General features: G+C 46.3%; 6 protein-coding genes across 15 annotated transcripts; 4 read left to right on the forward strand and 2 right to left on the reverse strand.

The window, feature by feature from the left end:
* The first annotated feature begins 21,582 nt into the window (after positions 1 to 21,582).
* On the forward strand, positions 21,583 to 38,176 carry GHITM (growth hormone inducible transmembrane protein). 5 transcript variants are annotated; one of them, XM_033130735.1, is made up of 9 exons: positions 21,583 to 21,687; positions 23,167 to 23,336; positions 24,296 to 24,395; positions 25,647 to 25,758; positions 26,187 to 26,328; positions 29,252 to 29,360; positions 34,078 to 34,266; positions 35,009 to 35,180; positions 36,778 to 38,176. In XM_033130735.1, exons 2-9 carry the CDS (start codon positions 23,208 to 23,210, stop codon positions 36,860 to 36,862), a joined length of 1,038 nt encoding a protein of 345 aa, XP_032986626.1. In that variant the 5' UTR covers positions 21,583 to 21,687; positions 23,167 to 23,207; the 3' UTR covers positions 36,863 to 38,176. The 5 variants fall into 5 exon arrangements, with proteins under 5 accessions (XP_032986626.1, XP_032986625.1, XP_032986629.1 ...); XM_033130734.1 differs by having other exon boundaries at positions 21,591 to 21,726; positions 23,169 to 23,336; XM_033130738.1 differs by having other exon boundaries at positions 21,620 to 21,644; positions 23,169 to 23,336.
* An 8,220-nt stretch (positions 38,177 to 46,396) lies between these two features.
* On the forward strand, positions 46,397 to 54,043 carry GPR15LG (G protein-coupled receptor 15 ligand). Its single transcript, XM_033130939.1, has 3 exons — positions 46,397 to 46,750; positions 48,432 to 48,521; positions 53,634 to 54,043. Exons 1-3 carry the CDS (start codon positions 46,546 to 46,548, stop codon positions 53,717 to 53,719), a joined length of 381 nt encoding a protein of 126 aa, XP_032986830.1. The 5' UTR covers positions 46,397 to 46,545; the 3' UTR covers positions 53,720 to 54,043.
* Positions 54,044 to 60,787: 6,744 nt separating this feature from the next.
* CDHR1 (cadherin related family member 1) lies at positions 60,788 to 82,673 on the forward strand. 4 transcript variants are annotated; one of them, XM_033131330.1, is made up of 17 exons: positions 60,788 to 61,087; positions 61,721 to 61,816; positions 62,798 to 62,943; positions 63,788 to 63,838; positions 64,900 to 64,989; positions 66,193 to 66,279; positions 67,562 to 67,678; positions 68,695 to 68,838; positions 70,561 to 70,639; positions 72,114 to 72,214; positions 74,804 to 75,007; positions 75,517 to 75,669; positions 77,228 to 77,392; positions 77,881 to 77,948; positions 78,507 to 78,735; positions 79,418 to 79,675; positions 80,332 to 82,673. In XM_033131330.1, the coding sequence occupies exons 1-17, from the start codon at positions 61,033 to 61,035 to the stop codon at positions 80,869 to 80,871; spliced, it is 2,583 nt and encodes an 860-aa protein (XP_032987221.1). In that variant the 5' UTR covers positions 60,788 to 61,032; the 3' UTR covers positions 80,872 to 82,673. The 4 variants fall into 4 exon arrangements, with proteins under 4 accessions (XP_032987221.1, XP_032987218.1, XP_032987220.1 ...); XM_033131327.1 differs by lacking the exon at positions 63,788 to 63,838; XM_033131329.1 differs by lacking the exons at positions 63,788 to 63,838; positions 77,228 to 77,392.
* Positions 82,674 to 88,862: 6,189 nt separating this feature from the next.
* On the reverse strand, positions 88,863 to 92,409 carry LRIT2 (leucine rich repeat, Ig-like and transmembrane domains 2). 2 transcript variants are annotated; one of them, XM_033129726.1, is made up of 4 exons: positions 92,300 to 92,409; positions 91,239 to 92,020; positions 89,649 to 89,667; positions 88,863 to 89,523 (listed from the first exon to the last, which is right to left on the reverse strand). In XM_033129726.1, the coding sequence occupies exons 1-4, from the start codon at positions 92,407 to 92,409 to the stop codon at positions 88,863 to 88,865; spliced, it is 1,572 nt and encodes a 523-aa protein (XP_032985617.1). The 2 variants fall into 2 exon arrangements, with proteins under 2 accessions (XP_032985617.1, XP_032985618.1); XM_033129727.1 differs by lacking the exon at positions 89,649 to 89,667 and having other exon boundaries at positions 88,863 to 89,512.
* Positions 92,410 to 98,431: 6,022 nt separating this feature from the next.
* Positions 98,432 to 108,622, reverse strand: LRIT1 (leucine rich repeat, Ig-like and transmembrane domains 1). Its single transcript, XM_033131331.1, has 4 exons — positions 108,405 to 108,622; positions 104,461 to 104,927; positions 100,662 to 100,967; positions 98,432 to 99,408 (listed from the first exon to the last, which is right to left on the reverse strand). Exons 1-4 carry the CDS (start codon positions 108,524 to 108,526, stop codon positions 98,432 to 98,434), a joined length of 1,872 nt encoding a protein of 623 aa, XP_032987222.1. The 5' UTR covers positions 108,527 to 108,622.
* A 2,798-nt stretch (positions 108,623 to 111,420) lies between these two features.
* Positions 111,421 to 121,532, forward strand: RGR (retinal G protein coupled receptor). Of its 2 annotated transcripts, XM_033130847.1 has the most exons (7): positions 111,421 to 111,526; positions 113,184 to 113,340; positions 114,445 to 114,566; positions 117,154 to 117,307; positions 118,647 to 118,764; positions 120,505 to 120,618; positions 121,035 to 121,532. In XM_033130847.1, the coding sequence occupies exons 1-7, from the start codon at positions 111,448 to 111,450 to the stop codon at positions 121,164 to 121,166; spliced, it is 876 nt and encodes a 291-aa protein (XP_032986738.1). In that variant the 5' UTR covers positions 111,421 to 111,447; the 3' UTR covers positions 121,167 to 121,532. The 2 variants fall into 2 exon arrangements, with proteins under 2 accessions (XP_032986738.1, XP_032986739.1); XM_033130848.1 differs by lacking the exon at positions 120,505 to 120,618.
* Positions 121,533 to 140,122: the final 18,590 nt, after the last annotated feature.

Raw genomic sequence — 140,122 nt, forward strand, 5'->3', positions numbered from 1 at the left:
AAATAGCAATCAAGTCTCAAATACAACAGGAGGGCACAAAAAACCCACACAGGGGACACACCTGGAGCACCCAGCTCTGGTGACCAGGGAGACTGCACCACTGAGTTTCACAGGACACCTACTACATAAGGCCATCTACTAAGGTGGAGAGGCATAGCAGCCCTACATAGAAACAAACACAGGAAGGCATCCAAAATGGGAAAACAAAGAAACATGTCCCAAATGAAAGAACAGAAAAAAGCTCCAGAAAAATAACTAAACAAAACAGAGAGAAACAATCTATAAGATGCAGAGTTCCAAATGATGTTTATAAGGATGCTCAATGCTCTCAGGGAGAACTTCAACAAAGAGATAGAAAACATAGAAAAGAACTAGTCAGAAATGAAGAATATAATAACAGAAATAAAGAATACATTAGAAGGAATCAATAGTTGATTCGATGAAACAGAGGATAGAGTCTGATTTACAAGATAAGGTAGCAGAAAAAACCCAATCAGAACAGCAAAAAGAAAAAAAAAAATCCAAAAAAGTAAGGAGAGTTTAAGGGGCTTCTGGGACAACATCAAGTGTACCAACATTTGCATCATAGGGGTTCCAGAAGGAGAAAAGAGGGAGCAAGGAATTGAAAAAACCATTTGAAGAAATAATGACAGAAAACTTCCCTAACCTGGCAAAAGAAATAGATATACAAGCTCAGGAAGCACAGAGAGTCCCAAACAAGATGAACCCAAACAGGCCCACACCAAGACACATCATAATTAAAATGCCAAAGGTTAAAGACAAAGAGAATCTTAAAATCAGCAAGAGAAAAGTAGTTTTTTACCTACAACAGAGATCCCATAAGACAATCAGCTGATTTCTCAACAGAAACTTTGCAGACCAGAAGGGATTGGCAGGACATATTCAAACTGATGAAAAGCCAGGACCTACAACCAAGATTACTCTACTCAGCTAAGCTATCATTTAGAATCAAAGGACAGATAAAGAGCTTCCCAGAAAAGAAAAAGCTAAAGGAGTTCCTCACCACCAAACTAGTATTATAAGGAATGCTAGAGGGACTTCTTTAAGACAAATACACACACAAACACACACACACACATACACATACACATACACGAGGTCTGACAATTAGGTTCGTGAACCCATCCTAGAAAAAGCTCTACAGTGTCAGATGGTTCCTGGACTTATGGTGATCAGTTCTTTAGGTATATAAATGTTGAATAACAATTGTGTATACCTGACACTAATATAATATTGTATGTTAGCTATATTTTAATAAAAGTCTTTTTAAAAAGACAGAAAGAAAGACATAACTGAGGCTGCAAAGTAAAATGAAAGTTTACTCAGGGTCTTATTAGGTTTTGAACCCAGGAGTCACAGACTCAGGAAAAACCTGAAATGTACTCCAGGGAAAACAAAGAAAGCCAGAGCTTTTTTTTTTTTTTTTTTTTTTTTAGAAAGCCAGAGCTTTTAAAGGCAAAAACCACACGTTTCCAATCTGGTCCTCTTGTGCAAATGAAGGACTCTGACTATGTTCACAGAGTTGGTCAGGTCCGTTATGTAAACGAAAGACTAGGGTTGGTGAAACTGGCTTTTCAAGGTGAAGAATGCAGATGGCTAGTAGCCCCGGTAAGGACGAACTTCAGGATGTGGTTTCACACCTGGCTTAAAAGTTCCAAAGCTCATGAGTCAGACATGCATAAGGCAGACTTCTTCAGGCCCTCCCAGCTGCATTTCTTTTTTTGTTCCCTTGTCATAAATGACTCTCTCTTGGTAACTTCCATTCTCAAGGTATAGATAAAAGCTGTAGTGTATAACAGAAGAAGATACTTCTAGCTGGGAAGATCAGAGGAAGCGACATGGAGAAGTGGTACATACATTTGGAGGACTTTGAAGAAAGAGCTTGACTTGGAAATGAAGCAATTGGGACAGAGGAAAAGTGGGAAATGCAATTTGTGAATGAAGAATACCAAACAGCCCAGAAAGAAAGCAGAGACACATATGTGGAAGGAGCCAGATCATAAAGCATCTCCAACAGCAAAGTAATAAAACAGTAAGCACTTGTATAGTGTCTGCAAAGTGCCAGGTACCAGTCCAAGCTTTCTGTAGATTAAGTCATGTCATCCTCAGAAGAATCATTAAAAGGTAGATACTATATTTAATATCTCAATTTTAAAGATAAGAAACTGAACTACAGTGTAATGACCAAGGTCTTGTACGTAGACAGCAATGTTTGAACCATTCTCATAAGCGCCACCAACTACTGCCTCCTGATAATAAGGAGTTTGGGCTTCATTCTCTCCAAGATGAAGAACAGTGGACAAGTTGCTATTGTTTTATAAAAGTAAACACCAAAGCTTCCATGAAAAAGGACATAAATGCTCATTGTAGATAACTCAAAAGATAAAGCGAAGGGAAGGGGGAAAACACAGTTTTACTTCCCAGAGACAAATGATGTTAGAATTTTATTCCATTTTATTCCAATATGTTTTAAAACCTCTTGGAAACAAATTAGAGAATCTAAGAGAGCTTAGGCTGAAAAGAAACATAACCTACCCCCTACCATCCCTGCTCCCCAGCCCTCATCCCAGAGGCAGCCTCTTTTTGACAATTGGAGGCAAAATCTATTGATTTCAGGTCTACTACTCCTCCTTTGCCTAATGTTTGACAATTACTATATTGCTTTTAAATCTACTGTTAGTTATCTTTACCATTTTAACTAATATAGTTCTCTACTTCTTCCATCAACTTCAGTTAGTTTATTCTTCCCTTTGCAAAATGAGAATATCAAGGCCTCATACCTCCCCTCAGCTGTTCTTCTTTGACCTTCTGCAGCCACACTTACACTTTTACAGCAGTAGCAAGGCTGTTAACATTTATATTCTCTGCTGCAACCACAATCAAGTCTTCCGTTCTTTGTAGTTAGGTTGACTTTAAGAGTTAAAAATCCAATAAATGGCACTTACATTCATATGACTCTAAATATTTTTTACAGCAAGGGCAAATATAAAGCTATTGTCTTTTTTGCACGTCCAATGTCATAACCCTGGGCCATGGAGAAAAGAATGATCCTTGCATCAAGGTGAAATGGGTTCTCTTACTTTCTATTGATTGTGTTTAAAACATTGCATATTTTATTTTGCTTTAAATTTGGAACACAACAACTTGTGATCTTACACGGATTTTTGTTTTGTGGGGGAGGAAGGGACAGTTGCCTTTTTTGCAGCCTTCGGTACTCCTGTTTCAAGCTGCAGTATTTGTGCTCCAGACTTGTGGCATAGTTCTTATCCTAGATTTTCCTTCACCGCCCTTTAGGATTGGATCCAATGCTCCCTCTTGCCCTCTTGGAGTTTGGATCTAGCCTCTTTTTTAAATTCCTCCCTGGCTTTTCTAAGAGTATGTCATCATGAAACTCCCTAAGAATGATTATGGAAGAGATAAGCTTTCTGACCCCTTGTATTTCTGAAAATCTCTTATCTTGCTGTGTCACTCAGATTCCCAACAGGAAAAGCGAAACCACTGTAAGCATTTAAACAGAGAAAATTTAATAGAAAACATTAGTTACATAAATAATGGAAGAACTGAGAAACCAAACAAGGAGAAAGGCAACCCAGATGTTATAGACAGTGGATATTCACAACCATCTTTAGGCTGGAGGGACAAAGCAAGAGGTAGTGCTAGCAGATTCCAGCCTTAGGTCAGGTCACCCGGCAAAACTGGAGCAACAGAAAACACACAGCAAAGGTCAGATTCCACTAGAGGGTTAGAGGCAGAAGGAACTTGGAGGAATTATGGCCTGGTTTCCTCATTCCTCCTGCACTCTCACCACTTGAACACAACCTGAAGCCAACAAAACAGAAGCCTGAGCATTGCAGGTTACAGAGCCAGTCCCTTGAAATACGGAGCAGAGTAGAGGAAAGGGAAGGGATCCATCCCAGCACAAAGTTCTGTCCTCATTCACATTTGATTTGTATTCTTACATGGTATAAAGTTCTAGGTCCTCAGTTCTATTTCCTCAGAGCTCTGAAGAAATTGTTCCACCGGCATCCAGCATTTAGTGTTGCGGATAAGAAATCTGATGTCAGCCTGAATCTTCTTCCATTTTAGGTGGCTTGTCTTTTCTCTAGCCCATGAAGTCACCAGAGAAGGTGGAAATCCCAAGCTTCCTATTTCAAGTACAACATTACTCCATTTTCTTCTCATTCCCCACAACCTACCCAGCCTGTCAAACCACTTTGCCTCCAGAACACAAAGAGGAAGCTTTTGAACAACTCAAATTGCTGATATTCAGGAGTCCCCAGGAGAATGCACTAACTTGCCAATGGGCCGCCAAACCACTCATGCCCATAACAGACCTCTCTCATAGTAGGGGTTAAATAAATACATGCTGAAAAAAATAAATGGAACTATCTGGAGATAAGAGACCTTCAGGACTCTCACCTCACTTCCTTGTTTATCCAGGTGCCACCAAAAACCCAAGCTCCCCAGATCTTCCCTATAGGGATCTAAACCCACCCTAATCCGATCCTATTCCCCACCCTTCCCAAACCTTCCATCATGACCCTTGGAACTCATGACATACCACCTGTAAGATGCCTTCCTCTTTCTAAAACCCCAGCAGCATTTAAATATACGCATCAGGCCTTACCTCTTTAGCTCTCTCATTTATCATCCCACCTCCTACCCACTGCCATCACTCTCCCAAAGTCATTAATGACTTTAATATCTGCTGTGTTCGTTTGCACTTGCTGCTATAAAAAATTACTACAAACTTGTTGGCTTAAAACAACATGAATGTGTTATCTTATTGTTCTGGAGTCTGATGGTTTTAGCAGGGCTGCATTCCTTCTGGAAGTCCTACCTTCTAGAGAGGTAGAATCTGTTTCTGTGCCTTTTCTAGCTCCTAGAGCAGCCCACATTCCTTGGCCCATGTTCCCACATCACTCTGACCTCTGTCTCTATTGTCACATTTCTTTCTCTGACTCAGATCTATTGCCTCACTCTTGTGACTAAATTATCCCTCGTACCCATAGTTCAGGGTAAATTCTCGTCTGAAGATCCATAACTTAATCATAAGTTCAAAGTCCCTTTTGCCAAGTAAGGTAACCTAGTCACAGGTTCCGGGAGTTAGAACATAGGAAGTAGGAGGGGGGATCACTTACCACACTCACCGTCCCTTGCACCCCTACTCTTGTCACCATACTCAGCACATCGGCATCCATTGGGAGATCTGTCCAACACCTACACCTCTCAGCTCTTTGTTCCTTCTTCTACCATACCTCAGTCTTGTTAGGCACGACCAACGGAATGAGTCGCGGGAGAACAAGATTGGTCTATTAGAATTTATTTGACGTGTTTGAGCTGCGGGAGGTCAGGCTAGAGCAGAGGGAAAAGAGCATAACCTCCCCGAGCAAAGAGGGGTATGGAGTTTTACAGGAGGGGGTAATGCTACAGGGGGTTTTCATTGAGAAAGGGTTTCAGGGCATAACCAAGCCCTCCAGCTCCACACCCTGGCCCCAGGTCACTGTCTGGACAGCCCAGGCCTGCCCAGGCCCACTGATCACAGGCACCTAGATTAAGCAAGATAGGATCAAGGCAAGATGGCTTTAAAGATAAGGTTTCTACTCCTGGTCTAAATATGGCTTAACAAGTCTCCTATCCCATGGTCACACTCATGACTCTGCCATTACTAATAACCACACTTTCTTCAAAATCTGAATTTCAAATATCCAGTTGTTTTTACTATAACCTCATTTCATTGAAATCACCAACTCTTGCAATTATATAAATGCAAAAACTTCTCAACCGTTAATTATACCAGTTTTTTTAGTTTCTTTCATCCTTCTCACATCCATCTTGACCAGCTTACATCCTATGGTCCATCATTATAATCTCTCCCTTGAAAGCTCTTAATTTGTTTGCCCTTTTCACCTGCCCCAACATTTTCACCTAGGACAGCCCATCCCTGGTGAAATCCAATCAAGTGATTTAAATTCTTCTAGGTGGGGTGGGTAATTGGGGAAAAGGCAGGGCCAAGCCTCTGATCATCTTTCAAGAGTACACAATATAATAAATGCAAAACGACCAACAACTAGTAATGTCTGTCTATAGTAGAATTCAATAAACTGTAGCTATTATTAAACTATTCTTTTGGCCTACTTTCAGTTTTATTGCTAAAACAGTATAATCTGAATAGCTAACACACTATTTCACTATTGTTATCTTTTTTAAAAGATTCACTGGGCCCCACACTTTTAGGTTTCTGATCTTGTGGCCCAGTACTGAAATATCTGGGTGACAGTGATTTATGACAAGCACACTTAACTGTTCCAGTAAATCTAAATAAGTCAAGTCCTAAAATGTGATTTTTTTAACTGAACGGATTTTATTATTTTTTAAAACTATCAATGTGTTTGATGCTTAAAACTGATACATAAAATGATATAAAATAAGTGCTTTCTGCCCATAAACATTTACAAACTAAAAAATCAAGCAAGGCAAGATGTAAAACACAGAAGATAAAAATAAAAATAGTATTGAATCTGCTATTTGACAAGAACATTTTGAAACGGGCCGTGTGAGCTTCATCAGGGACTGATACAAAGTAATTCACTCAGAAAAAATAATATAATCTATATTTATAGAGTAATGAGTTCAGAACCATCTGTTATAAAACAGTAAAGAAGACACTATAAACTCTTAAAATGAGACACTACTCCAGTGTGCTGCAGAGATGGAGGAGAGGAGCAAGACATTGACAAAAGCAGATTACAAATAGGATGTAAAAAGGTATTTTAAGCCACATAGTATGTATAATGTATGAACATCTATTTGGTTCATCTCAGAAAAATAATTGAAGCTTAAAAAAACAACAACAATGAAAAAAAAAACAGTGATTTCTAAAAATTATAAAATGAGACTTAGTGTTTAATTCTTAAAATTCATAATAAAAATAATAGAGGGATTAATTATCGTGTATCTACCTGGCTCAGAAACGTCATGCATGTTATGTCATTTAACCCTTCTAGGAGGCACATATTATAATCTTCATCTTATAAATGATGTGTCAGTCAGCTCGGGATGCCAGAACTAACTACCACAGACTGTATGGCTAAAAGCTAAAACAATAGAAATTTATTTTCCCACAGTTCTGGAAGCTAGAAGTCCAAGATCAAAGTGCCATTAGGGTTGGTGTGTGTGAGACCTCTCTTCCTGGCTTATAGACATCGGCCTTCTTCTCATTGTGTCCTGAGATAAGAGCAAGTGAGAGAGGAGAGAGATCTGGTGTTTGTCCCTCTTCATATGAGCACATTAGTCCTGCCAGATTAAGGCCCCAATCTTATGACATCATTTAACTTTAGCTCCTTAAAAGCCCTATCTTTAAATACTGTCACATTGAGGGTTAGAGCTTCAACATAGGATTTGGGGAGACACAATTCAGCCTATAGCAAATGAGAAACTAGAGATCCACTCTCCATACTTCTCCATTCTGCAATGGGCCCTGGAAGGCCGACCTCAGGGGACTGAATTGTCCTGCCTCCCTCTGTCTTAGAGTTGGGTTCAGCCATTGGGAAGCCCAGCAGGTGATCAGAGGTGTAAGTTTGGAGTATTTAACCCCCTGTTCCTGTCCTGCCATGGCATGGGTTTAACGGTGGTCACAGCTCCTGGTTGGTGATCTCTCTCCTACACCTGCAACTCTTGCCAGGGTCCGCGTGTTGCCTTCCTCTTGTCCCTCCAGACCCAGGGTAGTAACAGTTTCCCACTGCCCACTGCTGCTAATCCCAGGGTGTTTACCGCCCCCATGTGCGTGTTATCCCAACACACACATTTGCAAATAGTGACTTCATTAGACTCTTCAATTGTCTCTTTTTAATGTAACATCTGTTTTCTACCAGATGCTAACACAATCAGTCGTACCCAGGAGACAGACTCTCAAAAAACAGGATTCAAAATGGACACATTTGATGAGAGTACACATAACCTCTTTTCCAGACATGTGGTAGCATCACACTTACTCAAATTATTCCTGGTAGTGGCAAGGGATGGACATGGATTTCCATCCATGAAAGGAGTTGAGAGATAGTTTGGGCATTTTAGTTGCTAAGACAAACTTATTTGCTAAGGCAACAGAAGTCATATAAACACTGTGGGGCCAGCTGGCTATTTCTGACTGTCCTACACAGAGAAGAGGACACTGAAACTTTGAAATCCACAGTCAAGCAATGGGTATAAAATCAAAATACCTCCACAACAAAGGAATTTCTTATCTCCTGTGACCACAGAACAAATGTAGTTGAGGATCACGTTCAGGGCCTGATTGGAAAGGTTATGAACTTGCAGTATGAATTAATGGGGAAAATCTGCCAAGTCTCTTATGCTAAGATAAGGGCGTTGGTGCAGACAGAATGGTGTGGTGACATTTGAGCAGATATTAATGAAGTTGAGAATTTTGAACCCCAAGTGTCCCTTAATCTTCTTTATTGACAGGAGTAGACAGACACACACACACACACACACACACACACACAACTGGCCCTCATCAAAGGAAACAAGCCTTTGCTCCATTTAAAAAATAAAATGTAACAACTATACCTAAGGCATTTAACTCACAAGAGATGCGGAATCTCATCACCCATGCCACCCCCATTGGCTCCAGGCCTAAAATGAGAGTTTCAGCATAGCCCAGAAAGAAAAATATAAAGCCTGCTCCTAAGGAGACATTTAACACACCAAAGGAGTCATAGGATCTCACCAACTGGTATCATCAGGAGTGTGGGTGGCGTGTATGGAAGTGGATTTTAAGGGTATTAAAGAAAATAAAAAGTGTGGTTTGATTATCAGTCTGGATGTATTTGACTGGAATTCAGGATTTATACGTAGATGTATTAGTGTACGCTTATGGAAGAGCCTTTATAGTTTTCTAGTTGGTGACCTGAAGCTTGGACTCAACAATGGCCTATAGTCAGAGTATGAGGAGCCAAAATTTCTCTAGGATACTGTAGAGTGATTTTAAATTTTAACACGCATAAACATCACCTGAAGATCTGGTTAAGCAATTTCCTAGATCCCATACCCAGAAATTCTGATTCAGTAACTGCAGAGGGAGGGGCTTGAATTTGCACTTCTAACAAGCGCATGGGTGATGCTAAGGGTGCTGGCACTAGAACTTAGGAGTGCACTGTGAGAAGCACTGCAGTAAAGAAATCTGAAGGCTCAGGAAGCAAGGAACATGGAAGTATACCAATTATGTGCAATCTGCTAGGCCACCCGTTAGCCGAACTCACTGAGAGCACTTTGGTGAAAGGATAACCAACATCCTTAAAATTTCCATGGTGGCTGATCTTCATAGGTCAGAGAGGACAGTTTGGAGATGTCAACATGGAATTGGGCTCCCTCATCTCAATGGGAATACTAATGAGTTCCCTGTGCAGTAGAGTCCAGGTTTTGATCCTTAACAATTAAATAAAAATGGGAATAATTGTCATAGCAAACCCCAAAGAGTTTTACTCAGAGTATTTCGCCCCATAGACAAACATGGCTGGCTAAGTGGACCACTCAGTCCTGGGAATAGAATAGATGAGTAGCCTAATAAACTGCTGGTTGATAATGTGTAAAGAGATCATTTCTTGGTCTAATAAACAGATACCAGACTAAGTTGACTTAGTGGAGATTTGTTGCTTCTTACCCAGTTCCCAGACTATTAATAAAACCAGTGAACAGACTGAAATCTTTGTTTTGAAGGGGGTGTTGGGTCCCTCTGAAGAAGGATTGTGAAATGTGGTCATAAGCCTGGACTATGAGTCCTTCCAAGTCTTCTTTGGATAGATTCATGGCCATTTACTAAAGAAACAAAAATACCCAGGCCTTCTACGGGTTATAAGATTCTTCCTCTGAAGTGTCACTACTCCCTGGAGAATCATATCACCATGATCCATTGTTATAAGAGGACTTATGGAGGTCAGGTGATAGATGGAATCCTAGCCTGAATCTGTCTCATAGTGGGTCCAATGAGTCTGTAGATACATCCTGTGGTTATTTTACAAGAACCAGAATGTATGGTGAGATTACTTTGAAACTGGAGGAATCTCCATATTGCTTTCCTGATCATGAAAATTGTGGAAGGAAGGGACAAGTGGAAACCCCTGGAATACTCTCTGCCAAAATAGTAAACACAAAGCAATATTCCTGAAGAAATGCAAAGATTAATGTCACCACCAAAGACTTAAAGGATGTAAGGGTGGTAATTTCTATCAATCTCCATTTAACCTGCCAAGATGGCTGGTGCAAAAGTCTTCTTGATATTGAACATGAGTCTTAGTTATCATAAATTTAATCAGGTGATAATGTCAATTGCAGCTGAAGTATCATTACTGGAGCAACCATCAGAGACTCTGTCACCTGGTATGTAATAGTTAAACTAGCAAATTTGTTTTTCTATTCCTATCAGTAAAGATCATCAGATAACATTTGCCTTTACATGGTAGGGAGATCAGTCCACCTCTGCCTTAATTCAGGAGTATGTCAACTTGACTGCTCAGTCCTAGTATACTCCAGAGCTGCATTGTCCAGTATGGTAACCATTTAGCCACTTTTAATTATTGAACACCTGAAATGTGGCTATTCTGAATGGAAATGTGCTGTAAATGTAAAATACACACCGGATTAAAAATATGTAAAATGGCTCATTAGTAATATTGTATGTTGTATGTTGAAATTATAATATTTTATAAATTTTGTTAAATAAAAATATTAAAATTAATCTCACTTTTTCCTTTTTACTTTTTGATGTCATTACTAGAAAATTTTAAATAACATATATGGTTCATATTACATTTCTATTGGGCAAAAGTAGTTTATTGAACCTGGTGAACAGAGAGGAGCAAGTACCTAAGATGCCTTAGTATGATATATAGATGACAGACAATAAGAAATAAAACCTGCAAAAGTATAGAGACTGCCACATTGGTAGTTCCCAGTGGTCCCAGAGGTCTAGTAGGATGTGTTGGAATATCCATTCTGAAATGAGAGACAAGTCACTGCACCTTGAAGCACAACACTTGGTGGGCTTCTTTGAAATTTAGAGGCAACATATATCACATTTTGGTGCAGTACTCAAACTTTTATGTGTGCATTGTTTGTGGTATTCCCTTTTGATTTCTGGTTTTGATTTCACTGATTTCTGCTCTTATCTTTAGTTTCCTTCTTTCTGGCTTTTTTTTTTTTTTTTTTGGTTTAATTGCTCTTCTATTACTAATTTCTTAAAGTAGGAACTTTGATTACAGATTTGAGACCTTTCTTCTCTTCTAATATAGGTAGTCAGTGCTATAAATCTCTCTGTAAGCATTGCTTTAGCTGCATCACACAAATTTTTTATATTGTATTTTTATGTTAATTCTGTTTTTCAAATATTTTCTATATTTCCTTGAGAGTTTTTCTTTGATTCATAGGTTATATATAAACGTGGCTATAACTTGGTTTTAGACATGTTAGATAGAGATGTCCTAAAACAGTTGGAAGTAAGATATTAGGACACAGAGAATACAGTTATGGATTTTTATCAAGAGATCATAAAATTACCTCAAATAGTATCTCACTGATAGAAGCGTAGACAGAAACACCAAAAACTTACCTGCTGAGAAGGCCTGCTGTCAGAGTGGGCCACCGTGAGTCACAGAAGTCCTAGATTCTAGACCAGTGTTTCTCAACCATATTTTCATGACTGCTTCCCTCAGGAGACTTTTAAGACATTTTTTTCCTAATTGCCCTCCCCATGAAATTTTAATGCCATATATATACTGGCACATGTATTACATGTAATCTGTGTCTGTGAGATATAGATATAGATTTAGATGATATATATAAGTATATATACATTTATATATAATAAAGATATAATAAAAATATATACATATAAGGAGACACAAGATGGTTGAATCGATAAACATTGTGCCTGCTTTCTTCCGTGAAATTTAAAATTACAACTAAATCATAGAACAATTAACCTGCAGAACCATCTGAAGTCTGGCTGAACAGAAGTTTTATAACTATGAAAAAAAAGCCACATTGAGACCGGTCGGAGGGATTGAGATGTGAATCAGGCTGGTCCCAAACCTCTGTGTGGTGGATGAAAATTGGGAGGGATACCTTGGCCGCAGGGTTTCCCCTAGAGAAACAAAGGATCCCAGCCCCACTCCATGTTACCCAACCCGGAGTATTGATGCCAAGAAGAGGAGCCCCCATAACATCTGCCTGTGGAAAATAGTGGGGATTCCAACGATCTGCGAGGGGCAGAGGCCGTAGGAAACACAGATATCCCCTTAAAGGACCCACGCACAGATTCATTTGCTCACAGGCATTCACGTTGGGCTCCAGCAAAGTGACAGTGACTCGGAGGGTGTCAGAGGCATATAGGAAGAAGACTGAGGTGTGTGGCTTTGATGCCAGGTCTGGAGGACAGTCCCATTTTCCCTGTGAGGGGTGTTCTTCCTGTACAACCAGGAGGCAGCTGCCATCTTTAATGGGTTGAGCCCTCCCCCTACTCTTACAGCCAAATCTGAATCTGATTGGTCTGGTAAGCTCTGGGGCTCCACCCTGATGACTCACTGGGACCCCACCCCACTTAACTCCCCCTATGCCAGAGGCACTTTCTTGGTGAGCAGGCAGCCCTACCCACTTTGCACTCTTTCTTGGAAAACTATCAGAGGCCATGGGCCCCGGGGAACACTTCTCACTGTAGTGACGCCCTGACACCCTCCCTCACCAACTTGCATACCTCACAAGGCTTTATCAGTGGCTTAACTTTAAGGGAGCTATGGGTGGCCAGATGGCTCAGTTGATTAGAGCATGGGCTCTGAACCAACTGGGTGCCTTGTCCAATTCCCACATGGGCCAGTGAGCTGCACTCTCCACTACTAGATTGAAGACAACGAGCTGCAGCTGAGCTGCCAGAGTGGCGGCCAGATGGTTCAGTTGGTTAGAGTGCAAGCTCTCAACAACAAGGTTGCCGGTTCAATTCCTGCATGGAATGGTGGGCTGTGCCCCCTGCAACCAAAGATTGAAAATAGCAACTGGACTTGGAGCTGAGCTGCACCCTCCACAACTAGATTGAAGGACAATGACTTGGAGCTCATGGGCTCCTAGAGAAACACACTGTTCCCCAATATGCCCCAGTAAATTTTTTTTTAAAAAGGCATAAAATATTTTTAAAAAAATAACTTTAAGGGAGCTAGTAGGTGGCAGCAGACTCAGGGTGTCCTGGCTTTTTGTGAAGCTACCTCAGGCCCAGTACTAGTGGCAGCTGTCCTCGGTTTGCAATGTGGCCTCTCCCACATGCCTCCAAGTTTAGCACAGGCAGCGAAAAAACACAGATCACTTTGTAGCTCCTACCAGGTAGTCCCCAGCCAGTCACAGGCAGTAGGTAACCTGGACCTGCACCGGAGCCCCTCCCAAAAGGCTGCAAAACCAATATACTTGGAGGTTGGCTTCAGACCACAGCAGAGCAACGCCCAATTAGATCAACAAGCACCACAGAGAGAAGGTTGTCTTAACAGACACCAGAACCCACTGGGACAAATCCTATTCAGTGGGGTAAGCTCCCTGCACAGAGCCTGTAATCTGTGGAAGTGGCCAGATCCGACAGCCAATCAGCCTGAAAGTCAATCCCATCCACTGACATGCCAATAGCAATCAAGACTCAACTATAACAGGAGGGCGCACACAACTCACACAAGGGATACTCCTAGAGCACCCAGAGCAGCAGGTGATCAAGGAGACTGTGCCAGGGCCTCACAGAGCACCTAATACATAAGGCCACCTGGCAAGGTGGGGGACATAGCACGTCTACCTCATATATAGAAACATAGAGAGGCAACCAAAATGAGGAAACAAAGAAATAAATCCCAAATAAAAGAACAGAAGAAAACTCCAGAAAAAGAACATAAATGAAATGGAAGCAAGCAATCTACCAGAGACAGATTTCAAAACAACGGTTATAAGGATGCTCAATGAATTTAGCAAGAACTTCAACAAAGAGATAGCAAGCAGAGAAAAGGCCATAGAAACCATAAAAAAGAACCAGTCAGAACTGAAGAATAAAATAACTGAAATGAAGAATACACTAGAAGGAATCACCAGCAGACTAGATGAAGCAGAAGATGGAATCAGTGATTTAGAAGGCAAAGTAGCAGAAAACACCCAATCAGAAGAGCAAAAAGAAAAAAGAATCCAAAAAAATGAGGACAGTTTAAGAAATCTCTGGGATAACATCAAGCGTAACAATATTCACATCATAGGGGTACCAGAAAGAGAAGAGAGAAAGCAAGGGATTGAGAACTTATTTGAAGAAATAATGACTGAAATCTTTCCTAACCTGGCAAAGGAAATAGACATACAAGTCCAAGAAGCACAGTGAGTCTCAAACAAGATGAATCCATACAGGCCTACATCAAGACACATCGTAATTAAAATGCCAAAGGTTAAAGACAAAGAGAGAGAATCTTACAAGCAGCAAGAGAAAAGCAGTTAGTTACCTACAAGCTGATTTTTCAACAGAAACTTTGCAGGCCAGAAGAGATTGGCACAAAATAGTCAACATGATGAAAAGCAAGGACCTACAACCAAGGGTACTCTGCCAGCAAAGCTATCATTTAGAATCGAAGGACAGATAAAGTGCTTCCCAGACAAGTAAAAGCTAAAGGAGTTCATTATCACCAAACCAGTAGTACAAGGAATGTTAGAGAGACTTCTTTAAAATGGGGGTGGGGGGAACAAAATTATGAATAATAAAATGGCAATAGCTACGTATCTATCAACAATTATTTTCAGTGTAAATGGATTAAATGCTCCAATCAAAAAATAGTGTGGCTGAATAGATAAGAAAACAAGATCCTTACATATGCTGCTTACAAGAGACTCACTTCAGATTGGAAGACACACACACAGATGGAAAGTAAAGAGATGGAAAAAGATATTTCATGAAAATGGAAACAAAACAAACAAACAAAAACCTGGGGTGGCCATACTTATACTAGACAAAATAGACTTTAAAGCAAAGGCTATAACAAAAGATAAAGAAGGACCCTGTAACCCTACTATCTGGTATTTATCCGAAGATACTCAAAACGCTACTTCGAGGGGACACGTGCATTTATATGTTCATTACAGCATTGTTTATAATAGCCAAGATGTGGAGGCAGAGGCAGCCTGGGTGTCTGTGAAGACGAGTTAGAACTGATTGTCCGGCTAGGTCTTATTTTCGGGGAAACACGGTATATGTTCAAGCATTGGTTTATAACCCCATTGAGAGAATGCATGTTCTAGACTCAGACCTACCATTACCTTGTTAGGTTTTTGTCGTGCGGGGCGGCCTGCAGGGTCTCTGGTCCCACTCCCCACATAAGAACGCAGGACATGGTGAGGCCAAAAAGGAACACCCACGGAGCCATAGGTAGGGGAGTCATACCACTATACTCTCACTGGCGGCTGGGTTGGAGACACAGGAACCAGGAGCAACACAATTCTCAACCCTCACTGTGCCGCTTGCAGACTCAGCCACCATCTTCTTGCTAGCTACCCCTTTTCTGCTAGCCTAGCCACGGCAGTTATATTCATGGCCAATGGCTCACTGGTTACAGCTGACGGCCAACTAGCCACAGCTGCTGGCCATTTGATCACAGTCGATGGCCATTTACTACCTGAGCCAGCACCTTTCTATGTGAGGCTGAGAGCCTGGAAACTGCTTTTTGGGGCTCTGTCCCCACAGTTTTTAAAACTATTGTCATTTCTTAGCCTTAGTTTCCTCTTTGCAACCTGACAAGAAGCATGAAATTATTCTCAAAATTCCTTCAAAGTTCTGCCCTCTACAGATGCTATCTCATTAATGAACTTGCCCTTTGACCCACATACAGCATTTGGTTGCATCTCTGTGAGAGGTATACACTGAAATATTGCCACTAAAATGAGTACAAAATGAAACTACATTTTCCCTTATCTTGGCACCAATATTACTTTTGAGACCCCAGACAGCCTAAAGCAGATAGGTTATTTTATTTCATTCTGGCAAGCTCAGGACAGTCTGACAATTTGCCAGTCAGATTTAGGACTTAACACCATCAGTAACCTTGGAGTTTGTTGACCTTAAACAAATAGACAACCAGATATTTCTCCGGAAAAAATTGGGTTTATTTGGAGGCAACGAAGAATTTCAATTCAGGACATGCAGTCTAATGGCAAACCACGCACAAATCCAGAGAAACAAATCAGAGCAACCTCTTTTATAGAGGAGAGGAAGTTGGGAGAGCTATTATAAACAGAGTTCTTGTTGGGTTCCATGATCCACACAGGGCATCAGAGCTCCCCCTTCTGGCCTCCCAATTTCATTATAAATGAGCCTTCTGTTTGTTTTAGCTTAAGCAACAAGAGTTTATTTCTCACAGTTCTGGAGATTGTGAAGTACAAGGTCAAACTGCAGGCAGATTTGGTCTCTGGTGAGGACCACTTTCTGGTTCATAGATGGCTGTGTCCTCACATGATGGAAGGGCTCTATTTATTTTTATAAGTTCAAAGCGCTTTCCCCTCTCCTGAGCCCCATGTGGATTCCAAATATTCACATTAAACAAGAGGAAAAGGGTATGGCCTGCTTTCTATCCCTCTGCTCTACTTCTTGGCCAGTGCACTAGCTCCCAGGTAATGCCGTCAGCAGGACCCAGAGGGAACAGCCCCCTTCTCAGTCATGGCTTCCTTTTCCTTCAGTTCCTGGAAGGATTTAACTGTTGGGGTTTACGCAGGTTGGTCTCTCACCTAGACAGAGTCAGATGCTGGCTCTATTGTGTAGCACACCACACCGTCTATTGGTGCCCATCTGGGCATCGTGCCCATGCATACTTCTGGTGTTCCCCTCATGACTGGACAGTATATAGAAGGGTGCAAATAAGCTGCCAGATGCTTACAGCTACAGTCTTGGTTTATCCAGGCCTCAGGGATTCTAGGAATTTCTGACATGGCATGCTTTAAATCCAAGAGAAAACAAGACAGGAAAGATCTTATCTCCTTCCTATCTGATTTGTTTACTGCCGCTTAATGAACATCATATGAGAAACAGTTAACACTTGGTCCCCTAAATTCAGAAATATCACCAGCCTCTCAGGAAGGAACACCTTCCTTTTGTTAGTGAGACAGGTTAGTTAGCATGTTGTTAGGTAAACAGGAAGGTCCCTGGTGTAACAAACAAAAGGCAGCCATATCCTGAAACTCCAGGTTCTCAAGTAAGTAAGTCATTCACTCCAAGACAAAACGTAATGGGTGCCCTGAGGTTAATAACTTATCTTGTAAGTCCCTTTTGGGCGGACAAACTGAAGAGAAATGATAGATAAGAATGGGTTATTTTGTTAATTCCTTCAGGATGGGCAAACAGAACAAACCTGATAGATGAATTCTATTAGAAGGCATCAGCTCCTTTCTTCAAACGGGCAAGAGAAGATATAAAAATAAGAGATTTTGCCCCACGTTGGGCACCTCATTCAGGAACCCCTCCTGCTCCATAGCTGTGACACGTTGCTTTCAATAAACTATCCTCTTTTACAACTCCTCGCCTCTCCTTGGTCCGTGCTTCCATTCTTGGTTTTCATGAGACGACGATCCCGGCACGCACAGAAATTTCCTTTATCATTGGGAGACGACACAGGAGCACATAAGACCCCACTGGGGAGAGCAAAGGGTAAAGACCTGAAAAACTCCCTTTCCAACTCTTTTTCACCCACACCACATTTGATGAAAGAGTGTTGTGGGTGAGGGTGGGGCATTTATTTTAACTAAAAAGTGTGGACAAAATAAGGGATTCCATAGAAAAGCAACTTTACAGTGTGATCTTATCATAAATTCCTAACTGGGCAGGCCTTGGTGGGTAGTCACACGGCAGGCATATAACGTTTTAGTAAAAGGTTTATCTTTGCCTTAAGCAAGCCCTGTTAATTGTTTTTTTGTATCTAGGTTAATGCACCTTTGAAATAGGGTAACCACCCTCAAGAGAGCACATACTCTTGTTAACTATCCTGTAATCCAATCCCTGCCTTGCTTTCTCCCACCTTCATGTAATCTTCCTTAGGTTCCCTCCTTAATTTCAAATGCATAAAAGAAAGATTCCCCAGAGTATTTGGGAACTTCCTTTCCAGCAATTGTCAGTTGGCTCAAATAAACTCAATAATTTTCTATAGGTTGGGACATTTTTACATCAACAAAAGAAATACATGTTTTTTCTTTAGTCCTTGGCTCTTTCTCCTCTATAATCCAGAACTTTCCATTTAGCCAGCAGGTGGAGGATAAAGAACCGATCAGCAGCCTTTATGAAAAATGTGGTGCATATGTAACATTAGGATTCATGATTCATGTTTTTTTCTGTTACCTATCCTATGCTCCAAGGCCTTAGAAGCAGAGAACTGACAATTTAACACATCATACTGAGTTTTATTTATCTATTTCCCCGTCATCTATACCTCTTCCTGTATCCTATCTCTAAATTAATGGTGTAATTATCCACCCAATTTCACTCAGTTCAGAACAGAGGGATTATCCTGGGTGCTTCCCTCATCCCTATCAGCTACATTAAATCAGTCATTAAATCCTGTGAATTCTTCCTCAGTCATATATCTCTGTCATAAAGCTTCTCTATGTCCCTCTACTGTCTTGATTGCAGCCTTTGTCACCTTTTGCTTGAACAATTGCAATAAATTCCTAATTGGATTCTCAGTCAATGAAACCTCTCCTTACCCCACAGTGAGCATATGTTCCCAACAATGGGACCAGGTAATTTTCCTGCCTCAAAATATTTGACATGTGAAAACAACAAAACAAGCCCCATACTTGAGAAAAGATACTATGAAATCAGAATTTTTTCTTCCCTTAAGAAGAGAATAAGCTTTAACTAATGAGAATCTTGAAACAAATCACTTGGGCTTAAACAGGTATTTTGTTTATTTGGGTACTGTGTTGTGAATCCCTTATCTTTGCTAAAACTTACAGACTCTCTAGGGGAAAAGCAGTATCACCGAGGGAGCTAAACGGAGAACCTATTTGCTAGCTAACCAAATTGGGTGAAGATCTAAAGTAAGATAAATTGATCATGCTGGATCTGTTCACTATCTTAAGTGACAGATTTCTCTATAGTGTTTTCCTGCCATTTTCAGAGTAAAGAAATAAGAACTGAGTGCTGCCAAACTGTTTTATTACCCACATAAAATGCAAACCTTTATGTTTGTCAAGATTTACAAGGTTAGAGGATTATCATAAATCACAATTAACAATAGCTTAGGTTCTTTTTACACAGCTTTGTTTTTCTTCTTATCTACTTATTGTCACCAAGCATTTTGTCTATTTTTTGTCTCAACCAGAAAGTAAACACCTTAAGGACAAGGATTCTGTTTTGCCAAGACAATGGTAATATGTGTGTTATATTCATTTGTTTAGGGGCATCCACACTTATCCTTGGGGAATAGACAAGACCCCCAGTGGATGCCTGATAGTACAAAAAACAAATACAATGTTTTTTCTATACATACGTACCAATGATAGTTTCATTTATAAATTAAGCACAGTAAGAGATTAGCAACAATAATTAATAAAATAGAACAATTATAACAATATAATGTAATAAAAATTATGTGAATATGGTCTCCCTTTCTCTCTCAAAATATCTGGTAACCAAGACAGCATAGACATGTCACTGGGCTATCATCCAAAAGAACCTAACATTTCTCAATACCTAAACTATGTCATGAGCTATGCTTGCTTACAGGAATTGAAAAGTATTCACAACTACAAAGACCAAGGTGTAGAGCACAAAAAAAACAAGATGGTGGTGAGGCATCATATGCAAAAAAGAACCATATGCAAAAGGGCTCAGTGCAACAGAAGAGTAACCATGCACACCTAAGATAATTTAAACTCCAGGCCACAGCCCATAAATACAGAAGTCTCCCAGTCAGGGAGAAGGTGCTGTAAGAGCCTAAGTTCACCCTCCTCTGTTCCTCGATCAAAGGGTCAAGTTTCTGCTCTGCTTTACTGAACTCAGTCTCCTACTTTTGGCGCAAATGGTAGGCATGGAAGAAGGACCTTGGTTTGGGTCCCTGACCCAGAAGGGTCAGATACATGGGATTAAAGGGATGATTCACATCCTGGGCAGGACGGTGAAAGATTTCTTCACGCTACTCAGAATAGTGTGCAATTTGAAATTTATGAATTGTTTATTTCTGGAATTTTCTATTTAATATCTTCAGATCCAAGTTTGACCACAGGTAACAAATTGTGGAAAACAAAACCATGGATGGGTGGGTGTGGGGGATTACTCTGTATCCCTATAGGACAGTGCTTGGTGTAAAATGAGCCTCAGTAAATATGTACTGGGTAAGAGTGAAAGAAAACAAAAACAAGAAACCTCCCTCACATAGCAGAGAAATGACTTTTCACTCTACAAGTTATGTGCAATGAAAACTTCTGGACCTTTGCAGAATCTCCTCCTGAGTCGGGGGTAGAACTTATCACTTACGTCTAGACCACAAAATATGGCAAAGGTGATGGGATGGTCACTTCTTGATTGCAGTGCAATATATGACGCACCTCAGCTAACTGGAACAGAAGAGTCTCCTGCTGGCTTTGAAAAACCAGGCTGCCATGCTGTGAGATGGCCACATAGCAAGGAGCTATAGAGCCTCTTGGAACCAATTGTGGCCCTGTAAGCCAGCAAGAAAGCAGGGATCTCAGCCCTACAACCACAAGGAACAAATTCTGCCACCAACCACATGAGCTTGGAAGAGACCACTGAGCTCCAGAAGTAACTCAGCCAGCCCAACACTTTAATTTCACCCTTTGAGACGCTAAGCACAGAATCCATTTAAGCCATGCCTATACGTGTAAACTACAGAAAATGTGAGGTAATAATAAATAGATGTTTGAAACCTCTAAAAAAAAGACAAGAAAACATCTTGAGTAGTCAGTCCTCAGAACAACCCTGGGTAAGAGGCAAATTCTGTCCCATCAGCCCTATTATACAAGTATATACTGACGCTTGAAAACGAACCATGGGGAGGAGGTCACAGAGCAATGAAACCACTCCTAAAATCCTGCCACGTCTCCCTTTGACCTCGTGTGTCTTACATTCTTTTCTATGGTGAAGTCCATAGAAATCCATAGAACTAATCTTTGGCATTACACCCAAGGAGCACATTGGCTCCAGTCTGACAGTGCCAGTTAGCACACTATTTCTCTTAGTACATTGTTGAAAAGGCACAAAAAGGCGACAATAGTAAAGGAACAGGGCAACGGGAGAATTTTAATTCTCACACCATTCTCTTTCAATATTTAAATAATTTTTGTAACAGCTGCGAGTGAAACAAGTCTAAACGGAAGACGAGCTCGGCTACCCAGAGCTAAAACGGCCTAGCGCCTTCTCTGCCCACATCCACAATGGACGTTGACTGCAACGCCCCCAACAATCCTCCACTGGCCCCACCCCCCAGCCCGGAAACCCTCCTCCCTACTGTGCCCGCCCTTCTGTCAGAGATCTGCTCGTGATTGGCTGTTCATAGTGTTTGCCGCTTCTCCGGATGTGACGTAACGCAGTGAACCGGAGGAACTGCGCGCAGAGACAGTAAGGGGTGGGTGTACGACCGAGGTGTAACGCGTCTGTTTCGCTGCCCCGGAAGGGGAGCTGCGCGGTTGAGGTGACCGGGGACTGAGGTACTGCTCCGCGGGGATGACAGGCTCTCGAGGTTCACCGTACCCTTCACGCCGGCCCCGCGGGGCCGCTGGGTCCTTCTGGGGAGGTTTGGAGGTGGCGGCGCAGCTTGCTGCGTCACAGCCTTGGCGGCGCTTGAGAATCGTCCTGCGGGTGACCCTGGGCGTGGGGGAGGCGACTGCGGGGCCGGCGGGTGGGTGGACAGGGGCTCTCGCTCGTTGTTGAGGTGCTGAATCATCCTCGCTGGCGGGCCGCATAGCCGCCGCCCGGGCAGATAACGGGGTACCTGAAGCAGGGGTGTGTAGAGCCGCGCGCCGACTTGGGGAGGGTGGAGGCTTGCTGCCGGCTTCCTATCAGAAGAATCTAGTGAGCTGGTGAACTTTGTCTAGGATCAGGCGCCTGAGCTCATCAATGCTTGCAGAAGCCTACGGGGTTGGTATTTCGTAGCTAAGGAACTTGAGTCTCAGAAGTCAAACATTCGCGCACGAGGTCACTTCTAGCATGAGGCAGAAGCAAGATTCCCATCCTGTTCTGTTACGCGACAGGGAGGCCACGCTGACCTAACTGGGCCTCATTCCCAGTAGGTGTGTTGAGGATTAAGGGAGTTCAGCTGTAGGCTGAACTGATGCAATGGTATGAAAGTGCTAGAAGAACTCGGTATTTTCCCAAAGGACATGCCCAGTTATGTACACCCGGTGTGCATAGAGCAGGTGACTGAGCTGGAAGCATGCTGGGATAGGTATTTTCAGCAAGGATTCTTATATTTGGTGGTGCTAGGTAATATACGTATTCCTGTGTTCCATTCCTAGAGGTTGGATCATTAGGACCAGAATAAGACCCAGGGATCTACATTTTGAGATGCATCTCAGATGGTTTCAATACCTTGAATATCTTTATATCCTATTCTGAAGGGAAATGATATTTGGCATGTTTGGCAGAAATTTAATAATGTTCGGTTTCCATTGATGTCTTATAATCTTGCAATGTAGTATGACCTTAAAGAATTATTCATCTCTTCCTTGGATGACATTCTTCCTCTGCTCAAAAGTTATTGAGTGTTCTTTTTAAATTTTCCCGTTAAATGCTGGTATAAATTTTAAGTCAAAACCACATTTACAAAAGGAATCATACACTCTGTAAGTTTTCTTAAGATACTAACATCCACTGTGTATTAGCCACATATCTTGTACAGAGTCATACATTTTGTTACTGTTTAAACTGTGATTTAATCCTGATTTGGTGATCCATCTCAAACTGGATTTTGTGGAATGGATTTCTTGAATTAACAAGGGACAAGCAGAGGATTCATCATTAACATTCAAAAAGGTCACTTTATTCCATTCCATCTTTTGTACTAAAATATGGTTGGTTTCTTCCTGTCTTTGGAACCCCTATGTCCTTTCCTCAATTGGTTAATGGGTTATTTTTTTGTGTCTCTAACTAGCATTTTAGATCTGCTTGGTAAACCTGGTGTACCACCACCATGCTGGCCGCAAGACTTGTGTGTCTCCGGACACTGCCTTCCAGGGTTTTCCACCCAACTTTCACCAAGGCCTCTCCTGTTGTGAACAACTCCCTCACGAAGAATCAATGGCTCTTAACACCCAGCAGGGTAAAGATAATCTGAATATTTTTACATTGTCTGTCTCCCTCTCTGCACCCCAGGAACTTTTTTTTTTTTTTTATAGTATGAAGCGCCCTACTCTACCATTAGTCATTTCCTGAAACAGCCCTGATGATATCCCTTATCTCATATAAAACAGAACTCCTATAACTGTTCCTTTACTTACGGTTCTCGAGTTTCTCATTTAGAGTAATTTGAAGGCTTGAGAGCTATACGGTATAGCATAGCATAGAGATCGTGGAGCCTATAATCAAAAGCTTAAGAACCTAGGAATATTACCAGTTGGCCAATAGCTTTAAGACATTACTAACTGTGTCATTTCAGCTCTTGTTCAGAGAATGATTAAATAAAATCTGTCAGATGAGAGAAACCCATTTCCTTTAATAATAGATTTCCCCTCTAGTAGTCAAAGTAGAAGTATACATTTTGAAATGTGAGGTAGATAAGGAAATATACAGAATTTAAAGGAGACAACATTTTTCCTCTTAAATTTACTGTTCGACTGTTGAAAAGGAACTAAAACAAAGATAGTAGTTATCCCTCCCTTTGGCTTTGTGTTAAAGAAAGATACCTTTCTTGAGCCCGTTTCTCAGATGAAAAAATGTAGCTAATACTGAATGCATGTTTTTAAAACGTTAGTGTTTAAAATATAGTTCTCGAGATATAAGTAAAATCTGTAGTTTATGAAATGGACAATTATTCTGAAACTTAACCTAAGAAGTTAAGTTGTAATGAGTTAGTGAGTCACTTCGAACATAGAGCACAAATAGGGTCTCTGTTTAGTTTTTTAGATTGGCTAACATACTTTAATAGTGCAGTTACATACGTGGAAAATACCATATTACTTTACATAGAGTTTTTAATGTAACAAGATCCTTCGTTTCATTTTATTGCTAACATTCTGTTTTGGTGTGGGTGGTGTGTGTCTTTGTTTTCATGTATGTCAGGAATATGCCACCAAGACAAGAATTGGGATCCGGCGTGGGAAAACTGGCCAAGAACTCAAGGAGGCAGCATTTGAACCATCAATGGAAAAAATATTTAAAAGTAGGTGTCAGTCTTTAGTTTTTAAATGAGGTCTATCAACAGCTTCCTAACAATGTGCAAGTTGTGTACATGTGCATTTTCTGGGAAGAAAGGCAATCATTTTTATCATTTTCAGGGACCTAATGATGCAGAAAAGATTGGTACTTCAAACTGGTTTCAGGGGTTCCCAGTCATAGTTCTTCCAGAGAAAAAGTTTACTTTCATCATTACGTTTTTAAGGATTGTTAATTAATATGCCGTAATCTAAAAGGTATGGAAGTTCATTTGGAGTTGCATAGAATGTTCATTCAAGCATATAATATCTGTATGTTTTAGGTCAAGAGTTTGTCACCAAAACATAGGTGTTAATAAAAGCCTAGCTGTTCAGGAACGGTCCTCTTAACTGGCTGCCCGTATAGGGCCTCTTAGGAAATAATACCTTCATGAAGTCAGTTTGGTTCACAGTTTGCATTTCAGCTTTGCAAATTCAGAAACTAGATTATTAATCTACCCAAAGCCAGTCAAAGAACACTACTGCTCCTTAACCTAGCAAAATGTCAATATATTAGAGTGGGAGAGAGCCCTAATTGGTATCCCTCAGGGCATTTCTGATCAATAGGTTGGCTCTAGAAACCGAATTATATGAATCATAGCGACAGAATAGTAACATTCTTAGTGAACAAATTTAGACTAAAGGGAATAAGATGGTCTTTATGAATACCTTCATCCAGTTAAAGTTGATGAGCTTGTTTCTCAGTACTCTAAAACAAGAGTACCCTCTCCCTTGATGCTGCTGCATAAACACTGATTACATTTTTCTTTGGTCCCTTTTTTTCTTGACTCCACTTAAAGGACCATATTTGCTAATAGCACTTTAGACACAGTGTGATAACGACTGTTAACATTTCTTTCTCGTCTTTATTTTCTAAGTATCACGAGAACATACCCCAGACTTTTATCAATAAAACATATCACTGAAGTCCCCCCACATATACAGACACACTGCCTTCTCCAGTTTTGTTAGAGTGAGATTAAAGGTTAATCAAGTCTGATCTTTTTTGTACTATTACAACTATGTTTTTACTAGACACCTAGTCTTAAGGCCATTTCTGTGTCCCCATATATACTAATTACAACTGTTACAAAGAAGTATGGCATATGATTTTATTACCATCTTCTAAACGTTGAGAAGGGTTTAACCACCAGCATTTTAATTTTTAATTTAGTCAAGACATGACAATATTAACCTGAATTTCCTCCTGTGTTCTACAGTTGATCAGATGGGAAGATGGTTTATTGCTGGAGGGGCTGCTGTTGGTCTCGGAGCATTGTGCTACTATGGCTTGGGAATGTCTAATGAGATTGGAGCTATCGAAAAGGCTGTGTAAGTAAATTGTTCCCAAACAGTTCCAGCCTTAAAAGTTTCCAGTTTTCTTGTCATCTTTACCTTTTGCTACTTTTGCAGTGTTTTATGTCTAATCTTCCAACTATGTAGAAATAGACATGAAAAATAGAATCTCTTGTTTCCCTGACATAAATTTATTCAAACCTAAATAAAAACCTTTTCCCAAAGTTATATGTGTTCAAGCAAGGAGAAAATGTGTTGTTTTATGTATGAGCCAAGTGCTTATATGTTTTCTGTCATTTACTTTTTACGGTAAAGTCAACATATGCATCATCGTTTTCATGATAAATGAGTGAATAAGATTTAGAGCAGTCAAGTAGTATTTACAAGGCCTCCCAGCTAGTAAATGATTCAACCAAAATTCATATCTATAATCTTATAAATTAACCATGTTGTGTTTTTTGCAGAATTTGGCCTCAGTATGTGAAGGATAGAATTCATTCTACCTATATGTACTTAGCAGGAAGTATTGGTTTAACAGCTTTGTCTGCCCTGGCAGTGAGCAGAACTCCTATTCTCATGAACTTCATGATGAGAGGCTCTTGGGTGGTAAGTCGGCTTGTTTTTGTTTTCCTTTTCCACTGCATATCAAAAGACAACAAATTGGGGGAGGGATGTTAAATGGAAAGAATACCTTACTGCATGGAACAAGTGCAGCTGAGACCAAGTAGGAAGTACATTATGAGGTAAGCTTTTCTTTGTTGAATATGTATTTTATAGCAGCAAAAGGGTTTGAAACCGAATTTACAGGCATGTCCTACTTACCGAGCAGCAGATACCAAACAGCCTCTATTTTATAGCAATTTATTGAAAAATAAGGCAGACCAAAACCTGTGTAGACATCAGTGGAAAATACCTGTCACAAAAACCCAAGCAAGCATTCTCTACTATTAAGAGGAAAACAGTGCTGCAACTATTCTCCATTTTTTTGACCCTGTATAAGTTATGTATTCAAGGAATGTTTCTTGAGTATTTGTTGTTTTGCTAGATACCAAAAAAGGATTTCAAATGTGGTGCCTTTTTTCCTACTATCTAGTTGGAGAGACGAATTGTAGTAAGTGTTGAAGGATATACAATAAGAAGTAGAAAGTGTAAAATCAGTTGAATCACTGTTTTTGTTTTGGACTATTAGGGAAATTCCATGAAGGAGACATTTATTTCATCAGGACTATTGAAGCCTAGCATTTTCTATTTTGGGAGAGGACAAGGGTAGTCCACGTTGGCAGAACAGCTTGAGCAAAGAAGGTAGTCAGTAAAAGTACTTTGCAATCCCATTAGAGTGAAGTTCAAGTATTTGAGGTCTGGAGTGTAAATTAGGGAATGTTTGCCAAGCTGAGGAGAATGCCTAAGCAGTGAGAGCCCATTGCAGATTCTGGAACAGCAAAACTCTGGTGTGCATTTGCGTATGTAAAGCTAAGGTGGAAGAGACAAGTAGGTGTACTAGTTATGCCTTTGTAAGATCTGGAATGAGGGATGATACTGTGAACTGGAGCAGTAAGTGAGGCTGGACGGGGAGGGAACATGGGAGTTTGTGTAACACGCACAGCTTTCCCTTGCACACTGGTTCTCCCCATACGTAATCCAAACCCCATCTAACTTCCAGATCCGTAACACTTCCCGCATACTGTACATTTCAAAAGGAGAACCATTTAACAGTACTATTGCCGTTTGGATAGTCTGATATTCTTAGGATATTGCTTCTTAAATCGTGTCACGTATTGCCTAGCCTAGAGGTTCTTGAAGGTACAGAATAAGCATGGTGCTTACTCAGTTTTAATCAAAGGTAAATAATTTAAAATAGTTGTTTTTGTAATAAAGCAAACATGGCTTATTGAGGAAGATTAAAATATGCAAAAGAGTTTAGCCCCTAAAATAAGACTTCAGAGAAGTTTTGTTCTTGGGCCATGTTCTCAACCCCCTGTGGGTGTAAGATCATTTTCACCTCCTGTGAGGGCTTAAGTAAAATAGTTTGGAAAGCCAGACAGGTGCTACAGAGATGAATATGTGGCCTTTGGAGGGGTGCAGACACATACAGGTAATGTCAGCGTTGGTCCAAGTGCTTTTGGAACAGAGGAGAGGCATCTGACACCTCGTGGCAGCCGAGGGACCTACCTGTAAACCTTCCCAGACGAGGAGGTAATCCTTGAGTAAGTCAGACAAATAGGAAGGAAATAGGCACAACAAACAGAATTAGAGAGGCATGAACCTGGGACATGTTTGCAGCCCTACCCATTCAGTGTAGCTGGAGCATGGACTATGGAAAGGTAAGAGCCAAAAAAAGGGAACTGAATCATGAAGTACCTTAAGAGAAAAACAGAATTGTGATAAATATCCTGAAAATGCTTTGCGCCGAGATGTATGAAGTAGTTTTTAGTAAGTGTTTCTTCCTTGGAAAATGGGAGAGCAGAACCCAGTGTGCTTTCTGTATCAATATGAGTGAAGTCTTTCCCATTCTCAGCAAAAACAGATGTTCTGTTTACCTGTCCTTTGCATCAGAGGTTGCCCATTCAGGTGCCTGGGTGTCAGTGCAGGAGAGAGAGGCAGGGCTGCTTTGTCAAAGGGGATTATTGGCATCTAGAGAAAAGCCTTCCCCACTAACAGCATTCACTTCAATTGTTTGAGTAGTTGGCCAAAACAAAATACCTGCTGCCTGCTTCTGTCCAAAGGCTGCAAGTTTGCAGTCACTGCTTTAAATTTCCTGAAGATTCATTATTGTCTTTCTTATGTTATCTACATTTCTTCCTTGTTATTTATGCACAAGGAATATTTAAATGTCATAACAATGGAAGTCTAAAACAGGCAAAGAAAAGGGGAGAGGACCAAATCAGCCAGAAAACTAGGAGGTTATAAACATAGAATCTTACTTCCCATCTTTCCCATGTGCTTCTATTTTTCAGGTTTTCATTTTTAGTAAATACGGAGTTCAAGGCAGTGTGCTATATACCAGGGGTGCCAAAAAATGTATACAGATGACTTGTATTCATCTTTTGTTATGGTATATATTATTACAATTTTAATGCAGCTTTTTCCTTTCTTAAAATGTGTACACATTTTTTGGTACCCTCTGTATATATTCAAATTGGTATATCATGACTAAGTTTTTTAAATGCTGCTTGTACTGCCCAAATCAATATAATTAAAAATATTTATTCTGGGGTTCTTAAAGGGATTTTGTTAAATCTCTAACGAGAAGGAAATTTGTAAAAGATGGTGCTGTCAGTCAAAGCACAACACATTCACTTGAAGGTGTCTGCAAAACTTGATGTATGGCGGTAGGGGGCACTCTTGCTAAGCTGACCAAACTGAAATAAACCCAAGGTCTTTAATGTGCTAGAAAAATACTGGATTCTATTTATTACCTTCGGTTTTGTAAACATGCTTTATTGGAGGGACTAACTGAACTTAAAACTCGTTGGTTTTTACTTTGTTATTGTATAAGAATCGGTTTTTCTTAGTAATATGTGTCTTTCAGGCAATTGGTGCAACCTTTGCAGCCATGATTGGAGCTGGAATGCTGGTACAATCAATACCATATGACCAGAGCCCAGGCCCAAAGCATCTTGCTTGGCTACTACATTCTGGTATGTTCTAATTTTCAATTGTTATTAAGCAGTCTTTAATACTGTATTTTTGGTGGTTCTTCGCAACCATAAATGATTTGTACATAATTTAATTAAGCCTCATGTTTAGAAACCAGTTAATGGTTCTGATACTGGTTCTAAAACCGTGGGCATCCCCAATATTACACTTGCCTTCTGTGACAGTCTATAATAGTATATGTAGAGATTTATTTTTGTGTATTTTGTCTAATACCAGGAATATTTCAAATCTGATAAACATCACTTGAGAATTGTTTTTCTTGTGTATCTTTAAAAAAATAAAAAGCAGGGTGAAGAGAAGGAAGAGGTAAGACACATAAAAGAATAGGAAATTTTTGCAGTGTAGCATTGGGGGAAAAGCAGTGCTTTGGGATGCCGGGGGGGGGAAGATCTTCAGAAATGCACATTTGTGTTTGATACACTTAGCTGGGTCTGTAGTAAGATAGTTCTTGGCCCAAAGTTACCACGAGCGGGCAAAGGCTGTTCACCCAGGTATTGCAGGACACTTTTAGTATCCTTTTAGGTATAGGTTGTGATAGCTCCCTTAACGCAAATATTTTAAAGTTTAGACAAAGTGTTTTCCACTTCAAGTACCCCAGGATATTCTCTCTGGGTTAAATAAAGAACCAACCAGACCCAGAAACAAAAGCACTTCTTAAATGCATGGTCTCTACCACAATGCAAGACATTTAGAAGTATTTCCCTGAAGCTTCCAGGGAGACAGGCTCTGAGATGTTTTAATATGGTTAGTAAATGGAAATTCGGTTTTTGGCACTCAATGTTGACAAATTTGTGATGTGAAATAAGTCGTTTATCTTCTTCACGTGCTATCTTTATTTTGGTAAATGTGTGTGAGACAGCATGATTTCCCAACCTTGGTTTTCAAGTCTGTCTTCTATTAGGTATTAGTTTATTCAATCATTGATAATCTCCATAGAGCTTTATACCCTGTTTCCCCAAAAATAAGACCTAACCGGACAGTCAGCTCTAATGCGTCTTTTGGAGCAAACATTAATATAAGACCGGTATTATATTATGTTATATTATATTATATTACATTATATATTCAAGTAAGACCGGGTCTTATATTAATGTTTATTCCAAAAGACGCATTAGAGCTGATTGTCTGGCTAGGTCTTATTTTCGGGGAAACACTGTAGGACAAAACCTTTGAGAATGGGAGGGAGGTGGAATATTATCTTCCAGTACCAATAACCTGCTTTTAAGAAAAATAATTATTCAAAACATAGTATGTGCATTTGCTAAATATGTATCCTTTCATTGAAACACAAAATTCCTCACCATCTGAATTTTAATATTTATGTTTCTAAATCTCTGTTGTAGTATTTTGGCCAGTGAATAGTCTGCACCTGTTTCCCATTTTAGACACTGAGTTCCGGAGAAAACAAATTCAGTGTCTTTTTATCTGATAAATAGTAGATACTTATACTTACTGAACTGAATTATAATAACTGTGTGTTGTGTGTCCTTTTTATTATTTTCAGGTGTACAAAACAATGTAATAGACATTCACACCCCTCACAAAGTGATAACCCCTATCCGCCAATCTACCACCTCTCTGACATGGTATATAGCTGTTACAATTCCATTGACTTTCCACCCATTCATTCAGTGTTTGATTTGTTAGGAGTCACAGGACTCAGCATACAGTTGTCCTCAGAGCTAAGGTTTATTACAACAAAAGGATGCATGACAGGAACAGCAAGGGGAAAAGATGCAGGCAGAGTCTGGAAAAACACACAGTCTCTCAGTGCTCTCTCCTTCCTGTGAAGGGACACACCAAAAATGTGAAAAGTGCAATAACGTGCATTGTTTCTACCCAGGGAAGCCCCTTAGAGACTCAGTATCCACGGTTTTCACTGAGGGTTGATCATGTAGGCACCCTCCCAGCAAGTATCAAAAGCCAGACTCCGGGAAAGAAAGCAGGCCTAAAGTATAATTCACAGTGTTTACACAAGTAGTATAACCATATCAGTTAGAGAGTGGCTCAAGTGCCAAGTTCTCAGATGTCAGTCAAGGACTAACCTTGCAAGGAGGCTATTGTAAAGATAGCCGTAGGCCTGCTGTGTCAACCCATTCTTGCACAATATGAAGGCCAGTTTTTTTTCTTTATTTTTTTGTTCAAAATATGCTTTATTCTTCATAAGTATCTTCAGAAGCTGTGCATATATTCAGAAGCTGAAGCATGTTCATTTCATAGATAAGGAAGCTGAGGGTGGGTGAGGTCACACACCAGGAAGCGCCGAAATCAAGACTAACACCCCAACCTTATTTCTTCAAGACCCACGCTGTCCATTTCTTTATTCACTGACATGGGGTCTGGATGACCCAAGGGCAACCACTCGCAGCATCAAAGGGACATCAGAGCTGGCTTTTGCCCTGCTAGTAACATCCAGATACATTCCATTTTCGTTTTTTATCCAGATGTTTAGCACCACCATGTAGACACAGCTGTGGTCTCAATTAGGACTAAGTGATAATTTGCCGGAATTACTGAGATTTTCATTGAAAAACTATTGTAATTGTTACTCCACTGTTTTATTGAGATATAATTGATACCTAACGTTATGTGAGTTTAAAGTATACAGCATGTTGATTTGATACACTCACGTATTACAAAATGATGGCCACCACCGCATTAGCTAACACCTCCGTTCCATATTTACCATTCATTTTTTGTGGGGAGGACATTTAAGATGTACTCCCTTAGCAATATGAAAGTGTGTGATACAGTGTTATTACCTGTCAAAAGTTCAGAAATAACTGAAGTAAAACCAATGTATTATCGAAATAGTAATTAGTAAAACTTTATTGTGCACACACCAAAATGACAGTTTGCAAACCAGGAACACTCAACCAAAAATATGAAATGGGGCTCGGGTATATTATTATAAAGCAGCTTACGTAGTGAGAAAGCAGTGACTGTTCTTTATAGAGATTGGTTATAATATTAGAATTTTCTATGATTATCTCATACCAACCTTGGGAAACAGATCAGGTTTTCCTTATGATTTCCAAAGGCATAAGCAAGAAACAACCCAGGTAAGGTAAGCTAGTCGTGCAAAATAAACTAAACTGAGCTTTATTTGTATGACTAAACTGGTTTTCTTTGCCCAGGGAATGTTTAAGGCTGCTCTATTTTTTTTATTTTTTTATTTTAATGACACTGTGCTATATATTAGATCCCCAAACTTGTTAGTCTTATAACTGGAGTTTTATACCAGTGCTCACCATTCCCCTCTCCCCAACTCCTAGTAACCACTACACTACTCTGTTTCTCTGAGTTTGACTTTTTTTAGCTTCCACATATAGGTGAGATCATACGGTATTTGACTTTCTCTGTCTGACTTATTTCACTTAGCATAATGCCTTCAAGGTCCATGCGTGTTGTCAAAAATGGCAAGGTTTCATTCTTTTTTATGGCTGAATATTTCATGGTATATATGTACCACCTCTTCTTTATTCATTCATCCATTGACGGACACTTTGGTTGTTTTCATATCTTGGCTATTGTGAGTAATGCTGCAATGAACAATGAAGATCCTGATTTCAGTTCCTTTGCTATAAACCCAGAAGTGGGGTTGCTGGATCGTATGGCAGTTCTAGCTGTGATTTTTTAAAGAACCTCCGTACTTGTCCTCTGTAGTGGCTGTACCAATTTGCTGAATGCCACTTTTCACTCACAATAATAATGCTGAGTTATCCTTGTTAGATTTGTGGTTGATTTGTCCTTAAGCAGCAAAACATCTATTACCATTTAAGACTTTTACTAGAAAGTATCATTGAAAAGTCTCTGAATAATCTCCTTAAAAGTTTTGCTGTCAATTGCAAAATTGATGGAATTTTTATCCCATGTCTTTCCTAGAGCAAAAAAAAAATTGTTTAATTATTCACCATCATGAAATACAATTACCTTATGACTTGATTTAGAAAATGTTATTCTTGCAAAAGAAATATACTAGTATTGAAATTTCAGTATGATGATAGCTTTGTGCCTATTTGTGAATTAAACTAATGTTTAAGTAAAGGATTAACTTGTTCTGCGCACTACTGAAGTAATGCCTAAGATTTTTTTATTGAGCTTTGCTTCATTACCTTTGCTTCATTATATTGATAATTTTTATGAAAATGTTTATAAATATCTGACAAATTATTTTTTATAAGCTGTGATAACATTCCCTACTATGCAAGGTAACAGCAGTGTCTTTCCTTGAAGTTTCTGTATTTTTAGATTAGCATGTACTCATTCTCTCATTTTACTTTGTTTCCTCTTGGCAGCAGTAGGTTTGACTTTGAGTTATTCATTTTAAGCCATTTTATCTCAATTCTTACATACATGAATATTATTATAAAGATTAGTATTAGATTCAGATCCAAATAATGAACTACACAGAATTGGACAAAGTTACTAAAAATTTCGATTAGTGTTTGTACTTGTGATTTGTGACTATTTGTCTAGAAATACTATTACTGTTACGATTTAGAATTTGGATAGCCACAAGTTTTGGTTGTGGAATTTGGGGGGTAATATTACCTAAATCGGCAAAAGATTTTCTCTAATCGTACTGTTTAATGACAAGGTATATAGTATGTTCACATGGGATGTTAGTTAGAAGTGGCACTTCCCCCGGGGTTGTTATTTAGTAAATACTGAAGTGTCCACTTGCTCTTCCTCCAGGTGTGATGGGTGCAGTGGTGGCTCCTCTGACAATATTCGGGGGCCCTCTTCTCATCAGAGCTGCGTGGTACACAGCCGGCATCGTGGGAGGCCTCTCCACTGTAGCCATGTGTGCGCCCAGCGAGAAGTTTCTGAACATGGGCGCTCCCCTGGGCGTGGGCCTTGGTCTCGTCTTCGTATCCTCACTGGGTAAGCCCCTGTGCTTTGACACTTGGTTCTTGGTTCATGATGTCCCCAAATAATCTTACGTACTCAGGTTTTCTACTGGAGGCAATATATTGAGTCATTTTTAAAGTTGTTTAAAAGATACATGCTAGCCTGATCACTGCACTGTACACCTGAAGCTGAACAATAATGAATGCCAACTATAATTTTATATATATATATACATATATATATGTATATTTGTATGTATGTACTTACAAGAAGCGGAGTACAGCATTAGGAATAGAGACGGGAAATGTAATGGCTCTGTGCGATGTCAGAGGGGTACTGGATGGGGGAGGGGGGTCCGCAGTGTGAGGGATATAAATGATAAACGGCTAAGTATTACTTTGTGTACCTGAAACTAATAAAAAAAAAAGATACATGCTAAATTGACTGAATTTTCTTATTTGGCATAATAGTAAACCATTATTATCGGTTTTACCAAATACATCTAAAATGGCAATTAGTCTGCAAACATGAAAATTGCTCTGATGCAAGAACCTTTCTATAACGTGGGCCAGTGACCCTTTGAAGGAATGAGTATCATGGGTTTTGAACTGAATGTACGTAACATTAGACAGTGCTTATACTCACATGTTATCTGTGCAGTATACCAAAGAACATTTGTTTAAGCAATGTTAATTATAAACCCAGCTATAGAAAAGTCCTTTATTAAAAAAAAAACAAACAAAAAAACAACACTTTTTTCCCATTTTGATTTCAGGATCTATGTTTCTTCCACCTACCACTGTGGCTGGTGCCACTCTGTACTCAGTGGCAATTTATGGTGGATTAGCTCTTTTCAGCATGTTCCTTCTGTATGATACGCAGAAAGTAATCAAGCGTGCAGAAATAGTACCAGTGTATGGAGTTCAAAAATACGATCCCATCAATTCGTAAGTAGTCTTTGATGCCTTCCCCTGTCATATAAAGACAGTTGAGTTATTTTATCCTATTTTGTTTTATGGCTGTATTCATTTCCTAGGGCTGTTGTAAAAATTATACAAACTGGGTGGTTTAAAGCAACAGAAATTGATTCTCTCGCAGTTCTGGAGGCCAGACATCTGAAATCCAGGTGTCATGAGGGTTGGTACCGTCAGAGGGCTCTAAAGGAAATGTGAATTCCTCCCCTGGCTTCTGTTATAGCCAGCAGTGCTCACTGGTCCATACGTCGCTCCGGTCGCTGCCTCTGTCTTCACATGGTGTTCTCCTGTGTCTGTCTCTGTCCCTTCGCTTCTTAGGACAGGAGTCAAATTAGATAAGGCCCACCCTACTCCAGAGTTACTTCATCTTGACCCACATCTTCATTACATTTGCAAAGACCCTGTTCCCAAGTAAGGTCACCTTCACAGATGACCAAGGGTTAGGACTTCAACATATCTGTGAATTCAACCCACAGCATTGGCCTTGGCATGTTTTACTATTTTATTTCTGTTGCTGTTGGGTCTATTCTCTCTCTAATAGGCTATGTATCCACAGAAGTTTGATTGTCTTACAACTAAGTGTAATATTTAGGTATTTATTCAGTTAATGAAGAGTATTTTACGTATTTTTGTTAATTAGCCTTATGGTGCTCTTGTTGGTCAATTTTATATTTAACAAACTTTAGAACTGAAGAAAAGATGTATTAGTCAAGTATTAGTTGTTGGAAAGTGTACATAATTGACTTGAAATGTTTAATAGAAAAGCCTATTTTATTAAAAATCGGAAAACACCTCAGTTTGAAAATTTTGTTTTGGAGATACTCAAATTTAGCTGATGTTAAGAGTTTTAATATAATAATGCTGTGTCGTTTTCTTGGCCTTTCCACTTAAGTTGGGTATTTTATTTAAATTTTCTTGAGTTTCATGGTATCATCGCATTTTTGAAAGGAATTTATTTTTTTCTTTAAAGCTAAAAATGTAACTATTTTTTTAAATGCTACTTATAATGCTTACAGATTTAACAGTTTCTTTATTTGGGTGAAGGGGATGGGGTGTTATGGGGGTATATTATATTTTAAAATGCCAGACTTGGCATCTAACACATTTTTGTAAAGGGGTTTCTTTGGTTTTGTTCTGATTTTATTGTCTATCACCATCACCCCTTCCCCCCCACACGAAATACTGTACTCAGAGTGTTAGAGGCTAAAATAATGATTTTTAAAATGTTTAAACTTTCAACATTTAAAAGATTAATCTGCCAGAAGAAAATCTTGGCTGTTTTCTAGTCTCGGACTTCCTTGTTGGCATCTTTTTAAAAATGTCCATCTTGTATACCTAGGACAGACACTCAGTACTGCTTTTCTTTTCTAGATTAAGAAATAGCCTTTATCGGGTGGCCTGTTCGCTCAGTTGTTTAGAGCGTGGTGCTGATAGCATGAAGGTTGCCGGTTCAGTCTCCACATGGGCCGCTGTGAGCTGCGCCCTCCTTAAAAAAAAAAAGAAAAAGAAACAGCCTTTATCATTGTTATTAGAATTACATCATATTTAGCAGAATTCTTTTCTTTTCTAGGATGCTGGGAATCTACATGGATACATTAAACATATTTATGCGGGTGGCCACTATGCTAGCAACTGGGGGCAACAGGAAGAAGTGAAGTGCCTCAGCCTCTGACTCCTGTACGGCCCCAGCTGTCTTTCCTGTGTCATAGAGGCGGGTGTTCGTTACATAGTTTGTTCAAGCAACTTTCATTGAAGTTTAGAAGATAAGAAGTTATCATCATGTTTCAAATGTTCCAGTAATGTGATGCTTCAGGTCTGCCTTTTCTTCTGGAGAATAAATTCAGTAGTTCTCTTCCAAATAAGCATACATATGTCCAATGCTCATGTGTGAGTGATTCTGAACTATTTCAATGAATGTGAAAACAGATTTGTGTTGTGAGAATTTAAGTGTTTTATCTACTTTTAAATTGATTTGGTTAAGTATTATAAAAATTAGCAAAATTCTATTTACCTGCATCTATTTTGGAATGCAGAATGTTAACAAGTAATGTCATGAGTGACATAGAAGTTTGGTGAAGGGGTCAGAGGGAAGGAAAGCGTCACCTACAGGCCTTCTGTGACTACATAGAACTTAGGACTTGTGTCAGTGGCGGTGAGCCAGTGAGACGGCTCATTCGCTGAACTTACAAAAGAGCATAAAACGAAGACATAGGTGATGCATTTTCCTGCTGTTCCTTTTAGTGCTCTCTTTATAACGTACGTGTGATCATGTTTGGCTTCTCATTGTTTGACATTGTTCTGACAGTCCAGAATTCTATTCATATGGAGAATTCCTTATATGTAATATATATATGTGTAAGTTTAATTTTTGAATCTTCTAGCACAAAATATCCTTAAAATAGCTTCTCAGGATAAAATATTCAAAACACGGAAACTTGTACTTTCTAGTATACAAACAATATGTTCATAATTGCTGAATTTTTTGCATATTTATTGAAATGCTTAATAGAGTACACACTTGCCTTTCTCATCTCTGCAAGCTTTGAAGCTTTTATTAGAAAATCCTGTTTATGACTTACCCTTGAGATTATGAAAGCAGTTTTTCTCCTAAGACTTGGTTTCTTGCATTCCCTCTCAGACTAAGCACTAGGAAAAATGAGTCATTCTTCACGAACTGTATCGATTAAAAATGTAATGGTCAGAATGCTTCCTTGGTGTGTCCCCTAGCCGAATTTTCCTTCTCTCCTGCATAGACCATTACTTAACTCTCTTGTGACATTCGTAAGTTTTTTGATAACAGAAGAGTTAGTTTTGGAAGTGCCTAATGAATGAAGTAAGTGTATATGGTTATTGAGATGATTATTGTTCTTGATAAGCATTTATTACATTAATTCAAAAATAACTTCTAACGACCTCAAATTACATAGGATGCCTATTTTTGAAATAATAAAGGTTCCGGCCAAATGGTGTTCGCTCTATAATTTTTCTAGCTGATCCATATGTATACCATTTGAATAGGGGATTTGTTCAAGAAAGCAACTTAGTCTCTTACCCAGTATAGTATATATAGTACAGTATGATTCTGACTAGTACTTACAGCTAAACTGCCTTTCTTTGAACCCCAACTCTTCCACTTTTTATGTGACCTAGGCAAGTTATGTAATCTCTCTGCCCATTTCCTCATCTATAAAATGAAAATGATAACACCTGATAGGTTTAAAGTGAAATGTGCTGGCACTTAGTAAGCACTATGTAAGCTTTAGCTGCTATTGCCGATTTGTTTTAGGATTTTTTCCCTAGGAAATATCTAGATGCCAAATTTCTATCTTTTCTTTGTCTACGTTAGTCCCTGTACAATGTCAGTATGATCTTAAAGTGAAATCGTAAAGGTCCTATTGTCTTCAGTCACATTTTAGAACTCAGAGTTTATATCCTTGTTTGAATGGTATCACACACAAAAAACAAAATAATAATTTTAACAGTGGGTATCAGGCAGAAGCTTATCTAGAAAATCAAGGTTTTTGTTGTGCTTTTTTTTAATTTAATAACTTAGTATTTTAACTTCTGACTTTGCTAAGACAGTGAAGACTTTTCAGTATAAAAAGCGAGTTACATAAAATGTGAATTCTTATACTAGATCTAAAGTGATAACGGAAAAATCCCAGGTTCCTTGGCTCTCTTACCATACTACTTCCCTCACTCACATCACTCATAGGAAAGAGTGAAGACCTGAGAGTTGATAGGTTTTGGGCAAAAAAGAAAGAAAAATACCCATTTCTCATTTTCTAAAACAGCCTCTGAAGTGATGTGTTGTTAAAAATAATCACAAAAAAATAAAGGCCCTTTTGGTTTGGTTAGAATGACATCTAACAAACACTCACTCAGAAAACATGAGTGTAGCATGCAGACACCATTGCTACCTGGACCCAGGAGAGATGATGATGAATAAAAATTGCCTTCTAAAGAGTAGCCTCCCCAGGTCAACACAACCCTAGTCCTTTGTGATGAGTGTCATAAGAGAAATGAACAAAGTAATAAGTTTTCAAGGTGTCCCAGGAGGAAGTCTTCAAGAGTAAATACAGTAGTTTTATAGCACACAAAAAAGGGGGCATTTCACAGCAGAAGGATGGTGGAGGAAGAACGGGGATATGGAGAAAGATGCAAGAAATGTGAAAGTTCCCTTGAAGCCTGATTTCCTGCTCACAACAGGTTTCTGTTCTGTGCCGAAGGCCCTGAACCCTTGGATATTTTCTGTACACTTGAAAGAAATGTTAGAACACGGGAAGAAAGGCAGACATGTTTCCCTTAAAATTACTCATCTGGGTGTAATGTGTCCATATTAAAGTTCCTGAAACTAAATAATACCCAAGATCTGTATTGTTTAATAGGGTGGGAGGGTCCGGAAGGCTGATAATAGCTAATGATTTAACTGATTATTTTATATGCTGTGTACTAAGTCCTTCGCACATATCTATCATAACTGGGTACTGCTAGGTAGGTATTAAGCTAGGTACTGCTATCCCCACTTTGCAAAGGAATAAAGTGAGAGCCACAAGTTTAATCTTTGCACAAGGTCATACACGTATATGGCTGGGAAGAATACAGTGGTAGAAATGAACCTAACCAGTTATACTGGGAAGTTGGTGATGAATGCCGTAGGGCGGAAGTCCCATCTGAGAATCAAAAGCACTGTACAAATTAAATAGGTTGAGATTCTGCTGAACATAACCTGAAAACATAATTTTAGTGTTTATCAAAAGGGATTGACCTCTGTCTGAAGTACAAATGGTAATCATAAGTTACTTCCCCAGATTCTGTTTCTTATATAAAGTTCTAGAAACTCCCAGTTCATTTGAAGCTACAAATCAAACCATTTTTTAAGGTCAATGTAATCAGTCAGATGAACTCCTTAAATGTACTCAATTTAGCTAGCACTCAAAATGGAGGCCGTTTTTCAGGAAAAGATAGGAAAGCTATATGACCTTGAGAACTTAGTCTTTTGTGTAGCAGTTCAGGAAAATGAGAAAGCTTCCCCAAATAGTAACACTTGAAAACAGCAAAAAGAACATTTTGTTCCAGAAACAGATGAAACCAATTAGAAGTCTGATGGGGAGGGAACAATCTGGACCGTTCTGCCCAGTGACTCCGGGCGGCTGGCGGCTGAGGGTGAGGGCAGGTCCAGCACAATCTCTTCTCTGCCTCTCATAGCTTGTACTGGTTCCTCACCTCGTGGGAGGGGTATCGGTTCTAAGGGGCCTCAGCCCTACACCTTCAACTGAGGGTGATGGGTGGTGGGGGTGTCGCCACGTCATTGCCTGCAGTTGGAATCCTCCGCGTTCCCTGTGGCCACACCCAGAAACAGAATTGCTACTTTCTGGCGGGATCAAAACTGACATTAATTCTCACAACTGGGCACACAAGTTGAGAAACATTTTTTAAACATTGAAAACAAATGGTTTCCACGGAGCACTTTGTAAAAGCTGCTTGATCACCTGTAGGTACGGCATCAGCTGGCCGTCATTCCTCCAGGCTCTCGTGCCTGGAACATGGGGACTGCTGCTATGCGCAGGGTGTTTTCATAGCATCGCAGCCTGGTGAAATGAGATTCAGATGGTGATCTCAGGGTGTTACATGTCTTAATGTCCTTTACTCATTAGGCATGTTACCTCAGTTCTAAGGTGCAGTACTTACCCCACCTCATTTCTGAAATGTACATCCAATTTATTTATTTATTTATTTATTTATTTATTTATTTTTGTGAAACTAAATAGCATATCTTAAAATCAGTCTCATTTTTGAATTGAGGAAATACAGTATTTTCCAGTCGTTTGTTTCCCATACTTTTCTGATAGTTCATTGTCCTGTAAGAACAGGTATGTGAAGGATTCTTGTGATAATTAGCTATAGCAAATTTTACTGATGAGTCAAAGGGACTTTTCCACAAGAAAGTACAAACCTAGCCCCACCCAGTTACGTACTTCCTACAGGTTGAATGCAGAATGACTCCCCAAACAGGAAGACCGTTGAAAGCCGAGAGAGAGCGCATTCGTGATTTGGTATGATCTGACTGTTCATAACGGGAGTAAGGGATTTATTACGTTTGTTCAGTTTGATACTCCTTGAAGGAATTAACTCTTAAAACCAACTGTGGAGAGAAAAAGGATGAGTGAGCCCTTTCTGCCCTGCCATTGCAGCCTGGTTAGACACAGGCCCGTCTAGAAGACAGCATCTGATGGACAAAGGCAGTGGGTGGTAGCCAGGAGAGAGCTAGTAGAGAAGGCCAAGGCCCTGCGACCCTTTCAGCAGGAATGCTGGAGACAAGCCCTTACTGCAGGTGGGGAATTGAGCGCGGGAACTCAACAGCATTGATCTTCACAAATCACTTAAAGAGACAAATCCAACAGGTAGGGATCAGGCTCTGTATTAGGTACTGTTTTTAGGTACCTTGTAATTGAAATGTGCGAAATAGCAACAGGTGACCCAAGGTAATTGTGAAGTAGAAACTACAAAAGCATCATCCAGACGAATTGCTGCAGGAGTTCAGAAAAAGGGGACAGTTGTGCCAAGTGCCCTCAAGAACCCAGATAGGTGTCCTACACATACGAGCACCGAAGAGAGCTCCCTGCCTTGGTGGGGAGGGAAATGCCGGGGGCACCACCCACATGCAGCATCGTGGAGTATCCTGACCTACTCTGCAGAGGGCCCGGCCTCGACTGGAAACCCAATGTGTTTGTGACTCTGCTGTGTGTTCACAACTTAACGTCCCCCTTACTGTACTGGGTGCCTCAAAAAAGGTGAGCATCTGATCATCTACCTCATTGAAGTAGAAGAGTCAAAGTTGGGGAAGTGAGATTTTCACTGTTGTTAATTCTGGATGGCAGAAAAAAATGGGCAGTTGGTAGGTAAATGAGGTGTTTGGTATCTTTTTAAGTATGTTACAGCTGCCCCTGAGACATTTTTTACAAAGGAAAGTACATCTGGAAAGAAAGCACATTGAAACACTTCTCAGATTTTAAGAACTTAGTGGAAAGCAGAACATCTGTCCTGTGGCCTTGTCTCATCTTTGAGTGGAACTGGACCCTGAGCCCTCAGGTTCCTTGTAGCCTTGACATGCTGTGTCTGCAATGACACCAGGCTTGAAGTTTCCCCCAGGACTACAGAACCCTGGCTGCGCCTCACACATCCACCCTGTCTGGTGGTGCTAGGTATCGGGTGATAATAAGGAAAGGTGACAACTCTTTTTCTGGGAAGCCTGCTACCAAACCTGCAAGGCACAGCACAGATGCTGACAAACAGGACCCATCCAATCCCTGCTGTGGTTCTGCAGCGCTGAGGGCTGGCTTACAAAAGCAGAAAACCTTGCGTTCCCATTCTCTCTATTGCCCATGTCTCGGACTGGCTCTACTGGTCCTCCCTTCTCCATCAAAATCCACATTTGTGAATAGATCTGGTGTCAGTCATTTAGACCTGAATTTCAGTGGGAGGTTTGTTTTGTTTTTCTTTGCCCCAAATTGTGGTAAGAAAACACAGTCATTGTTCCACATTAAAGAAGCACCACACATCCTTGAACACTAGTGAGGATTGGTATTTTTTTGGAGACAGGTTCTTGTTGAAAAAAGGAGGGAAAGCTATGCACCCCACTTCCAGCAATAGATGACCTAATACAACAAAAAATTATTTTTGGGTAACACAATACTTTAGCATGACACTCATCGAAAGCATCTGTTCCTCTCCAGCTTCAGCTACTGTTTCACAGAGAAACCAAGGAACAGAGAAGTTGATCAACTTGTCCAGGGTCACACAGCTAAAACGTGGCAGAGCTCTGGTCAGAGCTTGGATCATGTGGCTCTAGAGTCTGTGCTTTTAACAAGTCTAAGAGAGGTAGGGGGAGAGAAAGCAAAGACAAGGGCCTTGAGTCCCTCAGCCCAGGCTGAAACCATGGGGTGCGTGTGAGGTAGTGGGGGCCAAAGACCAGGAACTCCACAGGGAAAGAGCAGAAAGCAGAAAGCCAAGGGGCTCAGAGATGGTGTCTTTACAGGTGCTCCAGTACCAACATGGGGTGACCACAGGCTATAAAAAGCAGCACCTTCTAGTCTCCCCCGTCATGGAAGAGAAGGTGACAGTCCAGCACAACCCCCAGGATCAATTACAGCCCTGCCGGCAGTCACCATGGTGAGGTGTCACCATGGTAGACAGCCCTCACCGGGGATAGAGAGACAAAAGTAACAGTGGGAGGATGCACAGCATCAGTGAGGACCAAGGGGGCCATCGAGGGCGGACAGGGGGGAGGGTGAGTGGAGGTGACCCCAGGTTTATCAGCCTTGACCCCAGCAGCAGCATGCCAGGGGCAAGCAAGACCCATGACCCAGTGGGTTGGAGGTTTATGAGGAAGTTCTGATTAATTGTGAAAAATAGAGGAAGCTATTGGGTTTTGGGTATAATTTGGGGGTTGCGTGTCAACTAAATACCAACGTTGTAGGTTATTTTTAATGACTCATGAGATCTCGTGGAACCAGCCTCAGTTTTGGAGTCAGAACTGGTTCCAAGTGAGAAGTTGCCACGACGTTTTTTGTGAGGTGAAGGAAACTTCACTTTTCCTTGTTCCAAGATGAAAATGAAATGCCTGCCTCTCTGAAGTTGGGGGAGAATTCAATGAGAAGAGAATTGAAGGATTACAGGAGTGATCACCGGAGTCCGACCCCTTCTTCTATTATAAACTGATCTGCAATTTGCTAAAAAAACACCCTTGGGAGAAGAGTGTGGTGGCCAACAGGGAAGGGAGGGACTCGGGCCAAAACGCTAACCGTAAGGGTGGGGATGCTTCAGGCACTTTCCTAATGAAACTTAGAAATCACAAATTTGACTTGAAAAATTTTTTTCTTCCTTATAAATTCCCCTGTGTGCCTCTGGAGACTTTTTTCTCAGGAAGGCTGCCAAGTATTCCAAATCATCTTTGGAAATTATTCAAAGCTTGAAACTTGATTATTTTTGTACCCCAACTGCATGCGTATACTTAAAACTAACAGGTGTTCCTGTTAAAATGCTTCTCATTTTCACCTCTCTCTGCTCAACATGAGATTTCAAATACTCTAAAGAGCAAGAGGTGTTTGTTCCATTTTTAAAGTAAGATGTTGGCAACTATCTTTGAATGTTAAAAAAGCAGGTGAAAATCTGTGAACAGGGGTTGTATGTAGGGAGTGGGGTTTGGGGTAGAATTTGTACTTTAAACCCTGTGTTACTAACTTAGGGCAGGCAGAGATTGCTTCACTCATTTTTCAAAAGTATTTACTAAGCAGGTTGGAATCCTAGCATCTGAATCTATCCTTCCCGTCAGACATGTTCCCAGAAATACCTACAGATCTGTGAACCGTATGTACGAGTATGAGTGTGTAAGGAACAGAGCCCAAGACAGCCAGTTCTTCCTGATCTTAGCTGTGCAGTGTCCTCAGGGCTCGGTTCTGTGGTGAGGGAAAAAAAAAAAGCTGCGTTGAAAACCCGGCCTCTATTTCTGATTTCATGGCCGAGTGGCTGAAAGTCCTGAGAAAATTGCCTAAGTCCTGGCTCAGTTGGACACGGGTTGCAGGTGAATCTCTCTTTACCAGCCAGCCATTCTCTGCTAATTTCTACACCACCACTAAGCAATTTAGTTCAGCTTTGCGGTTTGACCTAATTTCTGCCCCCTCTGCCAGGTGGATTGTTCTTTTGCCCTCTCTGAAGGTTTCCTAAAAGCAAAAGAGAACCACACCAATGCAGACTACCTGTTACCACAGGTAATGGGTGAGTGGCAGCTTAAGGCACGCTGTTGCCCAGAGAACTCAGTGGTGGCACCCCAAACTATCCCAGATAAAAATTAATACAATAATAGTCAAAGTCTTTGATATAAACCATGACTGTAAATCGTAGCCTCGGGAAGCATCTTTAGGAAGCTTTGCTGAGTGTATGTACGGACCTGTAATTTACCGTTTAACTAAGGACAGCCTACTGGCTGGCAGATGTACCCTCAAGACAAGTCCCACCCTCTTCCTGACTCTCCTTCTGACAAGGGGGGCCCCCAAGTCTCTCCGGGCACCAGGTCTGGAGTCGCCCCTGGGAGACCCCGTGTTCCTGACCACACCTAGCGATGGCCACGCCCCACAGCACAGCCATCAGGATTCACAGCACAGCTTGGAAAGGGAATGAAGCTGGGGCTGGGTGTGTGACTAACATCGCCTGACGTTGGGTCCGTAAGCCCAGCAGCCCCAACCAGTTTCTTTGTGTGGATTGGTTTGAAAGGTTTTATAAATGCATAAAAGTGTACAGGCTGACAGTCAAGATATCCCCCTGGACCCTGATTTGCTCACCAAGCTTTCTGAGTTTGTGGTCTAAATTGTTTCTCTAATCTCCAGAAACGGAGCAGGGCCGGTGAAGGGCACCGTTGGTCAGTCTCAGGCAGCAGGGAATGTCTGAATTGGCTGCCAGGGACCAGGGGGACCCTGGACAGCTGAACCAGATACTGCCATCTTCCCATGTGCCCTTCGAGGCTTCGAATGGAACCTATTCTTTGGTTAGAAGAGCATATTTATTACGGCAAAGGACAGATGGCTATGACATCACAGGACGAATACAAATTCTGTGTATCTGCATGGCTGCCTCCACTAACAGAAGCTCCTTGGAGCCAGGCAGTATGTTCCGTGTCAGTGAGTAGGTGACGTCTGGGCCTCCTGCACCCATCACCCCACTGTTCCTCATGCTTGGCCTTGCAGGATGCGCCCATCCTCCGTATCTTTGCTCAGACTGATCCTGTACCTGAAGGGCTTTCATTTCAGCTTAAACACCCATCAAGGTCCAGCTGCAGCCCCACTTCCTTTACAGTCATATGAGTGACTGACTTGTGGCAGATGGCTTCTCACTGAGAGAGGCAGCACTGTGCCCCCTTCACAGCTGGGAAGCAGGCTCAGACGTTCAACGGCAAGTCCTAGGTCATCCTGCTGGAGCATGGCAGAACAAGGACTGAAAGCCAGGCCGTCTGATTCCCAGGCCTCGGCTCCCCACATTTCACCCATGACTACACACTCTTCCCTAAGGCTTTGCAAAGTGTTTTATGGTCCTCCTCCTGCCACAACTAAGGAATGAGCAGGAAGATTTGTAATTGATGGGATTATATTATGACACTAAAAGTTAACGTTCAACCCTGGGAAGTGGCTCTTCCCTGGCAGGAGTTTCCTGTTCTGACCACAGAGGCCAGCGCTGGGAGCTCCCTGGGCTGGGCCTTTACAGCTCTGTGTTACAGTTCACGAAATGCTCTCAACTTCTCAAAAAGCTGTTTTTTTCCTCTTGGGAGGGGCTGACTCTACCCTAAATGAGAATTTCAAGGTTGCCACTGCCCTGCCCATCTGGAAACACCTCTCGCGTCACTCTATACCTATCCGGGTGGCCCCAAGGGAGGACTTGTACTCCGGCTGCCTCCCCAAGACACCAGACCCAGCCCGCCACCATGAGGTTTCTAGTTCTCTCCAGTCTGCTCTGCATCTTGCTTCTCTGCTTCTCCATCTCATCCGTGGAAGGTAGGTCTGTCCCCGGGGTGCTGGGGCCCGAGCGGGATTCATGTCTGGGAAGGTTGCAATCGAAACGTTGGAGGGCAGGCCCCTGGCAGGCCGTCCTACGCCCGAAAGATTACTGAACATACGTAGCCCCTCCACCCATGGTGGCAGTACCAAGGGTGGCTTGGGAGCTACTGACCCCACAGTCTCCACCCACAGTCCCAGCTCCCCCAAATGCACGCCTAGCTCAGGAGGAGCAGTGTGCTTACCATGCAAACATGCAATCTCCCCGCTAGATTGCTTTGTGAACCTAAGTCCTACCTAGCTAGAAAGTCCAAAGCCACTGTGTTGTCCTGTGTCACGCTTGGAGCACAGTAAATTTGTGTTGAGTGAATGCATACATTAATTAGCAGACTATCTGAGTCTAAACATCCTCCAAACTCATGCACAGTCAACCCCTGTGACAGATGGAATGAGAGTTTGTGTGGTGGGGGCACATCTGTGTGTGTTTAGAAGTGGGGAACATGGTCCTTGCGCCTCTGTGGATATGAATATTTAGCTCTCCTGCCTTTTTTGATCAGATAGCTGAGTATTTTGAGTGTCTTCTCTTGTCTAACCCTCTGGAAACTGCCTACTTTTATTCTTTATTTTAGCAGTTACAGTTATTTTAACATTGTTTGGAGTTAAAGAAATATATATAGGGCTGAAAACAATCATAATTTCATGACTCAAGAATAGCCATGTTAACCATTTTGTTTCTTTTCCATACTGCATGCAAGCATGGCTTCTTTGTGATTGATAAATCTCTATATGATTAATGAATATCATATCTTTTTTTAAATTTATTGTTGTATTAGGATAGTCACCAAAAATACTTGTGATTGGAATTCTTCTGGAAGCATTTACACCAGAATGTCTACAGCAATAATCTCTGAACGATAAGATTATAAAAAGTATTTGTTTTCTAAAGTTTCTGCAATGAACATTGCCACATAGATATAATGACAAACGATGCTTAGACTCCCTCATGAACTCAGTCCACAGCAATGCTTAGCAGATCTTGATTTCGGACTTGTTAGAGGTTGCCAATATTACCTTAATGACAATTCAGTGAAGATGAATGTCTTCCCCCACAAAGTTTCCTACCCATTTAGGAATATTTCTGGCAGATTTTCCAAAGCGATGCCATTTAACTACTATTTTTTAGGTATAATTTGCCATGAATGTGTTATGATGGACTTGCTTGGACATTTAGATGGTTCACAACTTTGCACGATTTTACGTATGTGGCCAAAAACAAATATGTGTACATAAAGTATTTTCTATATTTAGGATATTTTCTTAGGCTGGATTACCATGGGGGAAAATTGCTGTGTAAAAAGGCAGAGACACTTCTGAGTGATGATGCTGAACTGTTTCTTAAACAAGAACATGAGGAGACATATTCTGGTAGCAGAGTGTCTCCCCATGTTGACTGTGTTATTTCTGAAAAATAAATTCACCTCAAGGCCCACACTTTCCCTGGTCCCTCCCATAGCCTGGCCCACCCTGAGTTTTCTTAAATAAATATTCCTGAACCCTGAGCCTTGAGAGCTGAAGTTCACTCCAGTCATTCCTGTCCCAACCCACCCCATGGTGTCCCCAACCTCATGGTGTCCCCACACATGCTAAGGAAGTGCCTCTGCTCCTCTGTGTCTACCCTCAGGAAAACGGCACCGTAGGCATCCTGCCAAGCCCTTCAAAGGCAAGCTCTGCTGTTCCCAACATCCCAGCCCTGTCCTGAAGACCCAGAACGGTAAGCACCGCACCTTGTACAGATGGAGGAGAGGCTCTGAGGAGGCCATGAGACAGGCTGTGTATGTGGACCAGCTCCCACTTGCGCCTGGCATCAGGTGCTTGGGTGGAAGGACCACAAGCAGATATGATCGTGGCCTCATGGAGCTTCCAGTCCAGTGGGGAAAACTGACCCCACAAAAAAAGTCAACAGGTCAATCATTTTAAACTGAATATGTTCTGTCCAAGGAAAGAACAGGATGCAAGTAGGAAATGGTACAGGGAACAAGGAGGGTGGAAAGATTGGTACAGGCAGGGGAAGGAGCAGACATGGAGGCCTCCGATGGGCAAGAGGGAAGCATGGAAGACAGAGGGATGGGGAGGCAGGAGGTGCTCACAGAAGCTGCAAACCAAGGCAGGGCCAGCCTGGTGAGCTGGCACATGAAGTGGCATGACTGGCAGGTGGATGGGGTACACAGGTCCAGAGAGTCCCAGAGGTGCAGGCAAGTGGCAGAGTTGGGCTCCATGCCAGGGTGAGGTCTGGCAGAGCAAGCATGCCCTCTCTCACAGGCCTGGAGGGCACTGGGTGATGAGGGAGGCAGGCCCAAGGAGGGCTGCAGGCACCCAGCGCCCAGCACTGGGGCTCCAGGCCAGGGTTAGGCTGACACATAAGTGTTGCCTGGCCCAGGGTGTGAGGATAGGACGGCTGGATCTCTGCTAGCCTTTGGTAGGAGGGCCCTAGAGCCTGGGACAGGCAGAATCCCCAAGGGAAAGCTGCAGAGCCTGGAGCCAGCCCAGCTGGACACAAACCCAGAGCTCCTGCCCCCCACTCTCTGTAGCTTAATGCCCTTCTCAGGGATCTGAAAAGGCCCCAGCCCTGCAGGTTCCTCTGGGGTCATGGCCATGGCCAGAACTGGAGCCTCCACATCCCTCCCAGCTACCAAGTGTCCTGTGCACCAAGGGGGAGCTTGGATGTGAAGGAAATGGAGGGAGGGAGACTGCATGGCTCAGCCTCAGGCCACTTCTCTGGAGAACGTGACAGCCCCTCCTTCCAAGCTGGCATCGCATCCAGCTGGAGCTGGGTAAAAATAACCAGTTTTCACACATTGAATGTGAGTGTGAGGCACCCGCCAGGGCAAGGTGAACACACTGACTGGCTGCCTGCAACTCTGTTCGCCCCTGAGGCCCCAACCTGGCAGGGGAGAAGTGTTTCTGTGAAAGAAATAGGCAAAAATCTAAGGAAGAGAGAAGCAGAGTCTATTCCATGCCCGCAGAGAAAAGCAGGGTGTGCTCAAACCCGCCTCCCCCCAAACCACTCCCTAGGATGCACTAGCTCAGAGGCAGTAAGGAAAAGAGACGTTAAGGGTGTGTGCCCCGCACGCCACAGGCACAGGGCTCATGGCAAACACCCAGGTTAACTCCTGGTGCGCAGGACGAGAGCCAGAGCGGGGTTCTGTGAGCATTCAATGCTTTAGAATGATCCAGGTGCGTGGCTCCCAGGTTTGGTCTGGATTTCTTTGAGTATATAGATTTTAAAAATTCCACTGCAGAAATTTACAAACCACTTAGAACAAGAAAAGCAAAACAAACATTTTTATTGGGTCCTTATCATGCGATCTCATTTATCTTTGGAACTACCCTAGGGAAGCTGTTTACAGATTAGGGAACTGAAGCTCAGAAAGTATCTGAGGCACAGCCAGAACCTGATCTGTCTACCTCTTTCCACTACAACAAACTGCCTCCCAATGGCGAGCAGGTCTCAGGCAGCACACTTAGGAAGACAGGCGCATGCCCGAGGGAGACCGCAGGCTTCCTGGGAGGGAGGCACCACCTGGGTTGGAATCTCAGCTCCACAACGTGCTGCTGGCTGTGTGCCCTTGAGCAGGTCACTCAGCTCTGCTGAGCCTCAGTCTCCTCATCTGGGAAAGGGTACGACAATGGAGCCTACCTCACTGGGCTACGGTGAGGAGGCAGTGGGGTCCTGCCGATGAAGCCAGGCACCAGCCTGGCCCCGAGTACCCCGGAAACATGCCGGAAGTCTGAACCCGGCCAGGGCAGCTGAGTCAGAAGACTCGTGATTTCCACACTGAAAACTCAAACCAGTACATTCTTGCCCAGGCGTGGTGGCTCCACCCAGTCTTCTGGGCCAGATTCTGGGACTCCCTGAATGCCGTGTGATCAGCGGGCGTGCTCGTTGTGCCAGGCTCTGGGAATTCAGCCTCCGTTCTCTGGTTGACTGACATACGAGTGTCCATGTACCTGTCTTTCAAAAGAAAATAACCTAGGGCTGCCTGGAGAATGTCCCTGAGCTGACAGTACCCATTGGGACACACACACGCTGGATGTCTACCTACTCCTCAATCTATAGTGTCTTTCCTGAGGATTGTTTTATATGTGATGTGCTAGGCCTGTGGGGGTGACAGGAAGTGGCAGGCACAGGATTCGGGGCAATTTGACAAAAACCATCATAAAAAAAATCAATGTGCTGAGTGGCCAATTTGCTGAATTGACTGCATTTACCAATTTACTAAAAAAGGCTTTCTCTCAAGTAGTTGAAGACTTTGTAGCAATCCGTATAGCGGCATTGTTACTCAAAGCAGTGTTCAATTTGTTGACTCTGTTAACACTTGAGGGCATCAGGCTTAGGTTGGGGTCAGACTGCCAGCTGGTTAGGCCCCACCAGCCAGCTGGTTAGGCCCCACCAGCCAGGAAGGTCTGTGACCTGTGTCAAGCCGCCCTCCTCCAGGTGTCCTGAGGCTCAGTGAGGAAGCTCCTGGAGAAGGCTGGGAGGTCTTGAGAGGAGCCTGACCGTGTGCCTGCCCATCCCAGACTGCCCCCTGGTGCGTGAGAGCTCTGTGCTGCCCGCCCTCCCTGCTTTGAAGCCCAGCAAAATGAGTTGCCCCCTGCTGGGAGCCAGGGGGAGTAAAGGACACAGAGAGATTCCTCCCCCTCCGTGGGGTTGTCCCTGTCTTCAGGAAGGGCCCAGACTGCACAGACAAGGGTGACCCACTGAGGACCGTGACAGTGAGGACTTCAGGGTTTTGGCAACGTTGGGTGGTGCCAAGGTGGACACGAGGGCTTAGCACAATGGACCCTGGAAGCGAGAAGGTAGAGAGGGCGGCCAGCCCATCCTGCCCAGTGGACCAATCCGAGGGGCTCAGATCAGTGGTCTTGCTCCTTGCGATTATATTCATTAGCCATAGCTGCATAAGAAAACACTCCCAACTTTGGTGGCCCGAAACAATAATATTTATTATTTTCTGTATGTCTACATACAAGTCAGCTGGGCAGTTCTTCTAGTCTCGGCTGGGCTCATTCACTCTTCCAAGTGTTGGATAGGCAGTTCTACTGATCTAGTCTGGGCTCTCTTGCATGTTTGGAGGTCAGTGGTCTGTAAGTCTAGATGGCCTCAGTTGGGCAACTGGACTCTCTTCCACATGGTCTCTCATCCTCCAGCAGGCAAACCCAGACTTGTTCCCATGGGGCTGCAAGGTCCCACCTCTGTGAGCAGAAGCACCTAAGGCCTCTTGAGGCCTCAGAACTGGCCCAGCTTCATCTCCACTGCATTCTATTAGCCGAAGCAAGTCACCAGGCCAACTCAGCTTCAAGGAACAGGGAAACAGACCCGGTGTCTTAATGGGAGAAGCTGCAAAGTCACACTGCAAAGGAGGGGTGGAGAATTATGATCATATTCTCAATCAGTCAACCACAGTGTTTGTTGTAGGAAGCAGAGAAGAATGTCAGAGTCTGAGGGTGAGGACAGGGGGTGGAAGGGGAACAGTGGTCAGGAAATCACAGTTCTCCATTAGAAATGCTGGTGGAAAATTCTCATGGCATGAAATTAATAGAAAAGCATAGTTTACACTGTATATTACTAATATGACTATGATTATCACGATGGGAAGACAAAAGCACTTTCAAATAGGAAAAAATACAGAAAGAAACCACAACAATATTAGCACTTATTTAAGATTAAGACATGAGGCTATGGATGAATTATGATAACTAAGTTTATATTTTATATAGCTAGTGGTTATATAGCAATTACTGTGCAGCACTTACATCTGCTAATTCATTTAGTCCTCACAGTAATCCTGACAGTTAGTTACAATTACTATCCCCATTTTTACAGATGAGGAGCCAAAGCACAGAGAGGTTAAGTAACTTGCTGAAGGTCACACAGCTAGGAAATGATAGAATTGGGCTTCGAAATCAAACAATCTGGCTCCAGATTCTGTTCTTAACTATCACACTGCCTCACATATAGTTATAATCTGGAAACAGAAGGAGAAAAAAGAATACTCTCATTACCATAACTTAATAAACCCTTCTCAATTGTGTTTCCTTTGTTTTTTTCATGCAAATTGTTGATCTAGTTTTATTTTTATTGTAGCTCATTTTTTAATTTTTATAATTAACATTACATCATAAGCATTCTTCATGTTGCTACATAGTCTTCATAATCACAGGGTTTTATCACCATTAAACATTTCTGTCATCATGAAGTACCTTTACTAATTAATCATTTTCTGCTGCATTCAGATTGTTTCCGGAATTTATTTTCTATTATTAAAAACAAAACTATGAAGAATAGTTTAATGCAGGGATTTTTTTTCTTTTCTTTCTTTTTTTTTTTGTGTGTATGTATCATTCCTCCCATAAATGGGGCTGTTTTGCCAAAGGATGCAAACATAGCTTTGAGACACACATTGCCTGAGAGTGCTGGCAAGAAGGAGACAGCCTGAGGGGTCCCAGGGCCTGCACGTCCATATGTGCATCCTCCTACCCCTGCCATCAGTAACAGGCCACCTACACCCCTCGACTTTAGGGGAACTCTGCTCCCGTTGAATAGATAAGCTTCCTTCTCTCCGTCTTCTGCCAGTAAATCAAGTTTCTCCCTGACAAGACTGAAGTAGCCTGAGCTGGTCATGTCTGCCAGGAAAGTCCCCTTCTGGGCCTCCAGGAAGGAGGGTTAAATCTGATTTGTGCTTTGAGTTTTTTTTAAAAAATCTTTGTTTCTAGAAATGAATCTTAACTGAGTTTTCTCCTCTCTCCACTCCTGGCTCTGCCTGCCTCTCTGCGTCTTGTCTTGACTTGTCTTGTCTTGTCTTGTTTGCCTCTTGCTCCTTCCCAGGACGCCTCAGGAAGACCTGCAGACCATGCAAGACCAAGTCAGAGTCTCACTTTTGGGTGGTGCCTGGAGCGCTCCCACAGGTGTAGTGTTTCTAACACAAAGTTCAGTCCCTGCCACACCAAAAGCTTCAGGTTCCCCCAGGATTCTCCCCTGGAACCTGGGGAGATGCCTCAAGTGCTGACCTAAGGAAGCCTCTGCCCATGAATCCGCAGTCTCCTCTCTTAGAGACACAACAATTCTTGCCAGGAGCGTTGGATTGTTCTATGCTGCTTCCTCAGAAAAGGCTGAACCAGAATCATCTGAAAACTACAACATAGATTCAACAGAGCTTGGAATGCCTGCCCTGCTGTGTAACCTTGCCCCTCTGGGTTCACGGTGGCTTCAGAGATATAAAATCCATTTAAAAAAAAATGTCCAGGGGAAGTCTTTCAGTCACTGGCGCCTACAGCCTTCATTCACCCCTTTCAACCTTCATGGCAGTGAGCTGGGGTGTTGGAGAGCTTCTTCTCAGGCAACAAGGGCCCTGGAAAAGTTCCAGAACTCCACATCCTCGTCCCAATCATTCCACCAACCTTCTGAGTTATTGTGAGCCAGACTCAGCCCACCTGGCTTCAGGCCCCACCTGGCCCCTCCAGCTCTGATAGTCACGATTCCACAGTGACCGTGGCAGCTATAAATTCAGGCTTCTGAGCCTGCTGGGGTACAGGGTAACAGGCTGGCCAGGACTGAAGAGGCTTAGCCGTCCTGGCACCCCTAGGCCCTAACCGTCCATATCTGACAGAGCCTGAAGGAACCCTGACTTCCTGACGGGAGTCCTCTGGAAAGCACATTCAAACGATAAATAAACAAACAGAATACATGGCACATCCTTGTCTGAGAAAGTGGATGACAGCCTGAGCCATAGCTTTCTGCTAAAGGAAACCCGTGCCCCCGAAGCCTCTCCCACAGGCCACCCCTTCATCACAGCATGTCTAACTATGGGAAGGGAGAGGGAGGAACAGCAGCCATAGCAAGGGTCTGGGTCCTACACGCCAAGACTCAGATCCCAGCCCTGCAGGGTTTTCCTTTCCTGTGGAATGCAGAGAGCAGCACCTACTTGGAGGGCTGACATGAGGCTCCAGCTCAGAGATGGAGGGAAAGTACCCACAAAGGCCTTGGCTCACACAGGGGCTTGGTTCGGGGAAGTCCCTGCCCCCACCCTGCGGGGAGTGTTTATGCCCACAGTGAGTGCAGAGCTGCAGAGCTGTGGCTCAGCGGGGACAGATGGCCAAGGTCTAAGAGGCTTATCTCTCAATAAAGCTCCCTTCTAACCTGATTCTCCCAGCAAGGTGAGAAGCCCCTCCGCACATCATCCCAACAACTATGTCCGAGAATGCCAGGCCCACCAGGTGCAAGGCTGATGGGCAGAGGGCTCTGGGGACAGTGGTCCCAGGCCACCTGAAGTCCTTACCTTGTCACAGGCCAGGCCTTTCACTTCCTTTCAGAATCCGCATTCACGCGTTCAAGCACTCGTTCTCTCACTCACTCACTCATCCCTTCCCAGGGTACGTAGTGGTCAGTCTGTGCGAGGTTCTGAGGCTCAGGGATGAGCAAATATGGTCTTTGAGGGCTGAGAAGCAATCGTGGCTCCACATAGTGAGCGCTGAGGTAAGAGGGCCGGGTGTAGGAGAGGGAGTGAGAAGACAAGGAGCTGACGCTTGAACTGAGTTATGGGAGAGTTCCGGCTGGAGAAGAGGTGTGCGTGTGTGCGTGTGTGTGTGTGCGTGCATGTGTGTGTGTGTGTGTGTGTGTGTGGTGGGGGAGGGCAGAGGTAGGGGTACAGCAAAGGGCCAGGCAAACGTGCAGCAAGGCCCACCCCTGAACAGGATGGACAGTGACCCAGAGGGTCCTTCAGGGACACCAGCCCCTCAGAGCAGCGCAGGCCATTTGGGGGGGGGAGCAGCATGAAAGAGCTGAGGACCCTGCCTCTGCCTGCCCACCCTGCACCATCTGTCCGTCCTCTGAGGAGTGAGGCTGATTCCCAAGCAAACAGAGGTGCCCACGCGGAGCAGGTGGACCGATCCTGGGAGCATTCCTTCCCCTTCTCTCCTGGGGGATGCCCCCTCCAGAACTTGTCACATGGGCTTTCAATCTTTGTGGAAGAACTTCGCCCTCGAGGGGTAGATTGAGTTTACAGGGGCTTCTTGTACATAAGACTTCAAGGCTGGTGAGGATGCTGTGAGATTACAAGGAAAACCCAAACATCTGGGAGTGACTTTGAATTTGAAAACTAGAATTCTTATATTACCCTAACTGACACTTTGAAGAATCTAGACATGTTGGCAAGTCATAGTAGTGTCATTAGAGAAAGTGTGCTGTCTCCATGGCAACTAAAGGGACCCACACTCCCTGATGGGACACCAGATGTAGTTTATGAAGCACAAACTTCGCAGACAGACTTGGGTTCAAATGATGCCTCTGTCACATGCCCACTGTGTGACACTAGTGAGGGTAGGCGACCTCTCAGAGCCTTAGGTTCCCCATCTGTAAAATGAGACTAGACATCCCATCACAGAGTGCTGTTAGGGAGAGGAAATGAGACAATGAGAAATGTCTTGCTCTGAAATAAAAACCAAATGGTCATCACAGATGTGCTCCCATCGAACTAAATGGATCCAGGCCGATCCCCCTCCTCAGCCACGTTTAGGATGGGCGTCCTCTTGGACACTTTCAGCCCCAGCCATCACAGCGCCTCCTGTTGGGTGCAGCACGTGCAATTTACACTTTGCTGACTCCCCTCTGAGCTTATCTCTGCTGGAACTGTGCCGGGTAAACCACTTTCTGGAGCCCTGCACAGGCCATGCCCCGGCTGTAGTGCTAACAAAGGACCCTACGGGTAACTTCTCTGACTCTGCAGCCGTTTTCCCTGCCTTGAAAACATCATAAAACTTGTAGGATCGGGGTGTGTCCAGGGCTCCAGCCTGGTCTCCAGGCGGTGGCTGGCCCGTGCCTGATTACTAGCAGCCTGGTAACCTGTGCACAGCTCTAGAGGCAATGGGCGGACTTGATATCCATCCCTGGAAAAGGTTTTTGGCTCATCTGCTGTTTAATCTGTCAAACTGTACCGCTCCTCTCAGGACTTGTAAAGGGTGAACCAGAGGGTGGGAGGTGCCAAATGATAAGATGTCAGAACTGAAAAGGTTCTTTTCTACATTAGAATGCAACCATTTTGCTTGTTAACTCAATGGTTAAAGCTGCTGTTGATCTGAACACTTACATACGCACAGTAACCTGTACCGTTTCCTGTTGTGTTTCCCTAAGCCGTTTCCACATTCCCATTTCCTGGCATTTCCATTTATGAAACTGGCTTGGCTACCCCTGCCTATCACTTTATGGAGGAGGGGTGGGTTGGAGAAGGTCCGTTGTTGTTGACCAGGACCAGGTACCAAGACTTATGACATTGTCAGGTTCCTCTTCATGCATTCATCCATTCATTCATTCAGTCAGTCAGTCATTTATTCAGTCATTCATTTAGCCAGTGAACGACTACCCACTGAAGACCTTACTGTGTCACAGGCCCTGTGCTGATACTGCAGCCACCTGTTCATGAAACATGATCTCCTCCCTAAATGGTTCACAGCACTCTGGGGAGACAGCACAACAGGCAGATTAGGGCACTAAAGTCTTTCAAGGGACCTATCAAAGTCCCAAGTAGGGACAAGTTCTGCTTGGGGGAAGAAGCATGCCAGAAAACAAAATGTTCTGGAGGAAAAGACATTCTTGGGTGTGTCTCCTACCCAGGCTCAGCCATGTGGCAGGCTGAGATAGCAAAGGAGACTACCGTAGGGTAAAAACAGGCAACATCAGGGCCGGAGCTTCTGCCCACCTGTGGGAATGCCCCAGTGACCAAGAACTAGCATTACAACCAGAAGTCTGAGTTAGTGGGTACTAATACCAGCTGGATGGGGAGACTGGGGAACAGGTGGCAGCCTCAGCGAAGACAGAACCTCAAGCGGATAGGGGAGGGATACCATCCCCATGTCAGAGGAAACTGAGGCAGCCACCCTGCACCTGGTGTGGCCACAGCAAGGGGAAGGGGAGGCCGCAATTCAGAGTAGATAGTGTCCAGGGCTCTCTGACCTGCTGAGCCCACAGCTGACCTACTAACCCCAGAGCTCACTGCTATGGGAAGGGACTCCCAACTTCCAGCCAGGTGGTTACACCCTGGCCCAGAACTGCAGAGGACAGTTCTCAGGACCTCAGCTGGGCTTAGATAGGTGGGGCCTCACAGTCATGTCGTGTCCAGAGAGGGTGCATCCAGGCTTACTGGGATCCCCGGGCCCTGTGCCTTCCCGTTCAGTACCAAATCCCTCTCTGGAACTCAGCAACTGGCAGAACAGCTCAGGATGCCAAGTACCGGGGCAGAGGTCAGCCCGCCAGACAGTCTCATCCCAGACAGCTGGGGAAGAAGTCGGGCTTTAGAGACCAGCCCTTTCCCCTCTGGGTCAGGTCCTGAGGAAGACGAGCCTGTAAAACAGGCACTGGCTACTTACTAAATGCTCAGCACCAGAAGAAACCTGGTACAGATGTGCATGCACGTGCTGGGCACGTGTGTTTACACAAGATGCGAGCCGATTCACAAGCAGATAGGTGTGTATGCGAGTGCAAATGGAACTAGAACTCATGTGTTTTTGTGGGCAACCGTGTGAATGTGTCTGTGCACGCATGGGTTAGTACACTCAGGTAAATCAGATACAGGCAGAGTGCTCACAGATCCTTGGCAGCTATGTTGGCAGATGGAATAGGGACACACAGGCATGCCCAGACTGGCAGCTGACACTTGAATTCTCAATTACTGACAGCTGGGCCAGCTGTTATAAATCTACCTGAGGAAGAGCTGTCAGACCTGACTTAGAGGTGACCTGATCTGATATTTCACTGCATGTGCCATGGCGAGGAGACCGTAGGGGAAAGGAAGCTCGTTGCCCTGCAGGGGTAATGGGCATGTGGAGGACACGGTAACTGGGGCGCCCAAGGCTGACCTGGGTCTGTGGGGGAGGGCCAAGCCCCATGTTCCACGGCAAGTGAACAAACCAGCTATGACAAACCAAGCCCTCCCAGTAGCTTCTAGACCTTCCATTCTGCAAGGTCAAGATCAGTGCCTATGAGCTCTCCACGAAGAGCTGCTATTTTCCCAGGTTCTTGGGTGCTCTGAGGACGGCGGCAGGTCTAGGGTGAGCAGGTGGTCTCAGTTTACCCCAGACATTCCTGGTTTTAGCATGGAAAGACTCACATCCCTGGAAACCCTCTCAATCCCAGGAAAAGCAAGATGGCTAGTCACTCTAGCAGATGGGAACCTGTACAATTGAAGGGGAGTGCTTTTTTTTAAGAAAAAATAACAAACTACAAAGAAGGGATGTGTGTGCAAGGGGTTCAGAGGTGAAGATTTAGTAACTTCACAGTCATCTTCTGCCATGGAAAAGTTGCAACGTTTTTCAGAAGCAGCCCAAACTGGATTTGAATCGGGGTCTGTCCCTCACTGGCTCTGTGAGCCTGTGCAAGTGACTTACTCTCTCTGTGCTTTAACTTCTTCCTTTCTGAAGCGGAGACCATCCTACCGGGAAAGGATATACTGGTTACATGAGATAATATGGGTTACAGTACACACACATGGGCGTGAGCAGGCATGCGCGCGCGCACACACACGTGTGGGGCACTCCTTCTTTGTCACTCTCCAGTGCAAGCCTGTTGACTGAGTGAACTGAGGAGAGAGAAGTCAAAGGCCCCAGAACCACCTGATGCAGATGGGCAGACAGGAGCAGGGAGCTCGGGCTCTTCCCAGCATACCGATAAGACGTTTGCCTCAGGAAAGCCTGGCTCTGCTTCCAGCTCACTGGATGACTTGTGGAAGGCCTATCTCCTCATCTCTATATAGGAATGCTTGCCTTGGCTTTGTCTCAGCACCCTGTGACACAGAGATGGACAAAGGTCTGTGCGATTTAAAGTGCATCTCTCTAGCCAAAGGGCCAGACCCTTTAACAAGAAAGGTTTGGATTAATTGGGTCTGAAAACTGCCAAACACTCTGAGACCACTGAATCATCTCGTCCTGGACTTGAATCCTTAACTCTTTCTAACAGTAGATCTAGGAGGGCTGGCCTGGGGGTAGGGGATGCTTTACTCCTGGGAAGGCCCCCGGGGGAAGGCCCCAGACATGGAGACCTCTCCAGGGAGCACACAACGGGGTCTCCTCTGTCTGTGGACATACCTTCCCAAGGGCATCTAAGAAGTGACCAAGACTGGGCCTGAAGTGACTGCCCTGTGCCCCCGGCTGCTTTTCCAACCAAACTCCAATGTCAGAGCAAGAGAATAAGTCCAGACCAGGGAGATTTACCAGCAACAAGGAAGGCTCCTGAGCTCACCTGCTTCTCCTAGTTGTCAGTACCCAGGGTCCCCACAGCAGTGGTGTGCTTTCCTAAATGTCCTCCCAGGGACAGAGAGCTCACCCGTCTTGGGGGAGTCCATACCTCTGTTGGCCAGCGCTGTCAGCAAATCTGTCCCAGGATGGGGCTTGAATGTGTCTTCAAACAGTTCCTTGCAAGGCTCGAGTGGCTCTGCTGCTTCTCTGTGGTCACCAAATGGCTGCCGGGAATGGGCAGGGAGGGTCTCCTGCTACCTGGAAACTTCTGCTTCCCACCTTTATGGAGACTGGAAGACACTCCCGGCTGCCTACCACACATGTGAACCCCCACTGGTGGTCAGACTAGTGATGGGACCCTCTGGGAGAACTGGCCTTGCCGGGGACTCACAGCAAGAATGGGCTGAGGTCCTAGACAGGGAGTCCGGATAAGCCCTCATCTGTTCCTCTCCAGACCACAACCCTCCTCTCTGTCTTTTGGTCTCACCCCCACAGCCTTCAGAGAACTATGTCTGGAACATGTTTGTCCTGGAAGGCAATGCCCTCCCCAAGCCTGTTTACCTCGAAAAGCCCCACTTTCCCAGGGCTCTGACCAGGGCACCCTGGGGGAAGACCCTTGGCCCACTCCACAGTGCTCCTATTCGCGACCTTCGGTCTCCCAGGCTCCTGCGTTCCAGACCTGGGAGAAGGGGGCGTGGCAGGAGAGAAGAGTGCCCGCGTCCACCCACCCGCCCCCCACCCGCTGCTGGAGCGGGTCCCCACGGCTCGCAGCGCACTAATTGGTCTCATTTGGCGGCCGCGGGAGCGCTTCGGCGGTGCAGATCCGAACCTTGTCATCCGCTTAGCGCCCTCATACCACCCAGCGCTCCCGCCCCGTGCCCACTCCTGCCGCCGCCGCCGCCACCCCCACTGTCACCTCTGTGCTCCTCCCGGGCCCGGGGCATGCTCTGTGCTCCTGCGCCCGACCTCGTCTGCGAGGAGCGACATTACTCGCCCGCGGAGACATGAGGCTCGACCGGCAGGCCGCCCTAGCCCTGGGGCTGCTGCGCCTCTGCTTGGGTGAGTGGGCGCTGGGCCCCGCGGGCCTCTGTGGGGGCGAGGGGTGGGTGCCGGCGCTACCCGGAGGGACACAGAGACATAGTTCTGGACTGTTCACTTCCAGAGTGAGACTCCAGCTGGGCGATGGGGACCGGAGCAGAAAGGAGGGGGGCGATTCTTCCAGTTGTCTGGCTTGGCTGGGAGAGGGGTTCCCGGGGCACTTCCCCAGAGGCAAGGACTCTGGAAACCCCAGATTTGGGGCCAGGACCCCCGTTGACCTCTTCTTTTTCAGAAACAGGGCAGGAGGATTGGCGGCATCTCTAATGGATGCATGGGGCAGGGGAGAGCCCCCCAGCTCCTGGTGTGACCTTGGCCAGGGCACTGTACCTCTCTGGCTCTGGGTCCCAGTCTGCTTATTGATGAGCAGAGTTTGGCAGCTGCATGGGTTCTAAGAGCCCCAGATGGTCCATGTCCCTGACAAGACTGAGCTAAGGGACCCTCTCCCAGGCTCCCCAGCCGAACCATGGGTGTGCTAGGGTTGGAGAGGAGAGTGCCAGCCTGCCCAGAACTGGGGCCAGCTATCAGACCATGCTGGCGCGAAATTGCCCTTCCGAGTTTCTGGGTGTCCATTTGTTCTGTCTGTTTTCTCCCTAGCCCAGGTCAACTTCGCCCCCCACTTCTTCGACAACGGGGTTGGCAGCACTAATGGAAACATGGCCTTATTCAGCCTCCCGGAGGACACCCCTGTTGGTGAGGAGCCTTGGCACTGGCCCCCATAGGTCCTCTAGAGGGGTGGCCCTTGTTCCCCTGGACATGGCACAGGAGAACCATGAGTTCTCGCAATCTGTAGAGAAAGGGAGAGCTAGGCTGCAGGTGCTGGGGGGGGGGGGGAGGTGGACGGGAATAGGGGCTGTTTGCACTTTGAATTCTCCAGGGCAGTTGCATATAAAGGAGGTCTTGGTTGCCATGGAGACCTAAGCCCGACAAGCCCTGGAGACCTCAGTGCCAGTCCAAAGACAGGGCCCGCCCCAGGCGACAGGCAGAAGCCCTCAGCATGATGGTTACCCCTGGGCTTGGCCACAGCTGCCCAGTGTCCACTGTGTAACCTTGAGCAAATGTACTGACTGACCTCCCGGAGCCTCAGATCTTTAGGCTTTAAAAGCATCCAAGAACATCTAACTCGCTGGCTGGGATCTGCAGAGGGGGAGAAGGAGAAAGAGAGATTTGCACTTCCTCTGTCTCACCCTGTCTGGATTGGGAATCCTGAGCCAAAGATCAGCCGTGTAAAAGAGGCACCTGCTCAGACATCCCTGAGGAGCTGATCCGGGCAGGGGAACAGAGCTGCCCCATGGGCCACCCTCCTGCCTTACTGGCGCCTCCCTTTTCCCCCATCCCCGGGGAACCCCCAATCTTGGCTCCTGGGACAGGAGTCATTAGCAGGCAGAGGGACAGCAGAGGGGAAGTTCCTTACAATCAGTATTATAGATGACACTCTGTAAAGTGGCTGATACTAATATCTCACCGACAGCTGTAAAGAATAAAGACAAAGAGTGGGAGGGGCAGCCAGCAGGGGGGTGAGGTCAGTGGGGCGCAGTGCTCAGTTCAGGGTGGTACCTTTGGCACTGAACTGCAAATTCACTGTACAGATGGTTGAATCCCTGGCTCTGAGCAGCTGCCACTTTTAGGAAATGTCAGGTCCCAGATTCTAGGTCTCCCCTCTGTGTCTCCCAGGTTCTCATGTGTACACCCTGAATGGAACAGACCCCGAGGGAGACCCTGTCTCCTACCACATCAGCTTTGACCCCAGCTCTAGAAGCGTCTTTTCTGTTGACCCCAATTTTGGAAACATCACCCTGGTTGAAGAGCTGGACAGAGAGGTATGGGGAGAAGCGAGGATTGCTGCCTGCCGGCCAAGCCTCTGAGGGCTGGACGGTCCGCTAGAGATCGTCTTTGGAGAGGTCTTGTAAGCTGCAGAAAACTCAGACAGCAGATCAGGGCTGGAAAGGGTGGTTTAGAGAGTACCTCTGAGTCTGGAAAATCTCCACCCCTCGGCACCCTTTTGAACCTGCCAGTGACAGGGCATGGGCTACATTTCACTCTGAGACACCACACCAGACTGGTGGGCCTAGCTAGCCACATAACTGGACCTCAGGTGTGGGGTTGCTGCCAGCTCTGGTCCGATGGCAGACTCACCACCTGCAGGCCAGACTAGAAAAGGGAAAGGGTGGGTCTCAGAGACTGCTGTGGGGACACAGTGGTGGAGGTGTGACTTGGCTGCCCCTCCCTGGCATTCCCCCAGGGACCTTTCTCATTGAGGTGCCACAGTGTGCTGGGGAGTGCTTGAGATACCACAGGTCTGGACCTCTGCAGAACTGTGGAAAACAGAGGGGCATGGCAGAGATAAGGGGGAGAAAACGTACAGAAAAAAGGGAATAAACCTTCTTCCTGGGACCTCTACAACACTAGGTTAGCATCTCTCCTCATTGTAGCTGGGGGGCATTTTCTGTTGGTGCCTCAACAATCTCTCTGGGTTTATAAGAACCCGTGATGTGTAGAGCCTTAAAGGAAGGTCTCAAGCGTGGCCAGAGTAAACTTTTGTTCACCCCACACCACTCCAGGCCCCTCTGATGGGCTCAGCGGGGCAGGGAGAGCTCTCTCCAGACTCAGGGGTCCCTAGCATGTATCACTCCTGGACACTCACTCACTCCTTGTGCTTCGCAGAGAGAGGATGAAATTGAAGCCATCATCAGCATTTCTGACAGCCTGAATGTGGTGAGTGCACACCTGCGCCAGCCCCTCACAGCATGCAGCTCCCTGGGCCTGAGCACAGTTCCCTCCTCCAACCTCCTGGGGACTGAGGGTTCCCTGGCAAACCCAAGCTGAGGCCCAGCAAGACCCGCCCCCAACATGCCCACAGGAAAGCCACCATTTTGCCCGAGGCCTCTTCAGTGCTTCCCTGATAATTACAGGGGCTCCCCTGCTTGCAGGCTCCCCAACCCCAATCCACCTCCAAATTCAGCCTGGGCCCACACTGCGGGACACAGACTTGGCCACAGCCCGGCTCAGAAAGCACTAACAGCTGGTCCCTACCACCCTCCGGGTGAAACCCAAGTTTCAGCCTGCCATTCAGGGCCTCCGCTTTGGGCACCATCAGCCTCGTCCACCTTCTCTCCCACATTCACCCTCCCAACCATCTGGCATAAATCTACTTATGTTCTCTGAACTCACCGTGCATTTCATTCCCCTTTGCACCTGACGCTCCTTCACTTCTTTCCCTCTCACCTGCCAAACTGCTGCAGAGCCTAATTCTCACCCCTCTGTGAAGCCTCCCTCCGTCTACCACCACAGGCTGGTTAGAGGCCTCTTCTGGGGGGCCTCCGGATGCAGCCTCCTGCACTGTGCCCCCATAGCCCCAGGGGATGCATTTGCCTAGGCCATGGCATACACGGTGTCTCCAGAGCTGGACAGTGCAGCGGTCCTGCCCTCAGTGCTTGGCATCCCACTGTTATCACCCCAATGCTTTCACCACGTTCTTTCATATGCTGATCTTTGCCCTGCCACCTCATCCTGCAAAATGCACACCATCAGACCATGTCTTCTGTCCCTGGGATGGAACACCAAGTGCTCCATTCCATGTGCTTTGCATCAAATAGTTGCTTAATAATATTTGTTTCATGAATGAATAAAACAAGGAAGGATAGCAAGAAGGAAGGGGGAGAGAGGGAGGATGGGTAGAGACATATACCTGGGGGCATTAGGGGCCACTGTCCCTTTTTTGTCCAAAAGGTCTCACTGCCCCAATTCCTGTCCCCTTTACTCCTTACCCTTCTCAGGTGGCAGAAAAAGTCGTGATCCTGGTGACTGATGCCAACGACGAGGCGCCCAGGTTCATCCAGGAGCCTTACATTGTCCATGTTCCTGAGGTTAGTATGAGGCCACTAGGCATAGCTGCTGCCCTCCTACCCCAAGCCCGTGGCCTGCCCTCTGGGGCTGCCCTGTGACCTGGCCACGGGGACTGCGCCTGAGTGCAGAGCACCTCCCTACCCGCGGGAGAGCTGGCCCTCCTGTCCTCCCCATCCGACCGCCATCCCCTCCCACCTTCATTTTATTTCTAACAGAATGTTCATTTACCATTTTCCATTATAATCATAATATATATTTATTGTGGAAATGTGAAATACATAAAAAGGTAGGGAAAAAAAAGATTTCAAAATCACTATCAACCCCTCCAGCTTGAGATAACATTGTTAAATTTTGGTGTATTTCTTTCTAATTGTTTTTGTGATTATTAGATTTATTTTCTGTTTGTTTTACATTGTTGTGACTATACTAAACATCTGCTTTCTGTATACTGTTTTTCACTTAATTTATAATACCACCATTTCCCCCATTAATTGTAAAGTTTGCGTAACTATCATTTTAGTAACTTCTGTTAAGTGAACATTCCATCATTTATGGAACTGTTCCCCTATGTTTGGATATTTAAGATACTTACAGTTTTGCTGTCATAAGAAATATCAAATTCTGACATAAAAGTTCCTTTTCTCTAATTAGAATCATTTCCTTAAGCTATCTTCCAAGATTTGAAATTACTAGGTCGAAAGCATCCATGCCTATGAGGTGTTACCAGATTGCTTTTCTGGAATAACACCAATTTGCAATTTTCAACAAGACGTAGGAGAGGGTTTGTCTCCCTATCCCCCATCAACCCTGGAGATTCTCACATCTTTTAATGTTTGCTAATTCCGTAGAGAAAGACCTTTCATCCTGGCTCTAAATGGTACATATGTGATCTCTGGTAATGCTGAAAATGTCCATGTTTATTAAGGCCTGTCTCACTTCGTATTTAAACCCTTTATCTATTTGGAGTCTTAGTTTTTTTCCTTCTCTCCTTGAGGCCCTCCTCAGGGGGAGGATATCTGCTCTTTCTATTTTCTTCCTTCTCTGATGTGTTTCCTCCATCACTGCTCTTTCCCCTGTTGGGGGTCCCTGGGTTAGTCACCACCTTGTCACCTCTTTTTACCCTTCACCCCTGACCCCACCTTTCCATGGTTCTCCATACCCCAAGTACCCTGAGCATTCTGTCGCTGCCCCACGACTGACCCCCTGTGGCTCTGACCCCTCAGGATACACCTCCTGGGAGCAGCATCTTTAAGGTCCATGCACTGGACAAGGACACAGGTTCTGGAGGGAGTGTCACCTACTTCCTGCAGGTAAGGCAGGGCACACAGTAGGAAACCAGAGGCCTGGGCTAGAGGGGATGCCAGGCTGACCCCCACCTCCATCACCAAGACCCATAGGTCAGTCCCTCTGCTATTCCCAAAGATGGTCAGTGATGTCACATTGGATCCCAATGAGGTCTAAGTAAACGCAGTGGTAGGACAGACAGGGGGGGACATGAGAGGGACCCGGACGGAAGCTGTCTTCTCCTAACTGCACCATCCCGGCTCCCTCTGAGTTGGCCTTCCTCTCTCTCCCCAGATCTCCAGGACCCTCAGCTCTCCACCCCCAAACCCTTCCCCAGGAGAAGGCCTGGGGACTTTGCACCCACACAAGGTGGAAAAAAAGCTGTCTGGGCCAGAATTGTCAGTAGGAAAAGGGCAGAAGGGGCAGCTCTCAGAAGGGGCAAAGCTGTGACGCCCCCTGTCCATCCATCACTCCCCATCAAAGGCGAGACCCCTCCCTGCACCACCTGCCTTTTTCTGGGCTCACCAGGAACCCGCTGCCTTCCTTCACAAGGCTGCCATTTCTGTAACATTTCCTCTTCTCTCCTCATTTACTCATTTGCTCTCACAAATTTTCAAGGCACTACAGCTCAATGGTTAAAAATACACATTCTGGACAAATTCCCTTGGCTCTGTGGGTACTGGAGAGATCCCAACACTTCCCACTAGTGGGGACTTCAATCCATAATCTTACTTTCCCAGCTCAGTTCCCTCACATGTAAAATGGGAAGGATAAAATCACATCCTCATTGGATTTCCTGAGGATTAAATGTATGTAGAGCTCAGTAACCCTTGTTTAGATTGGAGGTCATCTCCTATCCCCGCCCAAACCCTGCTCCCCCTTCACCACCACCACCACCAGACACTGCCTGGGATTGGCCCACAGTCACTTACTTGGGGTGGAGTTTGAAGGTTCCACGGCCTCTAGGTTAGAGCACTGCTGACATTTCTCCCTGCTGGAACCTCTGGGCCAGAGCTTAGCCCAAAGTCCGGCCCAATTGTGTTCTAGCTGAGCAGAGAGTAAAGCTAAAGCCTTGCTGGAAGGGAATTTCTTGGTTTTAACTAAGGGAGGGGGAGGAGAAGCCCAGAGCTCTAGGAAGAGGGACCCTGGGGGTCAGAAAGGCTGGATGCCCTGAAGTTTGAACCTCAGCTCTGAGGCCAGAGTTACTGTGACAAGGACAGTGAAGCTCCCCTTCTAGCAGGCAGAGCAGGCATTCTGGGGCCGGCCAGGGTTGCTCCCCAAGGCCCAGCCTGCCCCTCACTCTTACAGAATATGCAGTCCACCAAATTTGCCATGGACCGCCACAGCGGTGTGTTGCGCCTCAGGCCTGGGACCACCCTGGACTACGAGAAAGCCCGGGCCCATTTCGTCACCGTGGTTGCCAAGGTAATAGAGAGGGAGGAATGGGGGACATCCCATCCAGTCTTTCCTCAGCCTTTGTTGGGGGAAGCCACCCTTGGATTGGAACAGATTTAGGTTCCACAACAGAATTTGGGGGAGAGCTGCTCAGAATCTGTGCTGAGTGGACCCTGCCCAGACATGGACATATTCTCCTAGGAAGCTAGTGTCTCCTGAGGCAGAGAGCATATTCCCTCTTGGGAGATGGCACACACCTCCTCAAGACTGACAGGCCAGGTTCCCCTCTGTAGGATCAGGTGGCCATGGCCCGGAGACTCATGTCCCATCACTTCCCCCACACGGGGCCTCTGGGCACCTCCTGTGTGACCAGTTACACCCCTGAGCCTCAGTTTTCTCACCAGCCCACCTCTGAAGCTTAACTAAATTCCTCACATTTTTAAAGTGCATTGTGTGGGACCTACAACTCAGCAGGTGCTCAGCCAACGTGCTTCCTCTCCACACCAAGGGTAGGAAACCCCAGTCCTCTGGGCCCAGTATTTAGTTTTCCAGAAAGGCCCTTGAGGGTGGGTCACATGTTGGCTACAGGCCATCCCGGTCCAGCCTGTCCCAAATCCCACTTGTGGTTTCTTGTCAGGGCTGGGCTCAGCGCACAGCTTCACTGTTCAGCTTGGGCAGCAATCAGGCTCTAGCAGGTCCTCGGGAGCTGTCTGAGGCTTGGCTCCTGGCTGGGAGGGAAAGTGGCTCTGACTCCCTCCTCTGCCACTTGTCCAATATCATTTCCCTGGAGAGAGAACTGTCCCTGTTTCCAAAAGACCATTTGAGTGCCTACTACATACCAGGCACTGCCTGAAGACCGTCATGCATGATCTCATTTAATGTCCCCAACATTCCTATGAAGGGAGAATTATCTCAAGTGACACAGGAGCAAACAGAACTCAGAGCAGGCAGCTGGCTTCACTGCCAGTAAGTAGCAGGAGCCAGATTCCACTGGAGTCTCTCGACTCCAGAGCCCGACCTCTCTTCAGTCTCGGATTCTTCCCCAGGATGGTGGAGGGAGGCTGCGAGGGGCAGATGTGGTGTTCTCGGCCACCACCACGGTCACAGTCAACGTGGACGACGTGCAGGACATGACCCCTGTTTTCGTGGGCACACCCTACTACGGCTATGTGTACGAGGACACCATTCCGGTGGGTGGCTGCGCTCCTCAGCTCAGTGTCACCTCCTGATGCCTCCTGCCTTGTCCCTTACTCTGCCCTGGGATTCCCCTGCTGGAAATGGCTGGGCTCAGCCCTGGGTGACCTTGTCATACAGAAGCTGGCTCTGGACTCACTCAGGCCACCAACAGGTCTTTTTGCCTCCGGAAGTATAAGCGGGAGGAAGCGGGTGCTCGTGTATGGAGCATCTGCTAGGTGCCAAGACTGTACCAGGCATTTTTTCCCCTCATCCAAACATACCCCAGACCAACTGCAAAGGATGGCCCTTAAGAAGGGCGAAGAAGAGAGGCTGGAAGATAGTGGAGCCTTAGTTTGGGTGGGGCCTTTCCTACACCTCATATAGGAGGTTAGGTGCTTTGTGCCTCCCTACCCCTGAGCCTGGGCCCTTCAGACCAGTAGTTCTCCTACAGTTTGCCGCTGAGCCACCATGTCCCTTGCTAGACACCACCGCTCAAAGGCCAGCCTCAACGGTCTCCCCTTCAGTGCAGTCTGCCTCCAGTGCTTTGGCTGCAGCACTTGTCTTTCAGCCTCTCAGGGAAGGTCCCACTCCCCGGGCCTGGCATCTGAGCCAGCCTCCCTTCTACCGATGACCCCTCACCGTCCTCTGCCCTGCCCATCGCACCACTCCATCCTTACCCCTCTGCCTGAACTGTGCCCATGGGCCGATGCCCTTGCCCTGCTCGGTTCAGCCCAGGCACCACTTCCCCTGACATCACTGGGTGAGATGAGAGCTCCCCTCTCTCCCACACTTGGCACACCCCTCCATGGTATGCACCCCTGTATTTAAAGGACACCCTAGCCAGACCATGAGCTCGCTGCGGAGTGAGACTTGGCCAGAGCCAGACTTCACAAGGCCATGGCTCAAGAACTCTCTGTGGAATTGAATTGCATTTCCAATGTCCTCTTCCTGGCTGTGATTATTCCTGACTTCATGAATCAATGAAAAGCACTTAACTGAGGACCATTCACAGGCTGCGCCCAAGCTAAAATGCCACCTTACCAGAAGCCAGCAGCTGAGTGGTGGAGATGAGCACAGAGCAAGGGAGAGAAATGCCAGGGTGCCCTGTGGGGCTGCAGGACGGAGGGGGGGAGGCCGGCACTGTCCTGCTGAGGAGCTAAGGGTGGACAGGTGTCGAGGGGAGAGAGGGCGGCACTCGGACAGTCAGGAGGCAGCCACGAGTATGGGCAGGCCAGGGAGAAGGACCTGAGGACGGAGCTTAGAAGGGGATGGCAGGCCGGACTTGTCTAGTTGTGGTACCCCTGTGCCAACCCTTCAAACGGCGCTCCAGGGCCACAGGATAAAATCCTGGTTCCCGGACTTTCTGTTGCACCCGCTCTGTGCCGGCCCCTCTCCCACCAGTCTCTCACCTCTCCTTCTGCGCACCTCTGAAGGCAAAAAATGGCTGAGGCAGAGGGGGTGAAGCCAGAGGGTGGGGAGAGGAGAGGAGGGTGGAGTGTGGTGTGTGGGAAAGGAGGCAGTGTATGTACGAGGAGCGAAGGCTGAGAGTCCCTGGGCAGCCCACATGCTGACCCTTGTGGATGAGGGTCACCTGGAGGCCAGTAGGTGCTTCGAGCTCCCACAGAGCAGGGCTTGGGTGGGACAGCACCTTCCCTTTGTGGTGGGGACAGTGTCTGGGGAAGGGAGAGCCCTGGCATCACCCATGAGCCTCACGCAGCTGTTCCTGTTCGCCCAAGGGCTCGGAGGTACTGACAGTGGCCGCCATGGATGGAGATCGGGGCAAACCCAACCACATTCTCTACAGCCTCCTGAGCGGTAAGTCTGGGGCAGCTTTGGGGACAAGACATACCGGGTAGCAGCTCTGACTCTGCAGGCAACCAGAACGAGATTCCCTAGTCTCTCTGTGCCCCGGGTCCCTCATCCATAGGGCGAGAAGCACAAAATGTATGGAGAGGAGAGACTGGGACCCTCACCACATAAGAAGTCTCTGTGGGCATGTCCTCTGGCCTCCACTTGTCATTATGTCCAGTGACAGGGAGAGAAGCATTGGGAACTAACAGCAAATGGGGGCACAGATTCATGTTCCCTTTATCCTGGGCATATGCTCATTGACAAGAAGGGATGGCAGCATTTCTTATGTTCTTTAAATTGCCATTTTTTTCCTAATTATTTTAAGTGTTTGGCCTAGAACATATATTTGAATTAAATGAATTAAGTGCAATGATGATATGGCATTTCCCTACTACTCACCCTATATATGGATGAGAAAACTGAGGCTCAGAGAAGCTAAGTGGACATCCAAAGCTCCCACTGGGCCTGAACCTAAATCTATGCTCGTTGACAGCTGAGCAGCAACTGCGCAGGTAGGGCCAGCCCTGGGGTGGGCCCTGCAGCCCTCAGCAGCTAGTCGCTCCGGGCGTCCCTCAGTGGGCCATAACACCTAATGCCTGATCCCAGACATGCATATGTCCACATGCTCACTCAGGCACCATTGCCTCTTCTGACCCTGTCCCAGGACATGCCTGGTGTACACTGCCCCTCTAGCAGCTCATGCGCTAACAAGCATGGCCACCATCACATGCAGGCTCCTTTTTCCAGGCACGCAGACCCTCGACTGCCTTCCCTCCTCAACCACCACTGCAAACCTTTACATGATTGCACAATTTTACACAATTTACACAATTAGCAGGGCAGTGTAGAGCTGTATGCTGAAAAGACGGCCACAAGAGGTCTGTGTGCAATTGCCCAGGCAGAGTCTTTGCGTCACAGACTCCAGATCTGTTACCAGTTACCAAGCACCCTTCCCACCCCCTCTCCTCTCCATTCTCCTCCTCCTCCTCCGTCAGTCTCTTTCCTCTTCCTCTCTCCTCTTTTTCTGCTCTCCTTCCTTCCCTCCTCTCCTTCTCTCTCCCTTCATCTGTATCTCTTCCTTTCTCACTTTCTCTTTCTATCTCTGTCTCTCTCTCTCTCTCTCTCACACACACACACACACACACACACACACACACACTATACATGAGAGAAGCAAAGTACTACAGAATCTGGGCGCCAGACACAAATGAGTTCAAATCCCAGTTCTGCTTACTGTGTAACCTTGGACATGGTTTCTTAGCCCCTCGGAGACTCAATGTCTTCACTGGCAAGACACAGATGACAGAATTACATTCTATAGAGGAGACTGCAGTGAGATAATGCGTGAGAAGCGTATGGCACCCTGCATGGCACAACTCTCCTACACCCTCCTGTGGCCCTGGTCAGCACTTCAGGGTGTGTCTCTCTTCTATGACAGAGAGTGATGGAGCCTTTGAAATTAATGAGACTTCTGGAACCATCTCCATCACACAGAGCCCTGCCCAGCTCCAGAGAGAGGTGTATGAGCTGCACGTACAGGTAACATCCCTCAGCTTGGCCTTTCCCGCCTTCAGGCTGCCTCCATTATTCCCCAGGTGTCACAGTCTGTGGAGGGAGCTAGATGTTGCCCCAAGGAGCTCCTACATCAGGTAGCTGTGTAAAGGCTATAGCAGGTACACAAAGCCCCTGCCAAGGGGAAGACATGAACTCACAAGCTGAGTTGTCAGAGGCAGGAGAAGGTAGGACTGAAGCATCTATGCCTTGAGCATGAGTAGGACCCAACAGGTGGAGGCCGGTGGAGGGGAGCCTTGGTGGGGTGGGGATGGAGTGCTGTTTTTCCAAGTTAAGAAAGCCTGTGAGCCATGGCTGGAGGTGAAAGCACGTAGTGTACTAGAGAAACAATGAGGAATGAAGTAGGACTGCAGCAAAGAGTGGACCCATGGACTCATGGGCCCCATGCAGAAGAGAAACAGCTGGATATCAATCTGGGGCCAGAGCAACAATGGACCTGGACACGAGGGATGGGCTTTCCCCTGGAGCAGGACCAGCTCCGTGGACACATGACCCGTGCCATCACACGAGGACCTTGGTTAGAGTCTCATGCTGGGCTTAAGGCTCTGCTCTTGCTATCTTGAAGTTATTAATGATTTTTGAACAAAGGGACCCATATTTTCATTTTTCACTGGGCCTGAAAATTATGTCGCTGCTCTTGCTCCAGAGCAATCAAGAGCCATTGAAAGGTTTTGAGCAGGATTACAGTCATGTTAGAAAGCTCACCCAGGCTGCTCACTAGACCAGTGGGGTTCTCACATTCAGAGAGCATGGTAAACAGTGATTTCTAGAGCCCACCCTGGGAGTAGGGATCCAGTCTGGCTGGGGTAAAGCCCAGGCTCTGCATGTTTTGAGCTCCCAGGTGATTCTGGCCCAGTCCCAGCTTGGCATTGGAGAGTGCTGCTCCTGACTCGGGTTTGGAGGGAAATGGACGAGAGGCAAGGAGGCAGCACCATCAGCCAAGGCGCTAGATGAAGAGGGCCCGGGGGGATGAGGAAAGGCAGCATGGCAGAAATAGACAAACTGCAAATTATGACGGAGCATTCCACAGAATGTGGCAATTGAGTGGCTGTGAGGGGCGGGGGACGGGGAGGGGTGGATGAGCCTAGGGTGGCACCATGCCATCGGGAACACAGGGAAGGAGGCAAGTGGAGGACAGGCGTGATGAATTTGGGTGCTTCAGGAATATCCAAGTAGAAAGATCCAAACCTGGGTATACAGGATTAGAATTTAGAGGAGAGAGTATAGACATACAGGTAAAAGGATGGGTGGGAATGAGATCACGCAGAGGATGGCTGTGGGGAGGGAGGAGCCATGGGCCAATGGCACAGCTATGGGAGCATCCGAAGCTTAGAGTGAGCAGGTGAAGGAGAGGTCAGAGAGGTCGAGGGGAGCCACAGAGAGCAGTCCCAGTGGCCGGGAGCATAGAGCACCGGGGAAGGTGAGAGAGTCGCCGCGCCTCGTGCAGCATGGACGTCAGTGTGAAGTCTCTGAGCTGGAGACAGGCTGAGAATTGAGTGGGAAGTAGGAAATGAAGATAGCCGATGGAGGCTTCTGAGAAAGGAGAATGAGGAAGCAGCTAGGGAGTGACAGAGTGGAGTCCAGGAAGGGAAATTTTAGGATCAGTAAGACCAGAGCAGTAGAACAGGGGAAGGAGGCCCTTGAAGGGGCTCGTGTGATGTTTGCCACGTGGTTCCTGAGGTGCCTGTGGGCTGTTGGGCCTGGCTTTGCAGGCTGTATTAGTTATCTACGGCTGCATCCCCACACCTGCAGCAACCCCTCCCTGCAGCCTCCCCCTGGCCTGTGGATACAAGGACAGAATGTGGTAGAGCAAGGTTTGAACCCATGTCTGGCTGCAAAGAGAGAACAGTGTGGTGCGGCGGAGAGAGCACTGCCTACAGAATCAGACACATCTGCTCTTCACGAGCTGTGACTGCAGGTGACTGCCCCACCGCTCTGTGCCTCATCTGTTAAACAGGGTTAGTGACAGCACTGTATTAGTTTCCTATGGCTTTTGTAATGTATTACCATTTTATTGTATGTGGCTTTTAAAAACACGCATGTGTATCTTGCAGTTTCTGAGCCTGGCAGTCCAGGCTCAGCTTATCTGCTCCCCAGTGTCAAAGTCTCTCACGTGGCTGCCACCCACTTGTCAGCCTGGACTGTGTTCTCACTGGAGGCTCCACTCAGGAAGGACCACCTTCCGAGCTCACATGCTTATTGGCAGGATTTCACTCCTTGTAGGCTTTTGAACTCAGCGACCCCGTTCCTTGCTAGGTGTTGGTTAGAGGTCACCATTAGTTCCTTGAAACATGGGCTTCTCTACCACAGCTGTTTGCTTCATCAAAGCCAGCAAGAGAGAGTCTGCTAGAAGACAGTAGTTATAATCTCTTGTAATCTGATCACTGAGTGATAGCTCATCACCTCTGCCATTTTCTCAGTGAGAAGCAAGTCACTAGGCCACGCCACATTTAAGGAGAGGGGATTACTCAAGAATGAATACCAAGAGGTGGGGACCATTGAAGCCATCTTGGAGCCAGCCTGTCACACAACCTTAGCCACCTGTCCCCATCCTAGGTGACTGAGGTCAGCTCTGCAGGGAGCCCAGCTGCCCAGGCCATCGTTCCAGTCACCATCAGGATCGTGGACCTCAACAACCACCCACCGACGTTCTATGGAGAGAATGGGCCCCAGAACAGGTTTGAGCTGTCCATGTACGAGCACCCGCCCCAGGGGGAGATCCTGCGGGGGCTCAAGATCACCGTCAATGACTCAGACCAGGTGTGTGTCCCCGCCCTGCATCCTGCCTTCCTGCAAATTGTGTGGGGCAAAAGTCCCAAAGCTGAGTCTGCATCAGCCTTCACACTTATGTCACAGGGGCCTGGAGGGTCACAAAATGAATGAAACAAGGGAGTGTAACCAAGAGAGAGTGGGACTGTAGCTAATCAAAGACTATCTGCTGGGCCTAAAGATATTCACAATCAATTAAAAAGTAAAAGCCAATTAAACAAAAGCACCTCTGCGTCTGACCCACCAGACAGGCATTTGTGAATGTGTCCTGCTGTCTCCTGTGCCCAGCACAGGGCTAGGCCTATCTGCTTTTTCCCTTGTCTAGTCCTCATAACTTGCTGAATTTTTCTGATCCTTGATCACCGCACCTATAGAAAGAAGTAATAAAACTTATTTCCCAAGGTGAAGAGCATATGAAGACTCCTCGCTTAGCAGGACTGTATGAGTTTCTATTCGCATTCATCCTTTCCGTTTCTTCTCTCCAAACTCTAATGGCCTAGGGAGCCAATGCCAAATTCAACCTGCGGCTAGTGGGGCCCGGGGGCATCTTCCGGGTGGTCCCACAGACAGTCCTGAATGAAGCCCAAGTCACCATCATTGTGGAGAACTCAGCTGCCATTGACTTTGAAAAGTTCAAAGTGTTAACCTTCAAGGTAGGTGATGCTTTGCACTGCCCTGAATGGGGGTTCCAGCATCTGGATTCATTTCTGAGGGGGCCCTTGTCACCCCTGCCCCTCCTGATCTTAGTCTTTTCCTCTCAGTCTCTCTGTCTCTCCTACTGATTTGGGGAGCAAAAGGGGGAGAGAGAAGAAGAGTGATACAAGACCCTTTTCCTACTGCTCGCACAGCCTCTCAGCTCCAGCTTCTAAACTACAGCTATCTCCAAGAAAACAAGGAGGGTTCAAAGGGAAACTACCAATATAATGTGCCATGTTAACAGGGGGAGAAAGAAAAACTATTTGATTGTCAAGATAAATGTCTTTCTCATATACATTTGACATCTGTCATCTATTCCGATAAAAACTTTAGCAGAAGATGAAAAAATACTCCTTTGTATTTGTAATTATTTAAAATTATCACACATAAACAATGCCTGTTATACATAAACATATAAATAATATATATTAATAAAAAGGAAAAATACTTCATTGATATTATTTAAATTATTTATAATTATACATGCATGCACACTGATAGCCAGCATCTTCTTAAAAGTGAAATTCTAAAAGCATTACCTGAAGTCAGGAACAACACACGGATGCCCGCTATCACCACTGTTATTTAACACTATTCCTGGGGTAACATTATTCCTGTTTTAGGAAAGGAAATAAGAGGTATAAACATTAGAAACGAAGAGACAGCTTTACCATTATGTGTAGGTGATGTGAGTGTTTGCTTAGACAAGTCTAAGAGAAATTGAAAAGCTGTTAGAAACAGCAAAGTTAATATGATTCATTAGAAAGCTAATACACAAAATCCAATCGTTTTCCTACATACAAAAAATAGGTATAAGAAAGATGTAAAAAAATTCTCTTTTACAATATCAACTAATAGATAAAATTCTTAGGATTTACCTTAGCAATACATATGCAGCATCTAAATTACAAAAAATTCAAAAATTTAACAAAAAGATATGAAGACGACAAGAAATGTTTTAAAAATGCAAATTCTCATTAATAAAGAATCCAATGCTATCTCAATTAAGTATTACTTAGAATTTCCTTCCGGGAGGTGGTGAGAGGACTTGACACCATTACAGTGTTTTTATCTGGAGAAATAAGCCTAGAAGAATAGCTAATAATATATATATATATATATATCCGGGGGAAAATTTTTTTTAAAAGAATATTAGGCAGAACTTGCTCTAACAAATAATAAATTACATCATAAAGCAAAATAAATTTTAAAATTGGAACTAAAAAGGAATATTTAATTGAGTGGAACAAAAGAAACTGGCAGAAATACAATTGGGAACTAAAAGAAAGATGCATTTCAAGTCAGTGGGAGAAATGATGGAATGCCTTACAGGTGCCCCCTGCAGGTGGTGGCTGGAATAGCAGCTGAGAGTAAGAAGAGGTAAGGTGAGTAAGAGAGTAAGAGTAAGAGAGTAAGAAGAGGTGGGTGCGGGGCCAGGGCTGAGAAAGGAAGTAGGAAGGTCCTCTGCAGGGCTATTGCCACCCAGACAACTCCTCGCTTTCCTTCCTCCCCCAGCTCCTGGCCATTGAAGTGAATACCCCAGAGAAGTTCAGCTCCACAGCGGATGTAGTGATCCAGCTCCTGGACACCAACGACAATGTTCCCAAGTTCACCTCCCACTACTACATTGCCAGAATCCCTGAGAATGTGCCAGGGGGCTCCAACGTGTTGGCTGTCACAGTGGGTTGAGGACTGGCCAAGGGACTGAGGGTGGAATTGGAACCCCACTAAAGGGGACCTTACGAAGTTAGACAAACCTGGACTCCAATCTGAATTGCAAAGTCCACACTCATTAGCTGTGTCCTTGAATGAGCTATGCCCTCTGTGAGCCTCTACTTTTTTCTTCTGTACAATGGGGATAGCAGCACCTCTTGGACTACAAGGAAAACATAAGTGTGAACCCCAAACTCAGTGCACAGGACTTACCTCCTTTTCCTTCCTCATTTACAAAGGAGGAATACATGAGTTCCAGATCCAGTGTTGCTCCAACACTTGAGACCTCCTGGGCAGAAAACTAGGGCTCCAGGGCAGGCCCCCAGATCAGTCTCTCAAGTTGGGCAACCCCCCAAATCCCTTGTTTCACCATTTGAAAACACCCCTCAGACACATGAGCTGCCCACATATCCAGACAAAGGGGCAGGGGCCACTGGGAGCTTTCTCTCTTCCAGGCTGTGGATCCGGACACAGGTCCCTGGGGCGAAGTCAAATACTCCATCTATGGATCCGGGGCAGACCTGTAAGTAGATGCAGAATCCCAGACAGGACCTTGAGCAAAGGACATGAAGGGCTGCGGCTGAGAGTGGATGGGGTCTGTGCCAGAGGCAGGAGGAACTTAGAGAGGAGAAGACCTAGGTCAGGGAGCCAAGCATGGGGGCAAGGAGTGGAAGGAAGCAGAGCCTGAGGCGGAAGAATTGGGGACACACTGGGTGAGATGCTGGGGTCTGAGAGCCGAAGGGTCAGCATGCTGGCCTGGAGTTAGGACCCATGGCCTCAGGAGCCAGGCAAGCAGTGTTGGGCTATGGAGGGGCAGACCTGGGGAGGAGAGGAAAGGGCTGTGACTTGGATTGTTAAGTTCAGTGTTGATAGACGGATGAGCAGATGGGTGGACCTGCCTCCCTCAGTCAGACTGCAAGGATGGGGAGAGGGGCAGGAGGGACAGCATAGAGGGGCTACAGAAGGCATTGCTGCCACTTCCTGAGGCAGCTCAGCTCTGCAGGCACGTGTACGTCCGTGTGTGCGTGTGCCTGGGCACGTCCTTGTGCACGCCCCTGTCTGTGCTCTCTGTGCCCGGCAGCTTCCTGATCCACCCATCCACTGGGATTGTCTACACCCAGCCCTGGGCCAGCCTGGACGCTGAGGCCACTGCCAGGTACAACTTCTATGTGAAGGCGGAGGACATGGAGGGCAGGTACAGCCTGGCTGAGGTGTTCGTCACTCTGCTGGATGTCAATGACCACTACCCCCAGTTTGGAAAGAGCATCCAAGAGAAGACGATGGTGCTGGGGACCCCAGTGAAAATTGAGGTGGGCTTCCAAGGCAACTGCGCTCCCCTAAAAGCCTTATTCTCGCAGCTACTATCAGAGACATCGTGGCATAAGAATTTATTTTAAAATGTATTGCACTCTCACTCTGAGCCAGAGTTTTGGGTTTTTTTGAGCCAGAGTTTTTAAGATATTTATATACCCCATTCCCACCTCAGCCCAGAAATAATCTCTGAAAAGAAAATGTTATTGCCACTTTACAAAACAAAAATGTGCGGCTCTGATGGGTTAAGTGTTAGTATACTTTAGTTCACATAGCTGGTTGGCTTGCTTTCAGAGCAATGCTTTCCCCACTGCACCACACTGTCTCCTCAATGTGGAAAAACACGGACTCTGAAACCCTACAGATTTGACTTTGAATCCCAGCTCCCCTCCTTCTACCTATCTATCCTTAGACAAGTCATTTAGGATCCAAGCTTTTGTTTTTCAACAATATCTACTGCCTCGATTGTTCTGAGAAGGGAATGGCATAACTCACAGAGGGCCTGGCACAGACCCTCGTTCATAGTAGGGCACACATTTAATTCCTCTTCCAACTCCAATCCACTCAGTAGGACCAGAACCATTCCCATCAACCCAGAAGCCCCATTTGATATGTTGGTTTAACCAGGGTACATAGTACTGTGCCAGAAGCCCAGCCATGTCTGTCCCTCCTGGTGCACAGGCCACAGACCAGGACGCAGAGGAGCCCAACAACCTGGTGGACTATTCCATCATCCGCGTGGAGCCGGCCAACGTGTTCGACATCAATGAACACACGGGGGAGATCCGGCTCAAGAACTCCATCCGCTCCCTGGAAGCCTTGCGCAATATCACACCCAGCGGGGTCTACACGTGGTCCCTGGAGGTGCAGGCCAAGGACCGTGGCTCCCCATCCTTCAGCACCACGGCCTCACTCAAGATTGACATCACAGACACTGAGGTGGGTATGGAGCTGGGGTCGGGAAGAGGGTCAGGGGGCCACCTCTGGTCTCGCTGCAACATGGCCAGAGGGAGAAAGACCATCTCCATCCAGCCTTTTTCCAGAAGACACTCAGCGCTAGTAACAAAGCCTCCTGTGCTATCAAATACACAGGCTTTGAAATCAGGATGAAATCCTAGCTTAAACATTTATTAACAGGGTGACTTTGGGCTTTGCTAAGCATCTACTTCCCTTCCTGTAAAATGGGAATACCGATGCCTCCTTCACAGTATGTGTAGTTTTCAGCTCAGTGTCAGGCAGAAAGTCCTCACTCAGGGGTTCCTGATACATTTGGGCAGATGCAGCCCCTCCTAATCAAAGGCATGAGATAGCCTACTCTCTGGAGAGTAAGAGTCCAGCTAATGCAGGAGGTCTTCATCGGAAAGAGGGCGTTTGCATCCCGCTCTCTCTCTCTCTGTGAGTTTTTTCCTGGTGAGTTGCATTCCTTGTGTTGTCCGTGTGCATTTTTCTGGAATGAAGCTCATAGTGCTCAACAAATTAAGGGATGCCTGATGCCAGAAAGTGAAAACCATCAGGCTGAAGGCAGCTCACACCCCTGCTCTGTCCTCCAGGGACCAGCAGGAGCTGCTGAATGCAGCGGTGGCTCTCTCTTCCAGATGCTGTCCCGAAGCCCCATGGACGCCTTCTTGATGCAGACCAAGGACAACCCCATGAAGGCTGTGGGTGTGCTGGCCGGCATCATGGCCATCGTCGTGGCCATAACCGTCCTCGTCTCCACCGCCACCTTCTGGCGCAACAGAAAGTCCAACAAGGTCCTGCCAGTGCGCCGCGTGCTCCGCAAGCGGCCCAGCCCTGCACCCGGCACTGTCCGCATAGAGTGGCTCAAGTTCAACAGGACCAAGGCCGCTGCCAAGTTTGTGCTCCAAGAGGATGCTCCCAATGAGAACCGCAACAACCACAGCCAAGGAAGCCCCCCGCCTCCCCGAGCCCCCGCGCCCCCGCCACCACCCGGAATGGCGCCCAGCACAGCCGCAGCCCCCTGGACTGTGCCTACAGTCTCTGGCTCACTCAGCCCCCCTCAGCCCCAATGTTCACCCAAACCCAAGGCCTTGGGAAGCCCCATGCAGTCAGCTCTGGTGTCTGAGCTCAGGCAAAAGTTTGAGAAGAACAATGTAGCTAGCAAGGCTTACTTCTAGAGTGTGTCCCATGGCCCCTCTCTTCCTCATCCCATGTTCCCCCCTCTGCTCCTTCAGGTCACCCCCATTTTGTGGAATGTTATAACACCCATATCCAGGGCTCTGGACAGCGCCTTAGACAAGGGGTTTCACTGGTTCTGGCTGCAATTGACAGACATTTCCCCATCACCCAGATCCTTGGCACAGCTACGATGCTCCCCATTCTGCATGGACATGGAGCCGGCTCTGTGTGTCTTCTACTCACCAATCCCAGATCTCACAGTCCCTTGGGTCCTCCTGGGGCCTCAGCATCCTTTGTCAAGGAGCAGATGCCTGGCCACCTGTTACAAGGCCAACTAGAACCTGGCTCCTGAAGCCTCCAGCTAAGAGCAGGAGTAGAGAAAGGAAGTTAAGTGCTGGCTAAAGTAGGAAGTCAGCAAACCTTGCAGGCTGAGGGAGAGCAAATGTGGCAAGAAAGGACAAAGATGCACTGAAAACACGCTTCCTGCAGGACTGTGCCTGAAAGCCACTAGGGAGTTGGGGGATTGTGTTCGGGCAGAGACTGTGGGGTCCCTGCTATGCCCACGGGGGACCATGGGCACAGAAGCGTAAGATGGGCTTTGCAAGAGTGAGGGAAGATGGCCCAGCCAGGGCTGCCATGGGCCTGGAAACGTCCAAACTGGAGCCACAGTGGTGGCCTTACAGGCATCGGGAACTGCTTCAAGTCCCCTCTAAGGAGCTGCCCCACGAGAAGTCTGTGAAGAGACAGTGCTGGCATTAGAAGGAGGTCAGGGCTGAGCTCCGGGGAGTGGGGAGACCTCCGTTTTTAAACAGCTCCTCTGCTTACATAGTGTAACCTTGGGGAAGCTGTTTAAACTCCCTGATCATCCTCTTCCTCGTGTTGAAGAAACTAAGTCCTGTCGACCTCACCCACAGGTCTAGGGTGAAGACGGAAATAAGTAGTGGTGACAAGACTTTCACCAAGTGCAGAGCAGCACACATGTAAAGTATTTTTCTGCGGGCCAGTTCTCTGGGGTGCAACTCTTTCAGCGACTCCACCAAGCACCCCAGGAAGTTAGGGTGCTGCCTCTTATCCACAGCAGCCAGAGCTGGACTATGCCGTTGCCCTGATTTGCACACTTCCCTTCTACCACCCCCCCCCCCCCCCCCGCCCTGCCACCAGCACCACCACCACCAGAGCCCCTGGGCAGCCATCAGAGGGGACCAGAGCTGGGCAGCACGTCCAGTCCTGGCCTGCTTCTGCCAAGATGACAAAAATGAGTTCCCAAGAGAGGAACGATTGTCCGGTGGCAGGGACCTGAGTCTTCTAGCTGGAGCCCACCTTGAGAGCTTGTGACCACGTCCCCCAGGAGAGAAGACATGCAGGCCTCTGTGGTTAATACAAAGAGGTTCTGTCTGACTTTAAGGAAACTGCTGTAAAGAAATCTAGACATGAACACAGGGAGAGAAGTGTAACAGTTCTCTGCATTTCACGCTGCTCACTAGTAACCCACTAGAATACGTCAGTGATCTTATCTAAACAATGATGTACACATCTGGTTTTCTTGATTCCAAGTCTGTGCTTTCAGGTGTTACTCAGATGTGCCGGTGTGCCAGCTCCTGACGAGCGCTGCGGCAGTCCCCGACCCAGAAAGTATTGAGTATTACGAGGTGGGCCTGGACTGAGCAAACAGGTCCTTTTCAGTCCATGTTTCGGTCCATGTTTCCGGAGAGGGCTGCTCTGTCAAGACTGCCCTCCACAGGGAGTATAGCACCCTCACAGTCTGCATGCAATCATCTTCTTTTGTAAATGGTGAATAAAATCTGTTAACAGATAGCCAAGCTGCCTCCTGCTCCCTGCTAATGTGCCTGTTAGTTGACTGGTGCAGACCAGCCTTCCTGACACACAGCCACGCTCCGCTGGCCTCCTGGCTCCTTTGGTGGATAGATCAGTCCCCTGACCACCACATCAGACTCCGTAGGAGGCCGCAAAATTTTGTCCAAATTGCCATGTGGACACCTCGAAGCGAAGCACATTTGCCTGAGCGTGGCACATTGTGAGCCTGGGCTGGACTTTCCTCCCGAGGAAGACAAGCCCTGGCAGGGCTGCTTGGGGAGGAATGGGTTCTGGAGCTAGAACTAATTATCCCAGTCCAGCTCAGTGAGGGAGAACTGGGAAGCCTGGAGTAGGCGTGGAAACATGGGCAGCAGTGTTGTCTCTGAGGACAGTGGCCGTGAAGGCCTGGGCTGGAAGCTGAGGCCAGCATCCCGGCCCCGGGAGCGGGGGAGGCTCCTGGAAAAGCCCGGGAACTCGAAGCAAGGCAGAGCCAATCTCGAAACTGAGCATGTGGGCAACTCTTACACCAGGAAGTGTGGTGCTTAGTTGTCAGCAGAGCCGTACTGAGAAAGAGTAGGAGGGCACCACCGAACATAGGGGACCAGCACATGGGTTTGGCATTGGAGGAGACTCCCAGCCTGTGGGAATGAGGCCAGGCTGATTTCACTGCCTTGGGGAATGGTGAGGGCCAAGGAACACCTGCTCAACCACCTGGGCAGGGCCTGGGCTACAAGCCAGCACGAGGTTAGGCCTCAGGGTAAGGGACTGGGACACAGACTGGGAAGAGTCTCCTCCTCCTGGGCCCTAAGACTAGAGCTTTAGACCCATGGACAGATGAAGTAACAGATGACTCAAAGAAATCTGCAGAACACTGTGTGCTTTATCCTTTGAGTTCAGATTTTGTGTGTGTGTGTGTGCACATGCGTGCATGTGTGTGTGCGGGTGTGGTCAGCACTATGGGTGTGCCAGAAGACGAGCAGGAAGGTAGCAAGATATCCACGCTGGCTAACCCCAGAGCTTAATACTGAGTTCAAGGGCAAACCAGACGCCAGGGTAAGTGGAAAGGGGCCTGACTAATTGGAAAAGTGTATAGCGAAGTCACCCAGCTCAGGCATGAGAAGAGCAAAGCTTCAAAGGGCAGAAAGAATACAAAAGCACACTGTTGCACAATGCTGGGTGAAAGAATGGAGGGAGGTGGAAGGAACCGCTGCTTCTCTATTTCTAGGCAGAAAAAAAAAAACCCACCAAGTGAAAAGGCTGGACCTGGACTATTTACTTGAATCTTTTCAGCAAAGATAAGTCACAAATAGCTGACTAGAGTGCTTCCCTAGAAAGCCAACTGACGAGAAGGCTGTAGCTAAAGATGCAGAGTGCGGAACGCATGAAACCCATGGGTCCTCCCTAGGCTCTTCAGTGAACTTGGCAGTGATCACCACGGAGCTTTTAGCCATTACTTTTTGAAAATGCACAGGAATGATCCCTGTCTCAGAGGAGCAGATGGGAAGCAGGTTGCAGAGGGGGTGTGTCTTCAAATAGGAGGTAGAAAGTGCCCTGGAGCACAGGGAGTTTAGAGAAGGGGGGCCAGGCTTGTTGGCATCCTATGGGAAAGTGATCTTCACATCCAAGTTCGTGAGCACAGTGAGGCGCTCCTGTTCACCTTCAGGGGTTTGTTCTAGACTTTTGCAGTTGGTGGACCTGCTACCCTATGCTCACTCTGGGGGAGGCAGTGGTCGTGACGTGATCGTCGTTGTATCTTCATGTGCAAACATCGTTGCAGACATTCTGACAGCTGTAGGGGTAGGAAGGAGGCCAGGGAGGTGTGGCCAAGATGAGTGAGGAGTGGAAAATGTGTCCTTGGAGCAGACAGTTGTAATCATTTCATGGGGTGCTGTGTTGACTATGTAGTGCTGGGTCCTCTGCTCAGTGGCTGCCCAGACTTTCTAATTATATGAAATAATGTAGTGCTTTACAGTCTGAAAGCCCTGGGTCTGAACTCTGGTTCTGCCACTTATGTGTGACTTTGGTCAAGAGATGAAACCTCCCTGGGCTTCGCTTTCCTCATCAATACACGATACAAAGAATTGTTGTTAGGAGGATGCAAGAGCTAATGTATGTAACGCACCTGCCACCAGCTTTGTATCTGTAACACAAGCTCAGGAGACAGTTCCTATTCTTAGTTGTACAAGAGGCCATTTGATGGTCCACATGCTAGAGTACCACATCCTGGAGAAGAGGACCCCCTCTATGCATCCTTATCTCCAGCACGTTTCCAGTCACTGTCAGGCGTGGAGCCTTTCCTTTGTTCCTGGGGAAGAGAGGAGAGTGGACTAGAGGCAAGTGCAGGAGAGCAGGGCAGGCACCATAGCATCTATGACCTGGGAAGCCCTGCAGCCTGTATTTAAGCATCTACACTCTGCAGGAGTTAGGAACTGAGGAGCCACTCCCTAAGAAAACCTGTGGCACTCTACTAAACAGCTGTCCTTCAGGGCACAGCTGCAAAGTGTGGCAAGACCTAGGGAGGAGCCAGAGTCTCCTGCTTCTCTAAGGACTTCAGGAATTTGGTCACTCTGAGGACTGGAAGCTTTGAGAGAATCCAGGGTCAGCCCACCTAGCATGGACGTTGGCATCTGTCGGCTGCCATGAGGCTTCACTGACAGTCTTCAAGGGCCTTGGCCACAGGAGGATGGGCTGGGCGAGTGGGGAAGATGCCGTGTGAGGACTAAGGCTGCCAGACTGGCGTGTGGACAAAGGGAAGACCCCTCAGGAGATTCACAGAATAACCTGGTGGTGGGGGAGGCTCTGAAGGGACAGGTTTCCAGAATGAGGTGCTGATGGCTTAAGTGACAGTAATTTGATCAATTCGGTAAGTGAGCACATTTTGCAGCAACAGGTTGGTGATGCTGGGGACATCTACATGACCCTGTGAAATCGTGCAGCAGCGTCTTTATGGCTGAATAAATTCTAGTTATTTATTCATTAACCAATAATTTACTCAATCATTTCTTCAATCATTCCTCTAGCACATGTTCTTAGTATATCCCCAGTGACAGTCCCTCTTCTTGGTGCTAATTCTAATCAGCCAGAAGAAGAAAAGAGAAAAAGGACACACTTCCTCCCTCAGGATGCTAATAGCTGAGGCCTGGGACTAGCAATCACTTCATTCTAAAAGCAAGTTGCTCTGCTTACAAATGTCTCCTGAATCAAAGGCACTTGCTTTAAAATTGCAGGGTCAAAACTCCAAATAGGTAAGCTTCCCAATAGTATGACAACTGAGTCTAAAACTACAGCATCTTTTAGACATTGATTGAACAGAACACGTGAAGGATATTAGCATAGATATTATGTCATTACATGAATATTTATACATATAAACACATACGATCCTGATAAGATCTCATGTTCCAAATGGCCCACTCTGTATGCTGAGTCACATTCAAACCAACAAACAAACAAAGAGAAAAGCACAAACTGGCATGGACATTGTAAATGGTGATAGCATTTATTGGGTTGACATTTACAGAGGGCTTACTATGTGCCAGGCATTGTTCTGAGAGCTATATATGTAAAACCTCATATAATCATGCAGACAACCGTATGGGGTAGGTACTCCTACGTAGGTACTCAACATTATCCCTATTTTACAGATGAGGAAATTAAGGCACAGAAACATAGAGTAACTTGCCTGATATTCCAAAGCCAATAAGAAGCAAATCCAACATTTAAGTTCAAGAAACTGGGCTCCAGAATCTATGCTCTTATCCCTATTATCATATTGCCTAGTCAATCTGAGTAATGTACATCTTTACTCTAGGATTTTTAAGGGGCAGTCTAAGGGTATTAAAGGATCAGATGCCCAGAAATCCTCTGTGGACCTGTTTCCTCTCCCTAAATTTCCATGTTCACAGGAGCATCTGAACACTGACACACTCCTGACTCTCACTCCTCCACCGTGGATTCTTCCACATCCCCCTCCCTCCTTCTGTCCCTTCTTTCCCCATCCACCATGAAGCTTTGTTTGCCAGAAGCTCAGGCCAGAATGTCCACTCCTGCCTCCTGGTGGCCCCAGGACACTTCATGACGGACTGCCACACAAGACCTGTGCATGGTACTTGATTCTATAGAGGGAAGCACACAGAGACCAATCAAAGTACTTGCTTTGCTCTGACCACTTTTCTTCAAAATTCATCGTGGGAAGTTTCTCAGGAACAAATTCTACTACATCACATACATGTATGGATGTGTAGTTTGTACATATGTAAGCATATAATTTAAAAATATATGTTCTTAGGTGTGGCAATGGCGTTGTCTTTTAAAACTTCTGCATCTGTTAGAGATAAAGCTAAAATAGTCACAAGTAAACTGTAGGCATTTGTATTCGTCTTTAAATACTCCAGTTTGTTTTTTAAATGTTAAGGGCATGAACTAGATCAAATAAGACTGGAAAATGTTAAAAATTATTGAAGCTGACTGAAGGGGAAGAATGGGATTCTCCAAACTTTTGGTACGACTGAAAATTTCCATAAAAATAAGTTTTTGTCTTCTAATGCTCAGAAGAAAGTGAATGAGACCTTGAAGAAATAAGGAAACAGTTGGTTTGAATGTGAGAGGGGTCTTCAATTTTAAAAATTCATTTCAACCAACATTGATTATCAACACAGTCCAGTAGCTACAGCAAGAATGATGGGTCTCTGTGCCAGAGAACTTGCAACCAATGAAAACAGTGCATATCCTGCTGGATTCATTATTTCTTTTCCTCAGGGATGCAAAATCAAGGAAGGCTAATTGTGGGACTTGATACTTGAGGTAGGCCTAAAAGGATGAGAAGGAATTGGTAAGGAAGGTGGGAAAGAGGGAGAAAACACCTTTGGGGATGACACAAGGAGGCCAGCTTATACTTATAGCCTTCAGGGAATTTTCCTGTTGCCAGTGGGAGAAACTGGGGAGACAGATGTGGATTTAAATCCAGAGAAAGGTCTCCACCAGCAGGGCTGCCCAGAGGGACGGTGAGCTGTCTCTGGGGTTTATAGGGACACCTCTACTCCATGTGAGCCCAGATAAGAGGAAATGAGCACTTCTCTGGGATTTCATAGGGAATGTTGGCTAAGGGAAGAGGAAAGGATTATATCCTCATTTGTATAGCAAACATTTGTCATGCTCAGCACTGAGACTTTAGCGAGGGACACAGGGCTGAAAAAAATAAGCCTGAAGCTCACAGTCTCATGGGACTAGATGAGAATGAAGACTGTGTAGCTTCTTCTTTGCAAAAAAAGAATAGAGAGAGTCACATGATTTTATGTAGATCCTTTTCTTCTGAGTATGGCGCTTGAGACTCTGCTTTCCACAGTCACTGGAGCATGGGCCCTGGGCTGCAGCCAATCCCCTGTTCCTTGGTTCTGATGGCTCTAGGCTGTCAGGAGCGCCAAAGACTGCTCACAGGGGCAAAGACAGCCACCCTCAGAGACTCACACCACCCACCAGGCTCTTATGATTCCAAACGGCAGCTCTTTGGAACATCAAACTTATGTGATTATTGGGAGTTTGCCAGTAAGAGGGAGAATAACACTTTCTGAACAAGGGGAGACGCAAGAATCCTGCAAAGCAGACATTTAGAGGAAACAATGGAATTAGAACCTCTTCTGAGTGCTGCCTCCACCCCCTGCTAGATGAGCAACGTTGAGCAAGTCGTGGTAACTTTCTGGGCTTCAATCTCCTCACCTGTAAAAAGGAGTAGAATTCTACCTTTGTCTAATAGAATAACACATGTGAAACGTTATATGTAAATGTTACATGTAAGCATGCAAATGTTATAGGGCTATTTATCTGCAAAGAGTAACAGTTATTAATTTCCAGGCACCGTGTATAATAAAACAATTACTTGGACAGGACAAAGCTCCATTGACATCAGCTCCATGAAAATAAGAACTGTGTCTCCCTGTTCACTGTGTCAAGTTCAGTGCCTGGAACACAATAGGTGCTCAGTAAGTACTTGTTAAATTAATGGATCAAGCCAAGCTGAGTTGCCATAGAGGGTCAGCTGAGGGGTTGAAGGCCCACAGCCTTCCACCCTCTGGCCCGGGGTGTTCAGCCTCTACCTCTGTCTCCTTCTTTCTCCTCATCCTCAGTGTCTCTGTGCCCCAGGCCATCCTCACCGACAGCTGTGTGGTCTCTGTAGGAGTCATCCCTGTGCTGTGGGGCTGCACGGGGGGCACCTGGGGGCTTTTCTGCGGTAGGGACAGCAGTGCTGGCACCACTGCCTGCAGCGGCAGGGGGCCTGGGCTGCCCAGACATAGGCACCCACAGGCACTGAGAGCAGCACTGCACACAGGACCACTGTGACGTGCAGCAGATGTTCCCTTTCATCCAGCCCACCACGGTCTCTGCCTGTCACAAAGACCACACACTGGCCCTGGCGTGGGGGCTGGGCCCCCAGGCTGAGACATGCCTCGTATTTAGTGCCCGGAAGGAGGTCATCCACAGCGTATGTGTTGATTCCGGGGCCAATGTGGACCACCTCCTTCCTGAGGGCTACATCCGATGCAATGTACAGGGTGAACCACTTCTGCTCAGAGGTGTCGGCCATTACGAACCACTCCAGCAGGATCCCTCGCACTGTCTGTTTGACCACCCGCAGGTCAACGTAGGCATTGCCCCCCGAGGGGGTGGAAAGAGACTGGGATGCAGGCTGGACATGGAGCGAGATGACGATGGCGCTCCTGCCGATGGAGTTGGAAGCCACACAGGTGTAGTTACCCCTGTCTACTAGGTGGGCAGCAGGTATGACCAGCTCCGACACAGCAGCATCTTCTGCAGTAGATGAAGTCAACACTGGGTGGAGAGAGAGAAAAATAGCTGTGCATTTCTCTGATAGACATCTGGAGTGTCCAGAACTGCCAATATTTTTTGTTGTTGTTGTTAAAAGGTGGTGGTTACCATTTATTAAGCATATATTTGGTATCAGGTGTTTTTGCCTCTCAGCAACCCTGTAAGGTACGTACCCAAGCTTTACACATGGGGAGTTGCCCATAATGAGTGTTGTTCAAAGACAACAATTGATCTGGAACCTCGTTCTTCTGTATATGAAGTTCCTCAGCTGCATTAGCTGTTCCCACCAAACTACCTTAGCCTTGCTGAGCTAACACTGTGGTTTCTGGGAGATCTCTCGCAATTGTGGGACTGTGCGACATTGTGAGCTTCAAGAAGTGCCCTCTTCTCTCCAGGATGTGAAGTGGCTCAGAGCCTGGAGCCAAATGCCTGGGTTCTCTCCCTCACTAGGTACATGGTATTGGGCAAGTTGCTTAGATTCTCTTGGCCTCAATTTCCTCAACAATAAAAAGGGAAGATAATAGCACTCATGCCATAAGTTTTTGACAGTAAGTGCTCCATAAGTATTAGCTGTTATTATTACTGACAGAATAGATATAACATGATATCCAGGAGGCTGATCATAGAGCATCACAAAAGGTAACACCCAGATGCACTTCACTGTTCTCAAAAAGGCCACAACAATAAATCCTATATTTCTCTTCCATGAGTATTTCACCTTAAGCCAATGAGATGTGATCAAAATGATAGGAAGAAGTCAAAATTTCAATTAATTCAGTATTTTTGAATCAGCCAGAGGTTTGTCACTATGTGTAACAAATATCTGGGTGACTGACTGCATTTCTCAAATTTTACTTAGATATTATCTTTTTAGTTGTCTTCTAGACAGCTTTAAGATACCCTTCAGGAGGCAATCACTGTCTTTGTGACACGCCCCACGCCCCAGGGTGGCATTGAAGGTGATTCCAGCTGAGGTATAAAAGCAGAATAAGCACAGAGCTCCGGAAAATGAATCCAGTTGTGGGGCTCAAGGGCCCATCTCTCCCTGAGTCCTAGTATTACAAGTTCAAGCCAATAAGGTCTGATCAACAAAGTGGTGAGAAGTGTATACAATTCATTATCTACGACTTCTCAACCTTGCCTGGTGGAAGAAATAGCTGGGTGGTAAGGGATGGGGCATCAGGAAGACTTATTAAAATACATATTCTCGGGCCTTCCCCTAGACTCACTGAATCCAAATCTCCAGGGCAGGCGTCTTGAAATCTTATTTCAAACAAGTATCGTAGGTGAGTCTCCTCAGACAAGTTTAAGATATAAGTAATAGATAATCTCTAGAATCGATTCTAGTCAGAAATTCTATGATTTAAAAATACACAGTATACTGTGTTGCATCTAAAAGGCCCTCAAAATATATTTGTTCATATACATTGTCTAATATTTATACCATATGTTGTCAACTCATATATATATGTATATATATATATATATATATATATATATATATATATAAACACATATATATGTCATAGAGATCCGTATGCAACCATTTAAAATAATGCATTGATCGTGAACACTATCTTGGAACCTTTTCTCTCGTGGTGGGTGTAATTCAGACCTTTTCCAATCTTACCTGCACACTTCCTTCATGATTGAACCTCTCTATTGAGGACAGGGCTGCTACAGACCTCCTCATTCTCCCCGATATGATAAGAGGGTGCATGTGGCTTACCATCAAATTTCCTCCATAGACTCATGGGATATGTCCATGCAATGGTTGGCGAGGGGCTGGCCTGTGCCAGGCAGCACAGGGTTACATTCTGTCCCACCTGGATGGTGACATTGACACTGGGGGTTGAGATCTGGGGCTTCACACAAGCACTGAGCTCAGTTTCTTGAAAAAACTGCCCCACCTTGGAGAGAGGGCCTTGGCACATCAGATAGGGATTCACCAGGATGACTGGGAGGCTGATGAACTTTACAAACTCAACAAGTCCCCTTAAGCGACAGTCACATAGCCAGGGGTTGTTGTGCAATGCCAGCACCATGTCAGTGAGAATATTGGCCCCAGGGCCAGGTTGCTGGTGTTTCTGGTAGGCTGGCCAGTTCAAGAAGACGGTCTTGGATACAACTGTAAGCCTATTGGAGGATAGGTCAAGGTAGGTCAGATTGACCAAGAATTGAAGAGCTAGCTCAGGGAGTACGTCAATCCTGTTGTGTTTGAGATCCAAGACCCTCAGGAGTGGGGTGGCATGGAACGCTGTCCACGGTACTGAACGGAGTCTGTTCCCCTCCAGTCTCAGTTCTTTCAGTTCTGACAGGTGCTCCAGGGCTCCTAGGTGGATAACAGTAATATTGTTAAAATTGAGCCAAAGGTATTCCAAGGTGCTCATGTTGATGAAAGACTTCCGGGACAATTCAAATAAGGATGAATGTTCAATTCTCACTCGCTTGAACTCTTCTGGAATGTTCCCTGGGATCTTTGCCAAAGAGATGGACATGCACTGCAGAGTCCTGTACAAGAAACCAGAAACACTTTAAGATGAGCATAGGGAACGGGGAAGTGGGAGCAGGTTTACCCTGGCATTAGACATATGAAATAGAAGAAAAAAAGTATTATTCACTTGAAGTAAAAGTGTTAGACCCTTTTGGGTAAAAGTGCACAGTTCACCAAATTTCAGCACCAACTAGAATTAGTCTCATAGAGGTTTTTCTAGGCCTGACTCCACCCCAAATCATCCACAAAGAAAGCCCACCCCCATCAACCTCTGGCATCTTGTCAGCCCAGCGCACCGGCCAAAACTCTCCTCTGAGCAGGTACATCCTGGCAGACAGGATGGCTGAGCTGCATGTGAGTCCAGAAAGACCAGAACTAGCAGGAAATAGTGAGAAACGGAAGCCATACTCCTCTGTAAGAAACTACCTTGGGAATTTTGAATAAGTATCGTCCCAGCTTCTGAGTGGCAAATCTTATTATTGGTAATCCATGGGAATGTAGGTCAGCACAGCAGAGGAAAAGCCCTGGACGCTCTAAGCTTTGTTATGGCTCAGATCACAAGCTTACTAAGAACCCATGAAGAGGAAGCTTTGTCTCTTAACTGAGGTCAGAAAATCCACCTTTTTTATGGTTCTTATATTTGGAAAGCAAACTCTAAGCCAGATGTCCAGTTCAGCCCTGATACTGCCTTCCCTCAGTTTCTTACAAAAAGACCTGAGAAACAAGCGGGTAATGCTATTCTGAGCACCATAGTTCAGATGACTTGGCCACAAATCCATCTAATACTTCATTGATCACAATTGGCTCCTGAAACCTAGAATTTCGAACCATTCTCTAAAAGTGAATGCAGATGATGGAAGACAGTAATTCTGTGACCACTCCTATAAACAGTTCTCTCCCCCAACACCTCGTGTGGTGGAGTCGTGCCTCTACTGCATGAAGACAGCTGCATGACCACAGTCAGAGAAGCATCACGGTGCAGAAGTTAAACCACAAGACTCTGTTTTCTGATTAAACAAAAGCAGATTTCTTATCCTCAACCTCACAACTTGTCCTGAATGCTCTGTATTTCACATGATAAAAATGAAAGGCTTACATTTTTAAACTGACATGTGTATGATTTTGGGATACTTACTCTGCCACCCATAACTCATTCAACAGATGTTTAATGGTCCTCTGCTCCAAAACACACATTTACTAGATACAAGAAATGCAGTGGTGAGCCAAACTATTATAGACCCTGTCCCATGGGGTCTTCTCTCTAGCTTATACTTCCTGGTCTTGAGATCTTTGGAAAGTATTTAACCTCTATGAACATCAATTTCTCCTTTGCAAAGTGATGAAATTGATAACTGCTTCATAGTGTTTCTAGGTAATTTTGAGATTATGTAAAATAAAGTACCTACATACAGTAGGTGTCCAATAATTTCAATCTCCCAAACCAACAGACTCTTGAACAGCAGGAAAGTCTACTTTCTTATTATTTGGGGTACTTCCTAATGAATATTAAATTCCATGAGTTCCCCTAAGACTTATGATGTATAGTATTCCCTACAAAAGGCTTCAGGGAAGAAAATCTGCTTAGTAGCCAACCAGTGATGTAGGGCGGGTGGTGGGGAGTGGTAAATGGGTCACCAGGAAAGCTGATTACACCCCAGACTTTCCGTCCAAGCCAGATATATTTGCTGGAGTTTCCAGACAGTCTAACTTTACAGTATGATAAGATCTCTGGAGGTCTTCTCAAGGTGAAAATCAAAGCAAAGGGAGTGTTATGGACAAAAAGCTTGTGATAGACATGGAGATGTGATGTCTATACCCGTTCTGAGGACTGAGTTGATGCTTACCTGCAAGGAGTGCTTGCATGATGTCCTGCCCTTCCTAAGGCAGTCCACAGGCAGTGACTGAGGGTGGTGAGGGCACAAGGGCACAGCCAGTTTGGCCTGATGGGGACAACACTGACAGGTGATTGTCACTCCAGAGCCCCCTACCCAGTTGGCCAAGATTTTGTCAGGTTTGCATCACGGCAAAATGTGATTTAATCCATGGGTATCACCAACCATTAGTGAATTCTATTCAGTTTCTTCTCTGTTCATCTCATGTTAACCTCTTCAAATGAATCTGACTTAACCGAACTATCCAGTGGTTTGCTGAAATCTTGAGGACACCCACTAGCATGTCATCTCTGGAACACTCTGCCCTGCTGCACTGCTGCTTCTCCTCTCCTGACCCCCTCATCCTCTGATGTCCTTATTTGGCATGTGGGCTTAGGGAGTATCTACGTTGTCAGTTAAGGCAGGAGACTAGGACAATTAAAGTTACTTGGGTTATGCTATTTTTCTTAAGTAACTGTGGTTATTTAAGAAAAATAACTGTGGTTAAGTGGTGTCTCTAAACTCAAGAGATTTAACAACAAAGGGAAGGGGTCTGAGTATATTATGCCCCCACCTTTCTTCCTACAGGATGCTTTTAGGAATTTGGCTCTTAGAATGGTAGAGAGAGAGTCATAGGAGAGAACTTACTCTGCATTTATGAAATAATTAGATATAAATGGCTCTAGGTGGCAGCTCCTTGCCTTGTTTTAATCGAATATTAAATAAGAGAATTTTTTTATCTATTTAAATGGCAGAACTTTGGGATAAGAGATAACTAGGCGAACTATTAGGAAACAGACATACTGTCCTTCCTCTTTCTCACACTTGTGCTCTTCCCTCACTCTTCTATTGCCCGTCACATCTGCTCTCCTTGGTTACCCACGCTCTGTGGCTTGCCTGTAGTGGGCACACAGAAGACTACCTTCCCAAACCCCTTGAAATAGGTGAGCTATATGACTAATATTCTAGCTTATAAAGTGTTAGGGGAAATAATGTTTGAAAAGCCCTACATGATTCTCCAGTTTCTCTTTTCCCTTGTTGCAGCGATTGTTGACATTCCAGGTGGTGGAGCCTTCATCAGCCTGGGTTCCTGAGTGAGCAAGTGGAGCAGAGCCTTCCTTCCATCCACATGCCCCACTGACTCAAGCAGACTCTGTGAAAGCTGGAATAAATTTTTCCTTGTTAAGCCACTGAAATTTGGGAATCGTTAGCACAGCATAAGCCTAAACTATCCTGACTACAATGTCCTTGCAATCAAAATATGCTCAATTATTTGTAAGTTGATTTTTGTCTCTATTGGATTATATGATAGCTAAAACAAAAATTTCCAGCTCTAGTCCTCTAAACACACTGCTCACTGAGTCCCTTGGTTGTAGCTTAATTTTAATAGCCCACATCCACTTTCCAGGATATAATTTCTGTTATTTACCTTTTCATAACTTGCAACTTAGACATGTAACTACAGATAAGTCACATCAGAGATAGTCTCTGCTTAGGTCAAGAAGAATACAACCATGTAGCAGTCAGAAAAGACATGTTGATATGCCATGATTCCAACCACCCTCCAAACAAGGCTTCCAAATGTAGCATGCTGTGGGATCATCATCGTGTAGATAGGTATTCAGCATTGGGAAACCAGAAATTCTTTTCCCAGGACTCTAAGAAAACATTAGGTTTTCAGGGACTGACTCATGCTAATAAGATTCACATACCAAAAGGCTAATATACAAACCAAACATCATTTTATTTTTTATGATGAGAATTTGTTTTTTCCAGTGACATGAATATTCCTGGGCACAATCAAGCCTGATTCTTCTCTATAAGAGAAAACCAAAGAAGACAGGACACACAAAGAAAGGATGACAGATGAATACTGTGGAGCTGGTCATCTTGGGGGCCATTTCATCCAAACCACCAAGGTAGGTCTTAATTGAATCATTTGAAAGTTTGAATCTCCTCTCTCTCTCTCTCTCTCTCTCTCTCTCTCTCTCTCTCTCTCTCTCTCTCTCTCTCTCTCTCTCTCTCTCTCTCTCTCTCATACACACACACACACACAGACACACACACACACTCTCTCTCTCTCTCACACACACACACACACACATCCTATTGGTAAAATACTAACAAGTTCTCGCATTCGAGTTCCTGAATTTTCTTCAAACAAGGTTCAATATAACTGACTGGATGTTAGTTATCTTTGGGCCAATAGTTGTTCAGTCTTCATTGGGTCAGCCAGTCACTTGGAGTGAACATTTTCATCATTTCAACAGATGGCTGCTTTCATCCATTGCATTTATATTTGTTCTAATTTGGGGAGTGCCTGTCAATCTCATATATCAAACAATCAGAATTGAGTCTTGGGTCTCCCAAGCCACAGCAGAAATGCCTTTATAAATCTAGATCAGAGTTTGGAAAACTACAGCCTGGGAGCCAAATCCAGCCTGCCACCTGGTTTTGTAAATAACATTGAATTGAAACACATCCATGCCCATTAACTTACATATTGTCTATGGCTGCTTTTGCACTACATCAGCAGATTTGAGGAGTAGCAACAGAGCCTGAAATATTTACTATCTGGCTTTCTTTAAAGAAAAGTTTGCTGACCCTTGATGTAGACATGACAGGGCTTTGTCAACTTCAAACCAAATAATTTCTCTTACCAATGGCTATGGACCACAAGTGACAGTAGATGCACCTTCCAGGTGATGGACAGAAAATATTGATGTATGGAAATATTGTGTGCTCATGTGCACTGGTGTTTTCATGGTTCCCAGGTCTCAGTGGCTCAAAAAAAAAAAATCCACTTCTGTAGTGTACCTGCTGTGGATCACATTGCAAAGATCAATATTGAATAGAGATCCGCAGCCTGATCAGAAAGTTATCAAAGACTTGGATCCTCCAGGAAAAATCCATCACAACCCTCTATAAATTATTCCACATGCTGAACTTCAGTAAAGTCAAGTAGCCCAGCCTCCATAGTGGCCTATTGTAAGAGTCAAATGAGAAAAATAGGAAAACTGTAAGGTCATATGTTGTAGGTTCTTTTGTAAACAAGAGAGAGAATGCAGTAACTTTAGAAATCACTGCACACACTGATTTATCTCTAGCGTTTGTTCAGCACAATATGGAGTCTCTTAGATGATACTAGCCAAATAGTTTCCTTGGATCACTTGCTGTACCCCTATCTTCTCAGTTGTTACCCAAAGGTCCTGGCTCCAAATATCCTGAATGCTCCTCTTATTAGAGCTCAGTCCTGCAGACGAGAGACAATGGCCCTTCTGCAGGAATGTTCACCTGCTCCTGTGCACAGACACTTCTCAGAGGTGTCCCAGCAAACTGAATAGAAATCCTCCTTTTAAATGGCTCACTGAGTGACTAGGAAGGCTCTGAGACACCCTCAGGGGCCCCGGTTAGAGTCACGCAGGCTGCTAATTGCAGATAGAGGTGAGCTGTGTGCCAGACAGCACTGGGTGTACTGTGCTGCGTGCCACGGAGGGTCGCACAGATCCCTCCAGCCTGGCTTTCTTAGAGGGAATGAGCAGTAGTCTGTTGGGCACCATCCAGACCTCTAGAATTTATTGAAAATCAAATGACTATCTCTAGAGAAAAAAAGGTTAGAATCGGTGATTGTACACAGTAAGGGCATACTGTGTATCCCTGTGTCTATGTGTGTGACTGTACAATGTGGCTACTGCAGAAAGAGGCTGTGTGTGGGCGTGCCTGTGAGTTAGCACAAATGTAATGAAGATGCAGTATATGAGAGCGGTAAGGACCGTCAACTCTGGAACCAACTGCCGGATCCAACTTCCAGAGCTGACACTTCCTAGCCGCGTAGTGATGGGCAACACAGATTAGATCACTGCTCAACAAAATGTTTCCTGACACCATGACCTCCATGGAAGAACTGTCCTTTCCTGACCTGTTAAAGTTGGGTTTGGCCATAGGACTGGCTTTGGCAGATCAAATACAGGCAGAAATGACTGTGCCAGTTCTAAGTCAAAAGCTTGCGAGGCATTGCACGTGTTGTGCTCACTCCTCTGATGTCGTGTGACCTCTCCACGAAAGGAACCTGCCCCACTGCCCCACTGACTCTCCATCCTGGGCCCCAAATAAGACACATGAAGCAAAGCCACTTTAGTCAACCCACAGACTGTGGATTGTGTGAAAATAAGTGCTTGTTGCTCTATACGTCTGAGATTTTGCTTTTATTTGTTATACAGGAAAAACTGACTGATACAGGCAAGTTATTTAATCCCCTTCTTTCTTCTCCAGGAAAATGGGGGAGAATAGTGGTGCCTGCTGCAAAGGGCTGTTGTAAGAATTAAATGAGTTAATGCGTATAAAGCACTTAGAACACTCTCTGGCACATACTAAGTGCTTATTAAGTGTTGGCTGTTGTTATTTTTGCCATTGTGTGTATGTATGTGAGTAAACAGGTAACCAGGTGAGTAAGAGTGGGTGAACATGGACTCAGGTGTCCGAGTGAGCGCGTGGGAATAGAAGGGAGCGGTCGAAGCAGGTGTGTGGGCATCTGTGTGCATGGGCGGGGTGGGCCCCTCAGCAGAAGTACTCGTTGATCTGTCTGCCTCCCCTGAGCCCCGAGAGCTGAGAGTCCAGGCTGGAACGGGCCGAGAGGAGCCCGTCAGCCTCACTGAGGCTGTGCCGGGACAGCTCCTCCGAGCCGTCCTCGCTGTGGCCCAGCCTCTCCAGGTGGACATAAGCACCTGTGGCCTGGGTGGCACCCCCAGTGCGGCACTTGCGGCAGCGCCTCTGGAGAGCCCCGCAGCAGACGAGCAGCGTGAGCGGCAGGGCAATGACCGCGGCCACACTCATCACCACCACATTGATGAGCCTTTGAGTGGCCTCAGCGTTCACCACCTCGTCGGTGGAGAAGACGACACACTGCTCCTTCCGGGGCACCTGGCCCCGCACACAGACGCATGCCACATACTTGGTCTTGGGCACCAGCCCATGGATGGTGACACTGGTCTCCCCAGGCTGCAAAACCACCCTCCGCATGTCACGCTGCCCAAAGACTGCATAGAGGGCACTGAAGACAGTTATGTTCCCAGCCTGGGGGGCCTTCCACACCAAGGTCACACTCTGGTAAGTGTTCCCCAGCACCTTGAGAGACCTCACCATCCGGGCCTCCTGGGGTTTTGCCTGCTCATCTGAGCGCTGTCCTGCGGCACCCATCTGGAAGTGCTGGAGGGTCAGCTCCTCCTTCATGTGGGGCCCAGGGGTCCCAGTGGCCAGGACAGCAGGCTCAGGGATGAGGGGGACATGCCTGGCCACCAGCTTGTTGTTGTATGCGGCAGCTTCCATCCCCTCGCCTGTCCTGGCCCACAGTGCCCCTGGGCTGCCACCGCGTTCTGAGGAAGTGCGGGGCTCAGTGATGACCAGGGAGATAAGAGTCTCGGAGGCTCCCAGGAAGTTCTTGGCCTGGCAGACGTAGTCTCCAGAGTCCAGGTGGGACACAGCTGGCAGGCCCAGCAGAGTCCAGCTTGTGCCGTCACTGGAGACTTCCTGGTGCACTGGGGGAAGAGGCACATGTGGAAGAATGAATGGGCCCATCTGCCCCAACCCTCCTTCCAGGGCCAAGTTCACAGCCCCTGGGCTGCTGAAGACCCTGTCATTCCCAGAAAACACTGGGAATCATTTCACTTCCCTTAGACTAGCTAAGGGGACTGAGATCACCTGGCCTCAAGTTTGGGGCGTCCCTGAAGGCCCAGGCTGAGGCAGAGGCTAGGAATCAGCTGCCTACTAAGTGTGACGTGTTCAAACTGTGTTCTTCAGGGCCTTGGAGTTCTTCAGAGCTGACCCTCAGGTGCTTGGGGATAAGGTGGGTCAGGGCAGGCCTGAGGCAGAGGTCCAAATGGAAGGGCGCTGCCCACCCCTGCCCAGCCCCACGACCACTTCAATCAGAGCATTTTCCACTTTGTTTTAGATACGGAGCTCCTCATACAATTTTGCTTCTAAATTGATTTCCCACCCACAGTCCTAGAGCAATGCTTGCCAATCTAGTTGAGGGAGACACAAAAGAAAGCTGGGAGGGACGTGAGTTTTTCTGGTCAGGAGCTAAGAAATTGTTCCTTCTCAACTCACTCTCTGCATGTGGGTGGGCCCTGACTCCTGAAATTCCACCCCCCAACTCCCCTCCCACCCAGTGCCAGAGATGAACCATTTCTGACCACACAGCTCAAAGAGCACACGTTGTGGAGTTGGCCAGATTGCATTAGACTCCCAGCTCCTCCATGTAGGAGCTGTGTGACGTGGGCCAAGCACTTAGCCTCTCAGAGCTTCAGTTTTCTTGCATGCCAAATAGGAAGGATACTCAAAATGTTCTTTAAAGCTCAATGACAGTAAGTGCATAATGCACTTAATACATGAAGAGCTCAATATGGTAACTCATGTCATTAGTTACTCCTAGTGACACTGGCTTAATATTTAAAACTGGGAAACTTACTATAAATATTAAATACACTAAGAGAGTATCTTTACCAAAATGTTAGCATTTTGTTCCCCTCAGGGTGGGCCCTGAGCCTCTGATAGAGTGGCTGGTGGAGTATGCTAGGACGGACTAGGAGCCATCGTCATCATAGAAGCCACTGTCCGCATGCCTTACCTGTGGGTGGAGCCTGGCCAACTCCCCTCAACACAACGGGAGTAGACAGCCTTGCTTAGATTGCCTCCCTCTCCTTGGCAGACCTGACTCAGCCCATTTGGGACAGTGACCCCGCCGCCCCAGTCTAGGCTGTCAGCACAACAGCCCCTGTAGCTCACACACCTGTGCCATTGAGTGGGTGGCCGTTGGCCCTCCTCCAGCTCATCTCGGGCCCAGGTACCCCAGTGGCCCCACAACGTAGCAGTACTGTGCTGCCCAGAGGGGAACTGACGTTGGCCACCCCTGGGTGGAGCTCCGGACTCTGGCACTTCCTCAGTTCCAGCTGGTTGAAGGCCACTCCAGCCAGGCTGCGAGGGCTGGCACACCTCAGCCTGGCATCTATGAAGGCCAGGTTTGGGGCCCAGCTTTCCAGGAAATGGACCAGGTCATAGAGTCGGCAGTCACACACCCAGGGATTGTCCTGCAGCCCTGTAGGGGTGAGAGGGAAGGCAAGAGGTGAGCCCCAGTTATTCAGATCCCCAGGCCCAGGTCCCCTTCCCCCTCAGGGAGCACAAGGCAGCTCCTGAATCAGCAGAGTCAGCAGAACTGGCCTCGGGGCCCAGCTCCTTGCCTTGCTAGCTGTGCAACCTTAAGCCTGGTTCTTCACCTTGAATAATAGTGTTACTTCCCCTTCAGGGTTGCCATAAGTATAAATAAAGAAAAATCACATTAAGCACTGGGTAGGCCATATAGCGTACTGACAAAAATAGCGATTACTTCTGCCATTCTTAGACTGACCCCTTCAGGCTGCTGGCCAGGCAGTGAGAATTTCTGCAATAATTGAAATATGCCAAAACCGTTTTCTAGAAATGTTTATGACCCCTCCCTTGACCCCTGTCCTCCCAGTATAAATGGCAGTTTCAGCATCACTCCAGCAATGAGAGTGGCTGTTCTGAGCAATGATCCCTTTGACACAGGCTCAAAGGGGGTAAGAAGAGGAGTGAAGAGGCCAGGAAATTAAATCTCATGTCATATCTCAGCCCTTTTAGTTTAAAAACTGAGCATCTTTATAAAGCTGGAAGCAGGTCACTGTACCCCCCACCCCACCGTCAAAGAATCGTCAACAGAAAAAGGGGTATCGTGTCCACAATTCTAAGACACAATTTCTTTTATATGTTTGCATTTCTGCAATGAAACATGAATGCACTTAACGTGATGTCCTTTTTATCCGCCGACAACTGTTTGATAGTGTATCTAATAACCAATGGCATCTTGTACATTCACATGTGTGTACTTAATATATTTGGAAGAGGGACTGTCAAGGGCTGGGGAGGCTGCTTCAGATCTGCTGCATATTCGTGACCCTCCAGTCCTTGTGAGCACCAGCTGGGAGGGTGCCAGTCCCTTCTCCCACCCCCCACCCCATCCTACTGGTGGCTGCTACACTGTACCACCAGTTAAATGCATGTAACAGTACATGTGCACCCCAAGGTTGATCACATCTGGCTCTGCTGGTGAGCTATATGGCTTCCACCCATCACAACAGAGTCCCCAAAGAATGAATGCAAAAGGCAAAGTAAAGGCAGTGAAACGTTCTCCGGCAGATTGGCAAAAGTTAACCATTTTGGCCATTTTCATTGTTAGCTTCAAGAGGGAATAGATTTTTCATCTGTTTTGCTCACTGCTGCATCCCCAGCACCTAGAATTTTGCCCACACATTCAAAGGCACCCAGATAAACTTGCAGAGTGAACACACACGTGTGTGGCTCACACACTACTGGTGGAGGTGAGAATTGGCCCATCCATGTTAGAGACCGTCAGATTGATATTATAATATCTAATATGCACACTCCACGACCTAGCAATTCTACTTCTCAGTTCCTATCCTAGAGAAATATTTGTCTGCATGCCCCAGGCTGCGTTGTTAAGAATATTCTCTGTGACATCATCAGTGTTAACAAAATAATGAAAACAACCTAAACGTCCATTAAAGGGGAAATGGCTAAATACACTGTAATATAACTGTAGTATAACTACACTATGGAATATTACGCATTAGTTTAAAAATATGATATTGACCCATTTGTAGTAACTAACAACGATCTCCAAAACATGCTACTGGGTGGAAAGTTAGTATTGGTTGATATACACAATATGATAAAATTTTATGTAAAACACACAGGTAAAATTTCCAAGTGCACGTATGTAGATAGGGAACATGCAAATAAACACAATCGTGGCTATGTTTAGGAAGGAGAGACGGAACTATTATAGACACAGAAGAGGGGACAGAAGAATCTTTAGCTTTTTCTGTAATATTTTAAATGTTTACATATAGTCATGTGTGAGTTGTATAATTAAAACTAAAACTAATTTTATAGAATCAGTTATGTCCCCATCTGTCACCCTCTGGGCCAAGCAGGTGCCTTGGGCAGGAAAACATCTGGTTTACCTGGTAAACCATTTGTTGGTTAGGAACAGGACAGAATCGAAGAGAGGGGCCAGTTGGTATAACCCATTCAATTCTGCTTTGGGAAACTGAGTCTCAGGGGCCGTCTCCTGGTTGTGTGATTTACAAGGTCTCTTGTCCCTCATTTTCCTTATTTGTCACACTGCGTCAACACCCCTTGCCCTGGCTGCCTGACATGGTTGGTGGAATAGTTACCAGATTTGGCGGGGGGGGGGAGGCACTCAGTTAAACTTGATTTTCAAATAAACAACACTATTTTTCCATATCAGTACTTCCCTAGATAATGTCCTTTATCGGGTGAGAAAGTCTGTAGGGCGGATGGAGCTGGAATGGGGCTTGCTGTTCCCTGCCCTTCTTCCAGGAGGGGAGGCTCCCAAATAGTCCCTCCTTGAGAGACTCTCCTGGGCCTCAGGGCAGGAGCTGCCCCAAACCACTCTAAGATTGCTCCAGCCCCCCTGCTGGACCCCATCTGAGCCAAGGCAGGCTCCAGGCACACCCTGCCAGGAGGCATCACCTCTGATACTACCCACCTCACCTCTCTACCACCCGCTGTGGTTCCCACCCCCTCATAGGACAGGGGAAAGAGAACCAGCTGGATGACAGGGGCTTGAGGCCCAAACCCTCCACTTACTAATCCCCAGCTTATGTGCGTTCATCCATAAAACAAAGGGCATTGTACTTGCACTATCTACCCCTGGGATATGGTGGGGGTCAAGTTCAATGAGGGGGTAAGGGGGAGTCTTGCGGACTCGTCAGTGCCACACTAATGCTGATGACCAGTAAGAACTGTACCTACTGCTCAGAGGAATCTCTCATGGGGGCGGGGGATTCACAGGCTTTTGAAAGTTCAGTTTCCTGGAGGAGACTGAGATGAAGATTAGCGTACAGCAGGTTTATTAAGGAAAGGAAGAAAGCAGGAGAGACAGAAGGAGCTGTGATGCAGGCCTGGCAAATCCCTGGGGGCTCTGGAGTTAAAATAGCCCGTCAGAGTAGTCCCAAGGGGCTGGGGTTTTAGATTCACACCAGCTAGGCCTTTGGATGGAAACTGTCCCCAGAAAGGGTGTTGCCTTGGGCAAGGCTGCTCCGTAGCTGAAGCTTTCCCTGATGAGGCTGACAGCTGAAGGCTGCTGCTGACAGCACCTCCAGAAGCTGAGCAGCCAATCCAAGCTGGGTGGCAAATCGTTGTGCCTGCCACATGTGTCTGCTGTGTACTAAGCACTGCCTTTACACCCACGACACTGAACTTTTGAGATAGATATTTTTATCATCCTCTCTACAAAAGGAAACCAGACACACACAGCTAGGTGAGAAGCAGAGCTGGGATTTGAACTGCTGCAGTCTCACTGGGCACTTGAGTTCCTAAACCTGTCCATGTGTGCCTCTCATTCCATCTCCACTCACACCCAGAAGGCAGGCGTGATTTCTATTTTCCAGGTAAAGAATTGAAACTCAGAGAGGCTTTGGTAGCCTAAGACCCCCAGGCAGTTCCAAGTGAAGGATGCCACCTCTTACCTAGGACCACCCTGGCACGGTGGCCGGGAAGGAAGGGCCGGGTCTGCAGATGAGCCCAGGTGGCCAGCAGCTCCTGCGGGAGCCTCATCAGCTGGTTACTGGAGAGGTCCAAAAAGGTGAGGTTCCCCAGGAAGCGCGCGGCCTCGGGAGGCAGTGCCGAGAGGCGGTTGGCCTGCAGGTCCAGCAGCCGGAGCTGGGGGGCGTCCCTGAGCGCCGCCCACGGGAAGGCGGCCAGGCGGTTGCCCGGCAGGCGAAGCTCGCGCAGGCGGCGCAGGCCCCGCAGCATCAGGGCGCTGAGGTCGCTGAGGGCGTTGTAGGGCAGCCACAGCTGCTCCAGGCGGCCCAGCAGCCTGAAGGCGTCCCCGGGCACCCTGCGAATGGCTGTCCGCTCGAGGCACAGTCTAGAGGTGTCCGGAGGGACAGGCGCTGGGGGCAGAGTCATCTCAGGGTCGTTGCAGACCACCGTCCTGGTCACAGAAATGAGGGGTATTTGAGAAAGGGTCCTGTTGGGTCAGAGATTCCCCACTTCCCCTACCTCCCTTCCAGAGGCCTGCTGGTCTGCACAGGAACACAAGGCACCAAAGCCAGGCTCCAAGCTGTGGTGGGCCCTGGAAATGGCCTGGGAACAAGCAGTCTCCTGTTTTCTCTTCAGGGGGTTCTTGCTTTCAGAGCCTTTCACAGGGTCCCGTTTAGTCTTGGTCACTGGCGGAAAGACCTCAAGCTTAAGCTCTTATGTCGCATTACAACCCACACTGCCTGCAATGCACTAAGAATGAACAATATTCATAAATGCTGAGATCATCTTGTGCGTTGTCCCATTGCATACTTGTGTTCAAAGCATTCATTTTATAAATTCTACCTCAGTTTTTGTAACCGTTTTGTCTTTTCTTCATTTTAAATACATACATACATATATATGTGTGTGTGTATATATATATATATATATATATATATAAATGGAAGCCATACACAGGGCGCCTCAACCCTCTCCTGACTGAGGGAACACGAGATGTTCAAGGTGTTTGAGAGCTGGGACTTTGCAGCCCCGCAGTTGAATTCGCATCTGGGCTCATTGCTGGCTTTGTGTCTTGAGTATATTACATAACCTCTATTTTCCTCCTGTAATAGCAGACTCCACGTCACAGGGCAGTTTGGGCGTTTACATGAGGTCATGTGTGTACCAGCTCTGCATATCTGTCACCAGTAGGACCCCAGTGCTATCGACCACTCTGGTAAATTTCTGAATCCCAGCACTGCTGATAGATCGGGTCAGTCTTACCAGCACTTTCCAAGGCACCTTCTATGCAAGATGTGACGTCTTAATCCTTGTTCTATGAAGTTTGGTACTAAAACAGAGGATAGGAGATAATAGGCAGCAGCCCTGCCCTCAAGGAGCCTACAGTTCAGGACCGTGTCATATGCTGTCACAGAGAGCAGCACACCAGGTAAAAGGGGAAGGATTCTCAAGAAGAAAACGTAACAGGCTGGACATGAGGGACCCAGCCCTCATGCAGCCCCAGTTTCATCCGGAGGACTCCTCTGCTCACACTGGAGTGGTTGTGGGGTAGTGGTCATGTTTTCCTTTGCTAAAGGAGGTTGCTCTCTTGTAATATCATAACATATGGCTCATATCAGGCCTTCCTGGTAACACGCACACTCCACCAGCATCCATCAGCTTAGCTCCCATACTCTGCTCCCAGTCGGCTGGGCTGGGCTTCTTTTCTCTTGTCAACAATGCCCACAAAAGACACATTTTTCACCCACTTGTATTCTTCAAATATACATAGAACCCTACTGAGAGACGGGTGCTGTGAAGATTCAGAAGAATATCAAACTCACAGCCCCTGTTCCCGTACAACTTATACCCTAGATAAGGAAGAAGGGCCATTGGAGGCAATGACATTTTCAATGATAAAGAGGCTTGGGTGTTACAAGGGGAAGGGTCTGGATGCAGGTGGGAGGAAAAAGTTGATGGGAAAACAGGTCTTGGAACGGGGAGAAAACGGTCAAGGGAGGGATCAGGGAAACCAGTAAGAACCCAGCACAATTCTTGGTCGGGCACAATGGGTGCAAAGAATGTGGTGACATAGCTGTCCAAATGCCTAGACTATGCCCCGCTCCCGTAACCCAGGTTCCCACGGGATCACACGCTCTGTCTGTGACTGTGGGAGTGTGGAGAATGGCCAGGTCACCCCGGCTGCTCAGAAGTGACAGTTGGGCACTCTGAGAGGCCTTGGTCAGACATGGGCTGAGGAAAATGTCTGAGACCGACGGAGCCTTAGTCTGACTGCACACTCTGTGCCTGTGGCCATCGGGGACCTCAGGGCCAGCTACAGCCTTTCATGGCCTCATGCCCCTCAGAGCACACTCCATGCACGTGGGCTGGTGCCTATCAGCCATGGACTGTCAGGCAGGTAGACTGATGGTAAGAACTCTGGCTGCAGTGGAAGGATGGCCACTGGCTGACATTAGGGGACCTGCAAACTGCCTTTAGCATGTCATTGTCCATCCTAAAGCTAAACTGCTACAGCAACACCCCCCCCCCCCCGGTCCTTCCATGACAGCATCTCCAATGAGGACAGTTCTGGAAGTGGGTCTGTAGGACCAGATCTGCCACTGATGCTGCGTGGCATTGAGCCCTATGCTGTCTATGGGTGACGGGGAGGCTCTTTATCACTCTGTCCTTGGCCACAGGCTATTTCCTGGCCTGCTCAGGGCTCAGCCCTAACTTCTGCTGGGGAGAGGATCCATCCCTCTGATAATCTATATGAGTGGGAACATCAGAGATTTGGGCCAAAAACGGAGCTCTTCCTGGTCTTGAAATCACATTGTGCCCAGCATGGGGGTGCCTCTCCCTTCCCTGCCTCCTCTCATCCCCAATCACCTAATCACCCATCCCCAGGCTCACTGAAAGAGTTGCACTGATAACATTGCTGCCCCAATCAGAAACCATCAGTGGCTCCCCAACGCCTCTGTAAGACAAGGGAGGAAGGCAGGCTGGAATTCCAGAAAGTTGGAAAGATGGTGGGAAAGAAAGGCCCTGAACCAGGGGCTGCAATTTTTGAGCAAGTTGGGAAATGTGGTGGTCATTGATGGATAAGCTGCAGAGGTCAGAGGAGAGATTTCAAGACAGCTGAAGAGAAAGAGTGAATGAGTCATGGAGGAAGAATTAGGGTCCGTAATCCCCAGTGGCTTGGGAACGTCCATGGGGGGGAAGGAAGAAGGAACGGAGGTACTCTCAGGATTCAGATGGGGGGTGCAGAGAGTCAAAGAGAGGCTGAAGAGTGAGGGGCACTTGTCTGCAATAGAATGGGAAGTCCGGGCTTTTCAGAAAGCCCCTAGGAAAGGGTTGTGGCTGAGGCTCTTGGGGTCTGTGCCAGAGGAGACCCAAAGAGGGAGAGCATGAGGAGGCAGGGGGTCCCATCCTGGGTCGGGTGGTAAGAAATACTTGGGCTCTGATTGGGTACCCCCACCTGGGAGGTGAGGCCAGCAAATGGGAGAGACCTGGGAAAGAAGAGGCTGGGGAGACATAATGGGGTGGAAGGAAGGAATGAACGAAGGAAGGCTGGTAGGAAAGATGGAAAGAAGGAAGGAAGGGAAAAGAAAGAGGGAAGAGGGAGACTTCCTGGGCCCTTAGGGAGGTTCCTGTACACCAGGATCCTGCAGGAGAACTCAGGAAGGGTTTCCTGGAGCTGGCACACCTGTGCCCCACCCCCACCCCCATATGTAAGGGTACCTGGTACGTCCCAGGCAGAGCCACATCCTGCTGGCTGAACAATAATGCAGTGCAGACCAGCCCCGCAGGACTCGTGGGCCTCGAGAGCTAGGGAGATGGAGTTCTCACCTGGCCACACTCTGAGGGCCCTGCATCCAATCCTCCCACCCCAGCCTAGCTGGTACAGCGATGGGGGCTGGGTTACCATCCCACACCCCTGGTGCCATACCTGGCCTTGCTGCCATCGCCCAGGATGTGGAGGCTGCAGCTGCACGGAGAGGGACAGGAGCCCAGGGCCTGGGGGAAGCCCCCGAGGGCCAGGAGCCAGAGCAGGCCCACTGCCACCCTCATGGCTCCTGGCTCCTCTGTAGCCCAGGTGGGGGTCTGTCCCTGGACTGCTCTGTCCTGCTGGCCCAGCAAGCCCAGCAGCTGCCCACTGGCTCCTCACCCCCTCCTCCCGCACCCCCGCATAGATAAACATGGACAGGCTGGGGATTAGGGAGGGAAGCTCCCCCAGCCACAGCGCTCAGCAGCTTATTGCTTCCTGGAATCACCCAGTCCTGAGGGTGGGGGTGGGGGGTCCACTGTGTAGCAAAAGCCTAGGGCCCAGAGAGGCCAGGGCACAATAAGGTGGGGCGAGTGGCCAGTCACCCAGGGGCAAGTGTCTGCTGGACAGGCCAGCTGGGCTGCCCACCTGCAAAGCCACCCCATACCAGCCAGGCTGTGGGTAGCACGGACCCGCCAGGGTTCCTGGGCTCAGAGGACATGAAGATAGACTTTGGCCTCTGATAAGGACCATTGGAAATTCTTTCCTGTGACACTATTTTGTAGTGAAAAAGCAATGAGATCAAGGCAGTGAAGGCATGAGAAAGAGTCCAAGCTCTGGGACCATGCTGCCTAGGTTCAAATCCCAGCTCCTCTATTTATGGGCTGTGATCTTTGATAAGTCACATGGTCCCTCTTCACCTCTGTGTCCTCATTTGTCGAATGTTACTTTACTTAGGGTATTTATGAAAATTAAACAACCCATTTCCCAGACCTTGATAGCCTGTGAGAGCAGAAGCTCTCTCATGAGTAGTAAGGACCCACTTTCATTGGCCCTTACAATTAGCTGTTCATGGAGGAGTTAGGAAGATTCAGATATTTAGGGAGAGACCTCAGAAGTGTCTCCCATGGACTCATGAACTCTCCCAGCCCACCAGGCAAACAGCTGCCTCTCCGAATGCCGTGTGGACAACCAGTCTCAGAACTCTGCCATCTGAGCCAAGCCCTCTGGCCATTACCACCAAGGCCGAAGGCACGAGGTGTCTGTATGTGAGGCAGAGAGCGTCCCTCTGCTCACGCACATCAGCGTGCTCTGAGGAGGGTCCCAGAGCGGGTCTCAGAGAGTTTGGGGAGAAAGTTCATTCGTTCCGTGTTTGCTGAATGTCCCCAGACCCAATCTCATCCCATCATAGACACCACCTTTCACTCGTTCATTCTTCACATTTCACCCCCAGGCTTTGCTCTCTGGACCAGCATGCCCTACCGGGTTCCTTTGGCTTTTCCAGAAGTTTCCTCAGTCCCTCGCGCCCTCGGCCTAGGCAGGCCTAGACCAGTGAGTTGTGACCAAGGTGGATATCTGGGGCCTGGTGCACACATGAAACGCCTGGCTCTGGGACAGGCCTTTTTGACAACATTGTTTTCCAGAAGATGGTGGCTCACATCCCTTCCTCTCTCCCAGTCCAGACAGTATGATTTTCTTGCTGCTTCCCACTCCTCCCCAAGCCAAAGGCCGCCCGGCCCATTTCCACATCCCGGCCTGTCCTTCCTCCTCCTGAGAAATCTTCCTGTCTGTCTTACCCAACTGATCACCGCCCTTGATTCCCAGTCCTGTCCTGCTTTTCTTTTCCCTTCAAGTCTTTTGTCATCTTATATGCATGAAAAAACCCTGACACATGTTTTAACCAGTAATGCAAGCTAGAAATTGGGAAAGGTCAGAGAAGCCTCTGTGGTAACTGGGTTACCAAGCAAGGATTCCAGGAAGCCATCAGCTCAGCCATCAGCTCAGCCCTGCAAGGGGCTTAGGCTTGCATATAAGGAGGGACCACAAGACAAAAGGCATGAAAATGAAAGGTTCTGAAATAAACTTAACTGCGTGACCAGGAGCCCCCGGGGACAAGAACTGAGGTTTGTTTGTGAGTCAGTGTGTGACCTCAGGCCCATTCTTAACTACTGTGAGCCTCAGTTTGTTCACGGGAAATGGAAAATATGACGTTATCCCGTTCATGGAGTTGTAGGAATTATAAGGTCTGTTAGCACAGTGCCTGGCCTTCGTGAGCACTCAATAAACATTAGCTATATTGCTGAGAGCATGCTGGGCTTTGGTATCTTTACCTGAAAATGAGTTAAGTTGTTCTAAATTAGTGTTTTCTGATGCAAATGTCACCAGCAGCCAGCGCATAACGTGCTCCAGGACCCCACTTGCAGAAGCCAGAGCTTAGTAGGTAGTGGGCCACTTACAAAAAGAGAGCAGCCCCTTTGTCCCAAGCCAGAGCCTTGGGAGACTTCGATGCTTGTGTAGCTGAAGTGCTGTATGGGAGTCAGAAAGTGCAGTCTGGAAGGCCATCTTCGTGATGTATTCTTCTAAGACTTACACAGGCCATGCGGAAAGATGCTAACATTGCAAAGGAGGAAACAGAGAAGACCACAGTGGTCCCACCCCGGGGCACATAGCTAGTTAACGGCATGTTCAGAACCAGAATCCCAGTCTCTAGTCCAGTTGGGGTTCTTTCTACAACAGATGACTTCTCAGCCATCACCCTTTCCCCCTCGCGTGTGAGTACATCCACGCGAGCATGTGGACACACGTGTGTGTACACACATGCACACAGGCACTCAGCACCTACAAACATAGCGAGACCTGGCTCCTAACCAGTTCTTTGGTGCAGCTGCAGCTCAGAGCCCTCCTTTCGCTCCCCACGCCCCCCTTGGTTATGCAACTCTTTTCTAATTCAGCTGCCAGCCACACATTTGGACTCTGTGTCCTTAATCCTGCCTGGTAGGGCTGAAATGCATGAGACACGGCTCCAGTCCGGCTTCACAAAGACTGCACTGTCCAACGGGTCGATGGGTTCCTTCCACTTGGGCCAAAGGAGGAGGGGCAGGAAGAAGGAGCCCAAGGTCTAGCGTCATCACCTGCTTGTGCCAGCACATGGGATGGCCCTTTAAAAGGGAGGGGCCTGGCTTTGGTAACTGGGAGAAGAGCTGGGCCAGCCAGGAGGAAGGCGAGGATGGCCGAGTCCAGGTCCCTGCCCACTGGATTCGGGGAACGAGAGGTGCTGGCTGTGGGGATAGTGCTGCTGGTGGAAGGTGAGCCAGGCAGGACCTGGGGTGGAGTGGGGACCCAGCGAGCTCCCAGAAACCAGACCTCAGCTGTGAAGATGGCAAGGAGAGGTTCCCAAATCATACTACTCTGTGCCTGGACCCATGGGGCTTCTGATGGCGGCACCTGTGGGATGCAATTTGTAGGCTGGGAGCCAAGAGAGAGAAGCCCGGCAAAGGTCAGGGAGGAAGGGACTTTGAGAGGGGAACATCTGCCCAGGGCATGACCAAAAAACAGGGTTCAGGTCTTTTCATGTCCTTCCAGCTGGGGAGTTTCATCCACTCCCTGGAAATCCTGCTAAGAATCTTATACAGGATCAGGCCCCTAGTAGGCTCTAGAGACAGACAGCTATGCCACCTGTGTGACTGTAACCAAGTCACTCGAGCTCTCTGGCCCTCAGTGCCCTGACATCCCAAGTGGGTGGTGGTGGTTAGAAGGGATCGTGGGTATAAAGTGCTACTAAGATAGATCCTTGGGGATTGAAGTTCATTCACTCTCAGCATCTCCAGCACCCCCATCACTGCCATCATATTTCCATTCCCTCGGTCGTAAGCATTTCCATTCTAGCAGCAGCCTGTGTCCAGGAGGTACCTACCTCAACCCAGAATCCCTAAGAAGCTCACTGAGGCCAGAGCTTGGACTGTAGAACCTGGAGCTGGGCCAGCCCAAGACTAAGTTGATGGGGATGCAGCCCTTGTTCAGAGCAGGTCCAGAGAAATAATTAGCACATTTTCTCACCCAATCAGAACTGACAGTGGAGAGGGAGAGGCAGCTACAAGGCTGGTCCCGGTGGCCCCAACCCCTTGTCCTCACTCCTGGGAGCCCTACAATCTGGCATCCCTCTAGGTCATCAAACATGCCTTGAAATTTTACCACTGTGTGTCTTTGCACATGCTCTTCCTCTTTCTAGAATGTTCTTCTGCACCCTGCCCTCTAGTAAATGCTCACAGTTTTGAAGGCAGGATCTTTCCCATTCCTCACTTTAGATGGGAGAAGCTGAGGCTCAGAGCATGAGGAACGACCAAGTTCAAATTCAGTGTCAGGTCTGTCTGCCACCTGAGACCAGCCCTTTCACGCTGACCTCACTGCCTGCTGTCCTGGGCGCCTCCCAGCTCTTACGAGGCCTCCTTCTCTCCGAGGCCCTCCCTGACGTTGCTCCACAGCACTTAGAGAAGGCAATTTGGAATTGGAAAGACTTGAGTTCGACTTCCATGTCTACCACTTCCTAGCTGCGTGCTTAGGGCCAGTTCTCCAAGCCTCAGCTTCCCCACTGTAAAGGGGGAGGACAGTATCCAGGTGAAGAGTGAATGAAAGGACCGCATGAAGTGCTGACACTGCGCTGCATGTGAAAGTGCTCAGAGGCCATCTGTGATTATGATTGTTCTAGCTTGAACCGTGTTGTGCTTTACTGGTTTTCTTCTTTGTCAGTGTCCCCATTAGGGCAGGATGTGTGTCTTATGGCCTTCAGTCTGAGGGCCAGCCCATCTCATCGGTGTTTGATGAACTGCACGGAGGGGCTTGCTGAGTGGGAAAGAATGGGGACAGGTTGCTGAGGCTCTGCCCACCCCGCGCCCCTGGTTCTGACCCCAGGTGAGCCTCACCAGCCCGGATGCAAGCCTGCAGCTCTCCCTACCTTCCTTTCAGCTCTCATCGGTCTCAGCCTCAATGGCTGGAGCATCCTCTCTTTCTGCAAGAACCCGGAGCTGCAGACCCCTGGCCGCCTGCTGGTGCTGAGCTTGGCTCTGGCAGACAGTGGGATCAGCCTGAATGCCCTCGTTGCAGCCACATCCAGCCTCCTCCGGTACCAGCCCCTCCCCAGTCCCTGGTCACTGCGCTGCTGCCTGGGGCCTGACCTCTGGGCACCAGGCAGCCAGACCAGAGGCATTCTTCCTACAGAAGGCATTCTTCCTTCCAGTTTTTCCAACAGAAAACTGACCCTAGGGAGAGGGCGGGTAGGCTGAACTAGGCTAAATCTGAATTCCATACTATCTTCTAAGAAGCATAGCCAATTTCTGGAACCCAGGAGCTGCTGTAGGGATTGTGAGCATGGGTCCTGGAACCAGGTTGCCTAAATTTGAATCTTAGCTTCGTTATCTCTCCCTCTTAGCTTCTTCTATAAGTTGGATATTATTACCTAACTTATATGGTGGTTGGAAGTATTGACTTGTTATTATTTGTAAATAATTTAAAACAATACTTGTCACCTAAGAAGCCCTAAATAAGTATGTGTGAAAGCAAACAGGATTTTGACAAGTGCCTAAGACCTCCTATGTGTAGGCCAGGGTCTTCATGGCCTCAGAAGGTGTTTACAAGATTGATTTCTTAAGTGAGCTTAACATCCAGGCACTACAGGTGGAGGCACCCCATCTGGGTGTGAATGCTCTGTGGGGTCTGAATTAATGAGGCTTCTTTGCTGTGATCGCCTCCTGCCCCTTCCCAGGGTGGGGAAGAGGCAACTAAAACTTTTAATCTTGCTTGGCCCATGGGATCAAGAGTTGGGAGGCCTGGGGTCTCCCCTCTGACTTTGCCTTCATCTGTTGTGTGACCTTGGCTCAATACCTTTTCCTCTTTGAGCCTCAGTTTCCCCATCTATGGAATAAAGGCATGAGCTCTCTTCCCAACCAGGGTGTTCCATTTCCTGTGATGGAGGCACCTGATCACACAGAGAGACCTCGTTCCAGCCATGGTGCTGAGCCTGGAGAGTTTGCACCAGCCACTACCCCTTGACCGCAGTGAATTCAGCTCTAGGGCCCCAGTTTCCTTGCAGGAAAAACAGATCACAAAGCCCTCTTCTGAGAAGCTGGGCCAACATTCCGGAAGCTGCCCTCCAAGCTGAAGCTGAGCAGGTGTGGGAGGAGGGCAAAGACAGAGGGGAGGGGTCACTGGTGCCCAGTGTCTCCCACAGGCACTGGCCCTATGGTCCAGACGGCTGCCAGGCTCATGGCTTCCAGGGCTTTGCAACCGCGTTGGCCAGCATCTGCAGCAGTGCAGCCATCGCCTGGGGGCGCTACTACGACCACTGTACCCGTAAGTGTTTGGGCTCCTAGGTTGGAAGCACACCATGCAGTGAGGGTGGTCACAGCAAAGCCTGCTCCGTGCTTCCCACTTCAGGGGCGTGTGGGTGGGGTGAGTGTGCATGAGGGTAGGGTGTGGGCCCTCGGGAAAGGCGGGAGGCTGGGGGGTGCAAGAAAGTGAGACGCACGTGCTAGAAAGGCTGCCTGTGCCTTGGCAGCAGCCTCAGGCAAGTGAGGGATCCTCTCTGAACCTTAGCCTTTCCTCTACGTGATGAGTTGTGTAAACAACCTCACTGTTTTATTTTGAAAAATCAAATGAGATACAGAAAATGCCCTTGAAGACAGGAACTGTTGGGGGACAGAGAGCTGGTGGGGAGAGGGGCTCTGCCAAGCCAGGGCTTCATGAAAACCAGTCTAACCCTTGATTTCTCAAGCTGTATTTTCAAAGACCATCTTCATAACTGGCCATATCAGTGTACCACCTCCTCTGTTATTTACCTGATACTTGTTTTTCAGAAGTAACTCACTTTTAAAAATTTAAATACCTGCTTTAGTCTTGTTCTAAACAATATCTGTGATATCAAAGCTTTAATATTCTTATAATTTTACTACACATTAAAATAAAACACTGGCTCACCCATAGACGCTCTAGAATCCCACTCACCGCCAGGGTATACAAACCAATTTTGGGGAGCCATGGCTCAGCTAACTTTCACAGCAAACCCTCAGCTTGCAACCTGGGAAACAGAGGCTCAGAGAAGTTAAGTAGCTCATCTAAGGTCACACAGCTAATAAGGGCATGGCCTGGGTGACTTCAGAGTTAGTCTTTCCCTTTGCCTCCTGGGCTCCAAGTTTAGAGCTGTGGATTTTTCTGGCACAGAGGCCACTGTGGGGTCCATGATCAGCGTGGCCTGAAGCCCTGGACATGGCTTCTCTGGAATCACAAATCTGCCCTTGCCACAGACACACACACAACACCCAGCCCTCGGGTCACGTGTCTCTCTCCAAGCCAAAAAATCGCCTTTGTTCTGGCAGGTTAGCCTTCCTGATCCACCTTGACCTTGGAGCACATCTCCCACCACTATCCCAGCCCAATTCCCCAAACTCCCTCAGACTGTCACACACACACGGACTCTCACAGGAACATACACATGCGTACGCCTTCTCAAAGAGCAACGGGCTTCTCTGCCTCAACCTAGAACAGTTCATCCCTGTTCCAGGGGCCCCTAGATCAAAGCCCCTCCTGTGCTGGAGGGCATGGTGGGGCAGCACCACACAAGGAAGGGGAAGAAATGGGACCGAGCTCATCTACTCCATTACTGGGTGACTTTAGGTGTGTCACCTTGGTCATCCGTTTGCAAAGCAAAAAGCCTCCTGCAATATATGGGTCAAGACGGATAGTAATTATTGTGCCCACAGTTGGGGGAGTGGTCTTAGTGAGCTAGGAGTGCCAGAACAAAACATCGTAGACTGCATGGCTTAAACAACAGAAATGTATCTCTCACAGTTCTGGAAGCTGGAGATCCAAGATAAGGGTGCCAGCACAGTTGGGTTCTGGTGAGAACTCTCTTTGTGGTTTGCAGATGGGTGCCTTCTTGCCGTCACATGGAGGAGAGAGAGAGATCATCTCTCTCAAATCTCTTCTTATAAGGGCACTAATCCCATCATGGGGGTTCCACCCTCATGACCTAATTACCACCCAAAGTTCCACCCCCAAATACCATCATATGACGATTAGGACTTCAACCAATTAATTTGGAGGGAGACATAAACATTCAGTCCATAGCAAGGGGACACATCAAAGCAAACACCATCTGGGACTATTTCAATGGAAGTGAAGTTTCAGGATGAAGGGGGTTGTAGACCTGTTCTTCTCTGCTGATCAAACCCCAGCTGGAATCCTGTCCCCTATCCTGGGGTCTTGCCTACGAAGGAACACAACATACACCATAGACAGAGACGGCGTCTAGGAAAGGCCAGATCCAGGAAGAACCTGGATGCGAAGGGCTAGATGAGGCTGTGAGGGGCCTGGGTGGAGGATCGTGGAGGAGGTCAGGTCAGTGGGACTGGTCACACCAAAAGACATCAGGACCCCACCTCTGCCCGTGGCACTGAGATGGTGACCCAACCCTCAAGTCGAGAGTTCTCAGAAGGTATCCAGGAAGCAGAGAGGGTAGCCTGCTTCTGAGCAAGAGCTGAGGATGGTGGTTAAGTCCAGACTCCACCTTCTTCCTCCATGACCCTCACCTAAATCACTGTTCATGCTTCTTCCCTAACTTGGCTTTGGGAAACACACCTATATCTTGCCACCCTTCCTTCTCTCTGTCCTCTAAAGAAGATGGTATAGAGTGTCTAGCAGGAGACCTTCCCATCTATTATCTCTTTTATGCTTCATAACAATCCTCTGAAGCAGCGATATCAGTGCCATTTTGTGGAGAAGAAAAGTGAGACTCAGAGAAACTCTTAGCGTCCCTGAGGCACTAAGCTATTAAGCATCAGAGTGAGGATTTAGGCCCATTCTCTGTGACCATTAAGTCCATTCTTTTTCACTCTCATAGCTGTCACCTCCTCTCAACCATCCTCCCCCTCTGTCCATGCAGGCAGCCGATTGGCATGGAACATGGCTGTGACCTTGGTGCTGTTCGTTTGGCTGTCTTCTGCCTTCTGGGCAGCACTGCCCCTCCTTGGCTGGGGCCACTATGACTATGAGCCCCTGGGGACATGCTGCACACTGGAGTACTCCAGGGGGGACCGGTAAGGTGGGAGGCTCCCTTCCATGGGAATCTTGGCTTTGAGCCCTTAGACAATAATATCATAGCTGAAAATCCAGATGGGGGAATGTCAACATTTGCCAGACAATCTCAACTCTTTGGTCATGATACCCACTTGCAGGCTGATGGTGGCACTGGGGAAGCCTATTCTGAACACTGGCCGAGTGATGGGAAAGTTGTGCAAATTGGGGCACAGAGTTGGGCCCCAGAAGGGGCATCATTCAGGGAGCCACTGGCCTGTGTTGGTTCTAAAAGTCACTGAGCCTCATGGCCCCTTCGCTGTCTTCAGCACAGTCAGCTGTCCCAGCTCTGGCTTTATTAGTTTCTAGAAGAACTCATGTCCTTTGTTCCATAGATTCAAAGAATGTTACAGTCATTGAACGTTACAGATCTCGTTGGCATAGTTCAGGTCTCTGAATTCCCTGGGTATCTGCTGTGAGCCAGTCCCCAGGCCAAGCCCTGGAGAGACAGGGGTGAATGTATAATGGCCCCACCGTCATGGAGCACGTGTCTAGTGCTGCTCCATCGATGGGGCTCTGGGGAGACCAGGGCTTAGGGATACCCGTTCAGGGATGACTTGGGGAGGGGTCACAAGGCTCCACTAGAACCGTGTTGTATTCATCTGCTTCACATGTCTCCTCTCATTTACTAGTGAAGCATCTGCCCCCGATGACAGGGTTTTCAGGTGAAACCCACTTCAGAACCTTGGGTCTGGGCCAGATGCCCCTCCAAAGCACTCCCTGCAAGTATCTCCCCAGCCTGTGTCCCGTCGTTCTGGCATCCCTTCCTCCCACCCATCCTTAATGGACAGCACCAAGGTGATGTGGCATCCCCCTCACAAAGGGTCAGCCCTTCTACCTCCCATGGCCACAATTTCTTCAGTGACACAATGTCCAGTCTCTTTGTTATTCACAGGCCCCTTTCAAATCCCCGTGCCAGGAACACTCCTGGAATGTTCCTTCCTCTTGGTCCATTGACATCGCTATCTGGTAAACTCATTTCCCAAATGATAGTGTCCCATTCTCCATACTTGGGGCACATACACAGAGCAAGAATAGCACTTCAACTGCCCAACAGTGAGTTGAAGGAGGACGTTCCCTCATCTCAGTTCCCTGGCACCTGAAGGCAAGTTCTAGGGGGACCTAGTGGCTCCCTGGCTCTGAGGAGAGGTCAGCTGGGACCCAGGAGCACCCACACTCTGAGCACATGTTTGATGGGGCAGTCCCCGCATGTGACTATGCAGAAAAAAGGCTGATGGGCCTTTGAGGGCAGCTGGTCACCCCTGAGAGACGACCCTTACTCCTGTCCCCCTCTGCCTGCAGAAACTTCACCAGCTTCCTCTTCACCATGGCCTTTTTCAACTTTATCCTGCCCCTCTTCATCACACACACATCCTATCGGCTCATGGAGCAGAAACTCCGGAAGACTGGCCATCCCCAGGTAAGGACCAACTCCTAGAGCTGGAGAAATGTCTCTGTCCCCCGTAGGGACACCAAGGAACATGAATGATGTGACAGTAATCAGGGGTTCTCTGTGTTTTAAACAATCAAGAAAATCCAGCTTTCATGGAGCTGGGGTGTTAGGGCAGGAATGCACCCTCCTTTTCATTGCTGGGAATCGCTGAGACCTGCAAGAAGGATCAGGACTGCTCTCGGGTTCCCCAGACAGAGTAACCCCGAGAGCCAGGGTGCCCCATGCCGGACATTATCCGTGCTGGTAGATTTCCTTCTTCCCAGGAATGTGAGAGTTGGCACAAAATTACATACTTTTAAAATGCTGCTTTTGAATTGCTTCAAGATGTTTAATGTAATCAAGGCACAGGCTGTTACCCATAACATAAAATTACACCCGCGAGTACATTTGTCCAAGCAAAACAATACTTCAAAATAAGCCCCTCTTTGCCATTTCTGAATTGCTGCATTAATATTCCCTTGCCACAATTTTCTTTTAACTTTGTCACCTGGATAATCTCTAGCAGATGAGTCATGACAAGCACCAAAGATTTTTTTAAAAAATGATACGAATAGTACTTTATATGCATCATGTCATTGCATTTTTGCAACCATTCTCGGAAGAAGGAAGATTATGTTACAGACTAGAAAACTGAGGCTGAAAGAGGTTAGCTAAGCCACAACTAGGAACAGCAGAGTTGGATCAACCCCAGGGCAGGGACTCCACCACCCAAGTGGTCAGTGGTGGTGCATAAAAGAAACCCTCTCGTTGTTAAGACACTTAATTTGCCACATTTTTTTCTGTGAATTGGAAAAAGACTATACAAATCTATTTTCGCTGGAGACCCAGTGATTCTGAGGTCACAGAAGGAGGATGAGGGCTGTGCTGGGTCCAGAATTGCATCGTAGGCTCCCAGCGCAATGCTCATCTGCTCATCACGCCTCCAAGCCCCGCCTGAGTGCTCCAAGTCACCACATTTATTGGAGGTTCAATCAGCCAGAAGACAAGTCAGCCACACGGAGTTTTTTCATTTTTCCGAGTTGACTTGAAACCATCAGTCCTGGTAGCACCCGTAGGTGTAGCCATGTACTGGCCCAAGGACGTCGGCTGCGAACTTAAGTCACCTTTGTTAAAGGAAGACATAGTCAAGAGAAAATAGGCACTGAGTTTTAGCGTCAGGATTTGAGAAGTGTGAGAAGCAGAACATCGCAACTTTCATCCTGAAATTAGATCGCACGCACGTCTTGCGCCCTCCTGTGGCCCCAGGTGCTACCACATTGCCTACTCCCTGGTTCTATCTCACTCAGTGGAAAGCAGCCCCTTTGAAGCCAGAACAGATTGACAAGTCAGGTTGATGGCAAGGTGGTCTGGGGACTGAGGTGTGAGGGCAGTTCAGCCTGGGGACCTTCATACACTCACAGAGCCCAGGGTTTGACCAGAAAGGAGGTTCATTATCTGCCCCCAGGCCCTGCCTTTAGGTTAAGTCAGGTATTATCAGGCCATTTTACAGATAAGGCAACTGAGGTCAAGTAAGCTTAAATGACAGGAGTAGGGTCATGAAGGGCAGTAAGGTCCTCAGGTCCCAAGTTCCTCCATAGGCCTCACATCTTCCCACAGCCCAGTCACACTGCCCAGCTCTGCTGAGCGCCTGCATAGTCCCTGGGCTTCACGGTCCTGCCAGGCACTGGAGCAAGTCAGTCCCTACCTCCAGTGACAATCTCTCCCCAGGTGAACACCACTCTGCCAGCCAGGACACTGCTGCTCTGCTGGGGCCCCTATGCCCTCCTGTACCTCTACGCAGCCATCATGGATGTGACCTCCATCTCCCCCAAGCTTCAGATGGTACAGACACCTCCAGTATCCAGAGCTGGAACTTTCTCCATCTCTGTGTCTCTGTCTCACCCATCTCTCTTTCTTGCTTCACTGCGTAATGATAATCTCTCTTCTCTCTTCCTTTGAACACTCATAATGCCCTGGGAATTTGCTTGTCACCCAGGCCACATGGGGCTGCTGCTTGAATTGCCTAAGCCTCCTGTGAAATGACAGGGACAAACAGCCAGGTGGTGAACATGCCCTCTGGGACCAGGGCTGAGATGTGCCCGGGGAGGCATGTGTTCCTAAGCATCACCTGAGAGCTGGTCAGGGAAGACTTAGCCGTAGCACAGTCCAGCTGTGGGGAGGGCTGGGGTCGCCAGGTGGGCCAGGAAGAGGAGCAGGGGCTTTTGAGCCTTGTTTCCTGGATGTTTCTGCCGCAACAGGTGCCTGCTCTGATTGCCAAAATGGTGCCGACGATCAACGCTGTGAACTATGCACTGGGCAGTGAGATGGTCCACAGGGGAACCTGGCAGTGCCTCTCGCCACAGAGAAGTGAGCGGTATCGAGCTCAGTGAGCCTTTCTGGGGGGCTGCTCAGATCCAGGCCCACCCCTGCCACCCTGGACTGAGCTCCACGCCCATGCCGGTAGGCCGCCCCAGGATCCCTGCCCTGCAGCCTCAGAAGCCAAGCTCCAGACACTCACCCTCCATCCCCAATGGCCCTGTTGAGCCTGGCCAGACGCAGAGGACTCAGAGAGAAACCAGGCTACACAGAAGGAGGGGGGCTTTGGAGCCAGATGGACCTGAGTGTTGGTCTTAGTCCTCCACACGGAGGCTGAGAGACCTTGGGAAAGTCACTGTACCTGATCCCTAACATAAGGTTTTAGTATAGACTCCACAGGGCTGTTGTGAGGCTTGAACGAGATGCGTACTCTTCACACCCATAGAAGCTGCTCATTAAAACAGAATTACAAGGACTCGGCGTCTTACACAGAAAGGGGTAAAAGCCTCAGGGTTACTTGTGGAAGCTCAGCCCAGGCTGCAGCATTCAGACATCACTTATCAAAGGATGGTGACCTGGTGCAAGTGACTTACTCTGCTTGTGCGTCTATGTCCCAGTTTGCGATGTGGTGACAGTGATGGTGAGTGGACTGTGCAGAAAGGACGAGAACGTGACCTCGCACGTTAAGTGCTCACTGAGAGTCGGCCACCAGCACCCACCAGCCACAGTCAGCCAGCTGCAGGCTGCTTAGATGCCAACATTAAAAAATCAGGATGATTTATGTAAAACTCCAGATGTCTGGAGAGGAGGCCCCCGCAGCCTCGTACATGGTGATAGTTTGTAGAGCTCAGGGCAGCTCTGCCCTTTTCCCAGGGCATGTGCTCACCCATCAGCCACAGCTCATGCATTCCCCGAGGAGACGTGGGCATCTGAGTGTGTGACACGAGCGCTGAGGTCCCCATCCCTGGATGTACATCTGTACCTCCACAGAGTCAACACTTCAGGGACGAGGTGTGGCAGGTACACAGACCTGGGTAGGACCCACGGCCCTAGATAGAAGTGGAGGCGGCTGGCAGGGTGATCGAGGGCTCTGCAGAGGGTCTGATGATGGCAGTTGCCAAGGCACCTGAGAGGCGGCAAGGATGGAGCAGAGGCGGAACAGACAGGCTCCCAGGGCTGGGGGGTGGCGTGGTCATGAGAACAGCATCTGGGTTGCCTGTGTAGCAGGATCTGCCTCTCAGTTTTGCAGATGCAGAAAATCAGGTCACATAAACATAATTCACAAGAAGTGTGTACAAAGCAGAGGCCGGTCAGTCATTTTGCAAAACCAGGTGGAGTGAGAGGAGGCAGCCTTCCCACAGTACTATTTTCTAGACCATGCCCTATGCCATGTGCTGTGGAAACAACAGGCCACTCAGCCTCCTCGCTCCAGCACCCACACAACGTTCTTAAGCCCTGGAGTGGGGCCAGAAGGGGAAATCACGGGCCTGAGCCAGGCTCACACACAGGCTGAGTGGGGGCCGGGGAGGTGATGGGGTCTGGGGCCCAGAAATACTGACCCAGCTCTCACGGCCCACAGATCCTTAAACTACCTTTATGGGGGACCTTCCCTTCACTCCACCATTTAAGACATAACCCATTAAGGAGGGGCAAGGGAACACAGTGAGAAAAGAAGGGAGATGACCCTAGACTCAGAGAGAAAGGGTGGAATGTGAGTGGAGGCTGAAGACACCTAACAAGAGTGGCCAGTGTCTCCAAACAGATCATGCCCCACCTGTGCTCATAGGAGAGGTTGGCAGGAAGGTAGGTTGGCTGGGCGTGATCAAGGACACCTTTAGCTCAAGCCCAAGCCCATGTGGAGCAGGGGAAAGTAGGCTTGGGACGTCTCCAGGCTGGACGGGGTCAGCAGGAGATGGCCTGGTGGGAAATGACCAAAGCCTCTGGTGGAGACATTTGCTTCAGAAGCCCCAAGTCTCCCCACATGCCTGCCTCTCACACACGGAATGGGCTTAGGGAGCCTCGCCATTTTGGGGATTTCCTGCTCATGTCCCAAAGCATGTTCAGGATCTCCAGTCCCCTGTGGACATGTGTGCAGGGCTTCTCCTCCGCCCTCCTTCCCACCAACTCCAGCACCCTCGCCTCACCCTTCCACGAGCAGCTCAGTCACCTCTGGGGGCCAAAGGGACAGGGGAGGTGACTGGGTCTCATCGGAGGCCCCTCTCTCTGCAGGCCCTTGACACAGTCCCTGGTCTGGGAGAGAAATCAGAGGTGCCCGGCCCTGGCTTACAGCCAGCACCTGACACAGGTGGAGCACAGCCCCCAAGGCCGCAGAAGCCCTGAGGCTCTCTGCTCTGCACAGCCCTCAAATCTGCTGATTTTCTACAGTGAATATGCATCATTTTTACAGTCAGAAAATCATGTGAGAAGAAATGGTTACTTCTGCCTTTTTGGAGCTTTTATTTCCTGGCCCCCTCGGTTTGTCTAACTTCGGTGACAGTCCCTCCCGACCTCCCTCACTCTCCTGCCCACTCCAGGCTCTTGTTACCAAGGTCTCGCCCTTTCTTGGGCCCCTCAGGTCTCTTCACCCAAGGTCTCTTTTCTCCATTCACTCATGTGTCCTCTATGGTCACCTAGTAGGGATAGTGCCCTGCTCCCCCCACACACAGATCCACGGACTCGGAGTGGGCACACCAGCACAGTACCTCCACCCACACCATCCATCACTGGGGCCACCATGCTCTTCTCAAGTTCCCTGAATGTCAGGAGAACTGAGGCCACATGGTAGGCAGGGGACAGGAGCTTTGAGAAGCTAGGAAAAAAGGTGAAAGCAACAGAGACTCCAGAGCCTGGTCCACAGACCTGAGGGCTCAGGGCATCTTCACAACGGCCTAGGAAGCGGCCCAACTGTTGCTCAGGCCTCACCAGCACGCAGGCCACACTGTGCCTCCAAAGGAACCCAGAAGGGATTTGGAAGAGGCCGCTAAGAGGCAGGTGGACAACCAGAGCCAGGTGCCAGGAAACAATCCGGCAATGACTTCCTCGTTTGTAAGTCACTGTCCATTTGACCCCACTCCCTGTCTGTCATTTGGTCTTGTTCATCTCCTCACCAATATATAGGTATTCAATGAGCAGCTGCATGTGTCAGACACTGTATTGATAAGATGACACGGGGCCAAGATCCTTTCCAGTTACCTCAGGAGATGTCCATGGCCTCCTCCCCTCTTCATGGCATTTGTGAGTAAAATATAGCTGCTAACACAGCTGCAAAGTCAAAAGCAGAGATTAGGGTAGAGCTATGTCCAAGTGAGTGGAATCAGGCAGAGTAATGAGAGTGATCGAGATTACTCGGGTTTCCTTCAGAATCTCTGCAAGTCCTTACCGCAAAACTAAACTCTTTTCCTTCATTCTAGACAAATGAAACATGGCCTCTGAGCTTCACTGTGCACTCGGTTTAATCATGTGTTTCAACAGAATTGGTCCCCACTGACTTAATGCACAGTCGTCTTTTCAGCCCTATTCAGAACTCTTTTTTTTTTTTTTTTGCGCTTTTCTGCTGTTTGATTTGATAACCTAAATGTCACCATTATTTTTCAGAGTAACAGAGGGGGACCCCATACGTGCACTCGTGGGTCATGACCAGGCTTCAGCCCTGCCATCCCCTCACTGGGGGCCCTGGGTGAGTCACCAACCCTGTGGGGTCCATCCTGTCCATCTCCTCAATCTGAGTGGGCTCTGACAAAGACACGAGGTTTTCAAACGCTGTCAGAAGTCTAACTTCTGTTCAAACAAGGTTTTTGTTATGGATTCAATGTTTGGGTCCTCCCAAAATTCCTATGTTGAAGCCCTAACCCCCAGTGTGACTACATTAGGTGATAGGCCTACACAGAAGTGACTAAGGTTGGAAAGGTCACAAGGGTAGAACCCTGATCTGAGAGGACTCGTGTCCTTATAAGAAGATATACTAGACAGTTCTCCGTCCACTCATGCCCCAAGGACAGGCCACGTGAGGACACAGCAAGAAGGCGGCCATCTGCAAGCCAATGGGACAGCTCTCACCAGACACCAATGCTGATGGCACCTTGATCTTGGACTTCTACCTCCAGAACAATGACACAATACATTTCTGTTGTTTAAGCCACCTGGCTGGTGGTATTTTGTTAAAACAGCCCTAGCCAAATAGTGCAACGTTACACCAAAGCTCGTTGTTTACAACAGATGACAGTGAAGGGGATGGAGAGCCTGACGGATGCCACTGCCCACCCATCCCCTGCCTCGGAGGACTAAGTGCCACTTCTGCAGAACCCTGGGACTGTATGAAACCCAATTTATTTTTTTTAATTGTTTGAGGTTATTGTAAATATTTATTTTTTAAAAGATTTTTATTAAAACATAGCTAACATTCAATATTATATTAGTTTCAGGTATATATCATAGTTATTCAACAGTACCCACCTAGCACTATACAGAATTACAGCTACATTATTGATTATACCCCATTGTTAAAGGAGTGATCACCATGATAAGTCCAGCAACCACCTGAGACTGTACCATGCTATCAAAATATTATTGACTATATTTTCTATGCTGTATATTATATCCTCAAGATTTATTTGTTTTATATCTAGAACTTTGAACCTCTTATTCTTCTTTATCTTCACCCTGTTTTAAATTTTCAATTATCGTTGACATGCAATATTAGTTTATATTAGTTTCAAGTGTACAGCATAGTGGTTAGATGTTTATATAATTTAGAAAGTGATCCCCTGACTAGTACCACTTGGAACTGTACATAGTTATTACTATATTATTGATTCTATTCCCTATAACTATCCCTATGCCTATTTAGTAACTACCAATTTGTATTTCTTAATCCCTTCAACTTTTTCACCCTACTCCCAACCCCCTCCTATCTGTCAGTACTCATCTGACACCATACATAGTTATTACAATATTATTGACTATAATTCTTATGCTGTATCCTACTTCCCATGACTACTGTGTAACAACCAATTTGTACTTCTTAATCCCTTCCCCTTTACACCCACCCCCAATCCCCTTCCCATCTGGCAATCATCAAAATGTTCTCTGTATCTGAGTTTGTTTCTGTTTCGTTTGTTTATTTTGTTCTTTAGATTCCACTTATAAGTGAAATCTTGACATTTGTCTTTTACTGTCTGACTTATACTCGGCACAGTACCCTATAAGTCCATCCATGTTGCAGATGGCAAGATTTCCTTCTTTTTCACGGCTGAGTAATATTCCATTGTATATATGTACCACCTCTACTTTATCCATTCATCCATTCAGGGAGACCCAGGTTGCCTTCATATCTTGGCCATTGCAAGTAATGCTGCAATGAACATGTGGATGAACAAGTACCCTCAAAGTAGCATTTTGAGTTTCTTCGGATAAATACCCAGAAGTGGGATTATTGGGTACTTCTTTGTCTCTTGTTACAGTGTTTGTTTTAAAGTCTATTTTGTCTGGTGTAAGTATTGCTACCAAGCTCTTTTGTTTGTTTGTTTTCATTTTCATGAAATATCTTTTTCCATCCCCTTCCTTTCAGTCTGTGTGTGTCTTTCAATCTGAAGTCAGTCTCTTGTAGACAGCATATGTAAGGGTCTTGTTTTCTTATCCATTCAGCCACCCTATTTTTTAATTGGAGCATTTAATCCATTTACATTGAAAGTAATTGTTGATAGGTATGTAGTCATTGCCATTTTATTATTCATATACATATATATATACACATATAGTTGTTGTTGTTTATTTTGTTTTTTTGTCATCTTAAAGAAGTCCCTCTAAGATTCTTTCTAATCGTGGTTTGGTGATTATGAACTCCTTTAACTTTTTCTTGTCTGGGAAGCTCTTTATCTGTCCTTTGATTCTAAATGATAGCTTTGCTTGGTAGAGTAATCTTGGCTGTAGGTCCTTGATTTTCATCACTTTGAATATTTCTTGCCAATCCTTTCTGGCTTGCAAAGTTTCTGTTGAGAAATCAGCTGACAGTCTTATGGGGGCTCCCTTGTAGGTAACTAACTGCTTTTCTTTTGTTGCTTTTAAGATTCTCTCTTTGTCTTTAACCTTTGGCATTTTAATTATGATGTATATTGGTGTGGGCCTGTTTGGGTTCATCTTGTTCGGGACTCTGTGCTTCCTGGGCTTGTGTATCTATTTCCTTCAGCAGGTTAGGGAAATTTTCTGTCATTATTTCTTGAAATAGGTTTTCAATTCATTGTTCTCTCTCTTTTCCTCCTGGTACCCCAATAATGCAAATGTTGGTACACTTGACATTGTCCCAGACGTCCCTTAAACTATCTTCATTTTTTTGGATTCTTTTTTCTTTTTGCTGTTCTGATTGGTATTTTCTGCTACCTTATCTTCTAAATTGCTGGTTTGATTCTCTGCTTCATCTAATCTACTGTTGATTCCCTGAAATGTATTCTTCATTTCTGACTGGTTCTTTTTCATGTTTTCTATCTCCATCTTTATGTTTCCTATCTCTTTGTTGAAGTCTCCCTGGGATCATTGAGCATCCTATGAACAGTGTTTGGAACTCTGCCTCTGGTGTGTTGTTTGTCTCCATTTTGTTTAGTTCTTTTTATGGAGGTTTGTTCTGTTCTTTCGTTTGAGACATGTTTCTTTGTTTCCCCTTTTTGGCTTCCTCCCTGTGTTTGTTTCTATGTATTAGGTAGGGCTGCTATGTCTTTCGGTCCTAGTAGAGTGGCCTTATGAAGTAGGTGTGCTGTGGAGCTCAGTGGCAAAGTCTTCCTGGTTACTTGAGCCATGCACTCCATGTGTGTTTCTTGTATGGTTTGTGTGTGCCCTCCTCTTGTAGTTGAGCCTTGATTGATAATTGCACATCAGTAGGAGGGACTGACCGTTGGGCTCACTGGTTGTGAGGACTGGCCTTGACTACAGTGGAAGAGTTGTTGTGCAGGGGCTGATCCTACAGAGCAGGAGCTGCCTCAGCAGGACGCTGGTGCCTGACCAATCTGCCCCTTGGGTGTGTCATTCTTGGAGGTGGCTGGGTGAAGTTCCAGCTCGTTTTGAAGCTGGCCACTGGGTGTGCCAGCCCTAGGACCACCCTGAAGGGGATTCACTGCCAGTCAAGTTCAGCCACAGCCCATGCCCCACCTGGGGCCACCTGGCAGGAACCACAAAGAAATCTGCAGATGGCTGCCACCCATGCTGTGGTTAGAATTGCCTCAAGAGACCAAGCCATGAACCATGGCTGGCTGTTGCTAGTGCTGGCTTAGGGTTGCTCAGCCAGAGGTACAAGACACGCTCAAGCCAGATGCTGCTTGTCTTGGTTCCGTGAGCCTTTGAGAGACCCTAGGAAAGTGCAGCATGAGCCAAGGCAGGTGTTTTGTACAGAAAAGCCACTGGAAGCAGCTTGGGTGTGCCCGAAAGTTGGGCAGGGCGGGGTCTTGAATCACCAGGGCATGGCGAATGAGCACATTAGCCAGCTTGATGGAGACTCAGATATGGTGGCTGCCTGCATTTGTACGCAGGGAAGGGGGAGGGCCCAAGAAAGAAATAATGGCCTCTGCCAGTTTCTCCATCCAGGAGAAAGCTGTCCCTCCAGCCCTGTCCCAAGCCAGACAACTAAGTACCCCACCCCACCTCCTGTATGTCCCCGCTGCCTTGCCAGCTGCTGCTCCAGCGCTCAGTGCAGAGCCAGTGAGTCCGATGGTGGTTAAGTCCACGTGCACGGTCGCTGTAAGAGGAGAACCTGGGAGTGCAGCCACCCTCTGTCTCACTAAGTCACAATCTCCGCTGTTTTTCACAACCAGAAACTATGCTGACCTCTCCTCCGGCACTGGAACCCTGGGCTGCAGTAAGGCTTGGATCTCTTGCTTCTCCAGGGGGGACCTCCACATCCATGATACCCCTCCCAATTTTTAACAGTCACACGTGGGTATGGGACCATCCCATTCCATGTCTCTGCCCCTCCTGTCAGTCTCAATGTGACTTCTTCAGCACGTCCTTAGTTGTAGGGCTTTGGTTCAGCAAGATTTTAAGCGATTTTCAATGATGTTTGTTCTGTAGTTTAGTTGTCATTTTGATGTGGTTGTGAGAGAAGGTGAGCACAGCATTTACCTGCTGCACCATCTTGACCGGATCCCTGTATGAAAACCAATTTAAAAGGCACACAATTTGTTTTCCAAGATTGCTTTCCATTCTAGAATCCATTGACTTCAGATTTTATTTAAGATCTTTAGCAAAGAAATATGAAAGTACAGTATAATAATAGCCCATCCCACCCCATCTTCTTGCTGGAGATGGTGACTTTGTCTAGAGACAAATGGACTTGAATTAAAGTCACAAATAAAGTAGCAAATTGTTTCTGAGGTAAAGGAAAGGGCAATCCCTGTCCTCCTCCCCACGATCCCCCAGGGCCAGTTTTCCTGGGGAGCAGCGGGGGCTGTGATTGATTAGCAAAAAATGAAATATAAATTAATTATAGCCTTAACTATATCTATATTCTCTCTCTTAAAAGCAAAAGGATTTTGCAAATTTTCCACATAGATAAATTCAAAGTGAAGATATAAATTCAATGTCAAGAAAGGATGCCTAATTTATTTATATCTTTCTCCTTGCCACAAAACAGAAAGGATTTCTGCTGTTTTCCCTGTCAGAGACACTCCTAGTTCAATATGCACAAATACAAGCTCCTCTTACTCCTACCCAACTACCTCTGGTCTTCTGTTCCATATATCAGTAAATATCATCACTATGTGTCCTACTATATAGGCTAAATGAAGAAAAAAGGAATGGGGGGGAAGCAAATATCTAACATGAATAAATATTTACTTGGCAGCAAGTTAGGATGGCGCAGTGCTCAGCTTCTATCACAAGGCGGCAGTGCTATCTAAACGATGAATTTATCCGAGCCTCCAGCCCTGCAGGTGCCCTTCTCAAGAGCCTCCCGTGCCCTGGCAAGGCCTCGTAGTGAATTTTTTATTCCTGCAGGATCTCAGACAAACTTTCTTTCCTTCTCTTGGTACAGAAGCCTTATGTCTAGCTATTTTCTACCTCAAATGATGATGTGATTCCACATCCCTCCTTGGAGGGAACAGAATTTCATGCCTCTGCTAGACAACTCCCAGATGGCCATATAGAGTTCCCCTTTTCATTGAAAGTCTGCTGAAACTAATATAAAATGATATTGAATGTCAACTATAATTTTTTAAAAAATAGTCACAGGGATATATAGTACAGTATAGGGAATGTAGTCAACAATATTCTAATAACTGTGTACAGTGTCAGATGGGTAATAGTCTTATCGGGGTTATTACTTTGTGAAGTATATAAATGTCTAATCACCATGTTGTTCTTTACACCTGAAACTAATAAAAAAAAATAGAAAAATTTAAAAAAAGAAAGTCTAGCTCACAGGGTTTGGTTAGGAGGTGTGGGGACAGAGCCAGGAGTGCAATTTCCAGGCTCTCGGCCTCGCGTGGAAAGGTGCTGGCTCAGGTAGTAAATGGCCATCAACTGTGATTGGATGGCCATCAGCTGAGACTAGTTGGCCGTCAGCTGTAACCAGTGAGCCACTGGCCACTAATATAACTGCCGTGGCTAGGCTAGCAAAAGAAAATGGGGGCTAGCAAGGAGATGGTAGCTGGCAAGCGCGGACTGCAGTTAGCACGGGGGAGTGCGGATTGCGGATTGCAGAGAAGTGGATGACAGGTTGCAGATCGTGTGGCTCCTGCTTCCTGTGTCTCCAACCCAGCCGCCAGCAAGACTATGGTGGTATGACTCCCCTATCTATGGCTCCGTGGGTGTTCCTTTTTGGCCTCACCATATCCTGCGTTCTTGTGTGGGGAGCGGGACCAGAGACCCCGCGGGCCACCCAGCATGACAGGAGGTCTGTGTCTGGTTTTTGCTTCTGTCTAATCGTGAGAAGTTGAGGCAGTCCCTGAGTTTTTCTGACTTGGAGCGTTCATCAGGAAAGTGAGGTGAGATAGCACCTTATGCTGACATTACATGTGGGAGCACACCCTACACTATGGGGTGCAGAACAGGAGGGCTTTCCAAGTACCGTGCCAGAAGAAGCAGCCTGAGCCTCAGCAAGTGCAGTAAATGGCATTTGGTGATGGTAACGTTTCTTAGGTAACGAGTGCTGGAAAAGCCCTGGGCAAAGGCCAAAATCATAATCTTCAAATCTCCCCTCTCCTCTGGTTGAGGTAATTTGCTGCTCCCCTCTTAAGCTATTCCCTGGCCCTGACACCACCCACCTGTTCTCTCCTCCATCCATCCCGCTGCTCCTACAATGGCCTCCATTGTCTCCCTGCAAGGCGTCCTCAGCCCAGCTGCTCTTCCTTCTGCAGCTGTCAGAACACATGCGAGTGCTTCACTCTTCTAGGTGAGAGACAGACAGCATGGCCGCTCAGAAAGCACTTAGGATTGGGTAGTGGAGAGACCTGGGCATGAATCCAGGATCTGTCTTTTACTCAATGTGAGGCCAAGTTTGAGCAAGGTTTTTATCTCTGAATTTATTCCACTCTCCCCAAAGTGGACTCATTGAGGTGCCATATTTTACAGCACGTGGCATGTAGTGGGGACCTCCTTTGGGGACGTTATCAGCTATTCCTTGCTATCCCCTGTTTTTTTATTAGTCACTCACAAAAGGGTGTATAGGAGAATCATGATCACTGAGTGACAATTATATGCAGCACATGTCACATCTACTACTTCCTTTAATTCTCCGCAAAACCCTCCACAGTATAGTCCTCAAATTTTCATGCACCTTTGAGTCACCTGGAATCTAGCCTCAGCCACACCTGAGTGCTTGTCTGAAACATGGACCCTCAGCCCTGCCCAGATTTTCTGAATCTGAATGTGCTTTCCAACAAATCTCCCCTCGCCCCTAGGGGATTTGTGTGCACCTGAAAGCTTAAGAAGCATGGCAGCGCTTTGTAGACAGACCACTGATGTCTGGGCCCCTCCCACTGAGACTCTGGAATAATTGCTCTGAAGAGCTGGTTGGTTGGGACTTTTAAAATGTGGTTCTAATGTGCAGCCAGGATTAAGAACCACGGATTTGGGGGTAGAGGAAGGATGTTATGGACACTTCCATTTTATGAAGAGTGAGTTAGCTGAGATTTCCCGAGTCACCTCTGAGGCCATTCTTTGCTGTTTTATATGAATATATAATATACATATACACACATGCATATATACACATACATTTCTCTCTGGAAGTTTTTCTTTTTATTCACCCCCATCTTGTCCCATGACTTGCTCTCATCTTTCTCTTACTAATCCCCCAAATCCCAAACATCATAGATGAGCAGGACAGCCTCAGCCCAAGGCTTTTTGTTTTATCACCATGATATCATTTACAAGATATAGTGTCAGTCTTGTTAGTGATGGAGAGACTAAAGCATAAAGAGGTACGTGAGGAAGCCTGGCTCCTGACTCCCGGCTGAGATTTTTAGGTGTCACTGTGGGCGGTACATGTCCAGGTGATAGACAGCCAGGCTTCTGAAGCAGTCAGGTGCACACGAATCACCTGGGATCTTCTTAAGTGCAGACTCTGGTTCAGTGGGTCTGGGGTGAGGCCAAGATTCTGCATTTCTAACAAACTCCCAAGTGAAGCTAATGCTGCAGAAGCTGTGGCGTGTTTGGCCCGAGCAGTGCACTGCGATCCCTGGTCCAAGCTGCCTGGCCTTCCCTTCCCAGGGCCCACTGCGGTGCTCATTCAGTCTGTCTCAACTGCCAGATGATTCAGAGCAATGTCTCAATGTGTCATCAGATGGTGGGGATCCCCTCACCTCCATGCTGAACCTCAGCCCACCACTGGGTGGCACCCTGGGAACGCCTCCCTATGGGATTTCATGTTGTTCGGCAAGCTCTTGGGTGTTCACTCAAAAAATATTTATTGAGTCTAATTATACGTCAGGACATAGTTTGAACAAGACAGTCAAGGTCCTCATAAGAAGCTTCCAATCTAGTAATAATAAACAAGTAAATGCATAAAATATATCATTACGAATTTGAATAAGCAATCTGGAGGAGATAAAAGATAAAACAGGAAGTAACTGGGAAAGGTGGTCAGGAAAGACTTCTCTGAGGAGTTAATATTTGAGCTGAGACTTAAAAGATGAAAATAGGCAGTCAGGTGGAGAGCAATGGGAAAAGCATTCTAGGCAGAGGGAACAGCAAGAGTGAAAGGGCTTGGCTGTTCAAGTTTCATGAAGCTGGAGCAGAGTCAAGGAGAAGCAGTAGGAAAAGCAAGGGCCACATCCAGCAGGGCTGCAGGGGTGGGGGGTAGGGGAGATGGAGAGGATATAGAAGAGGGATTAGGTTTTATTTTAAAAGCAAATGAAAAAGCTTTGAAAGATTTCAATCAGTAAAAAGTAACCAGATCTGATTTCCATTTTAAACTTATCTCTCTGGCTACTGTGTGGAGACTACATTGGAGAGGTTAACAATGGAGGTAGGAAGGTAAAATAGAGACTGTTACAATAGTCCAGGCTAGAGGTTCTGTTGCGTTGAATTAGGGTTGTGGTGGTGGTGATAATGGCGACAAGTGAACAGATATGGTATATGGTTTTGGAAGCAGATATGACAGAACTTGCTAGTAGTAGTTTCAGTAATTTTATTGGTTTGGATGCTTTTGATTTCAGAAAACAGAAAATGCAATGTTAACTATCTTCAGAAAATAAGGGCAACTTACAGACTTACACAAATGAAAAGTGCGATATGTAGGCTTCAGGCAAGGTTTGATCAGGACTCTAGCTTTATTTTTCTATGATTCTCAGTCCTGCCCCATCTCTTCCCCACCCTCTATGTGTCCATTTACCCTTATGCTGACTTCATACATGGTTGCAAAAGGGCTGCAAGAGCAAGATACATGCATGCTTGCAAGATGGCTCCCTTCACATGGAGAAAGAGCAAGCATCATTTCCAACAGTCATAAAACAAAAATCTTAATCTTGGGATTGATTGAGCCATCTATGAATAAATTCTGTTGCCAGGAGAATGGATCAGGTAGTGGTCTTGATACCCCTATTGTTCCTCTGTTGCCAATGGATTGATTAGCTTAGATGGGAGTTATTGGAAACAACTACCATGGGTAAGAGCACAAGATTACCTCAGTTGGCTTGGACCAATGAAGGTATGGATGTGGTCCGTCTTACCCAGAGGGCGTAGGTGCTACATAGATGGAGAGAACAGCATGGATGTTGAGAAGAAAATTACAATTTCCATTATGTAAACTATAGGAGGTTTGAAGGCGTGGGAAAGCACAAGGGTGACAGCTAGGTTTTTGGAGGTGTCATATGCTAAGATAGGGAAGACAAACAGGCTTAGAGGGGAATAAATACAGATGCCTCTTAGATCCTCAAGTATCTGAGTCTAGTGAGCATTCGGGAATATGAGCAGGAGCTAAAGGGAGTTGTCCTGGGTGGGGTCACCCACATCACATGTCATTTTCTGGGTGTGGGACAGAGTGACCAACTTCTGTCCACTAACACAGTTTCTCTGTGCTAGCCCAGGAATCAGCACGAGGAGAGGGGTGGCCTGGGATTCTGATAGGCACTTCAGGGCTAGGATTCTCCAAACGAAATAAAGCCACAAGCATCAACATTCTGTTACTAAGGGAATAAATGGAAGATGTTAGTGAACATGTAAATTGAAGAAAAGTAGAATTAAAAATCTTTCTGACATCTCTTATTTCTATGATCCTTAGAACAACCAAAGGAGAGAGTTAGGAAGGTGATTTGGAGCCTCATTTTTTGGATGAAAAGACTGAGATTGATACAGGTTAAGTGATGAGACCAGAGCTGGTGTTTCAACCCCATCCTCTTGATTCTAAATATAACTTCCAAACCCTGCAGATCCAAACATCTATGGCAGATAAACTATTCTTACAGATAAGATATGTATATGACGCAAGACAACACAGGCTCAGGTGTTTATTCACGAGCTGTGGGAGGTGACTTAATAGGGAGGCAGCAAGTAAGATAGAAAGAAATCCTGGACTCTAGTCAGAGCAACACCCACTTTGGAGTTCCAGCTTTGCTGATCCCTTCCTGTCAGACCACGGGTGGTCACTCAATTTCTCTGGTCTGCATTTTCATCTATCAGCGCATTTGGATTAGATCAGTTGTTCTCAAAGTTTAAAATAACTGAAGCTTTTTATCCTCCTCTTCCTCTTCTTCTTCCTCCTCCCCCTCCTCCTCCTCTTTTTCCTTTTCTTTCTCCTCCTCATTTTTATTTCAGAAAGTCCATTCCAGGAAGTGGAAGTAAACAAGAAAGATCCCAGCATAACTTGCCTTGCTTCCTCCTCCCCTAGGCCCATCACCCCGGAAAGTCTGAGGACCCCTCTACTTTGCTTTCTAGGAGTCTGTACATTGCTTTCCTTGCTAGGTAAGTCCTGGGATTGCCTACCTGTCCCCAGGTTTAAAGTCTCCAGTGCTCCAGGAAAGCTGATTTATGGTCTCTGTCTCCACATCTGACTAGCACCACAAGGCAGCAGGTGTTTTCTGTTCATAGCTCTGTCGGTGCATGAGCCCCATGGACAGAGCACATTTGTTCTGCCTGCCTAGTTTACAAAGAAGGGCTTTGTGGAAGCTCAGGTATCAGAGAGCTAAAGACACCATTGTTCATCAGTTGCTGTTGGCAGGTGCATTTGCCAAACCCTTGCTCAGGTTAACAGGAAATGATTAAAGGGTTCCCTGGAGTTAGGAAAGGCAAGAAGAATAAACACTCATAATTATGAGCAGCGTTGCCAGACACGGCTATGAGCTTTACATGTGTCATCTCATCTAATCCTCTGAACCATACTAGGATCATAATATTATGATCTTAAGTATTATTATTCACATTATGTTTATGAGAAAACTGATTATGAAACTACCTTAGGACACTCTGTTAATAAGTGACACAATTGGGATAGAAATCCACAGAACTATCTAGGTACAAATGCAATAACAGTGTTTCCAGGATTCTCAATGATTGAGAAATAGAGCCATAACATCCCAAAACAACACAGAAACTTTTTCTCAATGGTTACCTTCTTTGGGGGTTCAATGACTCATTCCTTCAATAACAGTCTGCTACTTACCAAGCACCCAGCTTTGTTCTAGAAGGGAAAGATAAAGAGGTGAATAAGACACAATCTTTTCCGTCTAGGATTTCAGAGCCTAGCAGGGAAATAAAGTGGGTCATACATTACCATATGTTACAAGTGCTGTAACAGAAGTTGATTTAAAGTGCTATGTGATGTTAGTGGAAATGATGGAATAAGGGCCACTAAAAATCTTCTCCATAAAAAACTATGAGAACATTGCCCAAAAAAACCAAAAACAAATTCAAAATCAATTTTTTTTGTAGTGCTGGAAAATAACAAAAAGCCTGCAACAGTCCTGGGAGTGTTTATTAAGGAAAAAATGCTGAATCTCATTTTCAACAAAAAATTATAAGGCATGCCCCATACTCCCAAAAACATAGTCAATAGAAACAGCGCTTGAAAAAGCTCACATGATGGACTTACTAGATGAGAACCTTAAATTGGGTATTGAAAAAACTAAAGGAAACTATGAGATCAATGTCTCACCAAGTATAGAATATCAATAAAGAAAAATTATAAAAAGAGTCAAACAATTCTAGACTTGAAAAATACAATAAGTGACATGAAAAATTTTACTAAAGGGGCTCAATATTAAATTTGAGCAGTCAGAAAGAAGAATCAGTGAACTTTAAGATAGAGCACTGGAGATTTTCCAGTGTGAAGAACAGAAAGGAGAGGGGCAGCCGGATTGCTCAGTTGTTTAGAGCGCGAGCTCTTAACAACGGGGCTGCCGGTTCCATTCCTACAGGGGCCAGTGAGCTGCACCCTCCATAACTAGATTGAAGACGACAAGCTGCTGCTGAGCTGCCGGAGGAGCGGCCAGATGGCTCAGCAAGTTAGAGTGTGAGCTCTCAACAACAAGGTTGCCGGTTCAATTCCTGCTATGGGATGATGGGCTGCACACCCTGCAAGTAAGATTGAAAACAGCTACTGGACTTGGAGCTGAGCTGCGCCCTCCACAACTAGATTGAAGAACAATGACTTGGAGCTGATGGGCCCTGGAGAAACACACAGTTCTCCAATACTCCCCAATAAAATTTATTAAAAATAAAAAGAACAGAAAGGAGACATAATTAAGAAAAATGAATAGAGTCACAAAGACCTGTGGGACATCAAGTATACCAAAATGCACATCATATATTGCGAGTCCCAGAAATAAAGAAGAGAGAGAAAGCAGCAGAAAGAATATTTAAAGAAATAATGGCCAAAAACTTCACAACTTTGATGAAAAACAGTTATCTACATATGATCATCTTAATAGACCTACAAAGGGCATTTAACAAGAAGCTACCATTTTCTCATCATAAAAGCACTCACCAAACTAGAAATAGAAGGTAATTTCCTCAAACTCATACAGTGTATCAATGAAAAGCCCACAGTTAACATCAGACTTAATCGTGAAAGGCTGAAAGCTTTCCACCTAGGATCAGGAACAAGGCAAGGATGTCCACTCTCACCACTTCTCTTCAACATTGTACTGGAGGGCAGTTAGGCAGTTTAAAAGAACTGAAATACATCTGGATTAAAAAGGAGAATTGTAAAACTATCTCTATTTGCAGATGACATGATTTTGTATATAAAAAATCCTAAGGAAGCCACAAATACCCCACAACTATATTAGTAGTAATAAACAAATACAGAAAGTTTGCAGGATAAATAGTAATTATACTTTTTTTCACTAACAATGTATAACCTGAAAATTAAATTTTAAAAGTAATTCCATTTATAATAGCATCAGACAGTTTTTAAATACTTAGGAATAAATTTATCAAAAGAAGTACAAGATTTGTACACTGAAAACTATAAAAACTTGCTGAAAGGTATTGCAGAAGACCCAAATAAATGGAAAGACTACCTGTAATCATGATTTGGAAGACTTAATACTGTTAAACTGGCAATACTCTCCAAATTAGTCTATAAATTCATTGCAGTGCCTCTCAAAATTCTGGCTGGGTTTTGTTTTGCAGAAATTGACAATCTGATTCTAAAATTTATACGGAAATGCAAAAGGCCCAGAACAACCAAAATGATCTTGAAAAAGAACAAAGTTGAGGGCTCACACTGCCTGACTTTAAAATTTATTACAGTGCTATAAAATTTACTACAGTGTACTACTGGTGTGAGGGTAGACAAGTAGATCAATAAATAGAATTGAGTCCAGCAATAAATCCTTGCAAATATGATCAACTAATTTTCAACAGGGATGCCAGGACAATTCAACAGGGAAAGAATAGTCTCATCAACAAATGGTGCTGGGACAACTGGATATTCAAATGAAAAAGAATGAAGTTGGAACTCTACCACACTCTGTGTACTAAAATTGACTCAAAATGGACCATAGACCTAAATGTAAGACCCAAACCTATAAAACTCTAAGAAGAAAACATGGCATAAATCTTCATGACTTTGGATTAGGCAGTATATTCTTAGATAAGATATCAAAAGCAGAAGCAACAACAAAAATGGATAAGTAGGACTTCTTCAAAATTAAGCACTCTAGTGCTTCAATAGATGCTCAAGAAGTGAAAAGACAACCCACAGACTGGGAGAAACATCTACAAATCATATATCTTATAAGAGACTAATATCCAGAATATATAAAGAACGCTTGCAATTAAACAATAAAAGGAAAAATAACCCACTTTTTTAAAATTGGCAAAGCATTTGTATAGATATTTACCCACAGGAGATAAACAAGTAGAAAATTAGCCCCTGAAAAAATGCTCAACATGATTAGTTATTAGAGAAATGCAAATCAAAACCATAATGAGATACCATTTCACAACTACGAGGATGGCTATAATCAAAAAGATTGACAATAACAAGTGTTGGCAAGGATGTGGAGATATTGGAACACTCATGCATTGCTGGTGGGAATGCTAAGTGGTGCAGCACTTAAAAGTATAGTTATCATGTGACCCAGTGATTCCACTTCTAGGTATATATCCAAGATAATTGGAAGCATATTTTTACCCCAAATCTTGTATACCAATGTTCATGGCAACATTATTCGTAATAGCCAGAATATGGAAACAATCCAAATGTCAATTAATTGATGCGTGGATAAACAAAATGTAGTTTATTCACATAATGAAATATTATTCAGCCATAAAAAGGAATTTTATATATATAACAACAATGAAAAAATCTTGAAAACATTGTTAAGTGAAACAGGCCAGACACAAAAGACCACATTTTATATAATTTCATTAAATGAAATGTTCAAAATAGACAATACATAGAGAGAGAAATAGATTAGTAGTTGCCAGGATTTGGTGTAAGGTGGAATGGAGAGTGACTGGTAATGGGTACCAGGTTCTTTGGGGGATATTGAAAATAGTCTGGAATTAGATAATGGTATTGATTGCACAACTTTGTGACTATACTAAAAACACTGAATTATAAACTTTAAAAGGGTGAATTTTATGATGTGTGAATTTTATCTCAATATATATCTCACCATGTATCTCAGTTTTATGGTGTGTGACTTGAAAGTGCTATAGGAGCTCAGAGAAAACTTAAAATTTATATGGGGGATGCAGGAAGGCTTCCCTGAGGAAGTGACACAAGTTCTCCTCTTCTTAGCTTTCAGGTCTCTGAAATATAGTTGGCTCATAATCATTTTCCAAAGCATTGCTTCAGCAGAGCAGTAAGGTCCCACTTCACACTTTGATACTGCTTCCTCATGCCTTTCTTTCCTTTATACAGGATTTACATCCCATTCACAAAATCCTCCAACCCCTATTTGTCCATCCATTCTTCAGTGGAAGTTTCTCCTACATCTGAACACGTTTTTTCGTATTCATTTTTAAATCAATATCTAATAGACATCTTGTTTGAGAATGCCCATATCTTCCCCCTGTTCAAGGCTGGAGCAAGGTCAGAGAGAGTCTGCCCATGGAGATGTAAGAGAAGGGGGTTCTAAGGACTGAATGTCAGGGTGTA

Source organism: Rhinolophus ferrumequinum, chromosome 16 (genome assembly GCF_004115265.2).
Source record: "Rhinolophus ferrumequinum isolate MPI-CBG mRhiFer1 chromosome 16, mRhiFer1_v1.p, whole genome shotgun sequence".
NCBI classification, from domain to species: domain Eukaryota; kingdom Metazoa; phylum Chordata; class Mammalia; order Chiroptera; family Rhinolophidae; genus Rhinolophus; species Rhinolophus ferrumequinum.

Coding starts and splice junctions, on each gene's coding strand:
- CDHR1 (XM_033131330.1), top strand. CDS start 61,033: ATGAGGCTCGACCGGCAGGCCGCCCTAGCCCTGGGGCTGCTGCGCCTC. Junction 72,215..74,803: donor TGTATGAGCTGCACGTACAG/GTAACATCCCTC, acceptor TCCCCATCCTAG/GTGACTGAGGTCAGCTCTGC. Junction 77,949..78,506: donor TATGGATCCGGGGCAGACCT/GTAAGTAGATGC, acceptor TGTGCCCGGCAG/CTTCCTGATCCACCCATCCA.
- LRIT2 (XM_033129726.1), bottom strand. CDS start 92,409: ATGGCTTCCGTTTCTCACTATTTCCTGCTAGTTCTGGTCTTTCTGGAC. Junction 92,021..92,299: donor TCAGAGGAGAGTTTTGGCCG/GTGCGCTGGGCT, acceptor TTTCTTGTACAG/GACTCTGCAGTGCATGTCCA.
- GPR15LG (XM_033130939.1), top strand. CDS start 46,546: ATGAGAATTTCAAGGTTGCCACTGCCCTGCCCATCTGGAAACACCTCT. Junction 46,751..48,431: donor CTCCATCTCATCCGTGGAAG/GTAGGTCTGTCC, acceptor GTCTACCCTCAG/GAAAACGGCACCGTAGGCAT. Junction 48,522..53,633: donor TGTCCTGAAGACCCAGAACG/GTAAGCACCGCA, acceptor GCTCCTTCCCAG/GACGCCTCAGGAAGACCTGC.
- GHITM (XM_033130735.1), top strand. CDS start 23,208: ATGCTGGCCGCAAGACTTGTGTGTCTCCGGACACTGCCTTCCAGGGTT. Junction 25,759..26,186: donor GGAGCTATCGAAAAGGCTGT/GTAAGTAAATTG, acceptor TGTTTTTTGCAG/AATTTGGCCTCAGTATGTGA. Junction 34,267..35,008: donor CGTCTTCGTATCCTCACTGG/GTAAGCCCCTGT, acceptor TTTTGATTTCAG/GATCTATGTTTCTTCCACCT.
- LRIT1 (XM_033131331.1), bottom strand. CDS start 108,526: ATGAGGGTGGCAGTGGGCCTGCTCTGGCTCCTGGCCCTCGGGGGCTTC. Junction 100,968..104,460: donor CCGTGCCAGGGTGGTCCTAG/GTAAGAGGTGGC, acceptor TCACCCCTACAG/GGCTGCAGGACAATCCCTGG. Junction 99,409..100,661: donor CCACCCACTCAATGGCACAG/GTGTGTGAGCTA, acceptor CTCTTCCCCCAG/TGCACCAGGAAGTCTCCAGT.
- RGR (XM_033130847.1), top strand. CDS start 111,448: ATGGCCGAGTCCAGGTCCCTGCCCACTGGATTCGGGGAACGAGAGGTG. Junction 113,341..114,444: donor GCCACATCCAGCCTCCTCCG/GTACCAGCCCCT, acceptor TGTCTCCCACAG/GCACTGGCCCTATGGTCCAG. Junction 114,567..117,153: donor CTACTACGACCACTGTACCC/GTAAGTGTTTGG, acceptor CTGTCCATGCAG/GCAGCCGATTGGCATGGAAC.